Genomic DNA, 128,620 nt, shown 5'->3' with positions numbered 1-128,620 from the left:
CGCCCCTACCCCCCTCCAGCCATCCATACCCAGCGATTCTCTTCTCTCCCCTGCCCCTTCCAGCCACCCATACCCAGCGATTCTCTTCTCTCCCCTGCCCCCCTCCAGCCACCCATACCTAGTGATTTTCTTCTCTCGCCTGCCCCGCTGTAGTCACCCATTCCCAGCGATTCTCCTCTTTCCCCTGATTACCTCCGTCGAAGTGGTCGCGTTATTGAAAGCCCTGCCCGTCTCTAGCCTTCCCTTTGAGTTTGTTCCTTCAGAGTCCCGCCCTCGCGGAAAGAGGAAATGACGTCAGAAGGGTGGGACTCTGAGGGAACAAACTCACAAAGGGAAGGCTAGAGACAGGCAGGGCTTTCAGTGACGTGGCCGCTTCGATGGAGGTAATCAGGGGAGAGAGGAGTATCGCTGGGTGGCGAAGGCAAACGAAGGCAGTGGTGGGAGGTGAGGTAAATGGGGTAAGCATGGCTTGTAGCGCCCTCCTGCCATGCTTACCTCGTTTACCAGAACCGGCTCGCCGTGCTGAACAACCGGCTCGCAAGAGCTTTAAAAAATTAACAACTGGCTCTTGTGAGCCGGTGCGAGCCGGCTCCAGCATACCACTGCATAGAGCCCACAGATTCTTCTGCCTTTACATCTCTACTTACTGCTGTGTTAAGATTGCCCATAATACCCGAGGTTGTCAGAGAGCATTCCAGCTTCACTTTCAGGGGTGAGTGAGGGGGAGAGTAACCACTGGGGATTCATGAGGGGTCATGCCTTAATCCCTCCAGTGGTCAACTGCTCAATCAGTTGGGGAAACTGAATCAGCAGCAGAAGATGTTTTTGGTTTACAGATGGTCTTCGTACCCCCACCATTCTGCTTCAGTTCTTTGGTTCCTCTCTTCAACCAGTTGAATCTTTCAGTACCTTGGAGTTATTTTCGATTCACACATCATTTTCACCTCAGATCTCAAATGTGTGTAAAACAGGCATTTTTGTGCTTTACCAGCTCTGTGGGATCTGGCATTACTTTAGTTCTGAAAGTTTGCATTCCTTAATTCTCTCTTTGCTCACCGCAAGATTGGATTATTGTAATATCATATACTTAGGTTGTACCCAGGCTTCCATTAAAAAGCTTCAGTCCCTACAGAATACAGCCATTCATTTGCTTTGGCATGCCCATCGCAGTGGCGTAACAAGGATGGGGCGGTGGGGGTCGTCCGCCCCAGGTGCACACTGTAAGGGGTACAGGGAGCAGCTGCGTGGCTGTTGGCTTTGCTGGTTCCCTGTTCCTTATTTATTGTTCCGGGGCAGGGACCTGGCGGAGCCGACAGCCATACAGCTGCTCCCTGCACCCCCAAGGAGGTAAGAGTGATGTGCTGGGGGGGGGGGGGTGCACAGCAGCGATCCGTCCCAGATAGCAGCTGACCTAGGAATGCCACTGGCCCGTCGTTATGACCAATGCACACTCTTCATATTATTAGCCCTCACATTCAAGTCCCATAGGCACGGCCTACCCCGTTATCTTTCCTGCCTCATTATTCCTTAGTCACCAGCTCGTCTTTTCCGCTCGATAAACGATCATCATCTAGTCTTACCTGGCCCCAGATTTGCTCAGTTACAGTTTACTCGTCATTGTACTTTTTTCTTAACCGCCCCTTCCCAATGGAACTCACTCCTACTAGACATCCGTGCCGAAACCTCGTTTAAATCATTCAAATCAAGATGCACTTCAATAAAGCTTTCACCCAAGACTGAACTGTTATGACGGACTGCTGTGGTCCTCCCCCCTTCCCCCACCGTCTATCCCTTTCCTCCCTATTGTTCTCACTTCTCTGCATTTCTGTTCTATCTACTTTCCTGTCAATTTTGTAGTTCCTTTCCTTTTTGTAAATCTGTTTTGATTATTGTAAACCGCTGAGAGCTGCCAGTTAGTCATGGCGGTATAGCAAATTTTAATAAACCAATAAACCAATTTTTGTATCCTGGATATAACTGAAACAGATCTAAATAAAAATGTCCTTTTTTGTTTTTTGTGTAGACTTGGACGGTTCTTCCCAATCAATTATTGCTGTTGGACGTGTCCATTTTAGGCCCTCCTAGGTTGAGATTCTCAAAGCAAACCGGGCTTGCTAAATTTTATTTAGACTAGTTTTTTTTGTGGCTAATGAACAGAGGCTTTTGACCATTGCTTTACCATGCACAGAAGCAGTGACCGAAAATCCTATGCTAATGAGCTTGATTGTATTAAAATAAGCTCATTAGCGATTCCATGCAATGCACAGAAAGCCAGCTCACAAAAAACCCTGCCCTAACAACTGGAAACTACCAACAGCTTGTTAGGGTCCCGTGTCTAAGTGCTGATTGGCTCAGGCACTGACAGGAAAGTCAAAACGTTAGCAAACAGTGGCCCCATATCCCCAAACCCATTCCAGAGCAAGAACTTCCCTCATCAACTAAAAAAATCCCCGGTAGTCCAGTGGACCCCACCCAACCTCTAAAACCTAAGCAAAATCTCTGGTGGACCCCTTCAGACCCCCCCCCAAATCTAAAACAATCCCTGATGGTCCAGTGAACCCCTCCCAACCCCTTCCCCAATAATAGCCTGGTGGTCCAGCAGGCCCACTGTCCTGACCCAGTGGACCCACGGCCAGGCCAAGCGCAACCCTCTAGACACCACTGGCCCTGGTGGTATAGTAGAATCCCACCCCCACCTCTCCACATATTTTTGGCAGGAAGCAGGAGGGATGCCTACTCTCTCCTGCCTTGAGCCCACCCTCTTCAAAATGGCAGTGCCCCACTCCTGCCTATTGCATCCTGGGATGTATTGGGAGGGGCCTAAGTGCCCTATAAGACATTTTCCTTTTTTATGGTACTTAGACCCTCCAGTGCATTCTAGGATGCACTGAGCAGGGGTGGGGCACCACCATTTTGAAGAGGGCAGGCCCAGAGGCAGGAAGTAAGCATCCCTCCTGCCTCCTACCAAAGGTATGTGGAGGGGTCTGTGTGTATGTGTGTTTGGGGGGGGGGGGGGGGGAATTCCACTACATCACCAGGGCCAGTACTGATTATGGGGTCAGGCTCGCTCCAGCCTGACCAGGGGCCCACTGGGTTGGGTCGGGGGCTATTTTCTTTGGGGGGGGGGGGGATCAGGAGTGGTCCACCAGACCACCAAAGATTTTTTTTTTTAGGCTTGAGTGAGTCAGGAGGGATTCACCAGACCATCATGGATTTTTTTTGAATGTGTGTGTGTGTGGGGTGGGGATGGGGGGTCAGGAGGGGTCCACTGGACCACCATGCAATTAAGCGCGTTGGGAGCCCCCCTCTCCCGTTCACTGGACATGCACACAAGAGTTGTGCCTACCACACAGCTCTTGTGCTGTTGTGAGCGTGCACCAGAAATGTTCAGACCCATTTATCACAATGCTCAACACTAACAGTGTGCATATAATTTGCACGCTGTTAGTGTTGGTCGCTAAAAAAAAAAATCTGTGTTCCAGCTGGTGTTTCCGGCTGCCAAGAGGGAGGGGCATGGGGGACAAAAGGCGCCTGGGTCAGGCCACCAGCGCTGCAGTTCCCGGTCTTACCTGCCTGCCTCCTCGGCTCTGGGCCCCCTGCATTCAAAGCAGCAGTCACAGATCGCCTCTTTTCTGGCCTTCCCTTCCTGTGTCCCGCCCTCGCGGAAACCAGAAGTTACATCAGATGAGGGCGGGACACAGGGAGGGAAGGCCAGAAAAGAGGCGATCTGCGACTGCCACCTTAAATGCAGGGGGCTCGGAGCCATGGAGGCAGGTGAGACCGCGGACTGCAGCGGTGGGGGGAGCATTGGGGGGGGGGGGGTGGGGGTGGCCTTGCCCTGGCCCTGGCCCTGGCCCTGGCCCTGGCCCAGGCCCAGGCCCAGGCCGAGTCTCTCGGCGACCCTGCCTCTAGTCCTGCCCAAAACATGTTCCCATGATATTTGGCTGCACTGCAGTGTAGCAGATCCAAATTTGGGGGTTCAAAATTGCAATTTGGACATTTTGGGCAGATGGAGATGTTTTTGTTTTGTTTTTTTGTGGTCATTTTGATACATCTATTTGCTTTTTTTTAAAAAAGTGCCATTGTAAAAGGGCCCCTTAAGTCTGCTCTTCTTAGTAAGCAACCTGTGAGGTTTTTTTTCCCGTTTTTTATGTTTCTGTGTTTCCTAGATTTTACATTTTAGGACAGGGCTGCCCTCAGTAATTGTGAACTGGAACTGTATTTCTTTTACCTAAATTATTTTCATATTTAAGTTAAAATTCTGTCTTTTTTCTGTAATACAGAGATTTTCTGTACAAGTGTATTTCCTTGTTTAGTATTGATAAATTCATTCAAAGAAACAAACAAACAAACAAACAAACAAAATTGCCCCGTTACTGCCCTTTCCAGCCTCCTTTCTCTCCTGATTTTGATACAGATTTTCTCACATAACCAGAGAGGTGTGGTAGCCGTGTTAGTCCACTCTTAAGGTTATCAATAGAAATCAAACAAAATAAAACATGGAAAAGAAAATAAGATGATACCTTTTTTTATTGGACATAACTTGATAAAAAAATAAATAAAAAAGGTATCATCTTATTTTCTTTTCCATGTTTTATTTTGTTTCATTTCTATTGATAACTCACATAACCACAATTCGTAGTTTCACGCAGAAAGGGCCCCTGTTCTGCAGTTTTAAAAATTCTAGCGCTATACTGACCCCTCACTTCCCTCAGCTCTGACGTCTTTAGGTTTCATTTGAAGCTGGTCCAAAGCCGGGGAACTTCCCTTTTCACCAAGGCTGCATTTTTAGCCAGGCTTCCGGACTACACGGATCATTCGACCTGTGCAGCTGAAAAAACCCTGACATGAAAAGCCCCAGGTAAGAAAGAAGCTCATGGTTTCTTTTTTTTTTTTTTTTAGCGGTTCACCTAATGCTGTTCATTCCGAAAAGAGAAAAGACCACAGCTTTGTCTTCCTCTGACAGGTTGGCTCTGCTGTGAGTAATGACTGGAGTATATTATGTAGTCAAGCAAGGTGAGATCAGATGAGCCCTCCACATTTACTAGAGAGAGGCAGCCGGGCTGTGAAAGAGCTAATTATTAACTGGCAAATTATTCAGTTGGATTCTCTTTTAAATGGAGGAATCCGAGGTATTTTCGGAAAGCTCGCTGTAAATTTGAGAGAAATTCTTTTGCTACCGCTGCTGCATTGATTGTAATCCGGTCCACTTTTGGCAGTGCAGGAAAAAAATGTTTCTGTCTTCACAGATCAACTTCAGCTTTTGGCTTCTGTATTTAATGCTGAGATTGATACAATCATTAAGTTACGCATTTCCAGCATTGTTTCTCTCCTAATTTTGATCCGAACTTTCTCAAATGATAATCATAATTTGTACTTTCCATCCAGATAGGATTTCTTGTGTGTTATTTTACAATTATTTTCCTTCAGATACAGGCACGAGACATCTTTGGGGTTAGTGTTTTCAAGTTTGTTCTTTGTACATAGTAAACAAGAACGAACCTCATTCTTAAACCAAGCTGGGATCTCAGCTTTTCACGTGTATTCTGTGCCGGAAGAGTTTCCTTCCGGAGTTTTGAGGGTGTGTATTGTAATTTACACAGGCAGCATGGCAAACTGGACTTGGAAGAAATATGCTTTCACTACGGTGGTGTGCTCAACACAGCTGGGACTATAATGGCTATATTTTTTCACCATATTTTGCTGTTCTCTGATTGCGTTTCTTGGTAATGGGGATTGGTTTCTCGGATATAGCAAAAGACTAGCACTTGATTCTCTCTTCGGTTTAGCAATGTCATGAGAAGAGACAGTATTATTTTGAAATGGGAGACCGAGAACTATGGTTGTGTTGATGGCGTTTCAGTTACTTATTTGTTTTTTTGTCAAAACATGTTTGGTTCAATTCGTAACAATAAACATAATAAACAGTGAAACCATAAAAAAAACTGGGTGAAACAAACAAATTAGACTTAACATTGTAGCATTAGCTGACCCTGGAGAAGATATTGTCAGTTCTATATCAAGAATGGCTAGTTGAACGGGTCAAAATAGAATATTTTAGGACTGTGGGTTGCGTTTGATGAGGGTGTTTGTAATTCAGCTGGAGAAACTGAAGCAGCGGTAGAGCAGGATTGGAACTTATGATTCAGAGGGGATCTCCCAATCCTAGTTTCTTATCTGACCGCTGCGGGTTTCGTCATCTTCGGCAGCTCGGCTCTATTTACTATTCCCAACCTCTGGCTTCTGAGTTTTGAGTGTTTTGTTATTGTAAACTATGTTTAACAAATGGAAAATACAAATTCCTACAAAAAATAAAAAAAATCAACATTTATTTTCCTAAAGTGAAACCAGCTTCCAAAAGATCAGACGTACTGCTTTTAACTTACAACCCAAATCATGAACGTTCAATAGCACAGTAAATGTACTCCCCTCTTCCACGGCCAATTGTGATGTATTTCGATGCTTCTCAAATTTCAAGTCCTCTGATATTGCCAAAGGTCTGACCTTACGATCTTATACCTCCCAAATCTTGAGAAAGACAGCCTGTTGTGGCGCAGGGTATATATTTTTGTTATCACTTTACACATCTGGAATTTTCAATAGTTTCCATGAGACAACCAGGCTCATATTACTAGCCGTGACTTCTTTTAATCACTCACACAGGCTTAGAGGAGGGTAACTTCCATGTGAGCATTGCACAGATCAGGGACTCTCCAGAAAGTCTCTGTACAGAGCTACTTGCCTCTGGCATGCACAGCTGAAAGCCTGCTGATTATTCTAGAGATCAGTTCTCACTGATTCTGTTTCCTATTGACATTCATAACTTCTCTGGGAGGAAGAAAGGAAGAGTTGTTGTGGGCAGAGAAATGAAATCCCCTAGGTGGCATCGGTGGCGTAGCCAAGGGTAGGCTTGGGTGGGCCTAGGCCCACCCACTTTGAGCTCAGGCTCACCAGTAGCAGCACACCTGTGATGTGGCTGGCAGAGATTCCCAAGCTGAAAACTCCCAACAACTGTCCCTCCTGCATACCTTATAAATAGCAGATCTTTGCCTGCAGGAAGCAGCGACTGATACATACTGCTCACACCAGCCCCAAACTTCCCCTCTGACTTATTCCCGCCTATGCAGAAACAGAAAGCTGCATAAGTGGGAAGGATGTGGGGCCAACATGAGTACTGTGTATTAGTTGCTGCTTACTGCCGGTGAAAATCTGCTATTTAAAAGGTGTGCAGGAGAGGGGGGATATTTGAGAGAAAATATGGCATGCAGGCAAGAGAAGGAGAGACCAAATCACCTGTGGGATGGGGTTGGGTTCTTCTGCCCACCCATCTTGGGCCCAGGCCCATCCAAAATTGGGTGTCTGGCTATGCCCCTGGGTGGCATAGTTTTGGTTGAAGAAGGAAACCTTTCTGTCCTACTCTCCAGTTCATTAGATGGACTCACCTGTTCAAAAATGGAGGGCATAGCACTTTAAGAGGTCAATTCTATAAAGGGCACTCCCTTTATAGAATCGCGCTTAGTGCCGATATTTCTGGCACTGCATTTTGAGCTTAACCCCAATCTATCTGTCTCAAGTCTACTTTCATTTCACCCCGCTGTTTATTGCATTTCCTGGACCAAGACTTAGGAATAAAGATCAACAAACAAGCTGTAGGTGAGACATTTTTTTTAGGCTTAACCTAATATATTTTTGTCAAGCTTTAGAGAACCTTATTCCCATTAACAGGCCAGCACAGATTGGTGTTGCTGAATATACATGTAAAATTTAGATTGGCTTACTACACATTTGCTCACCTTTAATTCCACTTATCAAAGTGGACTAACAAGGCAGTTTTGCATTGTCATTCTTGGATCAATGAAAGAACCAGGTTTTATCTAGTTATTGTGATTTATTAACCACCTGTATCAAGAGATTTATCTAAGGTGGTGTACAGCAGGTAAAGTTTAACATAAAACTTACAATGTTTAACAGCATAACAATAGTAAAACGATCAAACATAAGCATAAATACAATCAATGAGGTAAACTTGGAGATAGCAAATTGAAACCTAGTAACAGGACTAACATGACACAGTATCAGCAATAAACACATTTAGCAAAACTGTAAAACAATCATATAACAGAAATATGAGACATGCTAGCAGAGTACAAATGATACCAGCATAGAAGAACATTCATAAGAACATAAGGATCATCATACTGGTACAGACTGAAGGTCTATCAGACTCAGTATCCTGTTTCTAATAGTGGCCAACCCAGGTCACAAGTATCTGATAAAATCCCAAAAGAGTAAAACAGATTTTATGCTGTTTATCCCAGAAAAAAGTATTGGATTTTCCCAAGTCCATCTTAATAATTGCTAATGGAATTTTCTTTTAGAAACATGACCAAACTTTTTTTTAATCCCTTCTGACTGCTGTTACCACAAACTCTGGCAACGAATTCCACAGTTTAATTACACTGGTCTACAAAAAAAAACTTTTTTTTCTGTAACAAGAACAAAACATAAATTTTCTGGAAGATAATTCTTCCCTGAATCCAGATCTCATTTCAGAATTTCTATATCAGCCTCAGTTTTCATGTGATAATGGTTTTTGTAAATGCTTGTGTCGGCGTATGTAGCTATTATATGTATCTGGCAAAATGACACGCTTCTGCTACAAGAGTTCCAAAAAAACTGTATCAGTTCACAAAGAAATCAAAGATATAAGCAACATAAGAGTAAAGAGAAGTGAAGAAACATACCTAAAAAGATTTCCTTCCTGATTTCCTGTGGTACTTTGCCTCAGGAACGTCTCTCCGTAAGGTCCAGCAGTAGTTGGACAACATTGCAGCATTCCATTTGCCTTGATAATGCTTTTCCATTTGAGAAATGTCCTGGTGGAACCGTTCTAACAGATTCGATATCATTACAAAAGACCATGTCACCTTCCTTGGAGAAATATTCAGAAAAAACAGCATGTTGGTCACGAAAAACACTCACTTTCGTATCGCAAGAAAGAAGATTCCATCTTTTTAATCTCGAACCTAAAAGCTCAGCCTGTTGCTTCGACAAATTTAAATCACGAACAAGATCTTTGAGATCCCCTTGTGTCAAAAAGTGGGGCACATTTGATTCACAGAGGTCCTGAAATGATGGGTCGGTATGCATATCCCCTTCTCTGTCTTCTGCATGTTCGTCACTGTATTCATCTTCACTCACTATCAAATTCTCAGGAGACACTGGTACTGGCAATTCTTCACTGTGCCATACAGGTCTAATAGCAGATGGTAAGTTAGGATATTGCACAGTTTTCCTTGTTTTTGAGGTGATTCCTGATATTTTTGTCAGACAGAAATAACTGTTGTGTGATCCGTTGGTTCCCTCCAAATCATGGGAACAGCAAAGGGCATGTGATGTCTTCCTTTTAACCAGCCTGTCAGGAGTGTAACACACATCAAACAGCAAATGTGGGGAGCCCATTTGCAGTCCTGTTCACCAACCTTACACCCGAAATATAGTTTGCAGCACTTTTTTACAAGAGAATTAAGTTTTCATTTTTGCGACTTCAGAGTAAACTCTCCACAGATAAAACAAAAACCTTCACAAACGTAGAACTACAAGCAGTCACTTCCAACAGCAATTGCTGACTGAACTCTCAATGCTGAGATACAGGTGGCAACTGACGCAACAGAACGTGTTTGAACATGTTCGAGCATGACTCAAGGAGCAATGTTGCCAAACCTCCCTTATTTCCTGGTGGTGGCTTTCTAAATTAAGGGTTTTGTATTGTAATTCCTAGTATATTTCAATTGTTTTTCCAACAATTACAACTGCTGAATTAAATTAATCCACAGCAGCAGGGCCGCCGAGAAACTTGGCCGGGCCCGGGACAAGGCCGCCTCGCCCCCGCCGCAGCCCCGCCCCTGAGGTTGCCGCTCCCCTCCACCCTCCGAGGTCCCCGCTGCTGCTGCTGCTCCCCCGAGGGCGGGATACAGGGAGGGAAGGAGACCTGAAGGGAGGAGTTCCGCCTCACAGGGAGGTGAGAGGGAGAGTCGCACTGCGCGGTGATTTAAATACAGGGGGCCGGCCCGGTGGCAGACAGTCAGAGGGCGGGTGGGACTGGCACCGGGCCCCTCTTGAAGACCCGGGCCCTGGGGATTTTGTCCCCCCGCCCCCCCCCCTCTCGGCGGCCCTGCACAGCAGGGTACCAAAATGCAGTGTTTTCAAGGATTTTTATAAAAAAGGGTAGCGTGTCACAAGAAAACTGAGCCCGATAGGCAAAAACTGATTTCATTTTCGAATTCAGCACCCATGACTTAGCTAAGAACGCCATTCACATTCTTTGTAACAAAAATGCCATTTACCAGTGTTATACATTGAGGGGTCCTTTTACAAAGGCGCGCTGAAAAGTGGCTTGTGGTAGTGTAGGTGTGGGTTTTGGGCAAGCGCATACCCATTTTTCAGTGCACCTGCAAAAAATGCCTCTTTTTTTTGTCAAAAATTGACGTGCGGCAAAATCAAAATTGCCACCGTCCATTTTGGGTCTGAGACCTTACCGCCAGCCATAGACCTAGTGGTAAAGAATTTGGATGGTAATGACCTATGTGCGTCAGATGCCACTTGGCGCGTGTCCGCTATGCGCGCCAAAAAATAAAAAAATATTTTTCAGACACGAGTAGTGGACGCGTGCCAAAATTGAAATTACCATAAGGGCCATGCGATAACTGGGCGGTAACTCCAATTTGGTGTGCATTGGGTGCACATAGGTGCCTACGCGTCTTAGTAAAAGGGACCATGAGTGAAGAAATGTTTTTTCTGATTTGTTTTATATTTACTACTTAGTAGCTTCATTGTGTGACCCCTAGTCCTTGTATTTTTGGAAAGAGTAAACAAGTGATTCACGTCTACTTGTTCCACTTGTCAGTATGCAATATGCAAATTTGTCTCATGCAGATTTATTGTGGATATCCTGAAAACCTAGCTGGCTGGGTGTGCCCTGAGAACTGTGTTGAGAATCACTGTCCCAATACATCTGTACAACTCCTCCCCCTCCCCACTTGTTCCCGTCTGCATATTCTTCATTCTGCATCCTTCATTCACTGCTGTCTTCTCTATGGAGGGATAGTATTTACAGGACACAAGTCATAAGAACACAAGAATAGCCATATTGGGTCAGACCAAAGGTCTATCTAGCCCAGTATCCTGTTTACAACAGTGGCCAGCAGCTCAGGTCACAAGTATCTGCCAGAAACCCATAAAGTATCATGACTCCATGCTACCTACCCTCCGAGTTAAGCAGTGGCTTTTCCCATGTCAAATTTATTAACATTTCATGGACTTTTCTTCTAGGAATTTATCCAAACATTTTTTAAACCTGGCTAAGTTTAAAAAAGCCATGGAATAGAAGGCAAAGTCCTCCTGTGGATTAGGAATTGGTTATTGGACAGAGGATAGGGTTAAATGGCCATTTTTCTCAGTGGAGGAGGGTGAATAGTGGAGTGCCACAGGGATCTATACTGGGACTGGTGCTAATTAATATATTTATAAATTATCTGGAAATTGGTATGATGAGTGAGGTTATTAAATTTACAGATGACACAGAACTATTCAAAAGTAGTCAAAACACATGTGGATTGTGAAAAATTGCAGGAAGACCTTAGGAAACTGGAAGACTGGGTATCCAAATGGCAGATGAAATTTAATGTGGACAATTGCAAAGTGATGCACATTGGGAAGAATAATCTGAACCATAGTTACTTGATGCTAGGGTTCACCTTAGGAGTCAGCACTCAAGAAAAAGATCTAGGTGTCATTGTAGACAATACACTGAAATCTGCCCAGTGTGTGGTGGTGGCCAAAAAAGCAAACAGGATGCTAGGAATTATTAGTAAAGGGGTGCAAAATAAGATCGAGAATATTATAATGTCTCTGTGTCGCGTTGTGGTGCGACCTCACCTTAAGTATGGCGTTCAATTCTGGTCATTGTATTTCAAAAAGATATAGTGGAATTAGAAAAGGTTCAAAGAAGAGTGACCAAACTGCTAAAAGGGTTGGAACTCCTCCCATATGAGGAAAAGAGGTTAGGGTTCTTCAGCTTAGAAAAGAGATAACTGAGGGGGGATGTGATTGAGGTCTATAAAATTCTGAGTGGTGTAGACACTCAGGAGGTCTTTTACTAAAAATAGGCGTGCGCTAAATGCTAGAGACGCCAATATATTCCTATGGGCGTCTCTAGCGTTTAGTGCATGCCTGTTTTCAGCGTGTGCTAAAAACGCTAACGTGCCTTAGTAGAAGATCCACTCAGTGAAATTACATGGAAATACTTTTTAAAACAAATAGGAGGAAATATATTTTTTTCCCTCAAAGAATAGTTAAGCTCTGGAACTCGCTGCCAGAGGATGTGGTAGCAACAGTTAGTGTATCTAGATTTTAAAAAAGGTTTGGACATGGGGAAAGCCACTGCTTGCCCTGTGATTGGTGGCTTGGAATGTTGCTACTAATTGGGTTTCTGCCAGGGACTTGTGACCTGGATTGGCCACTGTTGGAAGCAGGATACTGAGCTAGATGGACCATTAGTCTGACCCAGTATGGCTATTCTTATGTTCGTATGCTGTTTTTACTAAATTTTCTGGGAACGAATTCCAGAGCTTAATTAAATGTTGAGTGAAAAAAAATATATTCTCCAATTTGTTGTAAGTTTACTACTTAGTAACTTCATGGTGTGTCCCTTAGGTCCCTGTTTACTAAGGTGCGTTAGTGTTTTTACGCGCCTACACTTATTGCATGAGCTAACCATGTAGGCGCCTATAGGGACATTGTAGGCATGTACATGGTTAATGTGCGTACATGGTTAACGTGAATTAAAAATGCTAACGTGCCTATAATATGGCTTAGTAAACAGGGCCCTTAGTCATTATACTTTTTAAAAAAGTAAACAATCAATTCATTTTGCCTGTTCCACTCCACTCAGGATATTATAGACCTATATCTCTTGCCAGATGTCTTTTCTCCAACCTAAGAGGCCTAAACTCTTTAGCCTTTCCTCATATGAGAGTAATTCCATCCTGTTAACTATATTGTTCACGTTTCTCAGTAGCTTTTCAAATTCCACTATATCTTTTTTTGAGATGTGGCAACCAACCTGCTTATTTTCGAAGGAGAAGGGCGCCCATCTTCCGACACAAATCGGGGGATGGGCGTCCTTCTCCTAAGGTCGCCCAAATTGGCATCATCGAAAACCGAATTTGGGCGTCCTCAACTACTTTCCGTCGCGGGAACGACCAAAGTTCAAGGGGCGTGTCGGCAGTGTACCGAAGGCGGGATGGAGGCGTGGTTAACAGATGGGCGTCCTCGGCTGATAATGGAAAAAAGAAGGGCGTCCCTCACGAGCATTTGGATGACTTTACTTGGTCCATTTTTTTTCACAACCAAGCATCAAAAAGGTGCCCGAACTGACCAGACGACCACCAGAGGGAATCGGTGATGGCCTCCCTTGACTTCCCCAGTGGTCACTAACCACCTCCCACACCCCGAAAAAAACAACTTTAAAAACTTTTTTTTTTTTTTTAGAGTATGTCCTTCGCTATGCCATATAGAGGCAAGAATTGAGATTCGAAAGACTTGATAGTCCGGTTGAGCCAATTTGTTATACCTCAAGATACGTCTATCATTTTAGTGACTCTTGATGTTAAAGCTTTATACACTAATATTCCTCGAAAGGAAGCTTTGGGAGTCATTAATAGTTGCTTGATAAAAATGGATATCTCTGCAGCCCATGTTGCTTTATTAAATCAAATGGCAGAATCAGTAATTATGAAGAACTAGTTCAGATTTCAGGAAAAAATTTTTCTTCAAATAAAAGGGGTAGCTATAGGGGCCACGGTTGCCCCCTCAATTACTTGCCTCTATATGGCATCATTTGAAGATACATTTATACATAATAGTGCATTTAGTTCATCTATGGTCTCTTGGTGGAGGTACATAGATGATGTACTATTAATCTGGAAGGGTAGTCATGAAGAATTGGAAAAATTCCTTGGCTATTTAAATCGTGTTGATAGCAATATCACATTTTCTAGCCATATTGGTGGTAATGAGGTTTACTTTTTGGATATCAACATTAGCTTTGTGGATGGCCGATTTGATACCCAGGGATACAGGAAATCAACAGACTGTAATACATTATTGTATTATGACAGCTTCCATCCCCGTACCTTAAAAAAATAGCATTCCAGTGGGGCAATTTCTTAGGATTCGTAGACTGTGCTCTGATAAGAAAGTGTTTATAGAACAGGCAGAGCATATGAAGAACCGGTTCTTAGATAGGGGTTACCCTAACAAGATTGTGCGAAAGGCTTATAAAAGAGCATTTAATGCTCATAGGGACTGACTTCTGAATCCCTCTGATGCTCAAAAAGATACACATAATCCGACAACCTGTGTCCTGCCTAATGAACCTGGAATTTTTGAAATAAAAATAATAATTAATAAGCATTGGCAGATGCTAGGTATATCCTCAGGTTTTGAGTGCAGACCTAGATTTGCATATTCACAGGGCAGTAATTTAGGAGAACATTTGAGTAATAGGGAATCTGTCTCTTCTAATGATACTGGGCATTTTAACTGTACGGGGTGCGTTTATTGCCGCTATGCTAAGGAGACCAAAAGTATACCTAATCAGTCTAACTATAAATGTTATCTACACAGAAGAACTGATTGCAACTCGGACATGGTTATATTTGGTATCACCTGTCCGTGTGGCAAGTGGTACATAGGGCAGACTGTTAAAAAGATTAAGCACCGCTTGGCCCAACACCTAAGCAACATCAGATTATCAAAAATGGGTACACCGTTGGTAGAACATTGGGTGTCCCAAAATCATTCTATTTCTGAGTTACGGTTTGTGGTGTTGATACAGTTTGATAAAAAGTATTGTGGCAATATTCTGCAAAAAATGATGAACAAGGAACAGAGATTAATGTCACGTCTGTGGCCATGACCACCCTCAGCCTTACCTTCTTTCTGGGGGTCAGCAGCTCTGCTGGCTTCTGTCTGTGTTTGTGTTTGTCTTGTCTCTAGTCTCTGTGCTGATTGCTTCACTAGACCTCACCTGTGTGGGCTATGCCTCTCTAGGGAGCCAGCATCTAAGATGGCTGCCACCGGCTCTGTTCCAGCTTCCAAGATGGCTCCTGCTTGTCTTTCCTGTGGGCTCACTTCCTATGTGTGTCAAGCCTCTCTTTGGGGTCAGTGTACTTCCTGCTTCTGTCCTACTGCTGGTGACTCATCAGTGAGAGCCTTCATAAGGAAGTGCTGTGCTTGCAGTCAGTGCCTTTGCATAAGTGTTATGCTCTTAGGTCAGGTTAGTAAGTGTCTGCTGCACTACTGCTTAGCCTCTCTCTGGGTTCCAGCCCAGTTTCTTTCTGTGTCTGTGTCTCTGTTGTCCTTCCGTGGGGGGTCTTCCCTGCCACTGTCTGTCTGTGGACTGCGGGTCCTTCCTGGCTTACCCTGTGTTTGGGGTGAAGCCTCTGTTCCTGGCTTACCCTGTGTTTGGGGTGAAGCCTCTGCTCCAGGCTTACCATGTGTTGGGGTGAAGCCTCTGTTCCTGGCTTACCCTGGGTTGGGGTGAAGCCTTTGTCCGGGTTTGTTCTCTGTCTGTATGTGAAGCCTCAGCCTTTGTGGGTTCCCCAGTCAGTGTGTGGAACGGCTGTGGCTTCAGACCCTTGGCCTGTTATTCCTGGTTACTCTGTTGTGCTGCCTGCCCAAGACCCTTGGCCTGTTATTCCTGGTTTGCTCTCTTTACCCTGAACCCTGCCTTGTCTAGCCTGTGTGCCTACCCTGCTTGTATATCCTGTGGGTATATCCTGAATCCTGTATCTGTCTGGCTAGTGTGTTTTCCTGGGTGATTATTCCTGTATCCTGTCTCCACCTAGCTAGAGGGTTTACCCTGTGGGTATTCCCGGATCCCCATTCTGCCTAGTGTGTTGCTGCCCTAGTCCTTGCTCCTGCTAGCTTCTGTACGCCTTGTGTTCCTTGGTCTGTCTTCTGGGTCTTGCTAGTGGCTGTGCAGCAGCACACTGTCTGAGTCTAGTTCCATGCCCTGTCGCCCTCGTGTATCCCAGACCCAGGGTGGGTCCTCTGGATCTTCAGTTCCTGCCTTATCCTGCAAGTCCTGCCGGCCGCCTGCACTTCGGAGCTCAACTCCGGAGGAACGGTGGCTAGGTGCAGGTGAAGATGTTCCTGTCTCATCTGTTCTAGTTGCCCGCCTTGTACTACTCCAGTCCAGAGTTCCAGTACTGCTCTTCTGTGTTTCCAGTCCCGAGGTGGTCTTGCTTGCCGCTGCCGCTCCTTGGCAGTGGCCCAAGGGCTCATGAACTCCAGTCCTGCCTCGAGGACCTGACAGAATGCCAAGGCCCTCGAGAACGCGACAGAATGCAAAGGCCAAGAGTCCGGCAAGATCAGCCGTCCAGGTGGACTTCCTGCCCATAGCTTTGTTCCCTATGGACAATCCGGGTGTAGTTTCTGATTTTGACTTTGACCCGGCATGATCATCACTCCCGGTGGGCTGCCTGCCCATGAGTTCGTTCCCTGTGGACAATCCGGGTGCAGTTTCTGATTTTGACTTTGACCCGGCAAGATCATCACTCCAGTGGGCTGCCTGCCCATGAGTTCATTCCCTGTGGACAATCCGGGTGCAGTTTCTGATTTTGACTCTGATCCTTATGTCAGCCCAGTTTCTTTTTTGGGTCCTTTTATGACGCTTCGGGAGTACCGAGATAAACTTTTGTCTGATCCAGCCCTGAAGGATACTCCTGAAGCAGCAGCTGAAAGAAAGCGTCTCTGGTGGCGTCTGGTCCACCATAGCCCAGTTTCTGACATGAATCCTGCTATCTTGCTCTGTGAGTACCGCCTCAGACTTCTGGAGGAGCCAGCTCTGCGGGATACTCCTGAAGCTGAGGCTGAAAGAAGACGCCGGGGAATTCCTCCGCTCAGGTCTCTTCAGCAGAGCAGCCTGCGGTACCATAGCGGGTTAGTTCCTATTCGGGATTCCAGTCCACCAGCGCTGAGTCCAGTCCGAGGAGAGTTTCAAGCGGAGCCTTCGAATCCTGTTCGAGTGAAGCCGCCAGTTAAGCCTCTGAGTTCGTTCCGAGGGATGGTCCTGACCAGGTCTCTGAGGTCAGGCTGAGTGCGATGTCAGACCAAGCCTCTGATTCCAGTCCAAGTGGTGCCGCCACCTAGGCGCCTGAGTCCAGTCCAGGGAGTGCTTCATACTGAGTCCCCGCTTCCAGTTCAAGTAACGCTTCCACTTAAGCCTCCGAGTCCAGTCCGAGGGAAGCTTTCGATTTAGCCTCTGATTCCTGCTCAAGTGGCGCTCCGGGCCAAGCCTCAAGTCCTCCTTCAAGTGGCAAGCCCTTTGAAACCTCTGAGTCCAGTCCGAGGGGTGCTTCTGACGGAGTCTCCGAGGCCTGTGCGACTGGCACTCCGGGTCGAGTATCCGGTTCTTGTCCAAGTGACCTGTCCAGTTCGAGGGGGACTTCTAACCAAGCCTCCGGTGCCAGTCCGAAGGGTGGTTCAGGTGGAGCCTCCGCTTCCAGTCCAGAGGGCACCTCCTATCAAGCTCCTAAGGCCAGTTCGAGTGGTGCTTCAGACCGAGCCTCAGTTAAAGTCCAGTTCGCGGGGCGCTCCCAGCCAAGCTCCTGAGTCCAGTTTGAGGGGCGCTGCCAGTCAAGCTTCTGATTCCAGTCCGGGTCCCAGTCCCGGTTCAGCTCCTGTTCAGAGTTCCAGTTCCAGCTTAGATGCGGAGTTCGCTCTGAGTTCCAGTGCTAGCCAAGATGCTGAGTCCATTCCAAGTTCCAGTTCCAGCCAAGATGCTGAGTCTGTTCCAAGTTCCAGTTCCAGCCAAGATGCTGAGCCTGGGTGATGTTTTCCTGGGTGATTATTCCTGTATCCTGTCTCCACCTAGCTAGAGGGTTTACCCTGTGGGTATTCCCGGATCCCCGTTCTGCCTAGTGTGTTGCTGCCCTAGTCCTTGCTCCTGCTAGCTTCTGTATGCCTTGTGTTCCTTGGTCTGTCTTTTGGGTCTTGCTAGTGGCTGTGCAGCAGCACACTGTCTGAGTCTAGTTCCGTGCCCTGTCACCCTCGTGTATCCCAGACCCTGGGTGGGTCCTCTGGATCTTCAGTTCCTGCCTTATCCTGCAAGTCCTGCCGGCTGCTTGCACTTCGGAGCTCAACTCCGGAGGAACGGTGGCTAGGTGCAGGTGAAGCTGTTCCTGTCTCATCTGTTCTAGTTGCCCGCCTTGTACTACTCCAGTCCAGAGTTCCAGTACTGCTCTTCTGTGTTTCCAGTCCCGAGGTGGTCTTGCCTGCCACTGCCACTCCTCGGCAGTGGCCCAAGGGCTCACGAACTCCAGTCCTGCCTCAAGGACCTGACAGAATGCCAAGGCCCTCGAGAACGCAACAATTAATATATGAATGGGGTACGGTCTCTCTGCAGGGGCTCAATAAGGAAGTAAAGTGGACTGGGCTGTGAGCTCAGGTCACTGATTGGTCACATATAGCTCCTCCTGCTCTTGATAAATGTACGCAAGCGCCAGCGTTCTAGCAGATCTCGGTGCCATTTTTTCCAGGTCCCTTGAGTGAGGTCGATCCTGTGTAAGCAGCCGGTAATAAGATAAGAGGTATGGGAATTAGTTCCATTTGGTAGTTAAAAATAGATAAGAGTAAAGCTATATTGTAGCGGGGTGCTGTATCTGCTTTTATTCTATTTTTATTGTAGTTAAACCGCTGAAGACGCCAGGTGGCAAAACACAGTGCAAGCGTTGGGTTTAATCACTATGGTAACGTCTGGTGCTGATTGTTAATATTTGGCCATTACAGAAGGTGGAGTAATGAGCCTATAGGAGAATACCCAAGGAAGAACCGTGACACTAGTAATTGGAAATGATGATGGAATTGTAAGAACTATCACGTGATACCAGTTGTGAAACTAGAAGAATAATCATCTTGATTGGTTGAAAAGACATCATTATTATGAATTGAAGCTTCCTGAAATTGATAAGTGACTTTTTAAGTGTAATTGCAAACTTGAAAAGAAAAGTAATAATGCAGCTGTGTTGCTAATACCTTAGCATGTGGATGGAAAAAACATCATTATTATGAACTGAGGTTTCCTGAAAGTGACAACTGATTTTTTTGTGAAGTGTAAATTTGAACTTGAGAAGAAAAGTGATGTAGCAACTGTGTTGCTAAATACCTTAGCATATTAGCAAGGAACCAATTATAAGCTGTCAACTTGCTTACGGGGAGTGATATCCTAGTATCATGTGATCTCCTTCGGTTTAAAACAGAGATAAAGAGGTTTGTTGTGAGTAGTATGAATGTGGTTTGAGAGTGAGTGTATGCAGATAGTAGCACATTGTTTGTTATGATAAAACTATAAGTGGAATTTCTATATAAGAAGAATAAATTATTGCAAATTTGGAAATGCAGTTGCTTGATTTACATTATGCGTATTCATTGTGGATATCTTGAATATCAGATTGGCTTGGTGTGTCACAAAGGCTGGGTTGGAAACCCCTGTTCTTTCTTTTAACCAGTTCCCAATCCACAACAGAATATTGCCTGCTATCCCAAGGTTTTTTAATTTTCACAGGAGTGTCTCATGAGGGGCTTTGTCAAAAGACTTCTGAAAATCTAGATACACCAAATCAACAATCTCACCATTATCCACGTTTATTTACAGCTTCAAAAACATAGCAGGTTGGTGAGGCAAAACTTCCCTTGGCTGAATCCATGTTGAATCTGTCCCTTTAAATTATGTCTGACTATGCATTGAGCAATTTTCTTGTTTATAATAGTCTCCACCATTTTGCCTGACATTCATGTCAGGGTCAGTGATCTGTAGTTTCTCGGATCATCCCTGGAACCTTTTTAAAAAATTGGCTTATGTTGGCCATCCTCCAATCTTAATGATAAGTTACAAATTACTAATAGTAGATCTTAAAATTTATGTTTCAGTTCTTTCAGTACCTTGGGGTGAGGCAAATGAATATTAGCTCTCTAAACAATCTAATACCTACCTTTTAATATTCTAGGTCTGTAACAATTAAGGTTAAACTAGGGCAAAAGAAAATTAGACTGTTTAAACAAGCTAATAAATTTTGCTTTTTTAATGAAATTGAGACAGATGTTGTCAATAAATTCACAAGCTCTCTTCTGTCCCAAGCTTTAAGACACCACATCTCCCAGCAAAGTACTGTTCACTTACCCAGAGATATTTCCTCTGCTTTCTGAACTTCTTCAGAAAAGCCACTATACCATGTCATCCTTAGTCCTTGTGTCACAGACCTGAAGGCATTCACTGGCTGCTGAAGCCTCATCTGTCATCTTCAAGGGCTCCATCACTGCATCTCCTACCTGGCGTCTCAGCAGTCAGGCCATAATAGAGGAGGTTCTCCTTCCATATCCACTCCTGTCCGCATCACACCAGCTACTACAGCCCTGCCATCATACATATTTGCTGGCACATTCCTTCTGTCACTGCTTTAAACGGGAATGCACATTCAGAGGTACTGTGCCACATACAAACCAATGGAGACATCAGGGGGTCAAGGAATAATTGTTGCCACACCCTCTTTTTGTACCTTTTCTAGGGTCCATAAGATGCCTCTGGGCAGAAAAAACCTGAGCCCTTACAAAAGAATTGTCCTGAGCTGGAATTGTGCCTTGTGCAACATTCTTCCTAACACTGTCACCTGCCCTGCCCATTGTGCTGCGGATACTGCAGAGGAGATATGGATGGGGGTTGGGGAGCAAATGTTGCACCCCCTTCTCCCTTGCAGCCTCAGTGTCCATACAGCCCTTGGGACGGATCTGCTTTACAATGCGGATAACATGTTGGTGTTGGACACAGTACAAACATACAGGCATGATGTGCACATTCTGTCCACCTTATTGAGAACTAGAGATGGTGGCCAGGGCTAGACTCCATGCCTGTCAGCCACTGTCACTTACATACCCCACAACACACGTGTTCAGTCAAAACGAGAAGTTCTTTTTAGCAGAAAGGAAGGTTTCTATCTAAGTGATCTTTGAAGGAACCAAAAGCAAATAGTGCCAGTCAAAATGAAACTCCAAGGGTGCTGACAGAGCTTTTTCAAAGGTTGTGTTGTCTCTGGCTTTTTTTATTTGAAGAAAATACAGTCACTGGAATGTGATAAGATTTGGTTGTAGCTGCTTTGCTCTCTGCGAAATCATTGTTATGGTTATTGCTGTTTAATGTCACATGTAGGATGTGTTTTGACAGGGCTTAACAAGCTATTACATACACACTATGATGGGAAGCTAGCAAGGGTGGCAAAAAAATAATAGAAGCACAGCTCTGCACACATTACTCCAAGACCCAGTGGCGTATTTAAACTAGGTGCGTCAGTGGTATATGCACCCCCTCTCAGACCTTGCCCCCCCCTTAAAATCATCTCAGCTTTAGTTTTCACCCAGGCAGCAGCAGCAGCACTCATAGACTGCCTGTGGCCTGCTTCCCTGAACTGTCCTATCCTTCACAAAACAGGAAGTTGCATCAGAAGGGGAGGGATGGTTCAGGGAGAAAGTCCTGGAGTAGGCCTCAGTCAGCCTATGAATGCCGCTGCCTGGGTGAAGAATAAAGCTGAGAGGATTTTAAGGTATGGGGGGGGGGGGGGGGTGACTGTGGGGAGAGATGGGGTCGCATAGGGGTGGGGGGAGATGCAGCCCCTGTAAAAAGTTCCTGGCTATGCTACTGCCAAAACCTGCCTGCTATACTTAGATGGGAAAAAGTCATGACCTGCATAATCCTGCCATTTGTAGTTTTACTTGTGATGTTCCTGGGAAATTTACTACAAATCTGAGCGTGAAAAGGGACTCCTAAAACAAAGGGGGAACCCCCCCCCCCCAACACACATTTCTGTTGGTGCTTGTTTGAAAAATGTGGATGTGTAGGGTAAGCTTTGCAACTTGTGTAAAAAATATGAGATGTAGCCTACCCCCTACTCTCCACTCCAGCTCATATTATATGTGATACCATCACATTCACATATGGGAAAGGTCTCCATATTTAGGGAAAAATATTCCTTAGGAAAAAGGATGGCTGCTTCCAGAAGTTCCAGCATCTCTGATCAATCTTAGACATGTTTTGTAAGAACACTATAGGGCAGAATTCTCATAGCCATGCTGATCCTTCTGAGGAAAAGTAAATTTTCTGCAGGCTATATAATGCAGTTGTAAGCCCTGACCTTTGCAGTTACTCTAGGCAGTTGCCTAGTGGACACTCTGGAGCTTGAGAGCTGGCCGAGTACACAATATTTTTGCTTTTAGGGCGTAGGCCAGGACTGGAGATTCCCCCAGGAGGCTGAATAAGGCACCCACTGCACACTCCTTCCACAGAAAAACTCAGGCCACACTGTTGGATGTCCTCTGAACTAGAGCTGTACCGAATAGCATATGTGACTATTCGACTGAATATGAATAATGAAAAATATTATTCAACCAAATACAAATACTGATTACGAATAATGGGCATTGAGCTTTAACATAACAAATAATAAAAGAAGTGTTGCAGGAATTACCACTATTGTCAGCAAAATCTGTGGTACTTCAGGAGTCAAACAGCACACACCAGAATGAGGGAGAAATCTTCTTTATTTGGCAGCAAACAAAGTAGAACATCAGCACTAAGTCTCTTCTTCAGCTCTCTCTGGATCCTGCATCTCTTGTCTGTCCTCTCTCTCCTTCTTCTGTCTGTTCCAATGTAAGCTGCCTCTGCTCCCAGTTATATACAGTTTCAAACCTCCTCTCTAGCCCCCCCTTCTCACCAGATGGCAAAGAATAGATTGATTACCCTGTCTCAACCAATCATCTCTATACATATTCAAAATATCAGTTACATAGGTTTCAGACATTTCCTAAACTGACCTATGACCTGGGGCCCCTCACATTAGACAATGGGGCACCTATCTCTTGCATTTTATTATGATTTTCATAATCCCAGTCATAGCTTAAACAGCTAACTGGACTCTGGCATTCATTAAGGGGTCAAGGGCCAATCTTACTTAATGGCATACATATATGATTTGTTATTACTTTCAGAACCAGTCCTATACTTAGCTAATCAATCAAGGAGAAGAGAGTTGACTAGTCCTGACCTTTTTCACCTATTAGCTTTCTTCACAAAACTAGCTAGGACTGTAGATAATTCAAACCAGATGCTTGACCTCTTAAACAGCAGACAAAGGCTCACTTTAAAGAGTCAGGCAAATATGTAACACTGGATTTAAAGATATTCTACATATTAATTACACAGAATAAAACATATTCTACAATAAACAGAAATCAGAATTCCTTATAAAACAAATCTAAACATCAGGAATATCTACACTTACACTATCTCCTTCTAAGCATTTTACAACTAATCCTTTTAAAACTACAGTATGTCTGCAACATGCCTTGCTTTGCTGATCCCCTCAAGATTTAATAGCCTCCAGCTGTGGTAAAATAATATCTATGAACTAGCCTTAACCATCCATCACTCACAAGGGGTCAAAGAAAGTTTCTCTCTCTGACCTTTCTAACCTTTCAATCTAGCAGAAGCTAACTTCTGAGTAAATTAAATCCAGCTGGCATTCCTTCACTTTACTTTACAGAACTGAGAATTTAACCACCAAACTTTAAACAGAATTAACAATTTCTTTGCCCAGACTGCCTCAGAAGCAATGTGAAATCAGAGATCTAGGCCCTGTTTACTAAGCCGCGTTATAGGCGTGTTAGCATTTTTAACACGCGTTAACCATGTACGTTCCTACTATAGGTGTCTACATGGTTAACGCACGTGGTAATTGTAGGCGTGTTAAAAATGCTAACGTGCTTTAGTAAACAGGGCTCCTACCTAGTGTTTATTTCAGTAGGATTTAGCCCAATAAACCCCAGATTATTTGTAATCGAATTTAAATCACAGTCTCAGTGCACTAGTCTAGTCTAAAGGTAAATCAAAACTCTGCCTGGCCTCAAGGATCAGAAGTTTACAAGGTTCCAAGGTAAAACTTGCCCTGCCTAAATTAAGGTTTTGCTGTTTACAGATATGTGGTGAAGGCATCTGCTGAAAGGCTACTCTTGTCTTCCCTGGGCCTCTCTGGCTTAGCTGTGTTCAGGAGTTTTGTCCTGGACCCTGCTCTCCCTTCCCTGAGCCACACCCTCTCTGCTCTATTGCAGGATTTATGGTGGCTCTGTGAAGGAGTGTTATTAAAGGGGACTGATAACTTCCTATACACTCCCTCATATAGGGGAATTCTCAACATTCAAGTGAATTTCCCTAGGATCCAAAACAGACTCCTTCACAATTTCTTGCACATAAAATTTTTGTGCGGCTGATTTTTATGCACAGAAGAACAGACACTGCTGTGTGCTGATAGTTTTGTTTTTGTTCTGACATGCACACAAGCTCTGTTACCTCACATCAGTCTTTCAAACTTGCAGGCCCTTCTTTTGGGTTGCAGAAGAAGACAAAACTGGTATTAAATCCTTCTCACTAACTCTTCTACACTGCCCTGGACCTGGTGAAAAATACCTTGCATTGTCCATGCATCAAAAGCCACTGTTTCCTTCTCTACATTCCTGTGGAATACTTAATGGCCTCATTACTGTACATTTTACTGCTCAAGTTAACCCCTGCCCTCAACCCCTTGGCCATTAACGTGCACATACAACCCAGGGTAACCCTGAGGTCTGCATCAGCCCCTCAGTGCAGAATGAGCAACAGATGTTGTTACCTGTACGTTAGGCCACAGGCTATTTCTTCAGGGTAGATCTTTCCCCATGTATGTTTATCTTATTAGGTTCTTGATATACTGCCTTTCAATTTTTAGAAATTAAAGCAGTTTACAAAACTGATATTCAGAGAAGAACTGGAAAATGAACTACAATTGTAAAAATAGGACAGAGGAGAGGATAGAGGGAGAGAAGGAGCAGTCCACGTTAGTAGCCACTGTGTGAGCCCTCACCAAAGGCCTCTGAGAAAAGATCAGCCTTCAAGGTGGCTCTAATCCTGGGATAGGATTGTTCATCATACTGTATACCATCCCCTACAGCATGTCATTACTCCATAGACTTCCTACTGCATTTATGAATATCACAGTGTTGCAATGCAGTGATATTTACCCCATCAAATATATGGACACAAGCAACAAAGCCCGTTTCGTGAAAAATGAAACGGGACCTAGGAAGGCTCTCATCTAAGCAATTTCTCCTCTCTCCCCTGCCCTCCCCTCCATGTCCAGCGATTCTTCCCTCCCATCCCATCCATGTCCAGCGATTCTCCTCTGCCCTGCCCTCCCCTCCGTGTCCTGTGATTCTGGCCTCCCCTCCATGTCCAGCGATTCTCCTCTGCCCTCCCCTCACCTCCGTGTCCTGCGATTCTGGCCTCTTGTCACATATACAAGCAGGAACCTAGGTTGTGAGCCCTTGGGCCACTGCCGAGGAGCGGCAGCGGCAGGTAAAACCACCCCACACCAATGACAAGGCAGAGCTTTAATGAATAGTTAGGCTTCAACTGCACCTGGCCGCTTTTCACCAGAAGTTGAGCTTCTGGCTTCAGGTGGCCGGCAGGACTTACTGGACAGGACCGGGACTGGATATCAGCTAGGTAGCACAGGGACTGAGGGTCAGAGGGGAAAGGAACATACAGGGACAGCAGGGCAAGGAATGGGTAAAATAAAGGACAGGACTGAAAGCTGAAAACAGCCACTAAAACAGGGAGCAAAATACCAACTAACAAGACACAAAACTAAAAGCTGCAGAGCAGCCAGTAAAATATAAGCAGACAAGGACTAAACACAGAACTACAACTCAGAGACAGGACAAGCAAACAAACAACAATCTAATCTAACTATCCACAGATTAGCAAGAACAGACAAGAATCAAGGCAGGAATAAACTAGAAACTGGAAACAGCAGAAGTGCACCAGCACCCCAACATACCAGGGCCTTAGACGATGCAAAGGCAAAGCAAAAATGTTTCAAGATGGCTAATAAGCCCAGAAGCAGTTGAGGCTCAGCTGCTGTAATCACCAGGCATGGGTGCTGTGCAGGCTCAAACAACACAAGCAAACCTGGCAGCCTGGAAGATCCGGATCGGACTGAGCAGAAATCTGGAACGGGTGATGGTCCATAGCAGCCACCCATTCTGGCCACCAGAAGGTGAGGAAAGCACAGACGTAACACCTCTTCTCCATGTCCAGCAATTCTCCTCTGCCCTGCCCTGCCCTCCCCTTCATGTCCCAAGATTCTCTCCTCGCCTCCCATCCCCTCTATGTCAAGCGATTCTCCTCTGCCTTGCCCTCCCACCCATGTCCAGCGATTCTCCTCTGCCCTGCCCTGCCCTCCCATCCAATCCATGTCCAGTGATTTTTCCCTCCCCTCCCATCCATGGCCACTGACTCTGTCCTTCCTACCGCCCTGCTTTAAAGCCGTTCATCTTACCTCAGGTCGCAGCAGTGGCAGGCTGGACTGGGCTCACGTCGCTTCCAGCCTTCCGTTGTCTTCCCTCTCAGTGTCCCGCTCTCCTCTGACATAATTTGATCTTTACGCAAGGGCGGGACACTGAGAGGGAAGGGAATGCTGGAGGCGAGCTGACGTAAGCTCATTTCCATACGGTTATGAACCCAGCCAGCCAGCCATCCAGGGACGCAGATGGACAAATTATTATATAGAGAGATAAGAACAGCCATACTGGGTCAGACCAATGGTCCATCTATCCCAGCATCCTGCTTCCAACAGTGGTCAATCCACATCACAAGTACTTGGCAGAAACCCAATTAGCAGCTACAGTCCATGCTATCATTCCCAGGGCAAGCCGTGGCTTCCCATGTCTGTTTCAGTAGCAGACTATGGACTTTCCCTCCAGGAACTTGTCCAAACCTTTTTTAAACCCAGATATGCTAACCGCCGTTACATCAATTGTGCTCAGTCATCTAGACTATTGCAACGCACTATATGCCGGCTGCAAAGAACAAATAATCAAGAAACTCCAAACAGCCCAGAACACTGCAGCTAGACTTATATTCGGCAAACCAAAATTTGAAAGTGCTAAGCCCTTACGAGAAAAACTACAGTGGCTCCCACTTAAGGAACGTATCGCTTTCAAGGTATGCTCATTGGTTCATAAAATTATCCATGGAGACGCACCAGCTTACATGTCAGACCTGATCGACTTACCACCTAGGAATACCAAAAGATCATCCCGCACATTCCTTGATCTGCACTTCCCCAGCTGCAAAGGAATGAAATACAAACTAATGCATTCATCAAACTTCACCTACCTGAGCACGCAGCTATGGAATGCACTACCGTGCAGCTTGAAATCGGTCTACGAAAGAACGAACTTTCACTCATTACTGAAGACCCACCTCTTTAATAAAGCCTATCACAAAGATCAACCAATGTGAATATGTACAAATCGCCTATCTATATTTAGAATTGTCTCTTAATATCTGCTTGTACACTATTATTCTGTCTTATTATCATCATGCTGACCAAAACCCTGCAATACTAAATGTTTATTAATTAACATTCTTCCACTATTCATGATGTATTGTAAGCCACTTTGAGCCTGCAAAGAGGTGGGATAAGGTGGGATACAAATGCAACAAATAAAATAAATAAAATAAATAAAATAAATCATCCTCCAGCAGCAATTTCCAGAGCTTAACTGTTCTTCAAGTAAAAAAAAATATTTCCTCCTATTTGTTTTAAAAATATTTCCGTGTAATTTCATTGAATGTCCCTTAGTTTTTGTACTTTTTGAAAGAGTGAAAAATCGATTCAATTCTACCCGCTCTATAGACCTCAATCATATCCCCCCTCAGCCGTCTCTTTTCCAAGTTGAAGAGCCCTAACCTCTTTAGCCTTTCCTCATACGGGAGGAATTCCTTCCCCTTTATCATTTTGGGCGCTCTTCTTTGAACCTTTTATAATTCCACTGTATCATTTTTGGGATACGGTGACCAGAATTGGATGCAATACTCATGGAGCGATACAGAGGCATTTTAATATTCTTGGGCCGTAATTTTATTTTTTATAATAGTTTCTACTATTTTCCCCGACACTGAAGTCAGGCTTACCGGTCTGTAATTTCCCAGATCACCCCTTCAATCCTTTTTAAAAATTGATGTTACATTGGCCACCCTCCACTCTTCAGGTACTATGGATGATTTTAATGACAGGTTACAGATCAGCAATTTCATGCTTTGAGCTCTTTCAGTACCCTGGGGTGTATGCCATCTAGTCCAGGTGATTTATCACTCTATAACTGTCAATTTGGCTCAGTACGTCTTCCAGGTTCATTGAGATTTCTTTCAGTTCTTCTATATTGTCACCTTTGAAAACCATTTCTTGTACAGGTAAATCTCTTACATCTTGTTCCGTAAAGACCGAAGCAAAGAATTCATTCAGTCTCTCTGCTATGGCCTTGTCCTTCCTCAGTGCCCTTTGTGTTAGTTGTTTTGTTTTGCCTTATTTTGCATATGTTTTTGTTGCTGGTTGCTTAATGTTAGGTGGGAATATGTTTTAAACATAAATAAATAGATAAAAGAATGTCTCAGGTACACACAGGGATGAGAGAGAATCGAGGTTGAGGTCTTAGCACTGCTGTAAAGTGAGGTGGGGGGGGGGGGGGGGGGAGGAACATAAGGCTATTAGCATAGCCATACTGGGTCAGACTAATGGTCCATCTAGCTCAGTATCCTGCTTCCAACAGTGGCCAATCCAGGTCACAAGTACCTTTCAGAAATCCAATTAGTAGCAACATTCCACGTTACCAGTCCCAGGGCTGAAAGATAAATAGTTCGATCAGTCATTCTTCTTAAAATTAGGATTTTATTTTTAGTGGCTTAAAGGGTCACAGAAGAAGTGAACTGAAAGGGTGAGTTCTGATTGATGAGCACCTCCAGGCTGGGAGTAGCTTCCTATCCTCATCTTCCTATTAGATTTCTAACGTGGATTTTTTTTTTTTTTTAACAGGAAAGTAAATTTAACACATCTTGACTTTTCCATCTTTCCCCATTGGTTCTGCAACTTCCATTAAGTTCCTATTTTCCTCTCTCCCCTCCGTTCTTGCCTCTACACCTACCTTTTCTGCCCTGGTTGTATGATTTTGAACCTTTCCTATAAACAATGGAGTTCTGTTCTGTCTTTGCTTTGTTTTTAGAACTGTGCCCTGCTATGATCTGCAGGTTAGTTAATGGCGGTATAATAAATCTGAATAAATTATGAACATAAAAATGCACTTTTCTTATGCTCTTTGTAGGAAAATAGAGTTAACACTTTGTGACACATGGAATGAAGTTTAAAAAAAAAATCTCTTTCTGTTTTAGAGCACAAACCTGGATCCTTTCATTAATTCTGATGGAGTTGCAGACAATTGCCACAGGTATAAGCAACAGTCCTGTCAGTATTTGTTTTCCCCAAAGTGCTGATTCCACCCAGAGGTTAAATGGAAATTGGGCTGCTGGGCACGGGGCAGAACAAAGAATACCACACAGGCTCTCTGGGTCCCAAGATTACAGTGTTTATTTTCTTCCTGTAGCTTCACAGTGCTCTGGATCTGTAATCAATCAACTAGGGCATGAAAGTGGAAGTTTTTCGAGTACACAGAAATAAAAATATGGCAATATTGTTAGCTTCATGCTGGGAGGTTGCTGCTACATCTCTTCAAGCAACACCGTTGCCCTTCAGGAACGTGAGGGGAGTAATTCTATAATGGATGCACTAACATTTACATATGAGTTAGCATGTAAATGTTTAGAATAGTAGGATATATGAACATATGTTTGCACATACATGCATATGAGCCCGACTGAAACTAGGATCTTCTGTTTCTGCTGAAACTGAATCAGTGACTGAAACTGGCTGCTCAGTTTTGGCAGAAATCGAAACTTAAAATGAAACTGCCCCTCCCGGACCCAGACCCAGTGGCAGCGCTCCCATCCTGCCCCCCCCCCCTCGTGGTAGCCCTTCTCCTGAGCCTGCTCCTTCCTGGGCCTACCTTTTCATTGGTGGGTACTCACTCCTGGCTCAGAAAATTGCTTCTGGGACTTCCAGCAGCAGTCTTGTGAGAGTGCTGTGAGAGGTCCCGGCAGCCATCTTGAGATTGGAATTGGCATGGTCAAGAGTGAGTGAGGATTGTTCTTGCCTGTGTTGGTTCCATTCTCAAGATGGCTGCTGGGACCTCCCGTGTCAGTCTCACGAGACTGCCGCTGGAACTCCCGGAAGCCATTTTCTCAGCAAGATATGCACAGGAATGGAAGCAGGAATGAGTGGGGATGCTCCTGCACATATTACCCACCAACAAAAAGGTAGGCCCAGGAGGGGGCTGCAGCTGGGGGGGGGGGAGCTCAGGAGGGGGCTGCCATGGGGGGGAGGGGGAAGCTGCAGCTGGGGGCTAGGGAGAGAGAGCTGCCATCGGGTCCACCTTCTTCAGGGGAGGGGGCAGAGAGTAATTCCGAGGGGGGAGGGAAGTTTCGGTTGCAGCTGAAGATATACTGTCATTTATGGCCAAAACCTGAAACAGAATTTTGGGCTACTTTTGTTTCTGAAACTGAAACCAAAATTTGTTCGGCCTCTAGCATACATGCGAGATATATGCCTAAATGCTATTCTGTAACTAGATGCATAGGCCCACATGTGTCAGCTGTATGGCTGCTATAAGTGCATACATTAGCATTCTGTAAAGGAAAGTAGGCGTCTTCTTTCCTTTATGGAATATGCATGAAGCAGGAGCACCTATATATTGGCTCACTGTTAGAGAATTATTACCCCCGTGTTCTCTAATTCAGACAAGGGGTACCTTACACGGACGTGGTGTTATAGAGAATGCAGACCTTTGCAGTCAAAGAAGATAACATATCTGAATAGGAGCTAAACGAAACAATATGGATAGCTTACTCCCTTCCACAGCAGGTATTTCCTGGCTTGTATGATCATGGGAAGAGTCCCAGACACAAAACACTGCAGAAAACTTCAAATTTAATATTGAAAAGAATAATATTGTTGTTATACTGTAAGCTGAATGGCACATGCTTTGTATTCACTGACCCCTAATTGTATACACTTGCACGCCCAAGTTATAGAATTAGGTCAATTGTGCACATAACTTAATATAATAATAATGAGCTGATAATTGAAGTTAATCAGCAATAATTGGCACTAACTGGTGATAATTCAGACCCAGTAGCCATGATTTGCTGGATTCTACATATCGGGTCTAGTGTTCCTCACTGAAATCTAAGCGTATTCCATAACAACGTGCATAACTTAATTGGCTTAACAAACCAATCAGCATTTTTAACAGCATTTAACAAGCAATAATGAGCACTAATTGGCAATAATTTGAATTTACATGCATAACTCAGTAAGTGTATTCTGTGATGAACTGCACCTAAATTGTAAAGCACACAGTTTAAAAGGGACATAGCTATGGGTGGGAAAATGGGCGTTTCGTGGGCATTCCCAAATTTATTTGCATTGTTATGGAATATGGCCCAGTCAGCGTAAATCTATGCACAGGTATTTATACCACATTTTCATTGGTATAAATGGAGGCATGTAGTTTTAAGCACTAGGATATCAACAAAGTGTATTCTACATATCATGCTTGAATCTTATAGAATACGCTTAGGCGGAAATGTTTTCTGCGCAGTTTTTTAAGTGCTATATATAGAATCTGGCCCTATGTGCAGTACTGACCTTAGTTGTTATTCTATAAAATATGCACGCAAAATCCATAGCATGCAACCGCAGTGGGGGTATGGACTAGGGAGGGGCATGGAAGAGTTAGGGATGTGCCTAGGCCTTGCACACAAATGTTACAGAATCCATGCAGTTACATGCCTAACTGCTACAGTTAGACACAAGCCCTTACCCCAGTCTGAGCTGGCATAAATACTCGCACCTAACGTTAGGAGTGTAAATATGGCCTTATGCTAATATTCTATAACGGCAGTTCTGTACAGAAGTGACATTATATAACTGACTCCTCCAAATTCTATACATGGCGCTCAGAATTGTGGCGCTCGGAATTGTGCATTCAAATGTGGGCATGTGCCTAATTTGCATGTTCAATTTCTTTGAATAACATGCTGTGAAGAAACAGTGTGTTTTAAGCCTGTAAAATGTATTGGATATTTTCCTGTATTGATTATGTTCTGAAGTGTATTTCTCCTATTTGGCCAGCAGGTGGTGTTTCATTGCTGCAAAGTTGTTACAGAGAACTGAGTGTTTTTTCTTTAGTTTGACACAAACAGGAAACAAGAAGCAGTACATATTTGAAATATTTGACTGGGCTCTGATTGGCTCAGGAGCTCATCTCATTTGGACTTTACTGGTTTTGAATTCAGTCTTAGCCTGGGAGAAAAGAGAGACAAATCTCTTTGCTGAGGCTCAGTAAATAAACAGTTATATATCCTGATATTCCCAGGTACTTTTCAGAAAAGTAAGCAAATGTTTAGTTAGTGTTATAATTGATCCATATTTCATTTACCTGTTATTGTTTGCTATTTGCACTATTTTGTTGCACTTTTCAATTTTTTAGACAATAAACAATTTTGTTTGTCGATTCTGCTGTCTGGACTGATAAAGAATCTTGGTGGTTTGTGTGTTGGGTCTGTGAGTGCTTTCTGGGAACTGAGGGACCACTGGGAATGTCGCCTCCAGTAACCTAGAAATCACTGGGGATAATTTGGGAGCGGGAGACTCGCCCAGAGGCGGTTGTAACCCAGTCGGTGGGAGTAGGGTTCTAGTGTAGAGCACACTTAGCAGATGCAGGCGCACCTGAGCAATGCTGGGGATAGACCCTCTAAGGGCTAGATGCACTAAACCTTAACGACCCTCTAATAACCCTTTAACGAAGGAAATTCCTAACCGTTGCATGCATTAAAGGCCTTTTTCCTACGAAGCAAGCAGCTAACAAAAACGGAATGCAAAGGAGAAACTACCATTGAAATGTGGACAATTCGGAATGCACTAACCATACCGATGATTGCAACGAATCAATTACCGTCAGAAATTTTACGTGTGCTCAGACCTGTCTTTAAGACCTGTCCGCTGCCCCCTGCACCATAAAAATCCAAGCCAGCATGTTTAAAAAGAAAAGTGAGATACAAACACAAACACGTGGCTCTCCGCTTTCTCCTGCATCATTACAAAACAAAGCATACTGCTTCTCCCTGCAGCTTAAAAATCCTGTCTCTCCCCTTCTCCAACAGCTTTGAAAATTAACACTCTATCCCCTAAAGCCAATTTTCCCAGTACTGTAAACAAACTGCAAAGAGGTCTTTTGTTACAAAAGGAGATTTACGAGGGTCGAGGGTCATTCTTTTTAGAGTTATCTTCAACTGCACTCTTCTGCTAGATCAGACAGCTAAAAGGCTTGCAGGTCAGGATCCCCCCCTCGCACGCCCCAGTCTGACGTAAGTAACCTACGTAGGTTTAATACGTTTGTGGCTGCTCTGCGCATGCTTAAGGAGCAAATTAACGACGGGGATAATGTACGCTTGATACATTGTACTTTTCAATACCGCACCGAACATTTCTGAGCTGTTTTGTTTGTGCATTCTTCGTTGTTTCAAATTCGTTAAGCACTTTTACGATTTAGATTTTTTTAACATTTGGTTGATGCATCTAGCCCTAAGTGGCCCCGGGGTAACCTCAGGTGGGTGACTAGATGTTTTGTGACACATGCCAATTAGCGCAATAATTGAGTGCTAGTAATCATTGGTGCTAATTGGCATTAATTAAAATTTATGTGAGCATTTATAGGTGCGTAACATTTACATGTGGCTCCAAAAAGGGGGTGCAGTCATGGGAGGGTCATGGGTAGATCAGGGGTGTTCCTACACTTTACATGCGCTGTTATAGAATGAGGGGGATTTGCTCCTAATTTAGGCACTAGGATTTGCACCGGGGTTTAGTTGGTGTAAATCCTTGCGTCTAAAGTTAGGCATCAGTCCTTGCACTAAGTGCTATTCTATAAATGTTGGATAACTTTCAGCGTTGTTTACAGAATAGCACATAATGCGGTTTTTTGGTGCCAGTTTTTCAGTGCTATTTATAGAATTTGGTCCTTAGTGCCCAAATGTTTGGCGACCTTAGTGCCCAACCATAGGCGACCTTTCTTGAATTTATCCCAGATCACATTGTGAAAGGAATCTCTTGTTTGGTTATAATAGCTGGCCTCATCTATGTCAGAAACCCTGATCTTTGCTTGCTTTCTGTCCTCCCTATAGGTGTGGCCTCTCATGTTCAGATAAAATGCAATGTTGGAGAAAACATCACCTTGCCGTGTGTTTTCCCTGAAGTGCAAAGTCTTCCACTGACTGACATACGGGTGTCCTGGCAGACACACTCAGATGTGCTTATGTTTCTGAACTATGGCACAGTAGAATATGACCATGTGACTGACAGATATAGAGGTCGAACAGACTTTTTGGGAGAGTATCAGTCAAATGGAAATTTTTCCCTGCTACTGGCCGGGGTGGATGTCAGAGATGAGGAGGAGGTCATTCACTGCTACATTCAAGTGAAAGAAAGCACTGGATTTGCTCTCAAGTATTCTTCAGAAGTCCAGCTTGAAGTTTCTGGTAAGGAAAAGTTATTTTTCTGGTATCTTGAAAGAGAACTTTGAACCACTGTAGAAAACCAATGCTATTTTGCTGAAATGGGGAAAAACATGAACAGTTTTCTGAATCTTTACAGATCAGTGAAGTGAAACTTATCTACCAGGGATTTTATGTACAAAGGGTAACTCTTATATGAAAACATTTGGAGGGGCATAATCGAACGGGGACGGCCATCTCTAAGGGCGCCCATCTTTAAGAACGTTCCGGCGAAGGGGCGGGGAAACCCGTACTATTGAAACAAGATGGACGTCCATCTTTCGTTTTGATAATACGGTCGTGGATGCCCAAATCTCAACATTTAGGTCGACCTTAGAAATGGTCAACCTAAATGTTGAGATGGTCGACCTTAGAGATGGTCGCCCCCGGTTTTCGGCCATAATGGAAACCGAGGACGCCCATCTCAGAAATGACCAAATCCAAGCCATTTGGTCATGGGAGGAGCCAGCATTCGTAGTGCACTGGTCCTCCTCACATGCCAGGACACCAACCGGGGACCCTAGGGGGCACTGCAGTGGACTTCACAAATTGCTCCCAGGTGCATAGCTCCCTTACCTTCGGTGCTGATCCCCCCAACCTCCCCCCCCCCCAAACCCACTCCCCACAACTGTACACCACTACCATAGCCCTTAGGGATGAAGGGGGCACCTACATGTGGGTACAATGGGTTTCGGGTGGGTTTTGGAGGGCTCGCATTTACCACCACAAGTGTAACAGGTGTGGGGGGGTGGGGGTGGGCCTGGGTTTGCCTGCCTGAAGTGCACTACACCCACTAAAAACTGCTCCAGGGACCTACATACTGCTGTGTTGGAGCTGGGTATGACATTTGAGGCTGGCATAGAGGCTGGAAAAAATGTTTTTTTAAAATTTTTTTTAGGGTGGGAGGGGGTTAGTTACCACTGGGGGAGTAAGGGGAGGTCATCCCTGATTCCCTCTGGTGGTCATTTGGTCAGTTCAGACAACTTTTTGAGGCTTGGTCGTGAAAAAAAAGGGACCAAGTAAAGTCGACCAAATGCTCATGAGGGACACCCTTCTTTTTTCCACTATCGGCCGAGGACGCCAATTTCTTAACCACACCCCCGTCCCACCTTCGGTACACTGCCGACATGTCCCTGTGAACTTTAGTTGTCCCCGCGATGGAAAGCAGCTGAGGACGCAAAAAATCAGCTTTCGATTAAGCCGATTTGGGCGACCTCGGGAGAAGGATGCCCCTCTTCCGATTGTGTCGGAAGATGGGCATCCTTCCCTTTCGAAAATAGGCTAGTTGGTGATGTAACAAACAAGCAAAACACATTGTTCACAAGCGAAATGTACAAAACAAATGCAAAAATTATCTTTTGAACAAAAATACTAACATACCAAAATGTTTCTCACCAAATTTTGAAGTAGACGCCCCCCCGCCCCGCCCCACCCCCCAATTAAATTTTCAACAAAAAACATTCATCACCTTCCGCCTGGTGTCTGATGCATCCGTCGACCAAGAGATATAACATCCGCATACCCCACCACCCCCCATCCCCTAGTCCCCCCCAACCCAAAAACTCTTAGGTGTAGAGAAACCCCACTACAATTGATTCATAATCAAGCTGCATACTCTATGTGGCAACGACTGTAAATATGGAGTCCAAATATCAAGAAACCTCTTTTTACATTTATGTGAACATTTAGCATGCAAAGCTTCCAACGTCATATATGCGTGGAGTGTTGGTGGAGCAGCAGAGGTCCAATATTGTAAAATACATTTTCTGCCAAGAACACTGGCCTTAGCCAGGAAGGGTAACACTTTAATGGCAATAGTTTTGTATGTAATTGCTTTCTTAGGAAGGGTAAAACCACTCTCCTTGCTGTCTTCAGTAGGGATGGGAACAACAAAAAAAAGAGCAGAAAAATCCCCCTCATAGCAAACAACAACACAACAAAAACAAAAGAAGGGCATAGACCAATGTGGTTCCAAAGTACTTGGTTTATTCAATGGCTAAAATGACTTGACGCAGTCCTGCATTTCGGTGCCACATGCGCCTGTCTCAGGAGTCAATAACTTCAGCCACAAATAATGGATTGCAGATGATAAGATTAATAACATCCATGTAATACACCATCCAAAATGCTGATAGATAGAGCTCACACGTGATAAAGCGTGTCAGCTGACACTCATTTTCACTTGTGAGTCCTGTGGATGCTATATTACTTGGATGTTATTAGTCTTATCATCTGCAATCCATTATTTGTGGCTGAAGTTATTGACCCTTGAGGCAGGTGCCTGTGGTGTTCATTGTATAGTTTTTTTGTTTTTGCTGTGTTTGAGTCATTTTGAGCTCTGTCTGTTTTGTTTCCTATTTAAGAAAATAATGTTGGTCTAGGGGTTTCTTCCCACCTGTTCACCCTTTAACAAACAGTTGTCTGATCCAGGTCACCCTGATTCCAACTGCAGCTCAAATAAACTAGTCTTGGTCCTGAGTCCTCTGGAAAGCCTCCTCACCCAATTGCTATAAAAGAAGGTGACTTTGGGCATCACCACCCCTAATCTCCATCTCTGACCCCACCAGGACCCCCTCCCCCCCAAATACACTGAGCCAGCAACAGAATTCCTGTTTACCTTCTTCAGTTTGGTATCTGTTTGGTATGTGTGTGTGTGGCTAAGGCCAGGTATTCTGTTTGCATGAATTTTCTATTATTATTAATTTGCATTTAGTTCACACTTTTTTCAGCAGTAGCTCAATGTGACAGTCAGATACAGGAGGTACTTTTCCTTGTCCCCAGAGGACTTACAGTCTAAGAGACAATGGAGGCTTAAGTAACTTGCCCAGGATCACAAGGAGCAGCAGCAGGATTTGAAAAGGGCTTTGCTGGTTGTCAGCCTGGCGCTCTAACCACTAGGCTACTATTTCACTCCTTATTTATTTAATGGGATTTTATTATCCGTCTTTATGAAGTGATTCACCCAAGGCGGTATACAGCAGGTATGCTTTTCTGCTTCTGTTTTGAAATTTATCAATATTAGTGCACATGTGCACTTATTTTTGGAATTTTTATACAAAGAGCACCAATTAATAGCCTTAGTAATCGAATCAATATTAAAGGATCCTTCTGGACACAGCTGGAATCCCCACACTGAGCTCGTTACTTTACATTTTTCTTCTAACATTAATGCTATGATACACCTTGTAAATACAGTCATGACGTTTATTTCATTTGTCGCCTCAACTCATTTTTTGAAAAATGGGAAATTTGTTTGCAAATTTCAAACCTTCAACAGATCATCACATTCAGCTTTATGTGATCTGTGGTAATGTGACTTGTTCAGTTTTCCCAATAGATGTAGTGATGTTGTAGGACTCACTGTAGTATTTAAGGCACTACTTTTTTGTAGGCAGGGTTCTTGGTTTAGAAGTTAACACTGGCATGGTAGATTTGATCTAAGTTTTGAGTATCTTTTTTGTAACCTTTTATATTACTGTCCAGCCTGGTCAGTTGGGAGGCAAAGAGAGGGGCATTTAGGGAAAGAGAGGGGGAAAGAGAGAAGGTGTGGGGCAGTGGGGTGCAAAGAGGTGAGTGCAGCATAGCATTGGGTTTTTGAATGATGAAAGAAGGAATAGGGCAAAAGGGGGTACAGAGGAGAGTTTAGAGTGGCAAAAGGGAAATAAAAAGAGGGGAATTTGGGATAAAAAGGGGAAGAAGGGGTGGTGGGCAGAGGGAAGTTTAGGGCACAAGAAAGGAAGAGTGGAGGATGGGATAGTAAGGGGAGTGTAGGTAGGGCCAGGATAGGAAGAGAGGGAGAATGGCAATAGGAGGGAAAGAGAAGGTAGTGGTAATAAGATGGTGAGAGGAAGAGAGAGGAGGTAAGTGGACAGCAGGATAAGGGACAGAGACTTAGGTGAAGGGATGAGAGACAAGAGTGAGGGGAACTGTAAGAGTTAAGAGAGAGGCTGTTGGGTACAATTTACAAGGGGACGAGGACTAGGAAGGATATAGGGTTTTTTGGAAGGGGGAATGGAAGGTGTTTTGTTAGGGTCACTGACTCCCACTGTCCCCATTGGGGGTTAGGCTTAGGCCACCAAGCTCCTCTTATTTTTCATAGGTCTGGGAGGTATTATGTTGGGTTCACCAAATCCCTCTTGTTGTTTTTCATTGGAGTACGAGGTGTTAGATTGGGCCCACCTAGACCCTCTTAATGTTCTTGCTGGAGTGTTGGGGCTGCTGAGCCCCTCTTGCTTTTGTGGAGATGGGAGGTGCCATTGAGCCCCACTTGTTGTCATCACATGCCACTGGTGTCTAGTGTTGGTCCAACAATGCTACAATATGCTAAGCTACCTACACTAGCGTACCACTGTCAGAGCAAGTTCTTAGAACAGCTAATGCTCTTTTCACATAGCATCTGTGTTTCCATGTTGACTCATTTCAGGGAGCTTTTCACAGCCCTTGCTGGAAGGACCAGGACATAATTCCTACACGTGCAAAGATAGAATCAATGCTACTTGTACATCCATTGGTGAATATCCAAAGCCACAAGTAGAATGGACCATAAACCAGAAAAAACACCATGACCACAATGTGACCCTGGACCGTGATCTTAATACTAAGCTCTTCAATGTCATCAGCACCATGACCATCACTGCTTCAGTTGACCAGACCGTTCAGTGCTCCATAAAAAATACTCGGAACCAGAAAACGAGACATTCAGTGTTACTCAGATTCCCAAAATGTAAGTCTTTCCATTCCAAAAGTATTTTGCTTTCATCAGTTAAGCTTCTGATCATAGGTGTAGTTTGGTGGTGGGGTGTTGTTGCTGATTCACCTCCTCCCCCCACCCCACAAACTAAGCAGGCAAACTATGCCCATTGCTTGTGATAGGTAAGCATTACAGTACTGTGCTTATAATCAAATTTAAGATAAATAAACAAATCCCACTGACATTAATGTGGTACTATTACCATGGGAAATAAAAAGTCAAGTGCTACCTCTTTTAATAGTATTTATTTCTTGATCCACTACATGTAAGAAGCAAGATGGGGGTCATTCTACAAAGGGTTTGCAGGATAGGGATGAGCACAAAGAAATTAAGAGAATTTGCTCCAGGTTTTATAGCAAATAATATATATGGCATCTTAACCTGAGTCTTTAGTCAGTCAAGTATTCTGATTGACTAAAAACACCCATCTGCTGTTATCATCCCGCACAGAAGACAACCCTGGCTACAGGAGTATTCTGTATTGACCCCTCAGGCCTATTATCAATAACATTTACTAATCTTTAACTATGACATCTGAAGAAGAGGCACGGCTGGTTGATAGCTTAGCTGGAGGAGCAGGGATCATAGAAGAATTTCAGAGATCCTTAGGTTGCTAGTTTGATTATGTCTCCAGGCACAGTCTTATTAGCCTTGTGGTTAGGCATGGGAAAGTAGGGTACTGGAGGGAACAAAGTGGGGATCTTGCATGTTCTTCTACCCAAGACGGTGGAGCAAAAGAGGAGGACAATACAAGACAAAGGAAAATCTTGCAGTAGGTCACACTCAGTGACTGGTAGCTGGAGGGTATCCTTAGCAATATGGGCAGACTAGATGGGTCAGATGGTCTTTCCCTGTGGTCCTATACTATGAAAATTCATAAACATTGTTTTATGCTCATTGTTAAAAGGTTTTGTAAGCGTCTGCAGCTCCTTATGAGAATAGTGATGCCACTTAACTCCCCGTAAAGTGATACGTTATACAGCATTAACTTTATTTGCTCATCTTAAAAAGTCTTTCTCCTTTTCTCAAAGGCATCTTATGAGATATGCAGATCTTTTCCCACTGTAGGCACTAACATTTCTAGCACAACAGCTGTGGAGAAGCCAGCCCGCTGGAGAATAGCTTTGGGAGTACTAGGTGTGGTTCTGCTCCTGGCATTGATAGGCGTTGCCATTTTCATCATTTTCATCCAAAAATCCAGGTGCCCATCCTCAAGGGATCCCGCTAATGGTAAGAAAATTTTTTTTTAAAAACTTTTCATACATCCCTCGAACCTGTCTGCTCAGTGAAGCTCCAAGGAGTCAGATTCTTTCCGGTTCTTGCAGGTGGCTCTGATGCGTCAGTGAATGAGATCGTGGATATATATGGTAGTGATGGATTTCTTAGAGGTAATTCTGTAATGGTTGACAAAAGTTAGGCACCAATAAAAGTCGCCAAAAATTGCGCATGCAAATTTAGGCACAGGTCTGATTTGTGCACACAATTCAATAGAATAATGAGCTAATTAGTACCAATTGGCTTTTTAACAAGCAATTATTGGCACTAATTACATTTAATTTGGAATTATGTGTGTAAAATTAGGCATGGGATCTGCGCCTAAATTTACGTGTGGCCTGAAAAAAGGGGTACAGAAATGGGAGGGTCGTGGGCATTACAGGGCAGATTGGGGGTATGGTTTTAAGTTACGTATTTAATTATAGAATAACGGTGCTGAGCACATAAATTTAGGTGCGGACATTTACATCACATTTTGGTTGGTGCAAATGATGGTACTTAAATTTACGTTCAACCTCTCCACATAAGTGTTATTCTATAAATCGTGCCGAACGTTAGGTGGAGCTTATAAAATACTGCTTAAGCGGGTTTTCTGGCACCGATATTGTAGATGTTATTGTAGAATCTAGTCCCAAATTTTTGGGTGCTAACTAAGCTCCAATTCTGTAATGGCAATTGAGTGGGTAATTGTTGTTGTATAACACTAGCATAAGTACGCAATTACATGCATAACTTTCGGTGTGACCACTTATGCCGTGCCAATGGCTGGTGTAAATGGTCATACCTAAATGTAGTCAGTTATCCACATAACTGACAGTATTCTATAAAGGTCACACGTAATTGTTAGACACATTCATGCAGGGGTGGACTGACCATTCGGGCAACTGGGCAGTGCCCGAGGGCCTAGAGGCTCTGGAGGGCACAGAGGATTTCTTCCCCCCCCCCACATTAAAGTCCCCTGGTGGTCTAGTGGCCTCTGCAGGGGCAGGAAAGAATCCCACTCTTTCCTGCCCGCTGCTGCTTCTCTGTCCGGTACTGCCATGTTTTTAAAATGACTGCTGACACCTGCAAGACTACCGTGGGAAGTTTCGGCAGCCATTTTGAAAGCATGGTGGTGCCGGGCATTGTAGCAGTAGTGGGCAAGAAAGAGTGGGGTTCTTTCCTGCCCTCAAAAGAAGCCACTATACCACCAGGTCCCTTCAAGGTAGGACCATGGAAGGCCCACTGAGGCTCAGGGGTCTGTAGTGTGTGTGTGTGTATGGGGGGGGGGGGGGGGGGAGGGTGGTAACTGTGGCGGTGGGGGGGCTGTAGTGTGCGGGAGGGTGGTGGTGGTGCAGTGGTGGGGCGGTGGGCAGTGGCCAGGGCCTAATACCTTTACTGCCTGGGGGCCCAGATCACTGTCTGCCCCTGCACCCATTCCACAGCCATGCCCCCTTGCAGTTACACACTACAGCACTTAGGTGTGAATGTACAGAATAGTGCCTGAGTGCACTTATACAGAGTACTGCTGTTTTTTTTCCATTAGATCATGTAACTGACGTTTTAGCATGGAAAGTTATGCATCTAATTAGTGCCTAACTTCAGATGCACTAAACAGAGTTAAGGGGGTACTTTGGGGGGTAATTTGATAATTGCACACATTGGTGAAAAATACACATATACCTTTCCCTCTGTGGACTTCATAGGATTTTCAGCATAAAAAATATGCATGTACTTTGAAAATTAGCCCAGGAAAAGTACTGCCAGACAGTTACACCTGCTATTTTGTGTAGATATGTTGTTTGAATAAAAATACACGCAGAACTTTGAAAATTCAAAAGGATGCACATAATTTCAAATCCTGCCTCAAGAAACACACTCCCCAATGGATAAAAATTTATGTAAGATGGTGCTATTGATATAATTTAGTAAGAGAATATCTATGTGAAATGTCAAAAAAGAAGCCTTTTTCATAAAGGTAAGACAAGCAGCTATTCCCCTGATTCTATAAAAGTCCCTAAAAGTTGTGCATGGAAATATAGGTGCTTTCCTGATTTGCATGCATAATTTAATAGAATAATGAGCCATTTAGTGTCAACAATTGGTTTTTAACAAGCAATTATTGGCCCTAATTAGATTTAATTTGAACTAATGTGTAAATTTAGGCATGGTTTACACCTATGGTCCAAAAAAGGGGGTGCAGAAATGGGAGGGTCATGGATGTTTCTGGGCGGAATGGGGGTGTGGTTTTGTTTTATGCACATAATTACAGAATACGGGTGTTCAATGTGTAAATTTAGGCGTGGGCATTTGCACCATCTACATTTATGCACAACCTGTCCGCATAAGTATTTATTCTATAAACCATGCCAAACTTTAGGCACGACTTATAGAATACCGTTTAAACAGGCACTTTTTGGCGCCAATTATTTTAGGTGCTATATATAGAATCTAGCCCACTATGCCTTTGTACAGTGGGTTCATACAATGACCAAAACAAAAAGGTCTTGTAAAGAAAAGCAATAAACACTTAACTTTGTAAAGGGAAAGGACCTCAGAAACCGCCACTATTGACACTTTGCAATTGCTTGTCCATCAGCATTAATGTGGTTAGATCTCATTCATTGGTCCAAAAACCCTTTCAGTTTTGAACTTCTTCCTTTAATTTTAATCTTTAATCAAAAACTTTTTCCAAAAAATCAATCAAAATCAGCTTGCACTTATCTTTGCCAGAGATCTTGCTGCTAGACTTTAGGAGAAGCAATGAAAAAAGTCAGGCAGCAAGATCTCTGGCAATGAACACTGTAATGGTGGAAAGATCGTAATGTAAAGTATAAGCAAGCTGCAAAAACTAAGATTATATCCCTTAGGAAGCCTGATATTCGGGTGAAACGAGACCCATTGGATTTTCCAAAGATAAGTGCAAGCTGATTTTGATTTTTTTTAGATAAAGTTTTTAAATTAAAGATTAAAAATAAAAAAAGAAGTTAAAAATTGAAAGGGTTTTTGGACCAATGAAAGAGATCTAACCACATTTACTCTGATGGACAAGCAATTGCAAAGTGCCAATAGTGATGGTTTCAGAGGTCCTTTACCTATACTGTCATGACTGTGACTCCACTTTCAGTCTCATCTTGTTTTCCTGTGGGCAGCTTCAGAAGTGGCTCCAGTCTGTTCTTTTCTTTGCATTGTTGCCTCTGCTGCCACTTCCTGTGTGTTTCAAGCCTCACTGTGGTGTTCAGTATGTTTCTAGCCTCTTTCCTGTAGTCGTGGCATCATCTGTGAAGGCCTTTATAAGGAAGGTGAGGACATTCATTCGGGTCATTTGCATAGCCAAAGGTCTCCAGGTTTGTCGGTGTGCTTGTGTAGCACTTCTGCCTTGTTTGCTAGTTGTTGTGCTTTTATAGAACTTCTGTCCTATTTCCTAGTTAGTGTGCCTGTGTGGCACTTATGCCTTGGTTCTGTCTGTCTGTGTGCTAGGGTTAGCACTTCTGCCTGTTTGTCTGTGTGCAAGGGTTAGCACTTCTGCCTTAGTTCTTCAGCTTGTCTGTGTGCTAGTGTTAGCACTTCTGTCTTGGTTATTGCCTGTTTGATCTGTTGTTTGTTTGTGTGGCTGTGTGGCCCAGCCTTGAGCTCTGCCTAGCCTGCCTCGCCTAGAGCTCTGCCTAATCTCTTTTGCCTTCTGTTGTTGTGTTTGGGTTCCAGTTTGGCCTTGCGGCCCGTATGAGAGGGCTCTGTGTGCATAGGTTCCAGGTCGGCTTTGCGGCCTGTTTGAGAGTTTTCTCTTCTGGCTTTACTTGGTTCTGTCCCTGTGTTCCCTGCCTAGTCCAGTCCAGTTTTGTACTGTCTGTGTGCTTTGTGCACTTCTGGTCTGTTTCTGCCTGTGTGCTTATTGCACTTCTAGCCTGTTCCAGTTCTGCTTGTTCAGTCCAGTCCTGGTTTGTTTCTTAGAATTGTCTGTGTGCTCTGTGCACTTCTGGTCTGTTTCTGCCGGTGTGCTTATTGCACTTCTAGTCTGCTCCAGTCCTGCTTGTTCAGTCTAGTCCTGGTTGGAGGGTCTGCCTGCTGCTGCCGTTCATCAACAGCAGCCCAAGAGCTCACGTTGTCCCTGAGACTGTGACATATTCAAAATTAAAAGTCTATTTTCCCTGGGGTAATTTTATAAAGGCCCTTTAGAAAATATTATCTAATTATCTTGATTACCCAGTACGGAAAATATCTCAAAACAATCAAATATAACACACTCCACACAGATCAAAATTCAGAATGAATGCCTGATCACTACATGTTTGAAGAAAGCTAGGTTCTTACATGTTTATAATTTCTTGAAAATGGCTTGAAATATTTTCTGGGATCCTTTTGTGATATGACCCAATCTATATTATTTTTCATAACTCAATCCAAATGGCTATATATTATATATCAAGTTTCTTCGAATAAAACATTTTAAAAATAATAATTAAAACTTGAAGTTAGAAATCCTTCAATACTTTATTTATAGAATCTCAGTGGCAGTGGCAGTGGCGTGGCATGGCCATAGGAGGCCAGCCCCCCCCCCCCCCCAATTTGGGTTTGGGTCCACAAAGCCTGCTGGTTTGGCTGGCAGGGGTCCCCAAGCCCTGCCAGCAGAAGATTTCTTGCGGCGATATTCGCTACTGCACTGCCTGCCCTTCTTTCTCCTTCCTCATGTGTATGTTCAATTTCACTAAAACTGAGCATGTGTGCCAAGGTGAAAAAGCAGGGCAGGCAGCATGGTGCCAAGTATTGCCACAGAAAGGATTCTGCTGGCAAAGCTTGGAGACCCCTGCCAGCTCAGGTATGTGGAGTAGCAGGGGCAGAGAGCGGTAGGGAGGTGGGGCAAAATGTGGCCTCCCCCAAAATCAAGATCTAGCTACACTTCTGTTCAGCGGTGTTACTCTGGGAACTATACTAATTTTTCCCAAAGCTTTATACACCTACTGCCTTATCGGTTTTTACTTGTAAAATAAATCACTTTTTCTTAACTGTCAGTTTGGGGGAGATCTCTTTAAAGTGAAAGAATATAGAGAGATAAAATAGTGCAAGTAAGAATCGATGAGGAAGTAGGTGTATAAAGCTTTGTGGAAAATTAATATAGTACCCAGAGTAACATCACTGAGGTTCTGTGTATAAAGTATTAAGGATTTGTGACATCAAGTTTTAACCTATTATAAAATAGATATAACATATGCGCTTATATGCTCTTTCTACTTAGTCTCACGCGGTAACCGGGCGGTAATGACCTACGCGCGCCAAATGCCACTTGGCATGCATCTGATACATGCATCCGAAAATAAAAATTATTTTTTGGCTGCGTGTATCGGACGCACACCAAAAATGAAATTACCGCGAGAACCACGTGGGCGTTGGGCACACGTAGAGCCTTATGTGGCTTAGTAAAAGGGCCCCTTATTTTCTAGCTCCTCTTACTCTCTTACCTGTCTATATGTTCCATCTTTGCTTTCTCCCTACGCTGTCTATTAAAATGTTTTATTACATGTTGTGTTGACATTGTAAGTAGTATACTATGCCATACTTTGTATTGTTGTTTGAATATTTTACTGCTGTAATTGTCTATTGCTTATGTTTGATTTATTCTTACTGTACACCGTCTTGAATGAATTCCTTCAAAAAGGCGGTAAATAAATCCTAATAAATAAATAAATAAAATAGATATCAATTACAAAATTACCCTCTTTAAAAATAAGGTACAAATAGGTGCTGGTAAAACTTAGAGCATGTCAATTGTTTGATGGCATTATGGAATAGGCTGCTTTGTTTGTTTCTTTTTCAGTACAAGCTAATGGAAGCACTTCAGTAAGAATCAACGAGACGCCCCTCTTACTCATAAATCACTCAAGAACATCAAATAATACTAACTAGTGAGGACACTGTGCTCATGTCCAAACCTGAAATAAGCTCCTAATTTATTCTGTACATATTGTATAGATAACTTTTATTACTATATCATATACTTTACATTCTTTTTGTTCTGTTTTATAAAAACAATAAAAAAAACGTTTTGTATAAATCTTAAGATTCTGAAAAACTGTGTCTATTCTGATTGTTCTAAGACAGGGATGGGCAACCTCAGCCCTCGAGGGCCGCAATCCAGTCAGGTTTTCAGGATTTCCCCAATGAATATGCATGAGATCTATTTGCATGTGCAGCTTCTATTGTATGCAAATAGATCTCATACATATTCATTGGGGAAATCCTGAAAACCTGACTGAAGTGCAGCCCTCGAGGACTGAAGTTGCCCACCCCTGTTCTAAAATAAGTACAAGACAAACTGTGGACCTAATTCGTGCTGAAAATGGTCAGGAATGACCCTTGGAAAACAACTTATTTGGTTTGGGTCTGACCGAGATTTTTTTTTCCACTGCTCTGAGATACATTTACGGATAACAAACATGAGGGCTATGCTGAAGTCAAATGAGTAGTGGCCAACATTGAACTGTAAAGCTGAGTACTAAATGTGGTGACTGAGTTCATGTGAGTAGCAGAGGTTTACAGTATCAAAATTATTTTAAAGGAAATGAGGCACTGTAATCTACAATTTATTTATTTATTTATTTATAAAATCCCTCACCCATAACCTGGAAACATCTGTTGGAAATACAAGAAGGAAAAAGCCTCAGCAAGCCATGACTCTCTTAAACTTAGTCATTTTTAGGCTTTGTTGAAATCATTGGCATAAAAACCTCCTGTATATCACTTAGGGCCCTGTTTACTATAGCGTGCCTACACTTAGCGTGCGTGCTAACCATGTAGGTGCCTATAGGGCTATTGTAGGCACATACATGGTTAACACACGTTAAAAATATTAATGTGCTGATGCGAGCCGCTAGGCAGCCGCCTATACTGTGAGCTCTGCGCGCAACTAACCCACAGCCTCTTCGGCCTGCCAGCTAGACAGTTTCTACTACCAGCTCTCAGCTACAGCCTATCCTGCCTTTCCAATCCGGGTCATGAGGCAGCCCGCTGTAAGCTCTTTACTGCTTGCAGTCTATATTGTCTCTCTACGGCTATTACGGCGCCACAGTCCCACCTGCCTCCTCCACCGGGCTGGACCCCTTCCACCCGAACCCCCGCCAGCAGAAGTGCTGTCTTCTGACTCTGGCGTGCGCGGCCCACACAGACGCGCTTCTCTCAGCTGATCTTCGCTGTACTCTGCAGGGCTTCTGTGCATCTGACGTCCTGCACATGCCTGAGAATCGTGCCTAACTTTAGGCATGACTATTTGAAACATGGTGCAAATGTACATGCCTACGTTAGGTGCATATCTGGCCTTATTCTATAACAATGCATGCAGATATTAGGAACGCCCCTGTCTCACCCATGACCCTCCCATTTCTGCATTCCTTTTTTCAACTTGCACATAAATTTACATGCATAAATTCCAATTAAATCTAACTAGTGACAATAATTGCTTGGTAAAAAGCCAGTTATTGGTGCTAATTAGTTTGTTCAATTAAATTGTGTGCACAAATTAGGCGCATGCTTAGATTTGTGCATGCAATTTTTGATGACTTTTATAGAATTAGGAGGCCTCTGGCTTTTCTTCAGCAGTGGCTTCCTTCTTGCCATCCTTCTATATAGACCAGGTTTGTAGCGTAATCTTGAACATTGATGAGCAAGGGGGTAGGTCTCAGGAAAGTGAGCTGGTTCACAAGAGAGTGGGACTCATTCTGCCCCAGGATAGGCACAGAGCTCATAGAACTGGGGAAACCCCAGCATGTCTTTGGGAGGAGAGCTGGCCCATATCTGCAGCTCCTTCCAGGAAAGCTGGCGTCAGTCCTCAGGAGCAGACCAGGACTTAGACCAAACCCTTTCAGAAGCCCTTTATACTTCAGACCGATGTCTCTGAGAAGGACTGTCCTGTCTCAGGAGAGTCAAGGCGAAGAGCATCTTGTCCTTTATTTAAGGAAGAAATTGTTATCCCATGTCACCATAGAAGCCCTTAAATAATATTTGATGGGATGGGAGTTACCAACCATTCACTCCTTAAATGGTTACAGCAAATGAAGAATAATAATGCCTGCCTCACTTGCTGGTATTTAGCTCTACAGACTTATAATTATCTGGTGGAGCAGGGCCGGTCTTAGGGCGAGGCGACCGCATAGGGCCCCGCGCGGCGTGCCTGAGGTCACCCCGCCCGCCGCTCCCACCCCCCGACGGTCGATCGCTGCTCCTACCACCCTGTCCTACCTTTAAAAAAAAATTTGAGAAGCGCCGGAGTAGCAGGCAGTGCCTTGCGTCTGCCCTGCTATTAAAAATCTCCTGGACGTCGTCGGGCCTTCCCGCATTGAGTCCCGCCCTCCTCTGAGGTAATAGGAAGTTACCTCAGAGGAAGGCGGGACTCAATGCGGGAAGGCCTGACGACGTCCAGGAGATTTTTACTAGCAGGGCAGATGCGAGGCGCTGCCTGCTACTCCGGCGCTTCTCAAATATTTTTTAAAGTTAGTGGGTGGCAGCAGGAGAACAGAGTTGGTAGGTGGTCGCATCGGGGGGACTCAGAAGGGTGTGGGATGGGGGTTCTCAGATGGGGGAGGGAGTAAGGGGGACTCAGATGGGAGAAGGGTGTGAGATGGGGGTTCTCAGATGGGGGAGGGGGTTTTCGGATGGCAGAAGCCATGGACTGGGGTGGGGAGGCGAGGGGGTTCTCGAATGGGAGGAGGGGAGGGGGCTCTCAGATGGGAGAAGGCGGCTGGAACTGGGGTTTGAGAAGGGGCCATATGGGAAAATGGGGGCCATGCATGGGGCTGGTGGGAAAATGGGGCATGCATGGGTCAGGTGGGAGAATGGTTCTGGGGCTGAAAAGGGGGGTCCTAATACAAGGCATGTGGATGAAGGGGGCTGGAACTGGGGGCTGAAAAGGAGGGTAGGTGGGATAAGGGGGCTAGTACTGGGACTGGAGGCTGAAACTGGGTACTGGGGGCTGAAAAGGAGATAGGGAGAAGTGGCTGGGGCTGAAGCTTGGGAATGGTGAGAGAAAAGGGCTGGGGACTGGGGTTGAAACTGGGGGCTGAAAAGGGGACAGGGAGAAGTGGCTGGGGCTGAAGCTCGGGACTGGTGGGAGAAAAGGGCTGGGGCTGAAACGGCGGGCTGAAAAGGGGACAGGGAGAAGTGGCTGGGGGCTGAAGCTCGGGACTGGTGGGAGAAAAGGGCTGGGGCTGAAACAGGGGACTAGTGGGATAGTGGGGCTGGAACTGGGGGCTGAAAAAAAGGGGCAGAAGGGCAGATCCTGGATGGAAGGGGGAGTGAGAGGGAGGGCAGACCCGGATGGATGGGAGAGGGAGGGCAAATGGTGGATTGAAGGGGCAGATAGAAAAGGGCAGACAGTGGATGGAAGAGATAGAAAGGGCAGACAATGAATGGAAGGGGGAGAGGGCAGACAGGGGCAGATGGTGGATGGAAGGGGCAGAGATAGAGGGCAGATGTGGATGGAAGGGCAGAGAGAGAGGGCAGACATTGGATGGAGGAGACAGCAGAGAGGGCAGACACTGGATGGCAGAGAGATAACGAAGACAGATGCTGGATGGAAGGAAGACAGTGAAAAGAAGATGAAAACAAACCAGAGACAACAAACTGTAAATAAAATATATATTTTCATTTTTTTTGCTTTAGGATAAAGTAGTATTGTAGCTGTGTTAAAAATGTTTATAATAAAACTTGTAAACAATGTAATCTTTTTATTGGACTAATTTTAATACATTTTGGCTAACTTTTGGAGAACAAAACCCCCTTCCTCAGGTCAGGATAGGATACTGTAACAGTACTATACTGTATTGACCTGAGGAAGGATGTTTTGGCCTCTGAAAGCTAAATGTATTAGTCCAATAAAATGGTATTATTTTATTTTCTATATTTATTTTATTTCTATTTGCTAATTTGTAAATTGGTGATTGGTATTTGTTAGTTTTTTTCAAATTTACATTTGCTGTCTTTATATTTTGCACAGTACTAGGGGACATTTTCTGTTTCTGTGGTGTTGCATTGTATGCAGAGTCTGGCATCTTGGGGGTTCAGTTTAATTTTTGTCTAAATAGAAAGTTTAAATATTACTACTTATTCTATAGTGGATTAGGGTGTTATCTGTGTTTGTGAAAAAGACATGGTTTTCAGTTGGCATTGACTGTGCAGGATCGACAAGCCCTGGAGCTGGGGGCCTTGGAGCTCGGAGGGAGGGGTGGCCGGCCCTGGAGCTAGGGTGGGGGTGGAGCTAGGGTGGGGGCAGAGTTAGGGTAGAGGCAGGGCTAGGGTGGGGCCCCATTAAATTGGTCTGCATAGGGCCCCGCACTTGCTAAGACTGGCCCTGTGGTGGAGCATAGGGCAGGGAAGCTGCAAGGGGACACTGATGCCCTGTCATGTATTGTAGACTCTCCAGAGGTTTTGTCTGATCGAACGGAGATTGGCAATATCTTATGGATATGTGATGAGCAAGAGGATAGTTCTCGGAAACTGAGCTGGTTCACAAGGAAATAGAGCCCATTCTGTCCCAGGACAGGCACAGAGCCTATACAACAGGGTAAAACCCCGGTACATCTTTTTAGACCAAGCCCCATATCCCTGGCTGACTAAACAGTATAACGGTACGTGATGTAACCAAAGAGAGGCTGGGAAGGGTTGGGGCTGGGTTTGTCTTTCAGGGAAGATGCTGACATGGGGGGGGGGGGGGGGGGGGGGGAGGGAGAGCTGGTACAGATGGAGTTTATAGAGGAAGGAGAGCAGCTTCCAGTTGAGGAGAAGGAAATTCCCATAGAGTGAAATGGATGTTCAAGTAGCAACTGAGAATAATGAGGACTTGGGTGGTATCAGGTCAGTAAAACACCCATCCTTTTTTGATTTATAGGACCCTTGGTACAGGATAATTGTGCTGTTGGGCTATGCTGGATTGTAGTGGGCAGGTGTGAATTTTTAACACTTGCTAAGGGTTTCTGTCCAGAGCCCTCTCTGACTGTGACATTGGAAGGGTTTTCTTTTTTTCCCCCCTCCCATTCTAAATTGAAACTGCTGAACTGCAACGGACTTGGTGGGGAAGGGAAGAAGTTCTGTGATCCTGGGGATGTTTATGCAAGAAAATAAAATTGCTGAGGATATCTTCCAGATCCAAGGAGCAGGAGCCAATTGTGTTTTGACCTTTCATGATTTTGAGTTTATTGACTGGAGAGCTATAAATACCAGACTGGATTGAGCTCTGGATATTTTGCCCCCCCCCCCCCCCCCCCTCTCCCTGTAACCTTTTCCCTTTGGGAGTTAAGAAACAGTCAGACCAGTTGACCCAAGGGATGCCACGCCCCTGTGCTACTCAACATCAGTCAACATTTTCCCCAGCCTCAGCTGGATATCTCTGTAGTTCTTTTAAGATAATCTTAGGTCTCACAGTGATCTGCCCCAGCAGTTTCCTTAACCCATGGCTATTGACTTTGGAGGGAAGGCCTGTTCGAGGCGTGTCTTGGTGGTGCCAAACTGTTTCTACTTTACAGTGATAGCAGGGCTGGTCTTAGGCTGAGGCGACCGAGGCGGCCGCATAGGGCCTTGCGCTTAAGGGGGCCCCCTGCGGCGCGCCTCAACTCTGCCTCCTCCGCTCCATCCCGCTCCCGCAGCGGCGCTCACAGTCCGCTGCCAACCACCAGCAACCCAGACCCAGCCAGTCTGCTCTGCTGCGCGTGAGCCGGCTGCCTGCCAGAGACTTGCAGCAGCCGGGCTGCAGCGCTCCCTGGCCCTGCTCGCCCAGTTGCCGCTCCTGACCATACCTCTCCTCCTGAGTGATTCCGCACCTCTGACCCCCCGGGCCGCGTGGCATGATGGTCGCGACGCGTGCTGCGTGCGTGAGCGCCGCAGACTGTCTGCAGCAGAACAGTAGATCCATCCTGCTCGGTCATAGGAGCCAACTTTTCAAAATGATTGGGGGTGCTGAATTTTTTTTTTAAACAGGTGGCGCATTCCCCCACCCCTCCCTCCCCCTCGCTGCCCCCCTCCCCCAAGTTCCAGGCCCCCCTCCTCCAAATGCCAGTCCCAACCCCAGCCTGATCTCTTCTCCCACAACAGTCCTCCGCCGGTCCATCCTCGCCTTCCTGCGTGCCGCCCAGAATTTTAAAACTCATCTTACCTCGGGGTCCCCGCGGCAGCAGTGAAAGGCGAGCAGGCTCGGTGCTTCAGCCTTCCCTTCTCTCTCAGCTCTGGTCACACCCTTGCGGAAACAGAAAATGAGAGCAGGACCAGAGCTGAGAGAGAAGGGAAGGCTGAAGAGCCGAGCCTGCTCGCCTTTCACTGCTGCCGCTGGGACCCCGAGGTAAGATGAGTTTTAAAATTCTGGGCGGCACGTAGGAAGGCGAGGACGGACCGGCAGAGAACTGAAGGAGAAGAGGGCGGGCACCGGGCAGGTGGGCTGGCTGGGAAGGGAACTTCCGACTTCCGGCGGGTGCAGAGCTGGTCCTAGGATTTCCTGCACCCTCTTGCAGCCTATTAGTTGGTGCCCCTACCCATCCAGGGGTGAGATCACTGTAGTCACACCCCTTTTACCAGCCATGGCGTCATTGAAAATATTACACCAGTAAAGAAGAAAAATAACTTGTTTCTTTTTTGTTTTCATTATAAATAGTTTCTGTAAGCTGTTACAGCTCCATTATACTCTAAATGACACAAACCAAATTAGCATACGTGAACAGTCTTGCCAACTCTGAAAAACAATGTGTTAGCAAAATCTCAGAATCTAACAAACAGATCCCTATTCAGACACTTGGCCTTGCAGTCACACATGCAGAACAGAGCTATCCCCTCTTCAAATTCTTCAAAAATTAACCTGAAATCCTAAGAAGATAGACCCTGCATGCAGCACAATACCAGACAAACAGAAAGAAACACATTGCTATACATTGCAAAATAAGACAGCAGATGTAGCAGATGTAAATTCTCAAAGTGGACATATTACAAACACTAAAATGAAAATAAAATGATTTTTTCTACCTTTGTCTGGTGACTTTGTTTTTCTGATTATGCTGGCCCAGTATCTGATTCTGCTGCTATCTGTCCTCTTAACTCCGTTTCCATGGCTTCATTTCCATTTATTTCTTTACTTTCCTCCTTTCTTCTTCATTTCTTGCTCTATATCCATAAGTAAAAGCTGGGTCCTCCTGTCTCCCTTGTCCTCCTCCATCCATCTATATCCAGCAATTCTCCTCTCTCCCCTGCCCTCCTCTCCACATCAAGCAATTTCTCCTCTCTCCCTGGGCCCTGTCCTCCCATCCATGTCCATCCATGCTCCTCTGTCCCCTGCCCACCTCCATCCAGCTATATCAAGCAATTTCTACTCTCTCCCTGGGCCCTGTCCTCCCATCCATGCTCCTCTGTCCCCTGCCCACCTCCATCCAGCTATATCAAGCAATTTCTACTCTCTCCCTGGGCCCTGTCCTCTCATCCATGCTCCTCTGTCCCCTGCCCACCTCCATCCAGCCATATCAAGCAATTTCTCCTCTCTCCCTGGGCCCTGTCCTCCAATCCATGTCTATCCATGCTTCTCTGTCCCCTGCCCACCTCCATCCAGCCATATCAAGCAATTTCTCCTCTCTCCCTGGGCCCTGTCCTCCAATCCATGTCCATCCGTGCTCCTCTGTCCCATGCCCACCTCCATACAGCCATATCAAGCAATTTCTCCTCTCTCCCTGGGCCCTGTCCTCTCATCCATGCTCCTCTGTCCCCTGCCCACCTCCATTCAGCCATATCAAGCAATTTCTACTCTCTCCCTGGGCCCTGTCCTCCCATCCATGCTCCTCTGTCCCCTGCCCACCTCCATTCAGCCATATCAAGCAATTTCTACTCTCTCCCTGGGCCCTGTCCTCCAATCCACGTCCATCCGTGCTCCTCTGTCCCCTGCCCACCTCCATCCATCCATCTCAAGCAATTCTCCTCCCTTCCCTCCCTGTACAGCAATTTCTCCACTCTCCCTGGGCCCTGCCTTCTCCTCCCATCCAGATCCATCCATCAATGCTTCGCTCTCCCCTGCCCTCCTGCTCCCATGTCCATCTGCCCTACCCGCCCCTCTTCTCTAAATATTTTAAATTTACCTCCGTCGCAGCAGCTGAGCCTGCGCAGCGTCAGTGAAAGTGCTGACCCCTAGCCTTCCCTTCGCTTCGCCGGTTCGTTCGTTCCCTGTCAGTGTCCCGCCTTCTTCTGACATCATTTCCGCGAGGGCGGGACACTGACAGGGAACGAACGAGCGAAGCGAAGGGAAGACTAGCGGGCAGCGCTTTCACTGACGCTGCGTAGGTGGTACGGTGCTGCGATGTTGGAGGGGTAAGCGGCGCCCCCTGCCTGGGCGGGTGAAAACATTGGGGGTGCTCCAGCACCCACAGCACCCACTGAGTCGGCGCCTATGTGCTCGGTCCTCCTGAGTGACAGACAGTCCTGGTCTGCCACTGATGATGCGGCCCACCCCCGCGACAACTTCCTTCTTCAAGGGCAAGCCGCGCGGGACGGGCAGAGAGAGCTGAGAGAGTTTCAGTTCCAGCTTGAGCTTCCAGCCGCAGCTAGTCAGAGACAGAGTGACAGACAGAGTCAGAGTCTTCTTGAGTCAGAGAGTTCTGGTATATATTTTAAAACAATTTTAATACCTTGGTGGTCTATATGTTTTTATATTGTACATTATATTTTACACATCACTTTATTTTATTGTATATCTTTTCATTTCATTTTTATTTTATTGCATATATCTATATTATTTTTGCTTATCAATGGGGTGGAGCTAGGGTGGGGCGGGGCTAGGATGGGGCTCCACCAAATTGGTCTACACAGGGCCTCTCACTTGCTAAGACCGGCCCTGAGTGATAGACCTGACAGGACCCCAAAAGATATTCAAACACAATGAAATTTTCTTATAGCTTTTCTCTAGTCTGTATCTTTTGAAGATCTTTTGTTCTGGAAATTTCTGAGCTATTTCTTTGGTTTTACACTTGGTTTTACGCAGGGGCGTAGCCAGACAACAGATTTTGGGTGGGCCTAGGCAAGAATTGGGTGGGCACCAAGTGTTCCCCCCCCCCCCAAAAAAAAAAATCTCAGCTGGTGGGAAAACGCTTCTTTCCACCTTGGCAGCAGGAATGCACTGAAAACTGAGCATGCGCAGGTGCCGGTGTCGTGGAGAGTAGCATTTTCGTTACCATCAGGGGGAAATCTTCAACTGGCAAAGCTTGGGATTCCCACCAGTTACCACTAAACATGTGCTACTGTTGGGTGGGCCTGAGCCATAAATGGGTGGGCCCTGGCCCACCCAAGCCCACCTGTGGCTACACCACTGGTTTTACGTTTTCTGTGTGCCACTGTTAGTCTCCTCTGACTGTTACATGCAGGAATGCTTGCCTAATCACAAACTCTCATAAGACCCCCATTGCCATGCCAGCCCAACTGACTTGTTACAAATATAACCAACAGAGCAGAAGGTGTGGCAAGGACCCCAATACACCCTTTCACTATTCTCCGGTGTATGTGTAGGACTTCTGATTGGTTCAGGGAGAGAGAGAGGTGATGGGAACTAAAATGCTATAAATGTACTGGGCACTGAAGAAAAAAACAGAATAGCCCTCTAGCAGGAGAGAACACTTTATCCTGGAGTTCTTCCAACAGTTTAGGTCTTTCCTTTAAATATCCTTCCATACCACAAAAACTTCTTGATTCTTCATCCAGAAGGAATCCATTCAACTAGTGTGATATGGCATGTGTACTCTATCTACCTTAAGGCACTTTTTAGACATATACAATCAAGCCTCTTTGATTTTGAGGTTTTCACTGCAGCAGTTAATGTTGAAAGTTTTGATTATGTTTCTCTAGATACCCTAAATTGTTCATCTATCCATACAATGCCTTCTAAAAGTTTCCATACCCTTGTACCTTTTCAAAATACATTATGTTGAAAGTGTAGGGTATGTTGTGTAGATCAGTTTATGTACAAGGATGTGGCAACTTTTAGAAGGCACTGTCCAGATAGATGAACAATATCTAGAGAAGCATAATCAAAACTTTCAACATTAACTGCTGCAGTGGAAGCCTCGATTTGGAGGTGTGGGAAAGGAGGTAGTGGCTATCAGCAACATATAAATGTCCTGCTCTGTAAATTTCAAGTGTCCTCCAGGTACATGAAATGAGCTTTTGGTGCTTACCTATTAGTAGGCTTCATGTGATAATAGCCAGCCTACCTGCTGATGGCAGCTGAGGAACAGACACCAGACTGCCTTCTGCATTCCATTTGTACTGTCTATAGATATACACATGAAGCGATTTTCAGCTGATAAACTGAGTAGAACAGGAACACACTGGTGACCATGATGATATTTATCATGAAGGAAGAGTGTCTCTCCATCATCCTTTCAATGTTAAACAGAAAACCATCAGGACCTAGAAATTTTCCAGTTCATGGTAGGATGCTTCAGTTTCATCAGAGTCTTGGATTGATGCATACTTTATTGGGGGTGGTGGAGGTTTGAATGGTGGGGGTCTATCCAAACTACAGGAAAATTAAAAGGCATGAAAATGGGGTAAATGAAAATTTAAAGACATGAAAATGGAATAAATGAGTTAAAAAAATACTGTGTCACATTTCTTCCTTTACTAGCAAATCTTGTTCTAGGACCTGCCCTTCTTTGGTTAGACCCTGAATGCTTGTGGGATAAAATAGGAAGAGTAATCCTCTCTGATCTGAGATACCACATAAAACAGAGGATCAGAATTCTTTTTTCACTTCTGGTCCTGCCGCTGATTGATCATTGTACTCATACATTAGAGATCAAGTGCACTGATACAATGGAATACCATGTGAGCATGTGCTTGTTTTGGGGACAACTGAGTGAACCATCTACCCAGTGCCAATCTCATATATCCAACGGCAACACAAGTTCTTCATTCAGTGGTTTATATGCAAACTACAGGAACACAATGGGACCCTCTCCTCATTATGTACAGTTCTATATAACATCGGCCTCATTTAAATATTAATGATGGAGCAGGAAATGTGAAAAAATATCAAAATCCACTAAATCTGTCAAAAATTTTAACAAATGATGCTATATCTCTCTTCCATTTAACCATGAGGTCACTAAAGGCCCATCTGTCACTGTCAATTAAAGTGTTCTATTTGTGCTGACATTGTAAGTAGTGTATTATGCCATACTTTGTAGTGTTATTTGAATATTTGTACTGCTGTAATTGCCTATTGATCATGTTTGATTTATTCTTACTGTACACTGCCTCGAGTGAATTCCTTCAAAAAGGCGGTAAATAAATCCTAATAAATAAAATAAATACATTAAGGGTAGCCTACCCTATCCATGAGTTTTCAGCAGACAGGGGAAGATCCAGGGTGGAGTGTGGGTGTTCTGCTGAAGTCTAGAAGAAGAGTTCTCAGCCCAGTCCTCGGGACACACTAAGCCAGGCTGGTTTTCAGGATACCCACAATGAATATGCATGAGATAAATTTGGCACTGCCTCTTTTGTATGCAAATCTATCTCATGCATATTCATTGTGTGTATCCTGAAAACCTGACTGACTAGGTGTGTCCTGAAGACTTGGTTGACAATCCCAGGTGTTGAGATAGCCAGTGATACTTAGCCGCTATCAGTATAACAAAAAGGCTGTCCTAAATTTATCCCTACACCGATATGAATAACAACTGAATATCATTGGCTATCATTATATTGGCGATGCTCACTGCCATATGCATATATTCAATGCCACTGCTTCTGCAGATAGTACCACTAAATATATAGAAAATATTTAAATGCTGCAGCCAGCCCTTAAAAACATTGACCTGTAACTTTTGTGCAAGATGTGAAAACAAGAATAGCTCACATAAGATGCAAAGAGGGCACCTTACCTTCTGGCATACTGTTATTACTTATAGTTTTCAGTTTATTTGGGGATTCCTTTGAGGGAATGAGAGGACATTCAGACATTGCTGCCTCTTGGCTTGGTGGGTTCCCATTCTAAGGTCACTGCTTCATACTTACATTTCTTTCCTGTACTGACACCATCGTCTGATCATGAAGAAGACCAAAACAGTACAAATCAAAAGCAGAATGGACACTAGGATAGGCCAGGTTATAGGAGGGTGTGGAGACATCCCTGTGGAACCTAAAGACACATTCAATGTTCTACATTGTTCATTAAGAAACTCAAAATGTCATTATCTGTCCATTAATCCAAGAAGCACAGCAACCTTGCTGCCCAGCTAATGTCAGCATGCCAACTGTTTGTCAAACATGCTCTGTACATTAAAAATGTGGAAACGTTTTGCACTGAAATGGAACATGCAAAAACTGTGAGCTTCAACCCTTCAAACTAATTCAATATTTTCCAAACATTTTGCAGCTGAAACCCCTTTTTAACAGGTAAACTGATCAAGTGACCTTTTCTCCTATGCCTTTGCTCTAAGCCAACTTGTAGAACAGACTGGCACTGCCACTGGCTCAGACTCCCACTGAGCATGTGTAGGCCAAGTTATAGAATCCCAATATCCCGTGTGGGTCGAAGACACTCTTGGGTTTTTATTTTTTGGCAGCTGTGAATTGTGACCCCACATGAGGATTTTGTGCCTCCATTTGAGGCCACAATCCAGAGTTTGGAACTGAGCCCTTCATTTATTTTCCCCATACTCAGCAGGGCCACAAAGATGGTTAGAGTGAATAAGAGCCAAAGATTCAATATGTTCAGGTTAGTTTGGGACACGGACTTATAGCCCCTGAAGCAGGCCTTGGAAAGGGTGAAATATGGCTTTGAATTATTTATATATTTATGTTTTTCGATGACAAATAAACTTGGACTCTTCTTCGTACCATTGATTCTGCTGTTTTGCTGACCAGCAATAGATTTGATTCATTTCTCTCTCATGGTCACAATGATACAATACAGAATTGCAGCAACCTCATAGACAGATCTACAACCCAACAGGAAATGAAAGACAGCCAGTGACTTACTGGTGATATTGAACAGCTTTCTTGTGGTGAGGAAACCGCCAATGGTAGAAATCAAAACACCTTATGCAAGAGCAAAACAAAATATATATGACAAGGCATATACTTTTAAACATACAAACATATGAAACCACGCAAAATTACAATCAGAAATTGCCAAGAATCAAAGTAGACACTTTAAAATCAGATGCAAGATATTTAGACCATTGCACTCCTGCAGCTCACAGTATGCTCATCTTTCCCCCTTATTGTTTTTGGGTTATTAATCTGAAATGTATGATTTCTCTGGGGATTATACCATGAGTTTCCAGTGTGATCTGCATTACTTTCTCCTTGCTGTTTCCCCAATTCATTCCTCTCCCTCTTTCTCTCTCCCAATGGATGCCTTCAGAAATCACACAACTGCATTTATATTTGGATTTGAATCCAATGACGGACAGTTAATTTGAAACATTGGACTAAGGATCGTATTTTAAATTTGGGGCAAAATAAACACAAAACAGAATGCAAAAAGCCCACCAAGCAATTTATTTGCACAGTTCTGAAATAGCATCTCTTTTGGGGGCCCTTTTACTAAGCCACGTAAGCATCTACGCATGCCCAATGCATGCCAAAATGGAGTTATCGCCCGACTACCGTGTGGCTCTTGCGGTAATATCATTTTTGGCAGAAGTTAACCCAACTGCTTGACCAATTCTTTGCTGACTGTTCAAGTTGTTTTTACTGTTCCAGTTATACGGACATCATGCTAGTCACATGCTAGTTGTTTTAAAAGCTCAGATCGTGGGCAATACCATGTGGGGTTGAGGTCTTGATTAGATTAAAGCTTGTGGCGTATTCTCATTATTGACTTAAAAAAAGTGATCTGCCACATGACGACCTCACATCTTGATTATTTAATTTTTAGACCAATTGCCCATTAGACTAATTAACTTTTAGACAAATCAGTCTTTAGATGAATTATGTCCTTAGACCATTAGATGAATTGTCATTAGATGAATTTTGACCAAACTCCATACACTGATGTACCTGCCTTTTTCCTACTCCTTAAATCTGACCCATAACCTTGAACTGAACGAGTCAATTTTGGTTCCCTTTGTTAAGGGTCAGATTTAAGGGAAAAGGCAGGAATATCAGTGTAGTATATTAGATGTAACCAACTCACCATGCATAGTTTTTGCCTTCCTAATTGGCATATAGGAAGTGAAAAGCATTGTCATGTAAGGATGGAAAATGTCAGTGACACATTTCATGTCATTGTACGTTATTAACACATGACATGAAAATGAGCACAAAAAACATAATACTTTGTGTTTTCTTGTTTGTCAATCATATTGCAAATATTGCGCACTCTTTGCAACACTGCTCCCATGATGACAAAATGGCCAAGAAGACCTGAAAAATGAAAATTTCCCAGAAATGACATGAAACATTTTTTTTCGTCTTCTCATCCCTATTGTCATGAAATACTGGCAGCTGTAAAAAAACTTACTGGTAACAACTGAGAAGGGTTCCATAGTAGTGGCTGACGTCCCCTCATGTTTTCTGCTGGTGCCAGTGGGTACAGTGCCTTCAACGTTCAACAAAGATAGTTTTAATGACTCATAGGATGAAACCCAGAAAGAACCCCCCCCCCCCCCCCACCCGATGGACATGAGGGAGTCAACCGAACTGCTAGATCACTTCTTGGCTGACTGTTCAAAGTTGTTGTTACTGTTCCGATTATACGGACATCATGCTAGTCACACACTTGTTGTTTTAAAAGCTCAAATCGTGGGCAATACCACGTAGGGTTAATGTTTTCATTAGATTACAGCATGTGGTGTATTCTCATTATTGACTTAAAAAAGTGATCTGCCACATGACAATTTCACATCTTGATTAATTTTTAGACCAATTGTTCATTAGACAAATTATTCTTTAGATGAATTATATCCTTAGACCAATTGACCATTAAGCGAACTGTTGTTAGCCAAATTGTACCAAACCTGTTATACTGATTGATGTACTACTACTACTAACTAGCATTTCTAAAGCGCTACTAGGGTTACGCAGCACTGTACAATTTAAACATAGAAGGACAGTCCCTGCTCAAAGAGCTTACAATCTAAAAGACAAGAGAACAATCTAAAGACAAGTGAACAATCTAGAGGACGAGTGAACAGTTAATCTGATAGGGTGTACCTGCCTTTTTCCTATCCCTGAAATCTGACCCATAACCTTGAACTGATCGAGTCAATTCTGGTTCCCTTTGTTAAGGGGCAGATTTCAGGAGTAGGAAAAGGCAGGAAAATGTCATGAAATGCTGGCACCTGTAAATAACTTACTGGTAACAACTGAGGAGGGTTTCATAGTAGTGGCTGACGTCCCATCATGCTTTCTGCTGGTGCCAGTGGGTACAGTGCCTTTAAGATTCGACAGAGATAGTTATGATTCATTTTGACCTTCAGAAGCAGCAACATGGAATGGCTAACATTCCTCATTTATTCCATCCAGTACATCAACTGTTTTAATTTCATGGAGATTTCAAAGTTACAACCAACGGTTCTAAATCACTCTAAGTAAAGGGTTTGAAATAACAGCATGAAGCCAAGAATGCCAATCATCAGTGAATTTTCTAGCCAGTCAAAAGCAAGCAAAAAATGATGTCAGTAAATCCATAAAAATGATTTCAAGAAGTAAAAATTTTTAATTTCAAGTGTCTCAGGGGAGGGGTGGTGAGGGCTTATGACCAGGGGCTTTGGCTCAGCTACTGCATGTCTGATTCTAGTGCTCTGTGTCAGTGGTTCTTAAACCTGGTCTGGGGGACCTCCAGCCAGTCAGCTTTTCAGGATATCCACAATGAATATGCATAAGAGAAATTTGTATGCCTACTACGTCCATTGTGCATATTCAGTAGGGACATGCTGAAAACCCAGCTGACTGGGGAGGGGGTCCCTCGGATCAGGTTTGAGAACCATTGCTTTATGTCCTTCCGCTCATCTCCCAGGCCTTCAGCGTAGGTTGCTTCTGATCGCCAACAGGTGCAGTGCTACAGGATGCAAAAGCAACTCGAAAAGCAGTGCTCTCCAGTCAACACATAGTGCAAGAGTCCAATTCTGCAGCTTGAGTTTACGACTGCCAGTTGGATCAGTACCCGCCTAGCTGGAGAATAGAATTAAGTCAATGTGGGGTGAGGAGGAGCAACTGTGACAGGATCCAGGGCTGTCCCACGGGCTGTGCAGGTGGTACGGTCAAACAGGATGCAAGAGGGGCAGGGGTGCAAAAATTACCCCCCATTCAGTGGGTGGGGCAGGGCCACTAGGAGACATATCACACAGGGTGCGATTCCAGCTTGGGACACTCCTGATAGAATCTCTGTACAGCTGAGAAAAGTCTTTTGGTAGAAACGTAGTCCAGATGACTCCTGATTCAGGTACAGAAAACCTCCTAGTGCAAAATGGAATGAATCTTGGCTGTGCACAAAGGGCCAGATTTTGTAAATGGCGTCTAAAATCTAGACATGTCTGAAAAAAGTGCGCAGCGCAATTCTATTTAATGTGCTAAAGTTAGGCACATTCTATAGAACAGTGCATAGGGCCAGGGAATGTGCCTACATTTAGGCATGGCCATTTACGCCACTGAAAACCTTGTGTAAATACTCGCGTCTAAATATAGGTGCAGTTCCTGAATTCTGTAACAACATACATACGTTTGAGTAACGTCCATGACACATCCATACTCTCCCATTGCCGTCCCCCGTTTTCAGCTATGCGCATTAGAATTTACATGCACCTCTTTTTAGAATACGCCTAAAAAGAAGCGTGCGTAAATTCCAATTATTGCCAATTAGTGATGATAATTGGTTGTTATCGGCCAATTATCATGACTAATTGGCTCATTACTCAATTGAGTAGCATGCAAAAATTGGCTGTACATACAATTTAATGTGCACTATTCATTGAGACATATAGAATCCAGGGAAAATGGCAAATGATAAAACACATATCCATAAACAGTGATGTTAGCATAGGAGCCAACTTTTAAAAATGATTGGGGTGCTGAAAATTTTTTTTTTTACAGGTTGTGCATTCCCTCCTCCCTCTCCCTCTCCTCCGAGTTCCAGGCCCCCTCCATCTCCTCCAACTTCCAGGCCCCCTCCCTCTCCAAGTGCCAGTCCCCCCCCTCCTCCGAGTGTCAGTCCCAACCCCAGCCTGACCTCTTCTCCCACAACAGCCTCCGTCCTTGCCTTCCTGCCGCCCAGAATTTAAAACTCATGTTACCTCGCTCGGTCCCGGCGGCAGCAGTGAAAGGCGAGCAGGCTTGGCTTCAGCCTTCCCTTCTCTCTCAGCTCTGGTCCCGCCCTCATTTCCTGTTTCCGTGAGGGCAGGACCAGAGCTGAGAGAGAAGGGAAGGCTGAAGCCGAGCCTGCTCGCCTTTCACTGCTGCCGCCAGGACCGAGCGAGGTAACATGAGTTTTACTGTTCAGATAGAAGAGGGCGGGCGGGTTAAAATATTGGGGGTGCTCGAGCACCCACAGCACCCATGGAGTCGGCACCTATGGATGTTAGTAAATATCTAATCAGATTATAGCAGTATTCAAACAATTATATATATATATATATATAGAGAGAGAGAGAGAGAGAGAGAGAGAGAGTGAGAGAGAGAGAGATAGTGGGGGGAATTCTATGTACAGCACCTTAAAAATTGTTGCCAAAAAACCGCATGGTTAGCATGATTCTATAAACTGTGCCTAAAGTTACACATAGTTTATAGAATACACACACGTGCCATTCTTGCAACTAAAATTTAGGCGCATGCATTTAAGCCACCTAAAATCAGGCCTAAATACAATTGGGTGTATTCTATAATAGTGCGCATAGTTTTTTGAAACCACAGTGGTCTTCATACGACAGCCACACTGAAGATTCAAAGGCTGGTTTAAAAAAACTTCCATCATTTGCCAATAAACCTCAATGAAGCTTGTTTAAAGTGACTGGTGCTATTATCATTTGGAAAATGTGTCTTTTATTTACAGCTTTCTTAACTGGCTCTCAAGCTTTTCCGCAGAAGCAGGTGTTACTGGGCTTTTCGACAGTATAATAATTTTTTTTAGTATTTGCCAACTTTCAATGAATCAATTTGCAAACTTTTAATGAACCTGTTACTTGTTCTCAGGTGTCAGTATGGATTGTGAATAACACACATCAGTTTGGAACTTTAAGTAAGATAAACAGAAGCTTTATTTGAAAATGTTTTAAGTTAAAATAAGTTGGAGTTTTTTTGATTGACTATTTAAAATGACTTTTTAACAAAAGTTTTTTTGTGCAACATTGTGGTTCATTGGTAAGTAATTAGTTTGTTAAGCCAATCTTTGAATCTTGGCTGTCGTGCGAACACCACTATGGTTTGAGTCAGATATTCCCCACTGAAGATTCAAACCATAGTGGTGTTCACACGACAGTCAAGTGGGGAATATTTATTTATTTGTTACATTTGTATCCCACATTTTCCCACCTATTTGCAGGCTCAATGTGGCTTACATAGTACCGCAGAGGCTTTGAAGTCTCCGGTGAACAAATACAAGGTAATGGTGTGATAGGATAGAATATCTGATGCCAACTACCTATATATATATATATGTGTGTGTGTGTGAATTCTGTTATAATCTGATTAAATATTTACTTGTTGATTATCTATTGCTCTTAGTTGTTTATAATTGAAGACCAATTTATTCAAGAAAGCTTACCATAACAACGCACCCTAATTGTCAATTAATAAGATGTACACTGGACTTTCACAATATCTAATTCTTTATTTTCTATTGCTCAGACTAATTTTGAAGTTTAATATTCATGATGGTTTAAGCTAAGTTATCCCGATTTTTATTACAAGATGAACTTTCCTTCCTGAATACCTACTCCATTCTGTCTACTCTACCTTAACTATGTATTTCTTTTTTCCGGAACTGGTAATCATCATTTCGGAACTATGTAAGCCACATTGAGCCTGCAAATAGGTAGGAAAATGTAGATACAAATGTTGTAAATAAATAAATAATTTTGATTGAAAATTGTTTGGATTTTGTTTTTGTTGTTAGTAAATATGTGCAACTTTAAATTACTCTCCTTACCTATCTATGGCCCCTGTTTACTAAGGTGCATTAGTGTTTTTAGCACGCCTACACTTAGCGATCACACTAACCATGTAGGTGCCTATAGGGATATTGTAGGCACGTACGTGGTTAACGCACCTATAACACTGCTTAGTAAAAAGGGCCCTATATGTTCTACCTTTGCTTACACTCTATGCTCTGTATTAAAATGTTCTATTGCATATTGTGTTGACATTGTAATGTCAACTATGCCATACTTTGTATTGTTTTTTGAATATTTTTATTGTGGTAATTATCTATTGCTTATGTTTGACTTATTCTTGCTGTACACCGCCTTAAGTGAATTCCTTCAAAAAGACAGTAAATAAATCCTAATAAATAAATAAATAAATGTGGCAGGCTAAAGGGGTCTTTTACTAAGGTACTCTAGTGTTTTTAGATTGAACTAAAAATCAGCTGGTGCTAAACCCTACTACTACTAACTAGGGGCGTAGCCAGACTTCGGCGGGAGGGGGGGTCCAGAGCCCAAGGTGAGGGGGCACATTTTAGCCCCACCTGGTGCCACCGACCCCCCCCTGCTACCACCAACTTTGACCCCCCCCTGCCGACGACCCTCTCAACCTCCCCTCCCGCCATCAACTCTCCTCCGCCGTCGCCTACCTTAGCTGGCGGGGGACCCCAACCCCCGCCAGCCAAGGTCTTCTTCTTCCTTCGTTCTGTTTCTGAGTCTGACGTCCTGCATGCTGTAAGAAGTAAGAAAAGGACCTCGGCTGGCGGGGGTTGGGGGTCCCCCGCCAGCAAAGGTAGGTGACAGCGGATTGACGGCAGGTTGGTGGCAGGAGGGTGGGGGGTCGAGAGGGTCGTTGGCAGGGGGTCCAGGGCCAAATCTACAGGGGCCCAGGCCCCCGTGGCCCCACGTAGCTACGCCCCTGCTACTAACCATTTCTATAGCAGTACTAGATGTACACAGCACTGTACACATCATCTGCCAGATTCTATATATTATGCCTATCATTCCATACCTAAATCTAAGTGTATTCCATAACAATGCATGTAACTTAATTGGCTTAACAAGCCAATCAGCATTGTAGCAGCATTTAACAAGCAATAATGAGCACTAATTGGCAAAATAATTAGAGTTTGCATGCATAACTCACTAAGCATATGCTGTAGCACACTGTGCCTAAATTCTAAAGCGCATATCTAAAAAGGGGCATGGTTATGGGTGGGGAAATGGGCATTTCATGGGCGTTCCAAAACTTACGCACGTTGTTATAGAATATGGCCAGTCCGTGTAAATCTATGAGCAAGGATTTACGCCATGTTTTCATTGGTACAAATGGATGTGCGTAGTTTTAGACACTGGGACATCAACTAAGCGTATTTTATATACCACGCATAAATATAGGCACCGCTTATAGAATATGCTTAGGCAGAAATGTTTACCTCATGGATTTTCCAGGCGCCATATATATAATCTTCCCCTATATGCAGCTACTTTTTCTGTTCCTAGAGGGCTCACAATCTAACCCTCCTGTTTACTAAGCCGAGCTAGCGGCTGCAGGCTGTGTCGGCATTTGCGCGGCTTAGTAAACAGGGGGGTAAGTTTTTGTACCTGGGGCAATGGAGAGTTAAGTGACTTGCCCAAGGTCAGAAGGAGCTGCAATGGGCATCAAACCCATGTTGCCAGGATCAAAGCCTGCTGCACTAACCATTAGGCTATAGGAATATAATAGGTGTCTCACCCTTTAGTGCCAGTTAAAATGTTAGCTCACCTTAGTAAAAGACCCTCTAAGTGCAAAGAAATGTAAGCATTGCAAACCTTGATTTATGCCCTTCGTAGTTCATGCTTATGGTTTCCTTTGAGTCTCTTTTTACTCCATGTCAGAAGTTTTAGGAAGAAGGTGACAACTAGCTTTTGAAGGTTTGAAAAAGTTGGCATAGATGTGCAGGGCTTGGTTTCCTCTCTAACTAATAAATCCTAATGTACAAAAGGGAAAACACAAACTAGGAAAAATACGCTATACTTACTGCTTTCATTAGGAGGTTCCCAAAAGCTCTGGTTGCCAAATGCAGATCCTGTGCTGTTCATGGCACTGCCATTCTGAAACCCAGTAACTTAAAAAAAATAATAATTACTCAATGAAATATCATCTAGATATGCAAATAAACAAATAAAATAAATGCAGATGTTCTTGTTTTATTAGAGCGAATTGATTGGATCCACTTGGTTCCAAGTGTGTAGGGAGAACCTGGATGTACCTAAGAGAGGTTATTTCAAGAAGAACTGAATCTGATACCTCACATGTTTTAAGAATTTTATTCTGTAAGGGCTAAAAGGTTGGGGATTCACTCTGAATATTTCAAGAAAAGAAAAGCCATTTAAAGGAAAATGTTGCAGTCATTTAAAAAACCATCTAAAGATTGGCTCAGAGACAGGCAAGATTAGGGTTACTGGTTTTCCAGGACAAGTAGATCTCATTCCTGGTTCTTCCCTATTGCACACACAGCCTTGTACAATTTTTATTCACACTTGATATACTGCACCAATGGAAAACCTTCTAGGCAGTTTACAATATACCAATGTTGAGAAATAAGAAATGAAATACAGTAATTAATAGGACAGGAGGGAAACGTAAGATGCAGGAGAGGTACATAAGATTACAGAAATATAAGAGATACCACACTAAGAGGTCCTTCTACTAAGCTGCAGTAGGGCTACCGTGTGGGTACTTGCGCCAAATCGACCCTACCGCTGGGTTACTGCGGGCACCCAGTGGTAGTCCCGAAGTTGGCGAGCGCAGTTTCCCCATGGTAGAAAATAATTTTCTATTTTCTAGCATTCCCGGTATTAGTCGGCAGCGCGGCCATATTTTCACGTGCTGTCGGATTACCACATGAATCCTTACCGCCAAGTAAATAGATGGCGTTAAGGGCTTAGGCAGTACATAGCTGTGCACTACTTCTAATATTAGCGTATTAGCCATTTAAAAAAAAGGCCTTTTTACCCGCTGCAGTAAAAAATGGCCCAGTGCCCGCCAATTTCACATGCCAAGACCAGCGCAGGCCACTTTTTACTGCAGCTTAGTAAAAGGGCCCCTAAGTGAGATTCATTATCCATGGAGCACAGCAGCCCATCTCTGATCAAGGCTGCTTTAACCTGAGCAAATTTCGGGGGATAGGCCCCCTTTTATTTTGTTCCACATTGCTGCTCCCTGAAATCATGTATTCAGGAGGGGGTAATTATTCACTGGCCATCTCCATTTACATGCCACAAAGCCATGGGGAGGGAGTCTATTCTATTACAGAAGCTAAGTTTCTAAGTCCCGTTATAGAACACTAGCGTAACCTGGTTATCAGTCCCCCCCAATATTCAGCCAGTGGCAGTCAGCATTTTTTAAAACACTGATCGTCGCCAGTTAAAATTATCCCCGATATTCAGTGCCATGTCCAGGCACTGGCACTGAATGTCAGGGGCTAATTTGGGACTGCAGGCTGCTGCAGCTTTTGCAGACTTGGCTGATATTCAGTCAAGCCCACATAAGAGTTATGCGGACCCGGCTGAATGTCGGGTCAGGACTGCATAAGTTGTTTAAAACATTTTTTTAAATTGAAATTCCCCCGAGTCCCCAACCCGTTGCATCCCCTCCCTCTCCCTATCTGCCATCCTTCCCCAACCCAACTCCCCCGGACTCAATGCAGGGTCCCTCCGAGCCTACCTAAATCCCTAGTGGTTCAGTGGTGGTCGTTGGGGGTAGGAGCAGAGCACCCTTGCTCTTGCCCCTTGTGCAACCTTTGCAAAATGGCTGCCGCAATCTCTCACGACAGCTTGCGGTACTTCATGTAGTACTCACATTGTTGCTCAGTTTAAACTCTACATTTAAAATGTTTTTTGTATGAAGTGATTAAAGTTTGATATTTGATCAATTATGACATCAGTGAATCACTGCTACTACTACTACTACTACTATTTAGCATTTCTATAGCGCTACAAGGCATACGCAGCGCTGTACAAACATAGAAGAAAGACAGTCCCTGCTCAAAGAGCTTACAATCTAATAGACAAAAAATAAATAAAGTAAGCAAATCAAATCAATTAATGTGAACGGGAAGGAAGAGAGGAGGGTAGGTGGAGGCGAGTGGTTACAAGTGGTTACGAGTCAAAAGCAATGTTAAAGAGGTGAGTTTTCAGTCTAGATTTAAAGGTGGCCAAGGATGGGGCAAGACGTAGGGGCTCAGGAAGTTTATTCCAGGCGTAGGGTGCAGCGAGATAGAAGGCGCGAAGTCTGGAGTTGGCAGTAGTGGAGAAGGGAACAGATAAGAAGGATTTATCCATGGAGCGGAGTGCACGGGAAGGGGTGTAGGGAAGGACGAGTGTGGAGAGATACTGGGGAGCAGCAGAGTGAATACATTTATAGGTTAGTAGAAGAAGTTTGAACAGGATGCGAAAACGGATAGGGAGCCAGTGAAGGGTCTTGAGGAGAGGGGTAGTATGAGTAAAGCGACCCTGGCGGAAGATGAGACGGGCAGCAGAGTTTTGAACCGACTGGAGAGGGGAGAGGTGACTAAGTGGGAGGCCAGCAAGAAGCAGATTGCAGTAGTCTAAACGAGAGGTGACAAGGGTGTGGATGAGGGTTTTGGTAGAGTGCTCGGAAAGAAAGGGGCGGATTTTACGGATGTTGTAAAGAAAGAAACGACAGGTCTTGGCGGTCTGCTGGATATGAGCAGAGAAGGAGAGAGAAGAGTCAAAGATGACCCCAAGGTTTCGAGCTGAGGAGACAGGGAGAATGAGAGAGCCATCAACAGAAATAGAAAACGGGGGGAGCGGGGAGGTGGGTTTGGGGGGGAAAATGAGAAGCTCGGTTTTGGTCATATTTAATTTCAGGTGGCGTTGAGACATCCAGGCAGCAATGTCAGACAAGCACGCTGAAACTTTGGTTTGGATGCAAGGTGAGATATCAGGGGTAGAAAGGTAGATTTGGGAGTCATCAGCATAGAGGTGGTAGGAAAAGCCATGGGATGAGATTAATGAACCAAGGGAAGAAGTGTAGATAGAAAAGAGGAGGGGACCAAGAACAGAACCCTGAGGTACACCGACAGGCAGAGGGATAGAAGTAGAAGAGGATCCACCAGAGTGAACACTAAAGGTGCGGAGGGAGAGGTAGGAAGAGAACCAGGAAAGGACAGAGCCCTGGAATCCAAGTGAGGACAGGGTATCGAGAAGTATGCTGTGATCGACAGTGTCAAAAGCAGCGGAAAGATCAAGAAGAATGAGGATGGAATATTGACCTCTGGATTTAGCCAGTAATAGGTCATTGGAGACTTTAGTAAGCGCAGTTTCAGTTGAGTGGAGAGGGCGAAAACCAGATTGTAATGGGTCAAGAATAGCATGTGAGGAGAGAAAATCAAGGCAGCGGCGGTGAACAGCACGCTCAAGTAATTTGGAGAGAAAAGGAAGGAGGGAGATGGGTCGGTAATTAGAGGGACAAGTAGGGTCAAGTGAAGGGTCAAGTGGACTGAGATTCAGTGTGATGAGATTTATTGTTAAGGTCACATCTATGAACATTTCCCTGTATGCATATTGGTTGTGGTGTTGAGCTTTTCCGGAAGTAGGGTTGACCAGCCTGCATAGATCCCTGCATGGGAGTGCCGGTCGTAGATGTTTAACCACTTTATCTATTACTGACTTTTCTATATGCCCTTGTTGTGACTGTTTTGTTTGTACTGTGAAGAGGAGGACAAGGGGGTTGAACAGATGGAAGTGGATGGGGTAGAAGGGAGGAGGCTCAAGAGCAGAAGGAGACAGAGCAGAGCCTTGCCTTTACTCCTTCCCCAGAGGGAAAGAGAGAGAAGAGAAAGGTTAGTGCCCCCTGGAAAATGGAGCAGAGAAAAAGACTACACTACCCAGCAGCCCCAGGGCAAGCCTTGGTACAGAGCTTATCTTCCCCAGCAGGCCCCAGGTGAGAGGTCGGACAAGGCAAGGGAGGGGCCCCTGGAGGATAATCAAGTGCACGAGGAACAGCTGAAAAGGGGGTGGGACATAGAGCCTATGGAGTAGCAGGAGACTGGAGAGAGGGAGAAAGAGGAGAGCCTGGATGAACCCATGGACCTTTCTGCCTGGGCTCATTCCGTAGGAAGAAAACTGAAAACCAAGGTGAACTCGTGGTGTGACCGCTGGACTGGCAGGGGGGAAGAGAAAGGGTCATGCGGGAGAAGGATCAGTGCATTGATGGAGTGACCCAGACTAGAGGGAACTGGATGCTGTGAACTGAGTGCTAAGGCACGAAGAAGTGTTTGTGTGAACTGGTTTTCAAAGCTGGGAGGGAGCAAGTTGCAGAGTTTGTTTTTGTTTTTTGTTGTGGATTGCAGCCCTACTGCTCACCTCCCTTGAAAAAGGGGAGGGAGGTGGTGAGCAGGAGAGCCGAGCTGTTGGGACTGTTTAAGGTGGCTCCCCTTGGTTCTAAACACCGCCGGGGATTGAGTTGTTTCTTTTTCTTTTTACCCCTGAGGAGCTTGTGCCCTGAGAGGAAACAGGAGAAGACTGTTTCTTTTGAACTTGCTGGACTGTGAATCCCTGAAATAAAAGGAACTTGTTGATTTTTACTTTTTTTTTTTGAGTGGATTTCTTTAAGTCTGCCCTGAGGACTCCCGTGGACTACAAGGTTGGGACAGGAATCTTGTGGGTGTAACAGCCGGTCCCAGGCAGGGCAAGATCCTCCGGACCCTGAGAGGCCGGTGGGATCTTTCACAGTACGGCTTTCTTCTGTATTTCGTTTTTAGTTTATACATTGTCATTTATTTTCAATTTCTTATTGTCTAAAAGATGGAAAGTTTTCTAATGGGCATTAAATAAACTTGAAACTTAAATTTAATTCAAAAAGAGAAGCTGTACATAGTCTCTGCTCTGCTACTGGTCTTGGGGCAGTAACTGGTAGTGTTGGCTCAGACACACTGGAGTATTGTGTATGGATGACATGAGCTTTGTTACTGCTTTGCTCTTGTATTTATTGCTTTCTGTTGTGTACAAACCAGTATATTCAATAAAGACCTTGTAAAATAAAAAACAAATTGGCAACATTCAGTTTTATGGACTGTTGTTCCCTGTGAAAGAGTAAATAATCATTCCCTATTTACTTATTCCATACCATTCCTGATTGTATAAACCTCCATAATTTTCTCACTAGGGAGCCCTTTTACTTAAGTGCAGTAAAATCTGGGATTAACACATTGTAACACAGGATTTTTCCACTCAGTAAGCCCAGATTTAACAGAGCACTTTATAGGGCATTTTTCTTTTCTTTTCTTTTTTTTTTTTTTGCAGGTTGTATGCTAATGTTTAGAACCTGCAAAAAAGTAATGTGGGTTCACTTACCACCTCCTATTTAAGAGACACTAAGGGGTCCTTTTACAAAGGTGCACTGAAAAATGGCTTGCGGTAGTGTAGGCACGGGTTTTGGGAGCATGCAGATCCATTTTTCAGCGCGCCTGAAAAAAATGCCTCTTTTTTTTGCCCAAAATGGATGTCGGCAAAATCAAAACTGCTGCGCGTCCATTTTGGGTCTGAGACCTTACCGCCAGCCATAGACCTAGTGGTAAAAAATTTGGGCGGTAATGACCTACGCGCGTCCGTTATGTGCACCAGAAAATAAAAAATATTTTTCAGACGCGCATAGCGGACTCGTGCCAAATTGAAATTATCACAAGGGCCATGCAGTAACCGGGCGGTAAATCCAATTTGGCACACGTTGGGCATGCGTAGGCACCTACGTGGCTTAGTAAAAGGGGCCCTAAGTGCTCCTGCATTAACTTTGCGTTATCCAGGCATTGTGCACTAATCCTATCGTTCTAGCTGGAAAAACAGGAACACCCACTCTCCATCCGTGACACTCCCTCTCAAAAATATTGGTAAAAAGTCAGTAATGCATGGGCTACTGCATGTGAACAGGCAAAATATCGCAAAACACTTCAATGCGTTTCTGAGGTAGCCTCTTAGCATGAATGCCCTTTAATAAAATGACCTCTAAGTTATCTCTTCTCCAGGTTGAAGAATTCAAATTTGTTTAGCCTTCTGGTTAGTACAGTGGACTTTGATCCTGGGGAACTGAGTTCGATTCCCACTGCAGCTCCTTGTGACTCTGGGCAAGTCACTTAACCCTCCTTTGCCTCTGGTACAAAATAAGTACCTGATTATATGTAAACCGCTTTGAATGTAGTTGCAAAAACCTCCGAAAGGCAGTATATCAAGTCCCATTTCCCTTTCCCTCATAGGAAGCGATTCCTTCCCCTTTATCCTATTGTACATTTCAGTTATATCTTTTTGGAGATGGAGCTAACTGAGTTGTGTATCACACTTGAGGTGTGGTCTTACCATCGATTTGTACAGATGTATATCATCAAATTCTCAGGGTTATTCTCCATTCCTTTTTAAATAATTCTATTAGCTTTTTTGACTGCTCCTGCAGGCTGAGCTGAGGATTTCAATGCACTGCCCATAGTGTTTCCAGGGACTGATATTTCCTGTGTGCACCTGTCCACATTGCATTTCATTTGCCATTTAGATGCCCTTCCAAAGAAACATAATAATAGCTGCATAGTCCCAAAGGGCTGTGTAGTCGATACTAAAATAAATAATTATATTAGATCATATGACGTACAAGGACCACAAATTGTCACTATAAGTTAAAGGCAACAGCAGAAAAAAAGAGGAATTACCAGTACTCTCACTTGGCAAAGAGGAACTTGGATTGCTTGGTTTTGAATTGGTGTAGCTCAGATGTGGAAATGACGTGCTCATCTTGGTCTGGTCGAGGGTTGTGAAAGATGTCTTCTGAAGTTCTGTTAGAAGCAGAGTTACTCAGACTTACTTCAGAAGTAGCTCCAGATTGCTCAGCCTCTAAACCTGAGCTCCCCTTTCTTGCCTTTCTACTGTAAATATACTGAGTTTGATTTTTCAATAAAGTTGAGCTCCTAAATTTATGCTCCTAAATGTGTACTGTATTTTCAGTTGAAAATTCATCCTAACCAAAATTTCTTTATTGGTCATAAATAAATAAAACATGATAAATGACAATGACAAGAATGTACATCTTAAATATCTTACAACATGCCCCCCCCCCCAAAAAAAAAAAACCATGCCCTCCTGTCCCTAACAAGGCTCCCATCCCATCAATCATACAAAATTCATAAGGAGACTGGAGAAATAATTCAAAAACAAAGAAAAGGAAGTGATCAAGGGACTCTGTACTCTGATAACTCCACATGATATTATCCTCAACTATTTATTAGCAACAAACTTTCTCCACTCCCCCTTCCCTTATCTCATTGTACCCCAATATCCTAAAACTATTGAGTGGAGCAGACCACCCTACACTGTATTTAGGGGCTCATTTTTGAAACAGAAAAACATCCAAAAAGCAGCAGATGGATGTTTTATTTGCCAAAATGTCCAAATCGCTATTTTCGCAACCCATTTTAAAGACATTTTTCTATGCAGTTTGCAGTACATCCAAATCACAAGGGGGCATGTCAGGGATGAGATTTGGGCATTCTCAAAACTTGGACTTTTTCTGCCATAATGGGACAAAACAAAAACATCCAGGGCTAAAATTTAAATGTTTTGGTCTAGACCTGTTTTTATCATGACTAAGTCAGAAAAAGATGCCCTAAATGACAAGATGAACACTGGAGAGATTAAGGCATGACCCTCCTCTTACTCCCCCCATGGTCACTGATCCCCTCCCACCTCCCAAAGTTGTTAGAGAAACAGCACATATCAGGCTCTATGACAGCATCAAATGTTATGGCCAGTCCTCTTAGAGCAGCAAGCAGGTACCTGGAGTAGCCTAGTGGCTGGTGCAGTGGACTGTAGAGAAAAGGATCCAGGCCCATGTCCCACTCTAATTGTTACACTTGTAGTGGAAAGTGTGAACCCTCCAAAATCTACCAAAACCCCACTGTACCCACATATAGGTGACACCTGCAGGTATAAGGGCTAGTGTAATGGTGTACAGTTGGGTACAGTACCTTTTTGGTGAGTTTCAGAGGGCTCACCATACAATATAAGGGGGTAACGGTGAGATGTGTACCTAGGACCTTTTATGTCTAATCCACTACAGTGCCCCTGGGGTACTCCACTGCTCTGTTGGCATGTCTGTGTGGCCAGTTTACTAAGAATGTTGCCCCCCCCCCATACATCCCAATGGCTTGATTTTATGTGTTTTTCACTTGGATTTTTTATTTTTTGAAAATTGTCCAAAAAGATAGATGCACTGAGCACAACAATGTCTAGCAAAATAGCCATTTTTGAAACAAAAAGATAAGATTTTTTCTGTTTTGAAAATGGTCATGTTTGCTACCCCCCCCCCCCCCCCCCCCCCAGGTTAAAAAATCCTTGGGTTACATAAGGGAAGCTTTCCAATAAAAAACAAAAAAACCACAAACACACATAGGCAATTATATATTTAGGAAGGATAGAGAGGGTCGTAAAGGTGGCGGAGTAGCTCTGTATGTGAGGAATGATATCACTGCGACTGAAATGACAGGGACCTGGGGAAAGGAAGAAGCGATATGGATCACCTTAAAAAGAGATGATAGAACCTCTGTCCACGTGGGTGTTGTCTACAGACCTCCGACACAATTGGAGGAATTAGATAAAGACCTGATCAAAAGTTGGGAAGCAAGAGAGAGGTGCTGCTGCTGGGAGATTTCAATCTGCCGGATGTAGATTGGAAGGTTCCATCTGTGGAATCGGAAAGAAGTAGAGGGATCGTGGATGCTTTCCAAAGTGTTTTGCTCAGACAAATGGTGATGGAACCCACGAGGGAGGGAGCGACACTGGATCTGGTGCTCACTAATGGGGATAGCGTGTCAAATATCTGAGTGGGTGCCCACCTGGGCAGCAGTGACCATCAAACGGTTTGTTTTGATATAACAGCTAAAGTGGAGAGCGGCCACTCAAAACTCAAAGTCCTGGATTTCAAGCGTGCTGACTTTAGTAAAATGGGGGAATACCTGAGGAAGGAGATGATGGGCTGGGAGGAAGTAGGAGAAGTGGAAGGACAGTGGTCCAGGCTGAAAGAAGCTATAAATAGGGCCACGAACCTTTATGTAAGGAAAGTAAATAAAAGCAAGAGAAAAAGGAAACCGATATGGTTCTCCAAGCAAGTGGTTGAGAAAATAAAGGCTAAAGAGTTGGCATTCCAGAAATACAGAAAAACTCAAGAAAAGGAACACATGGAGGAATACCGGATGAAACTGAAAGTAGCCAAGAGAGAGATATGACTGGTAAAAGCGCAAGCGGAAGAACAAATGGCTAGAAATGTAAGGAGGGGTGACAAAAATTTCTTCAGGTATATTAGTGAAAGGAGAATGACTAAAAAGGGAATTGTGAGACTAAAAGATACTGCGAACCGCTATGTGGAAAATGATGAAGAAAAAGCAAATTTGCTAAATAGATACTTTTGTTCTGTTTTCACAGAAGAAAATCCTGGAGAAGGACCGCGATGGACTGGAAATAGTACAATTGAGAATGAAGTGGATAGAGCACCGTTCACGGAAGAAAGTGGGTATCAACAACTTGAAAAGCTAAAGGTTGACAAAGCCATGGGACCGGACGGGATCCACCCCAGGATATTGAGGGAGCTCAGAGAGGTTTTGGCGGGTCCTCTTAAAGATTTGTTTAATATATCCTTGCAGACGGGAAAGGTTCTGAGGGATTGGAGAACGGCAGAGGTGGTCCCTCTTCACAAAAGTGGTGATAGGGAAGAAGCTGGAAACTACAGGCCGGTAAGCCTCACTTCGGTTATTGGAAAAGTAATGGAAGCGATGCTGAAGGAAAGGATAGTGAATTTCCTGGAAGCCAATAAGTTGCAAGATCCGAGACAACATGGTTTTACGAAAGGGAAATCGTGCCAAACGAATCTCATTGATTGCGTGACAGGAGAATTGAATCAGGGACGAGCTATGGACGTAATCTACTTAGATTTCAGCAAAGCTTTTGACACGGTTCCCCACAGGAGGCTCTTAAATAAACTGGACAGGCTGAAGATAGGACCTGACATGGTGAACTGGATTAGGAACTGGTTGACAGACAGACGCCAGAGGGTGGTGGTGAATGGAATTCGCTCGGAGGAAGGAAAGGTGAGTAGTGGAGTGCCTCAGGGATCGGTGCTGGGGCCGATTCTGTTCAATATATTTGTGAGTGACATTGCCGAAGGGTTAGAAGGTAAAGTTTGCCTATTTGCGGATGATACTAAGATCTGTAACAGAGTGGACACCCGGGAGGGAGTGGAAAACATGAAAAAGGATCTGAGGAAGCTAGAAGAATGGTCTAAGGTTTGGCAATTAAAATTCAATGTGAAGAAATGCAAAGTGATGCACTTAGGGAATAGAAATCCACGGGAGACGTATGTGTTAGGCGGGGAGAGTCTGATAGGTACGGGCGGAGAGAGGGATCTTGGGGTGATAGTATCTGAGAATTTGAAGGCGACGAAACAGTGTGACAAGGCGGTGGCCGTAGCTAGAAGGTTGTTAGGCTGTATAGAGAGAGGTGTGACCAGCAGAAGAAAGGGGGTGTTGATGCCCCTGTATAAGTCATTGGTGAGGCCCCACCTGGAGTATTGTGTTCAGTTTTGGAGGCCGTATCTTGTTAAGGATGTAAAAAGAATTGAAGCGGTGCAAAGAAAAGCTACAAGAATGGTATGGGATTTGCGTTACAAGACGTATGAGGAGAGACTTGCTGAACTAAACATGTATACTCTGGAGGAAAGGAGAAACAGAGGTGATATGATACAGACATTCAAATATTTGAAAGGTATTAATCCGCAAACGAACCTTTTCCAGAGATGGGAAGATGGTAGAACGAGAGGACATGAAATGAGATTGAAGGGGGGCAGACTCAAGAAAAATGTCAGGAAGTATTTTTTCACGGAGAGAGTAGTGGATGCTTGGAATGCCCTCCCGCGGGAGGTGGTGGAAATGAAAACGGTAACAGAATTCAAACATGCATGGGATAAGCATAAAGGAATCCTGTGCCGAAGGAATGGATCCTCAGGAGCTTAGTCAAGATCGGGAGGCGGGGCTGGTGGTTGGGAGGTGGGGATAGTGCTGGGCAGACTTATACGGTCTGTGCCAGAGCCAGTGGTGGGAAGCGGGACTGGTGGTTGGGAGGCGAGGATAGTGCTGGGCAGACTTATACGGTCTGTGCCCTGAAGAGCACAGGTACAAATCAAAGTAGGGTATACACAAAAAGTAGCAAATATGAGTTATCTTGTTGGGCAGATTGGATGGACCGTGCAGGTCTTTTTCTGCCGTCATCTACTATGTTACTATGTTATAAACCTCACAAGTTTGCTATTGTTTTCAATAGAGTCTGTGCATGTTTGAAGTCACACAATATGGCAGCTGCATGGGGATACAGCTTCAACTTTTTGACGTCATGTCATCTGTCATAAAACCTCCTTGGGCATGCCAATGTCAACTTATGCTAATATTCTATAATAGCATCTTGCTGCCCAGATGTCATTATAGAATCAGTGCTCAGCGTGTGGCATCAAGGCACCTACAATTCAGTGTCCAGTTATACAATTGCCTGCTTAGAGTGAGGAACTCCATCCTACTAAATTTTCAAAGATCCCAATTTAGGAGCATGACTTTCAAAGCTAGGAACATAAATCCTTTGAATATCAGGCCTTCAGTTGTAATTAAGCCACAAGTCCCATTTTCAGTTGGCATTTCCTGGCTAGACAGCCAGTACGGTAAATCAAAAGAGGAGAACATTTGAATACAGAAATTCAGCATAGTATAAGCCCTTAGTTTTACACTGGTTCAGAGCACTGATGTGCAAATAATTTGCAACTAAATGGGAACAAGCCTGGTGTGAGTTTGACAGACCTTTCTTATTTTACCCAGATCTGCTGGAAAAATCTGTCAAATTATTCCTTGGCTGACATGGATGAAAAGTGAAAAATAATGTGAAATGAGTATGAAAAATCTTAATGCAGATCAAACAACCAAATAAAAGGAAGTTCTTAGTTTTCAGATGTTAGCTCAAGAAGGGTCAATTCAGTGGAACTCTTCCCGGACTCATTGAATGAACCTACAGTATGATGAAAAAGCTCCCAGTATCTTAGATGAGATCATTGCATTGGTATCATGTGATCAAAAGCCCACTTTCAAATTTACTACTACTACTTATCATTTCTATAGCGCTACTAGACGTACGCAGCGCTGTACACTTGAACATGAAGAGACAGTCCCTGCTCGACAGAGCTTACAATCTAATTAGCACAGACAAACAGGACAAACAAGAGATAAGGGAATATTAAAGTCAGGATGATAAAATAAGGGTTCTGAACAAGTGAACAAGAGTTAGGAGTTAAAAGCAGCATCAAAAAGGTGGGCTTTTAGCTTAGATTTGAAGACGGCCAGAGATGGAGCTTGACAGGCCGGCTCAGGAAGTCTATTCCAGGCATAAGGTGCAGCAAGATAAAAGGAATGGAGTCTGGAGTTAGCAGTGGAGGAGAAGGGTGCAGATAAGAGAGATTTATCCAGTGAACAGAGTTCCTGGGGAGGAATGTAGGGAGAGATGAGAGTGGAGAGGTACTGAGGAGCTGCAGAGTGAATGCACTTATAGGTCAATAAGAGGAGTTTGAACTGTATGCGGAAACAGATAGGAAGCCAGTGAAGTGACTTGAGGAGAGGGCTAATATGAGCATAACGACACTGGCAGAATATTAGTCGTGCAGCAGAAGTTTGAACAGATTGAAGAGGAGAGAGATGGCATTGTTAAATGCAGGCTTCACAGTACACTATTGAACAAATGAAAATAGATATGGTGATGCTATTCACAAATAAGTATCTCTAACGTCAATTGTACCAATTTTCTAGTTCTTGCTTCCTAATAATATCCCTTTTATTTGCTAGAGGCCCCTATGTGGTAGCATTAGGGAAATGTACTATCATTTTGATTTAGGTGGTCAACATCAATGGTGTTGATGAGTTAACCAGCACTGAATCTGATTTCATCAGAACAAGATTCCAAGAAACCAAACAAAAATGATGCCACAATCCAGTAAGAAGGTCAGTACGATATGTTTATGTTTAATGTCACTAGCTCAATTGAAGCACCCTTTGATGCACTGGAAATGATTATGGAAAGGTCCATCTTGCTATATTGAGTGTGCTAGTGTGCTAGAATTCAGTGATGAATACGCTTGTATGTTTTAGTCGGATCCAAATTTACACCCAATTTGCATGCACAATTTAATTGACAAGCCAATTAGCACTAATAATTGGGCGCTAACAATCAATTATTGGCACTATTTGGCACCAATCTGAATTTACGCATGCATCTTTGTAATCAGTATTCTATAAAGATGCATGCGTCCATTTTTACGCACAGATTCAAAAATGGGGCATAGTCGTGTGGGGGTTGGGATGTTCCTACAATCTGTGTGCAATGTGATGGAATAAGAGAGATCTGCACCTAATTTAAGCACAAGAATTTATACCAGGTTTCAGTTGGTGTAAATCCTCACATCTAAAATTGTGCGTGGATCCTGGCACTAAGCGCTATTTTATAAACAGCTCCCAACTTTGAGTGTCATTTATAGAATTCAGTCCTTAATGTTGCATTGTGATACCAGCATAAACAGACAGAATTATTGAACAGCACTGTACCTTTATTAATTGATGTGATGGACAATGGGGAAGATGATGTTACTTCATTTTCCTGGTCTATGAATAACCAAAATAAGAGACAGATGACACACAAGTTACAGTAGCTATTTAGGTAATAGTCTCCAGCAGCTCTAATAGGGATTCTCAACCTAGTCCTTGGGACACACTCAGCCAGTGAGGTTTTCAGAATATCCACAATGAATATGCATGAGATAAATTTGCGCGCACTACTTCCAATGAATGTGAATTTGCCTCATGCATACTCATTGTGGTACTGGCTAAGTGTGTCCTGATGACTGGGTTGAGAACCTCTGCTCTAGATTAAGTGGGAATAAGGGGTGCAGAATCAAACTGGAGAGGTGTATATTCACACTAACTCTGTCCAACTACCAAGGCTTCTATTGTATAAAACACAGAATTTTGCAAAATGAATGCAGATATTTTTTCATGACATGTATTTTTTTATAGATTAAAATATGTAACCACCATAGTCTTTTCTGTAGATGGGACCTCACCTCTAGCTAGTTCTTTTTAGGGCTGTACCGAATATTCGCATTTGATTCAATTTGGCCCTGAGTACATTATTCGTATGTGGCCGAATAGTGATTTAAATTCAAATATTAATAATCTGGGACTCTACTTTGCAAATCCTACAGAAATAAACATGAACTCTGATTTCATGTTGCTTCTTTTATTATTTATGTTAAAGTTCAATGCCAATTATTCGTATTTGGTATTTGTATTTGGCCAAATAATATTTTTCATTATTCGTCTTTGATCGAATAGTAAAATATACTATTTGGTACAGCTCTAGTTCTCTTGTTGATTCATTTAAGATTATCTCAGTTTATAGAGGCTCCAGGACTACCATAACTCCGTCTGATACACCACTCGGGAAAAACTTTGCTTGAACAAATCTTTTAGTGAGACTGACAAAATAATTTACTAGCTTTACACTGGTAAAATGCAAAGAGATTCTCAGGTTTCAGTTCAAGACTGAAAATCCTGCAACCAGCTGGCAATGATAACACAATGAGCTCGCACTATAGGTCAATTGCTGCTATAATAAATCAAGACAACATTCATTTAGACAGCTATCTTCGGACCATCAGAGGCGGTACTCCGCGACTATACAGTGGTGCAGTAGTAATTTCCACCTTTCTTGTCATTGGTCCATTTTTTGAAAGAAACATTTCAATAGTACTTCAAAGATTCTTGAAATTGCAATATGTCTGTACTTATCTTAAACAGTGATTTTAGGGGACTTAGAGGGGCATAATTGAACAAAAACGTCTATCTCCATGGGCGTTTATCTCCGAGAACGGGTCCGTGAAGGGGCGGACCGAACCGTATTTTCGAAAAAAATAGACGCCCATGTTTTATTCGACAATTTGTGAGCTGGGCGTTTTTGTTTTTCAGTGATAATGGAAAATGAAAGCGCCCAGCTCAAAAAACGAATAAATCCAAGGCATTTGTTCGTGGGAGAGGCCAGGAGTCGTAGTGCACTGGTCCCCGTCACATGCCAGGACACCAACCGGGCACCCTAGGGGGCACTTTTACAAAAACAAATAAAAAGGTAAAAGAGCTCCCAGGTGCATAGCACCCTTCCCTTGGGTGTTGAGCCCCCCAAATCCCCCTCAAAACCCACCGCCCACAAGTCTACACCATTACTATAGCCCTAAGGGGTGAAGGGGGGCACCTACATGTGGGTACAGTGGGTTTGGGGGGGGGGGTTTGGAGGGCTCCCATTTACCAGCACAAGTGTAACAGGTGGAGGGGGGATGGGCCTGGGTCCACCTGCCTGAAGTCCACTGCACCCCCTAATAACTGCTCCAGTGACCTGCATACTGATGCCAGGGAGGTGGGTATGACATTTGAGGGTGAAAATAAAAAGTTGTGAAACGGCATATTTTGTGGTGGGAGGGGGTTTGTGACCACTGTGGGAGTCAGGGGAGGTCATCCCCGATTCCCTCCAGTGGTCATCTGGTCATTTAGGGCACTTTTTGGGGCCTTATTCGTGGAAAAACAGGGTCCAGGAAAAGTGCCCTAAATTCTCGCTAAAAACGCATATTTTTCTTCCATTATCGGCGAAAGGCGCCCATCTCTGATCGTCCGATAACCACGCCCCAGTTCCGCCTTCACCACACCTTCGACACGCCCCCATCAACCTTGTCCGCATCCGCGATGGAGTGCAGTTGAAAACGTCCAAATTCGGCTTTCGATTATACCGCTTTATTCCTTTTTGTGAGATAAACGTCTATCTCCCGATTTGGGTCGCAATATAGGCGTTTTTCTTTTTCAATTATATGCTGGTTAGAATCCATGTATGATTCACATGGGTCTATATACCGACATGTGTTTTGCTTCAGCTTTTTCAAGGCAAGCCCCTTTTAGTCTCCAGGCTGAGTACTTAATTCTTCACCCCTTACACCTAAGTACTTGGTCTGGAGACTAAAAGGAGCTTGCCTTGAAAAAGCTGAAACGAAACACATGTCGGTATATAGCCCCTTGTGAACTGTACATGGATTTTAAGTCCCCTAAAACCACTATTTAAGATAAGTACAGACATATTGCAATTTCAAGAATCTTTGAGGTACTTTTGAAATGTTTCTTTAAAAAAAATGGACCGATGACGAGAAAGGTGGAAATGACTACTGCACCACTGTATAGCAGCGGAGTACCGCCTCTGATGGCCCGAAGATACCTTTTTTTATGAATGTTTTCTTGCTTTATTATAGCAGCTATTGACCTATAGTTTGAGCTCTAAGTATTAATAATTGAAGCTTTTCTAAAAAAAATATATATATTAAATAGTGGACATTTTTGACTAATGAAAAATACAATTACATACATAGAGGAATGCTTATCCTTTTTGAAGAAATATGCTGTGTTTCATTTCCAAGTACTGAAAAGAAAACTGTGCACCAGACAGTCTGATTCCTGGTTAGCAGGTTGCTACTCAGCATCATCACCGACATTAGCTCAAAGAAGCCATTTGCATCCTTCATCTCCTTAGTGGCAATGGAGACCACTAGCAAAGAAAAAAAAGCACATTATCAAGACAGTGAACACATGGAAGGGATGGGGGTGATTTCATAAGGTGGTATTTATACGAAAAGTCCAAAAATGTGCCTATTTTATGGCTGCTTTATATCGGTTTCCTAGTTTTCTGAGGTTCTTTCAAGAAGGGTAAATTCAGTGGAACTCTTCCATTTTTCCCGACTCATCGAATTAACCTATGGTGAAAAAGCTCTCAGTATCTTAGGGGTCCTTTTACTAAGGTGTGCAGAAAAATGGCCTGTGCTTGTGTAGATGCGTGTATTAGACGCATGCAGGTCCATTTTTTCAGCGCGTGTGCAAAAAAGGCCTTTTTTTGCAGGAAATGGAAGTGCGGCAAAATAAAAATTGGTGCATGTCCATTTTGGGCCTGAGACCTTACCACCAGCTATTGACCTAGCAATAAGATCTCACACGTTAACTGGGCTGTAATGGTCTATGCGTGTACAATGCCGATTACCGCCTGGTTAGCGCTGCGTGCCAGAAAATTTCCAGTGCGCTTAGTGGACATGTGTAAAATATGAAATAACCATCCAGGCCACTCAGTAGCCAGGTGCTAGTTAAAATTTGACGAGCATAGGATGCTCATACGCACCTACGCGGCTTAGTCAAAGGGCCTCTCAGTGAGCTGAGATCATTACTTTGGTCATTATTGACTAAGTATCATGTGATTAAGAGTCCATATTCAAATTTATTTGTAAATTCAGGCTTCACAGTGCACGCTTGTTAACATGGCCACCTATGTGCCTTTATGAACAGGCATCCAAAAGCAGCCCCAGCAGAAGAGAAACCCTTTCAGTCACAAGTCACCTAAATTTAAACACTTTTTATGGGCTTAAATTTATAGAATATTGTTATGCATGCGGGTAAGTGTACACGCATGTAAATAGGAGCAATGCGTCTAAGCGTTAATCTATAATTATGCATGTAAATGTCACAGAGAGTCGTTCACAGGGAAGGGGCATAGCTAAGACATGGGGGAGGGTCTGACATTTACACAGGCAACTTACATAATACCGTAAGTTACATGCATAACTGTTGCATTTAGACGTTAACACTTACACATGCCATAGAGTTGTGGTAATGTTAGTACCAAGGAAAAAAAGGGGAAAAGTCAAACACTTCCACAAACCACAACAGGAAAGTGAAAACATGGGAGAGACCCAAACAGAATATGTTCCAGGAAAAAACTGAGTGCCAATTTATTCTCAAATGTACAAATACACAGTCCCAAATAAGGATGGATCCAACATGGGCCATGTTTCGGCTCTCAAACCTTCGTCAGGAGTCCTCTGTTGTATGGTATATAAACTATGCCCTAATTGGGCTAATATTATGGCCAGTCCTCTTCTCCAGCCCGGCCAGGTTGCTGGCTGATCTGCAAGGCTTTGTTCTGTTTCTGTGAGTCTGACATCCTGCAAATGTAGCTACGTAGCTACGCCCTGCCCCAAAGGGTACAGCTGGTAATGTCATTATAAATGGATGTGCCAGGCATAACAAGATGCAGAATTTAAAACTGCAATCCTGGAGATTTAAGTTCCCTCCTAAAGGATTACTTTAAATGTAGTCCAATCCTGTGTTTTTCCTTGGTTTAGCGAGACATGGCGTGAGGTTAGAATTAGGTATTAGTTGTTGTTCACATCACTACCTCTGACTTTGAACAGTTATTTATATGATTGATGGCTGTTTTATTTTTGTTTAGTGATATCATGCCACGATGCAGTCTAAGCATTGGAAGTGGTGTCCTGAAATGATGTGACATTAGTCTGGATGATTCTAGGGTGGAGTTCTTTTCCATTAATCACAATGGGGCCCTTTTACTAACGGCTTGCCACCCATTGCTGCGGGGCAACTGCTGGCCCAACATGGCCATCGATGGTAGTTCCACCTGGAGCGCAAGCCACTTCCGGCACTACGGAAAATAATTTATAGCACGGCGCTAACCCAGCAGTAATTGGGCAGTGCCACACACTACACGATTCCCGCCAGGTTACTGTGGGAGCACTTACCGCCACCTCAATGGGTGGCGGTAAGTGCTTCCCTCCCCTCACATGGCTACGCGGTAAAAATAATCTTAACCGCTTGGCTAAGTCTTTTTTAGGTGCTTTTTATCCGCTGCAGTAAAAAGGGCCCTGGCATGCATCAAAACAGTCCTTTTTACCGCAACTTGGTAAAAGGACCCCAAACGATATGATATTTTGGGTTATTTCATATCAGATTGCAATTTGAGCAATTTATAAATGAAGAAGTGGTATGTGATTTCCACTGGTCTACTTTGTTGATTCAAAGAGCAGATTGCACAGTATTTGTGGTTGAAAGGCTAAACACTGATGCATTATTCAGGCACAGAAGAGGCTGCATCTCTTCTGAGAGACAAGGAGCAGATTACAGTGAAGCTGGTTCTTTAATGTCACTGCTAGAGTACTTAGCATGGCAGGTCTTTTAGGTTACAATAATACAGGAAGCACCATCTGTTTTCTTGCCACATGGGGGTAACTAGGCCAAGCTACAGTGTACACACAGGGCTCAGAACACTGCCTGAACATAAGGCTTCCTCCTGGGTGTAGCCGAGGACCAGTGGGTAACAAATTTGTGTCTAGTTTCAGGATGAGTCTGATGTTCTATGGTTTCCAGGGTATTTCTGAGAAAATTACTTGTTTGCTGTAATTTATGTGGTATTCGTGCAATTCTAAACCCAGGAGGGAAAGCCGTCATATTTGAACTGCTCTTAGTGACGCCTTGTTGTTTGTGTATAAGACACTGGAGAAGTGTGTGTGAGGTGTGGTAGGAGTGTGTGTCCTTGTGGTGGGTGGACAAGGGAGTCAGATTGTTTGTGCAGTAGTTTTGAAAGCACTAATGTTAGCAAATTAAATAAAAGGAATATTAGGTTTTCCTCCCCCCAATGGTCATAGCAATTCATGTGTATCTGCGTGTGAGTGAGAGAGTGTGTGTGTTTGTGCAAGAGAAAGAGAGTGTGTAATTGAATAAAAGAGACAGTGTGTATCTGTGTGTGTGAGAGAAAGAAAGAAAGAAAGAAAGAAAGAAAGAAAGAAAGAAAGAAAGAAAGAAAGAAAGAAAGAAAGAAAGAAAGAAAGAAAGAAAGAAAGAAAGAAAGGGTGTACACAGAACACATCCCAGAGGGTTCAGTGTATTTGATTCTAGCTAATGTTTGCTATATAAACTGCTATAAGCACTTTCTAATTTGCTGTTTGTTTGTAGAGTTACCTATACAATGTTGTTTACTGTACAACATTGGCACTATTTCCCTTTTGATGGCAATAAAAATAATTTTTCAAAAAGAAAAAAGAAAGGGTGTGTCTATGTGTGTGTGAGTGAGTGAGTGAGCGAGTGAAAGAGAGAGAGAGAGGGGTGTGTGTACCTGTGAGTGAGAGAGAGAGAGAGAGTGTCTGCGAGTGTGAGAGAGAGTGTTTGCGAGTGAGAAAGAGAGAGTGTCTGCGAGTGAGAGAGAGTGTTTGCAAGTAAGAGAGAGAATGTCTGCGAGTGAAAGAGAGAGAGTGTTTCCAAGTGAGAGAGAGTGTCTGCGAGTGAGAGAGTGTGTCTGCGAGTGAGAGAGAGAGAGAGAGAGTGAGAGTGCTAGTGAGAGAGAGAGAGTGTCTGCGAGTGAGAGAGAGAGAGAGAGAGTGTGTGTGCGTGAGAGAGACAGCATGTATGAGTTAAAGAAAGGGTGTGTTTCTATGTGTGTGTGAGTGAGTTAGTGAAGGAGAGTGTATTTGTGTGAGCAAGAGTGTGAGTGAGAGAGTGTCTGCGAGTGAGAGAGATAGTGCCTGTGAGTGCGAGAGAGAGTGTCTGCAAGTGAGAGAGAGAGTGTGAGTGATTGTATGTGTGTGTGTGAGAGAGACAGCCTATATGAGTTAAAGAAAGGGTGTGTTTCTATGTGTGTGTGAGTGAGTGAGACTGTGTTGGTGTGAGTGAGAAAGAGACAGAACGAGAGTGCGAGTGAGAGAGAGTGCGAGTGAGAGAGAGAGTGTCTGTGAGTGAGAGAATGTCTGTGAGTGAGAGAGAGAGAGTGTGTAAGTGTTTGTATGTGTTTGTGTGCATGAGAGAGAGACAGCGTGTATGAGTTAAAGAAAGGGTGTGTTTCTATGTGTGTGTGAGTGAGTGAAAGAGAGTGTGTTTGTGTGAGTGAGAGACAGTGCGAGTGAGAGAGAGTGTCTGCGAGTGAGAGAGTGCGAGTGAGAGAGAGAGTATCTGTGAGTGAGAGAGAGAGTGTGAGTGTTTGTATGTGTGTGCTTGAGAGAGACAGCATATATGAGTTAAAGAAAGGGTGTGCTTCAATGTGTGTGTGAGTGAGTGAAGGAGAGTGTGTTTGTGTGAGTGAGAGAGACAGAGAGAGAGACACAGTGCGAATGAGAGAGAGAGAGACAGTGTCTGCGAGTGAGAGAGAGAGTGTGCGTGAGTGTATGTGTGTGTGTGCGTGAGAGAGACAGTGTGTATGAGTTAAAGAAAGGGTGTGTTTCTGTGTGTGTGTGTGTGAGTGAGAGAGAGTGCAAGTGAGAGATAGAGAAAGAGAGTGTCTGCAAGTGAGAGACTGTGTGTCTGCGAGTGAGAGAGTGTGTGTCTGCAAGTGAGAGAGAGTGTCTGCGAGTGAGAGAGTGTGTTGTCTGTGTGTGAGAGAATATCTGTGAGTGAGAGAGTGTGTGAGTGTTTGTATGTGTGTATGTGCGTGAGAGAGATAGCGTGTATGAGTTAACGAAAGGGTGTGTTTCTATGTGTGTGTGAGTGAGTGAAAGAGAGTGTGTTTGTGTGAGTGAGAGAGCATGCGAGTGAGAGAGAGAGAGTGTCTGCGAGTGAGAGAGTGTCTGTGAGTGAGAGAGAGAGAGAGTGTGTGTAAGTGTTTGTATGTGTGTGTGTGCGTGAGAGAGACAGCGTGTATGAGTTAAAGAAAGGGTGTGTTTCTATGTTTGTGTGAGTGAGTGAGAGAGAGATAGACAGAGAGTGCGAATGAGAGAGAGAGTGTCTGTGAGTGAGAGAGTGTGTGTGAGTGTATGTGTGTGTGTGCGTGAGCGAGACAGTGTGTATGAGTTAAGGAAAGGGTGTGTTTCTTTGTGTGTGTGAGTGAGTGAGTGAGTGAGTGAAAGAGTGTGTTTGTGTGAGTGAGAGAGAGAGAGTGCAAGTGAGAGAGAAAGAGTGTCTGCAAGTGAGAGAGAGTGTGTCAGCGAGTAAGAGAGTGTATGCGAGTGACAGAGAGAGTGTCTGCGAGTGAGAGAGAAAGTGAATGTTTGTATGTGTGTGTGTGAGAGACAGCGTGTATGAGTTAAAGAAAGGGTGTGTTTCTGTGTGTGTGAGTGAGTGAAAGAGAGTGTGTTTGTGTGAGTGAGAGAGAGACAGAAAGTGTGAATGAGAGAGAAAGGGAGAGTGTCTGCGAGTGAGAGAGTGTGTGTCTGCGAGTGAGAGAGAGAGAGTGTGTGTCTGCAAGTGAGAGAGAGTGTCTGCGAGTGAGAGAGTGTGTGTGTGTGTGTGTGAGAGAGAGAGTGTGAGTTAGAGATAGAGAGAGAGCGTGTGAGTGTTTGTATGTGTGTGTGTGCGTGAGAGAGATAGCATGTATGAGTTAAAGAAAGGGTGTGTTTCTATGTGTGTGTGAGTGAGTGAAAGAGATTGTGTTTGTGTGAGTGAGAGAGAGTGCGAGTGAGAGAGAGAGTGTCTGTGAGTGAGAGAATGTCTGTGAGTGAGAGAGAGAGAGTGTGTAAGTGTTTGTATGTGTTTGTGTGCATGAGAGAGAGACAGCGTGTATGAGTTAAAGAAAGGGTGTGTTTCTATGTGTGTGTGAGTGAGTGAGTGAGTGAGTGAGAGAGAGATAGAGAGTGTGAATGAGAGAGAGAGTGTCTGTGATTGAGAGAGAGAGAGAGTGTGTGTGTGAGTGTATGTGTGTGTGTGCTTGCGTGAACGAGACAGTGTGTATGAGTTAAAGAAAGGGTGTGTTTCTACGTGTGTGTGAGTGAGTGAAAGAGTGTGTTTGTGGGAGTGAGAGAGTGGGAGTGAGAGAGAAAGAGCGTCTGCAAGTGAGAGAGTGTGTCAGCGAGTAAGAGAGTGTCTGCGAGTGAGAGAGAGTGTGTGAGTGTTTGTATGTGTGTGTGTGTGTGTGTGTGTGTGTGTGTGTGCATGAGAGACAGCGTGTATGAGTTAAAGAAAGGGTGTGTTTCTGTGTGTGAGTGAGTGAGTGAAAGAGAGTGTGTTTGTGTGAGTGAGAGAGAGACAGAAAGTGTAATGAGAGAGAAAGGGAGAGTGTCTGCGAGTGACAGAGAGAGTGTGTGTGTGTGTGTGAGTGTATGTGTGTGTGCACATGAGAGAGACAGTGTGTTTGAGTTAAAGAAATGGTGTGTTTTTATGTGTGTGTGTGCGTGAAAGAGAATGTGTTTGTGTGAGTGAGTGAGAAAGAGAGAGAGAGTGCTAGTGAGAGAAAGAGAGAGAGTGTCTGCGAGTGAGAGAGTGTGTGTGTCTGTGAGTGAGAGAGTGTGTGTGTCTGCGAGTGAGAGAGAGAGAGTGTGTGTCTGTGAGTGAGAGATAGAATGTCTGCAAGGGAGAGAGAGTGTGTGAGTGTTTCTATGTGTGTGTGAGTGAAAGAATGTGTTTGTGTGAGTGAGTGAGTGAGTGAGAGAGAGACAGTGTCTGCGAGTGAGAGAGAGTGTGTGTGCGTGTGTGTGCGTGAGAGAGACAGTGTGTATGAGTTAAAGAAAGGGTGTGTTTCTATGTGTTTGAGTGAGTGAAAGAGAGTGTGTGTCTGTCAGTGAGAGATAGAGAGAATGTCTGCGAGTGAGAGAGAGCGAGAGACTAGAGAGAGAATGTCTGCGAGTGAGAGAGAGCGAGAGACTAGAGAGAGAGAGAGTGTGTATGTGTGTGTGTGTGTGTGTGTGAGTGAAGGAAAAAGAGCGAGAGAGAGAGAGTGTGTGTGTGTGTGCGAGTGAAGGAAAGAGAGAGAGAGTGTGTGTGAATAAGAGAGAGAGAGAGTGTATGTATGTGAGTGTGTGTGTGTGCGTGAGAGAGAGACAGCGTGTATGAGTTTAAAAAAGGGTGTGTTTCTACGTGTGTGAGTGAGTGAGTGAAAGAGAGTGTGTTTGTGTGAGTGAGAGAGAGAGAGAGTATGTGTGTGTGTGTGTGCGTGCACACGCACGTGTGTTTGTGTGAAAGAGAACATTATGAGTGAAAGAAAGAAAAGGTCTGTGTATGTGTGTGAGTGAAAGTGTGACAATGTGTGAAAGCTTGTGAAGAAGAGAAAAGAGTGTGTGTCTTTGTGAGTGAAAGAGAGAAAGAGGGACTGTGTGTCTGTGTTTGTGCATGTATGCGAAAGAGAGAGAGAGAGAGAGAGTTTGTCAAGCAGGGGAAGGCCTCTCTATCCCAACATTCCATGTTACTTCAATGCACAAATGTTTCTTATGCTAGTTCTCTATATAGTTCAAGAGATGACGGCTATGCAGTGGCGTACAAAGGGGTGGGGGCGGTCCGCCCCGGGTGCACGCCGCTGGGGGGGGGGGGTGCTGTGGTGCGCGCCTGTTGCCCTGTCTCCGAGTTCGCAATTCGCATGTGTTCACTGCTCCCTCTGAGTCTGCCCCGGAACAGGGGGGGGGGGCGCCTGGGGGGGGGGGGGGTCGCGCTGCACCCGGGGGGGGGGGGGGTGCATCGGCGATCCGCCCCGGGTGTCAGCTAGGGTCGGAACGCCACTGCGGCTATGAACGCTTTTTTCTGATCCTCATGACATGCACTTTTCAGCCTGCACTAACTGGGCTGATCTCCAAAATACCCACACATTCTGTGTCTGAAGATCAGGTTGTCAGGCAGATAAAAAGTAAATGAGCTTGTACTTTTTGCCGTCTCAAATGAAGGGATAAAGAATGTGCATAGGGAGCACATGTACATTTTTAAAAAATTGAGAGGATGCTTTTAAAAGGCATTTCTGTGGGTAAAACATGCAGAAATGCCTTTTTCTAAAATTGTTTTCCAGATATACTGGTAGAAGTTCATACAAAAGCTTGTATGTGCACATGTTTACTCACACTGAGGAGAGGGGTTCTAGGGGACAAAGTTTGGGCAGAGTTTTCATTTGCCCACATGCCTGTATGGGTCAAATATCAGCAGGTACAGCAAGCAGTTTTTGAAAATGACAGCCTCGGCATTTTAAAAAAGCCACGTATATTGCACATAGTGAGTGGCACTGAATATACACGGAGGCAGCTTAAAATCGAGGGGAGGAGAGAATCGCGAGGAGAGGGAGGGAGGGAGGAAGGGAAGGGGAGGGGATGGAAGGGAAGGGAAGGGGAGGGAATGGAAGGGAAGGGAAGGAGAGGGGAGAGGAGGGCAGAGGAGAATGGATGAGATGGGAGGACAGTAGAGGAGAGAATCGCAGGACACAGATGGCAGGGCAGGGAAAAGGAGAATCGCTGGACCTGGAGGGGAGGGGAGGGAAGACTTGCTGGACATGGAGGCATAGGCGCCGACTCCATGGGTGCTGTGGGTGCTCGAGCACCCCCAATATTTGACCTGCCCGAAGTCCCAGAATGGAAGTTCCCAGCCAGCCCGACCTGCGCTGCCCGCCCTCTTCTCCCAGTCCTTTGCCTGCTCCTCTCTCTCTCCTGCGTGCCGCCAAGAATTAAGTTCTTACCTTGGGGTCCGGCGGCAGCAGTGGGATAAACATAAAGGAATCCTATTCAGAAGGAATGGATCCTAAGGAGCTTAGCCAAGATTGGGTGGCTGAGCCGGTGGCGGGAGGCGGGGATAGTGCTGGGCAGACTTATACGGTCTGTGCCAGAGCCGGTGGTGGGAGGCGGGGCTGGTGGTTGGGAGGCAGGGATAGTGCTGGGCAGACTTACACCGTCTGTGCCCTGAAAAGGACAGGTACAAATCAAGGTAAGGTATACACAAAAAGTAGCACATATGAGTTTATCTTGTAGGGCAGACTGGATGGACCATGCAGGTCTTTTTCTGCTGTCATTTACTATGTTACTATGTATGTAGAATGGCTGCGAGGCAGGAACTCGCGCCACAACTGGCTGTTGACGTCCAGACTCCTGCGTCGCTCAAACTCCATCTTAACCAGCAGGGTGGCAGGAAGCGGGCAAGCGTGGAACTCGCACCACAACTCGCCTCCTAACGGTTCCCTTTAAAAACATAATCGCCATTACATGATAACCTTGCTAGCGCCCGTTTCATTTGTGTGAGAAACGGGCCTTTTTTCCTAGTATGCATATAATTCTCTCCCCCCAACAAAGCTATTGCCCTCTTTTACTGCAGCACCAAGATAGGTCTTAATGAAGCCTTTGAAAATGTACTCTCAAATGTTTAATAAAATTAAAATATATTAATATATTACCGCCTTGCTCAGGACGCAGCTGTTCTTCATTTCTGTACCAGAAAAGCCTTGGTCTGGGATAAGCTTTTCTTACAATGCAGCTCAAATTAACCTATAGGGGAATTTGGACAGGAGAGGAACTCCATGATATATCTGAGGACCAAAAAGGATAATTAACGTTTCTTTTCCTAATGACACTGAAACTAGTACCCAACAAGAACATTACAGGAAAATCACATGGATGGAATATATGATGCACCGAACCCATCTGGCCTCAAGATGTCACCATTGTCCCACACAGCACATGCTTATTTATGAGGGAAACCGAAACTTCAGGAATGGAGGCAGAGTGCAATGACTGTGCTTAACTTTAACTGTGTTGCTGTTGCAATGTCTCCTTAGATCAATCTATCTATTTATATGGGGGAGGTGGTGAAATATTCAGCAAGCAGCGATCAGCAGTTTTTTTGTCTGTTGCCGGCTTTATCCCTAGATATTCAATGCCAGATCATGTCCAGACACCAGCACTGAATACCTGGGCATACATGGCCAGATAACTCTTACACAGTTATGTGCAATATTCAGTATTTAACCACATAAAGATAGGACTGCGTTTTATGCAGTCCAATTTATGCAGTTACTTTATGCAGCAGGGGCCAGAGCCTAAAGTGTGTGTGTGGGGGGGGGGGGGGGGCACAATTTGGCCCACCACCCCGCCGCTCCCCCCTCCCGCCGCAATCCACATACTTTGGCTTGCGGTGGACCCCAACCCCCATCAGCTGAAGTGTTTCTCCATTGCTGCTCTCCTTACGTTGCTTGCCCTTCTTCCCCTCACGTTGTGCATGCTCGATTTTAATGAAATTGAACATTCACAAAGTGTTGTGAAGTGAATGCTCAGTTTCACTAAAACCGAACATGCACTTGACGAAAGGGAAGCAGGGCAGGCAATGTAAGGCAATCTCCACTCTTGTCTCTCCCTACGCCCCCCTCGGGTACTCCGTTCTGTGGATAAATCTCTCTTGTCTGTCCCCTTCTCCTCTACTGCTAATTCCAGACTCCGTTCCTTTTAACTCGCTGCACCTTACGCTTAGAATAGACTTCCCGAGCGTGTACGTCTAGCCCCGTCTTTGGCCATTTTCAAATCCAGGCTAAAAGCCCACCTCTTTAATGCTGTTTTTGACCCCTAACCACTACTCACTTGCCCTCTACCCTTTTATCCCCTCTTTAATTCCCTTACCTCTTAGTTGTTCTGTCTGTCTGTCCTGTTTAGATTGTGAGCTCTTTGAGCAGGGACTGTCTTTTCGTGTATGGTATACAGCGCTGCGTATGCCTTGTGGTGCTATAGAAGTGATAAGTAGTAGTAATAGTAGTAGAGAGCAGTGCTGGAGAAACGCTTCAGCTGGTGGAGGTAAGGGACCCCCACCAGCCAAACCGGGGGGCCCTAGATCCATTTTGGGGGCCCAGGCCCCTGTGACCCCCAGCTAAGCCACCATTATGCAGTTAAACATTGAAAATCAGTACTTAACTGCATAAGTGCCGACTCCGCCTCTGACCACCCACAAATTTGCCAGTTTCGGCTTAGATGCTAATCGTTCAGTGGAGCCATCCAGCTAAGAGTTGATATTATTTTACTTGGATTTGCTCACACCTGATGAATATCTGTGGTTAGTCTTGGACAAGTGAATTAATATTGACCAGAGGATTCATAGCCTGCCTATCACAAATCTAAGTGGGTCACAAAAATCATACATAATTGGAATTACAATAAAAATCCACAAAAACACTAACTCTGTCGTAAAGGCATATTTTAAAATAGCAAAGCCTGAGTGAACAAATGTGCTTTTGATCGATTTTTAAATACATTCTTAAAACCCGCAGCAAACAACTGTACGCTAAATACCCAGTGTACCTGAATGTAACTCACCTTGAGCTACTACTGAAAAAGGTGTGAGCTAAATCCAAAATAAATAAATGAAATATATATTCATTAACCCCCACATTCTATATGTGGCACCTTAACTTGTGTGCGCTAATTTGGCCACACAGCCAAATTGCACGCTCAACTTAATTAACAAGCTAATCAGTGCTGATAATTGGCAACAACCAATCAGCGGCACTAATTGGCTTTAATTAGAATGTACGCGCACAACTTTCTAGGCATATTCTACAAAACGGTGCGCATAAATTCTAATGTGTGCAGTTGAAAATGGGGCATGGCCATAAAAGGGGGCATGGCCACGGGTGTAGAATGCACGGGTTATGGGTGTTTTAAAAAACTATGCACACTATTATGGAATACACCTGATCTGCAACTAACTTAGGCATTGCTACACAGGAACCGTTAGCGCAGCTAAATACAAGAAGTCCTTAGTAAATGGACAAATAGCTGTTGAATGAAGTTTTATTTGTTTGGCTGCATCTCAAAAAAGATATAGCGGAATTAGAAAAGGTACAGAGAAGGGCGACAAAAATGATAAAGGGGATGGGACGACTTCCCTATGAGGAAAGGCTAAAGAGGCTAGGGCTCTTCAGCTTGGAGAAAAGATGGCTGAGGGGAGATATGATAGAGGTCTATAAAATAATGAGTGGAGTTGAACGGGTGTGAAGTGTCTGTTTACGCTTTTCAAAAATACTAGGACTAGGGGGGCATGTGATGAAGCTACAAAGTAGTACATTTAAAATGAATCAGAGAAAATCTTTCTTCACTCAACATGTAATTAAACTTTGGAATTTGTTGCCAGAGAATGTGGTAAAGGCGGTTAGCTTAGCAGAGTTTAAAAAAGGTTTGGACGGCTTCCTAAAGAAAAAGTCCATAGACCATTATTAAATGGACTTGGGGAAAATCCACTGTTTCTGGGATAAGCAGTATAGAATGTTTTGCACTTTTTTTGGATCTTGCCAGGTATTTGTGACCTAGATTGGCCACTGTTGGAAACAGGATGCTGGGCTTGATGGACCTTTGGTCTTTCCCACTATGGCAATACTTATGTACTTATGTATGACACTGAGGGCTTCTTTTACAAAGCCGTGCTAGCGATTTCTGCATGGTAAATAAGAGGAATCCAATTCAATTCTTATGGGCTTCCTCTCATTTACTGCTAACACAGCTTTGTTAAAGAAGTCCTGAATAAATCGCAGAGTATGCCTAGAGTAGTAATATATGCACACGTTTTTAAGAGCAAAGTATTGAAGTTTTCAATCACATATAATGTACTTTAATTTATTGTTTGCTGTATATTTGTTCTGATGCAGTTTTAAGTAGTACTGATTTTGTAGTGTAGTAAGTCTTTTGTTGTTTTTAAGCAGCATTTTTTGCCAAAATAGAGTCTGTACTTCTCTAATAATTAAGAGAAACAGCTGTCGGACAAAGTTTTATTTATTGATACTAAATGAACTGCAGAGTATGCCAATGCAGTAACATATGCGCACGTTGTTAAAAGTAGAAAAAAGAGTATCAAAGTTTTTAATTACTCAAAATGTATTTTAATTCATTGTTTGCTGTATATTTATTGTTTGTGCAGAGGTTATGATGCAAGTGGAGATATTCCTTTCTTTTAGCTCCCTGTATTATAAAGTTAGTCATATTGGATTGGATGTTTGCATCCTGGATAGGGGAAATTATTGTTCCATCTTTCCCAGCTTTTATTATTGTTCTTCCCCCTTTCTTTGATACAATTTTTAATATAGTTCCTCATATTGATTTAATTTTAACTTCTGACTTTTCCAAGATTTGGGGGGCCTTAAGTTGGATAGCTTTTTTTGAAATCAACCAGGTTGGTGGCAATCAGTCTTAATATTTTACCACTTAATGCTGCTTGTGGAATTTTGGTCACATATAAGTTATCATTTAATAATGTAGCATTTTAGGGCCCTTTTATTAATCCATGTATGTGCCTACACGCGTCAATTTGGAGTTACCGCCTGGCTACCATGCAGCCTGGGCAGTAATTTTGTTTTTTACGCACGTCTGCTAAGCGCCGAAAAAAGAATTTTTATTTTCTGGCGCCTGGTGGAAACCAGGCGGTATTTGTCATTCTACGCGCACAGATGATTACCGCATGGTTACTGAGTGAGACCTTACCACTAAGTCAATGGCTGGCAGTAAGGTCTCAGATACAAAATGGACGTGCACCAATTTTTATTTTATTTTTGGCAAAAATAAAAAAAGGCCTTTTTTACAGGCATGCTGAAAATGGATCTGCGCACGCCTAAAACATGCGCCTACACTAGTCCAGTCCATGTTTCTTTGCACCTCAATAAAAGAACCCCTTAGTATGTCACCATTCCCTCATTAATTTTTCTTTAAAAAGTCTTTTTTAATTATTTCTTTATTATCGGTCACTTTTTCATTTTTGGATTACCATACATTACGTCATAACTTTCATTTTACTTTAAGCTTCAGTGCAAATCGCATGGTGGTATACTTTTGAAATCCATAGAAAGCTACATGTGAAATTTTCATGTGCTTTTATATGTTTATATAAGTTTTTTTTAACATGTTTTCATTATTCTTAACAGACCCCTGATGCAGGCATAGATGCCAAAATATTGCCCTGCATCTTGTCTTAGAAAAAAAGATTTACTTGCTATTCCAGTTCTGGAGGCTGCTAGTGCTTTTTTCTGTTTGTCTTGTATGTTGTGCTTTGGTTTCCCTCTCTTTTTTTTTTACTGCTCTAATAACTTAATCAGTCAGCCATACTCCTGAATCCGTGCCCCTGAATTGAGGGCTGTCCTTGTGATAGTGACTGTTTAGATGGGGAAAGATTTTAAAAAGGGGGGGGGGGAGGAAGGAATCTCAGATAGCTGCACATAAAGGGTTATTGATCCGATGTCCAGGGGAGACTGGTAGTAATTCCAGATTAAAGCAGCAGAGGATATATCAGTTTTGTAAACTTAAGAGATAAAATGTGAAAGAATCTTACATGATTAAGTGGTAAGGTGTCGGGCCCTGTTTACTAAGGCGCATTATAGGTGCCTATACTATCCCCTATAGGTGCCTACACGGTTAGCCCGTGTGCTAATTGTAGGTGCGTTAAAGACATTAACGCACTTTAGTAAACAGGGGTCATTTTACTAAGGTGCAGCAAAATGTGGTCTGCGCTGCTGTGGACGCATGTATTGGATGCGTGCAGGATCATTTTTAAGTGCACCTACAAAAAAGGCCTTTTGGGGGGGGGGGGGGCTGAAAATGGATGTGCAGCAAAATGCAAATTGATGCGTGTCCATTTTGGGCCTGAGACCTTACTGCCACCCATTGACTTAGCGGTAAGGTCTCATGCGTTAACCGGGCAGTAATCATCAGTGCGCATACAATGCCGATTACTACTACTACTACTATTTATCATTTCTATAGCGCTACAAGGCATACGCAGCGCTGTACACCATACACAAAAAGACAGTCCCTGCTCAAAGAGCTTACAATCTAGGTAAACAGACAGGTAAACAGACAGAACAATAAGGGTAACAGACAGAACAATTAAGGGTAAGGGAATAAAGAGGTGAGGATAAAGGACATGGCAAGTGAGTGGTGGTTAGGAGTCAAAAGCAGTGGTAAAGAGGTGGGCTTCACAATTGATTACTGCCCAGTTAGCACTGTGCGACGGAAAATTTCCAGCATGCCTACCGAATGCGTGTACAAAATGAAATTATCGCCCGGGCCATGTGGTACCGAGCGGTAGTTCCAAATTGGCACATGTTGGGCACACATAGGCACCTACACGGCTTTGTACAAGGGCCCTTAAATGTATAAACAGTTTTAGAGTACATAATATATAACGTTGTGGAGACATTGTGGAATGTGAGATGTGTAAGGTAGTGAATGAAAAGTTAAGAATAGGGAATATATGATTAAATGAATGTACAGTGATACCGTGTTTCCCCGAAAATAGGGCATCCCCATAAAATAAGACCTACCGAGGTTTTTGGTGCCCTTAGAAAATATAAGGCCTCCCCCGAAAGTAAGGCCTAGCAAAGTTTTGTTTTTTCCGGTAAGTAGGGTCCCCCCCCCTGAGATCGCCGGGCCCCCCTCCGTCATTCTGAAACTAACCCCCCACCCGAGGTCATCCCCCCCCCCACCCGAGATGGCGCCCCCACCCGAAGTCGCCGGACCCCAACCCCCTCTGTCGCTCCGAAACTAACCTGCACTTAAGCCTCCTTTCACTTTCCTTCCAGTTCGCAGCAAGCAGCAGCAGTAGGAGGGCAGGCCACTCCTTCCTTCCGTGTCCCGCCCTCACCTGACGTAACGTAACGTCAGGCGAGGGTGGGGCTCGGAAGGAAGGAGAGGCCTGCCCTGCCCTGCTGCTCCTGCGAACTGGAAGGAAAGTGAAAGGAGGCTTAAGTGCAGGTTAGTTTCTGAGCGACGGAGGGGGGTGGGGTCCGGCGACTTCGGGTGGGAGCGCCATCTCGGGTGGGGGGGGGGCGACCTCGGGTGGGGGGTTACCGGTAGTTGCAGGAGCGACGGAGGGAAGGTGGGCGGGCCAACCGTGTTTCCCCGAAATATTAAGACATCCCCTGAAAATAAGACCTAGCGCCTTTTTGGGCGCAAAAATTAATATAAGGCAGTGTCTTATATTCGGGGAAACACGGTACCTCGGTTTTTGTCGATAATCCGTCCGAAAACAATCAGCGAGATCCGAAACCGAAGAAAACCAAGGCAATTATTTCCACATGGAATTGTTTGGCTAGATGCACAGGGTGATGCTCACATGAGAAACAACGCCACACTGAGCAGGAGAACGTGTGGGTCACCCTTTGATTTTGCAAAATTAGCAGAGAGGTCACGTGGGCACGCCGACGAAATCCGAGACAAAATTTTCACAGAAAAAATCAACGAAAACTGAAACCGATGATAACCAAAGTCAACGAAAACCGAGGTATTACTTATTGAAAATAAGATTTTATGGAATTATTTAAGAATTTGATATGAATAAAGATTATTGTATAGAATCTTAATTATTTGTGGTTAATATATAAATGAAAGTGTAATTGTATTGGAATTAAGATATCCATTTAGTAATATTTATTTATTTGTAACATTTGTATCCCACATTTTCCCACCCATTAGCAGACTCAATGTGGCTTACATAATACCGTCAAGGCGATCGCCAAGTCCAGTAGATATTAAACAAATACAGTTTAAAATAAGGGTCAGGTAAGGTTAGGGTATACAAGTACAACAAGGGTCAAGGAACTGAGGAATATACAATGTCCATTACGATGTGAGGTTTTGATGCATTTCGGAGTTAAGGCATTTAAGTTGGATCAGTAGAGCAGGCCTTGCAAAACAGGTTTTTAATGATTGCCTGAAGTTTAGTAATATTGTTGTATGCATATTTATTAGGGAGGTGCATTTGTGGCCCTTGAGAACTAGGACTGTATTCTACTGCTTTAGGACAATGCTTTATTTAATATACATCCCAAAAAAATAATATCCCTGGAATTCATGCTAATTTCTTCTTTCGAACAAGAGTCCATGCCCCACTCAGCCTGCCAAACAGAGGTCGTGAAGCAGTTGCATTTACAGATTTAGATGATATAGTTTTACAAGGCTTGAAGGTTCTGTTTGAACATTCCTGCTGGCTATTTTACATGCCAAAGATTCCTGACCCAGAAGAAATGACTTACCTCACTGCTGGAGATGTTTCTAATGGTGAGCGAGATCTCTGGTGGTATAGCTTAGAGAGAGAAAAAAAGTATCATTTCTGACTATATTTTATAGGGGAGAAGATTGGGGACAAGGGTCATAGATGTCATATGTAAACCTTCAGTCTTTCATGCCTCCCCCCCCCAATTGTTTTTCATGCTGCTAGCCCTCCCCTCAAGATTTTCATAACGAAGCTCAACAATCAAGATTTCTCTAACATCACCCGGCCCAGAACAATCCTGTAAAAAATCATAATGCATAGATGGAAATCACACTTTTAAATGTTAAACTTTGCTTTATATGTACATACGTAATGAAGGCAATTTCCAAAAGCCATTTACCTGGATAAATGACTGTTTATTCAGATAAATGGCCTATTTGAAAATTACCTCTATTGTCTTCACAGGGATTTCAAACTATATGAAAACTTCCACTTATGATAGTGGACTTTATAATACTTGGTGTATTCGTCCCTATCGGGAGTTTTGAGGTCTTATTTGTTGAAATTTCTGTAAAGAAGCTTTGAAGGTTACAGGTGAATGAGATACAAATTTTCAAACTATTTCTCAAGTAGATTGCTATTTGAAAATTACCCACCCTCTCTGCAGGTAAAATTACGGGTTGATGACTTTTTACGTGTGTGCGGCCATCAGGAGTGATTGATTTGCTTTGACTACAGCTGCTCTTTGTCGCCCCCACCCCAGAAGCAGCTGCCTACTTTGTCTAAAGATTAAACCAGCCTTTTGGGGACGTGGATCTGTAGTTTTGCAGGATCTTTATTTACATGTGGATGTGAAATAATTATTTATACTATGCAGTGTCTGTGGACTGAGTTGCTGCCAGATATAAACCTTGTATGAAAAGGAATTAAATAAACTCAGGGGACACATTCAACTTCCAGTAACAATTTAAGAAGAATATTTATCGAAAAGGTAGTTTAGCAAATAGAAACCGAGTAATGTATTTGTTCAGATGCTATCTCAGGCAGTTCCGCATTGCTGCTTACCATAACACTGTGGTGAGATTCCCGACTCTATACTAACCTTGAGATGCTACCAATTGCATTCAGTGGTGTGGAAATATTATACCCCAGAATCCTGCTAGTCCCGACTTTTCGTTGCTCCAACATTGTTTGGATAAAATTGACAACTGGATTTCTACCCATTGTCTGATGCTGAATCCCAAGAAAACGGTGGCCCTTTGGGTTACCAGTCACCAGTCCTTTCCCTCTAGTGCTCCCTCTTTACAGGAATCTCCAAATCAACTGGTTGATACCTTCAAGTATCTTGAGGTTTACTTTGATATGACCCTTACCTTCCGATCACAAATTTCTGCAGTATCTATACCTTGTTTCCATTCCCTTCCGCTAGTTCAGTCTCTTTGCCCTTATCTTGATGACAGCAGCTATGCAACTCATCTTTATGCATTAGTTGCATCCAAGCAGGACTATTGCAACATTGTGTAAACTGGCCTTCCTTCACTGGCCCTCAAAAAATTCCAAACTGTTTGCTCACTCATGTCCGTCACTTTGACCATGTGCCCCCACTTCTTAAACACCACCACTGGCTACCTAGCAAGTATTGTATAGTCCATAAGATTCTTACTCCATCTGGGTGCCCCTCTTTACCTAGCCTCTCTCATAACTCCCTATAGGCCCACTCGAGCTCTCCGCTCTTCCTCGGGACACCAACTTGCCACACCTCCTTTGCACCTGCGCTATTTGGCTTTATTTCTCTTTGGATCCTGCCCTCTGGAACTCTTTCCCCCTTGATGTCTGTTCAGAACTTTCCTATCTCCTATTCTGTGATCTCACGAAGTCTCAGTTGTTTGTATAGGCTTTCCCTAATTAAGTTCCTTATCCATGTGTGGGTCCTGGTTTGGCTCACGTTCACAGTATTGCAGTTTTTTTCTTTTTCTCTGTCTAACTTCTCTCTTTCACTTATGGTCTACTCTCTTCCTGTTCTATTTATTTTGTAGTTTCTTTCTGTTTCCATTTATCTTGTAAACCACTTTTTTCCTGAGAGGCAGTATGTAAGTACTGCAATAAACAAAAACATATAGCATATGGGGGTAATTCTCAAAAGGACTCCTAAAGCTAGGGACCAGTATAGAATTCATGTGCTGAACGTGAATTCTATACTGGTAATTGGGCGTGCAATTATCATTATATAACACCACATTTTTGTGCCTAACTTTATGTGCAAGCAATTACTTTAGCTCAAGAGCCAGTGTAAATGCTTTTGCCTAGTAATTATTGTGCGTACTACTGCTAGGCACTCTCCTGACCCACCCATGACCCTCTCAGGTCCATGCTCCTTTGCAGTTGCACATGTAACTGCTAATTAGTGTCAATTATAACCAATAATTTGTTGTTAATGCCAATTAGCAGCTAATTAAATTATGTTACACACACAACTGACACTGTTCTATAACTTGAAGTGTAACGTTGTGCAGTAAGCGTGAAATTGGGTGCTCAGGTTTATAGAATTAGAAGGTATAGGCTTAACTTTTGTGACCTTATAGCTGGTACGAAAGGTTTACTAAAATGTCCTCGTGATTGTTATCATAAGTCTCAGTTATTAACACAATAGCTGGTGGCAATGAGTACCATTTACTCGGATAGCTGTATGATGTATAAGATTCGGAGTGTGCAGATGGTTTGCCCCACTGCGAATGCCCTTGGGAGGAGAATATGGAAGCATAGGAAGGAAAATTGTTTTTTTGCCTCTTTTCTGTCATTCAGTAATAGGCTGAAAGCTCAGCAGTCTGGAGTCTCAGGCCTGGGTTGAACTTTGAATTATCAAGCTGGTCTTAGGATAAAGGAAGAAGGGAGGAGTCATTGGTCTTTTGAATCTTCTCTACATCCTGAGACAGGAAGTGAGGTCACTGACTTCCAAGCTTTGAGGAATTTGGCCCTGATTAAAGGACAGTTTGGGGTCCAGGTGGAAGAGAAGAATGACTTCATCTGTGGTGGTGAGGCCTAGAAGGAAGAAGTCCCAGGATTTGGGAGGTGAAAATCCCTTCTTCTGAATATCTGCCTGACTAGGATTAACAGCAATCAAGGAATAGAGTGTCTGGACTACGCAGTTCAAAGTCCTGGCAGTTAGGCTCAATAACCCAACTAATCCTTTCTTCTAGCTTTTTCCATCCTGCAGAACACCTAAGTGAAGAGAGAGGAGGTGTGGGAGATTCCTATTTGTATATCCCATCTTGGATGCAAGGAAATCTGAGAGGAGTTGGATTAGGAGATGCTTTGAGGCATCTTACAGGTCAGAAATGTGAATTCCTGACTGTGAACCTGGGTGAAAAAGAAGATTCCTAGCATCAGGAACAGGCAGTGTCCTTACTTAGGGAGCCAGTAGGAAGTGTTCCAGGGAACAAGAAATGCCTAACTTTTCGCTTAGCTTTGCCTTTTCATATCTGTCTGTAAATATATCTTTTTTTTTACCTGCTTTTAATCAATCATACAGATTGCATTTTTTAATATACAGCCAAGACCTGGACTGGAGGTGACTTCATTTGGTTCAGTGAGGAGTGCATGGAGGAGTGCCTCGTAAAGCATCCCATGAGCATCCCATCTGCAGAAGGTTCCTAAGCGGTCAACTACACTCGGAAGTAAAATGCATTTAAAACAGTATTTGTTCCAAGTAGCCACACATCCTACCTCACAACAGCCAAGTGAAAAATATATCCACAAATCCTTAGAAAATGAAGCAGAAAGACATGGAATGGTTTGGTTGGGTAAGTGTCCACTCCTCTAATACTTTTGTATCAAATCCAAATATATTAAGCTGTGGTGTAACCAATCGGTTTCATAACAGCAGGTCATCTTGTGGCCCCTAGTTTTCTGTTCTAAGAGGCTTTAATAACTTTAAACTGTTACCGAGCTATCAAGTACATAGTAACATAGTAAATGACAGCAAATAAAGACCTGTACGGTCCATCCAGTCTCCCACCAAGAATAACTCATTTTACATGGTATGCAATACTTTATATGTATACCCAAGTTTGATTTGTCCTTGCCATTTTCAGAGCACAGACTGTAGAAGTCTGCTCAACACTGTTCTTGTACTAAAAGTTCTGAAGCTAACATCGAAGCCCCTTAAAATTTACACTCCAGCCCATCCATATCTATTCAGTCAAGATCAGGGCACAGTCCGTAGAAGTCTGCCCAGCACTGGTTTTGCTTCCCAATTACCGGTGTTGCCACCCAATCTCCGCTAAGATTCCGTGGACCCATTCCTTCTATCAAACTCCTGTTACTCTATCTTCTCCGTCTATATGTTCCAACTCCACTTATCCCCGTGCTCTCTAAGATATTTTAATGAGTTGTGTTAACATTAGAAGTAGCATACTATGTTATAGTGTGTTTGAATATCTTTGACTGCTTTAATTGCGTATTGCCTACGTCCAGGTTATTCTTGTTGTACATTGCCTTGGATGAATTTCTTCAAAAAGGCAACAAATAAATCCTAATCAGTCAATCAATCAATCAATCAATCAATCTGAATGGGGTTGTCAGAAGTTCAAGCCTGGCCTAAAATTTCCCTCCTAGAATGGGCTAACTTGGCAGCTCAGCTATTACATTGCTGGATATTATAAGAGTCAAGTTTTCAAAATGATTGGGGGTGCTAAATTACCTCTCCCTGGACACAGTGAAAGAGTTTGCTTAATATTTGGGAGTGTTCAAGCTGCCATAACATTCACAAAGCTGGCTCCTAGGCTGGATATAATGAAAACGATCATTAAATTAATTGTAGGCAAGCATTACATATTCACATTATTTGTACATACAGGGGGTCTTTTACTAAGCGGTGGTAAGCCCAACACAGGCTTACCGCTCACTAAACTAGAAGTACCGAAGGGCTACCGCAGCAGCCCATTGGTAATTCCCACCCCCCCAGCGCATGCCAGAAATGGCACCGGTGTTTACCCAGCGGTAATTGGGCAGTGCTGGTTACTGCAGGAGCCATTGCCTAAGTGCTTTCCCCGAAATGGCTGTGCGGCAAGTGCTTCATTTGCCACACAGCCATTTCTTTAAAAAAAAAAAAGCCTTTTAACCACTGCAGTAAAAGGGGGCTCGGCACATGTCAAAAACACTCACCAATGCCAGTGTAGGCCCCCTTTTGCAGCAGCTTAGTAAAAGGACCCCACAATGATTCCAATCCTTGGGACCCTTAGGGTGTCCTCTAACCTGAAAAAGAGTGGTTATTTCTGCTAGTGTCCTAATAATACCTTACCAAAAGCTTTGAGGGTGGTGGTGTTCTTTATTTTTTTCTGATAGGTTTCTACGTAGCAGGAGAAATTCCTTCCATCATCTAGTGTTGTGGCTGATGAAATGCTCAACGTATAATTTCCAAGCAGCTGAATTCGTTCATTGCCTAATGCCAAGTATGGTCTCTCTGAGTGGTTTTCAGAGCTGAACAATATTTTTTCCCTTCCATTCTCTCCCTGCTCAAAAATAAAAATGAAGTTACACCCTTTCTCTTGTTCTATTTGATTTGAGCTTTGTTAGATCAGGCCAAATGTTAATTCTGACTTTGTTCATCTTTTATAAGGGATTGTAAATTACTATGCATTAAGGGGCCCTTTTACAGAGGCGCATTAGGTGCTATGCGAGTGCAGCACTTGCCACATAGCAACAGGAAACTACGTCAGATGAGGGTGGGACTTGGCAGTGACATGCAGCGTGCCCAGGGCCGCCGAGAGACTGGGCCAGGCCCAGGACAAGGCCGCCCCCGGGGCCCCCCACCCGAGGTTGCCGCCACCGGACCCTCTCTCCACCTCCGGGCCCTCTGCACTGACCTTAAGCGCCTCACCTTCGAAAGCGCAGCATCAAGCAGCGGCAGACCACTCCTTCCTTCCATGTCCCGCCCTTGCAGAAGTTACGTCAGGTGAGGGTGGGACACGGAAGGAAGGAGTGGTCTGCCGCTGCTTGCTGCGCTTTCAAAGGTGAGGCGCTTAAGTTCAATGCCAGGGAGCGATGGAGGGCGGGCCGGACTGCGGTGGCAGCGCCGGGCCCCCCCTGGAGGCCTGGGCCCAGGGAATTTTGTCCCCCCTGTCCCCCCCTCTTAGCATCCCTGAGCGTGCCTAAGCGTGAGGCTCTGCAGTAGGTTGCTGTTTACACCGCTGACAGACACTGTCTTGGCAGGAACATGGTACAGCTGAGTGGAGGGAGCAGACCACAGGGAGGTAGCGAGAAGTGAAGATCATGATGGACCCTCTGTAGGGGGAAGGAGAGAATCACCCTTCAGAGGGAGTTGTGGCTGCCCCAGTGGAAATGTGGGAGATGACCTGACAAAGCAAGAGCCTCCTGCTGAATGCGAGAGACTTGGCAGGTCTGAGATACTGATTAATGGACTTTTGTAATCTGTTTTGGGAACAGCCCAGGTAAAGTATGCAGAGAAGAGTATTTGTTATAATTTACAAATCATACCATCAAGGGTTTGACTGGAATTGTAAGTAACATCTCTAATGTATTAAAGTGTTGGAGAGAAGAAGGAGAAAATGATATAAATATGTTGGCCACCTATATAAGGAAGTTATTATTCTTTTGCTTCATCAAATGGAATTCAAGTAAAGTTTGCTTTGGTTCAATTTTACAACGAGTATGGACTAAGTTATTCACCATACATAAAGTCTGGTGTTGTGTTTGCAATCGGCCTGCCAGGTTATATATGAGCCTGGCCTTGGTCCTGAGCAAAGAAATAAATAGTGTGCCCTTGTTTTCCACCATCCTGAGCCTATACTAGGCAGCCACCTAGGTGCATATGCAAAGTTACATACACAAACATCTTCGGTGGTGCTAAATCTATTTTACAGAAAGTTCAACACTCTGAGCTTTCTATAAAATATTGGTCTGCATTTACATGGGCACAGTTACAGTTCATATCTGTTTCTTTCCTTAAACAGCCTAGCAAAGTCATCCTTCTTGGCTGAACTGCCTTATTTTAATCAATTTGGTTTTATTAATGTATATCCGATATTTTCCTGTATCTCATTTTTTATGCTAATGTGAATTGATTTGATGTATCACTCTGTTGTTCTTTCATATGTTGTACACTGCTTTATAGCCTTCGGGGAGAGGCAAGTTATAAATTGGACTAGTAAATAAATAAATAAATAAACTCAAGGATATGGTACAATTTAGGGGCCTTTTTACTAAGCTGTTTTAGATGCTAATGTGTGCCTAATAGCCTAATGCAGAATGTCCTAAAGCATCCTGCATTAGTTTTGCCATCTGCAAGCATTAAGTGCACGTTTTTTTTTTAAAAGTTTTTTTGGGAGGGGCATGGCGCAGGAGGGGAAAGAGCAGAGCATGGGCATGGAACTGGTAACCAGTTAGTGTGAGCACATTAATGCACGCTATCTGGTTATGGCAGGATTAACGTGGGAGCCCTCACTGTCTCCTCAATACTGTTGGAGGCAGTCATGCCCAGATGATCGAAAGCTCCGCACTGTTCCAAACACCACTCTAAAAATAGTGCTGTAACAGCGCGGGGCTTTACTGCCCCTATGATCAGAGATAATAGGATGGAAATTTATATTTATGTGCGCTATTATTTCTGATCATAGGGTAAAGTGCGGGAGGATTGTGCCTGAATCCTCCCGCACTTGTTTGACAGGTCTGGGCTGTCAAAAGCCCAGACCTGTCAAACACAGGGGCTGGAGGTCTGTGGAACCACCAGACCCCAAACAGCATGGCTCTGTGCCCTCATCAAACCCCCACCCCCAGCCACTGACAAGGAGGCTGGAGGTCTGGTGGGTCTTCAGCCCCCCTAACCCCCTCGCATCCCTCCCCAAAAAGCCCTGGTGGGCCGCAAATCAAACCCCCCAAGTCTGGTGGTCTAGTGAGCCTTTTTCCTGCCCCCTACTTTTGTTGGAGGAGGGAGGTACACTCCCTCCTCTTCTCCTCTTCCAGCAGCACCACCTTGAAAAAGGCGGCGCCCAGCCCTATCCAGCTAGACGGGGCTTCACACCATATAACGCCCTTATATGCTCGCTGGTCATTGGGAAGGAATAGGTTTAGCATGCATTTGCATGCTGCTTGCACTAAGTGCTCTGTTTAGCATGCATTTGCATGCTAGTTGCGTTCAGAGCCCGCAGGTGCGTTGTTTTACGTGCTCGGGGGCTATGATCATGGGGCGGTAACAAATGCAGGTGCTAATACGGCGCTAATAGCCTCTAGCACCCGCGTTTACTTCTGATCATCAGCCCATAAGTGCTCCTGCAGTAATTCTTTTAAAGGGCTGCACATTAATGGTAACATTAATAAAACACATTGAAAAGAAGCCATTTTACGACCACACAAGAAATGGGCTTAGCATGTGGGAAAGTCCCATGTTAGGGCATGCTAAGGCTATTTGCTAGTACAGTTTAGTAAAAGAGCCCTTTAATTCCATATATATCTGTGGCTGCTGGATGCAGTTTGAGAACCACAGATGGGCTACTTTATAATTCCTGGCAGCACCTATAGATCCCAAGGCCTTGTGTTTCCTTAGAAGAAACATCTTGACTGACTTCTGAGTGTTCCTGTCTCCATCTGTAACCTTCCCCTCTGTTCCTCTGCCAAGTTTTCTCACTCAGCACCAGCACACTGACAATTTCTGTTTCTTAAAGGTAGACATGCAGAGATTCAGACAGGTCAATATTCAGGCTCAACAGGAAGTGTTTTATTTTTTTTTAATTCTGGCTGTAGCATTTTAAAAAGTCTGCATATTCAGCGTTGCAGCGCTGAATGTCAGTAGTGTATCAAGGGTGGGACAGTGGGGGTTGTTCACCCTGGGTGCAGGCAGCAAGGAGGTGCACGGAGCAGTAGCACATCTGTTGGCTCCGCTGGTCCCCTGCCCCCTCTGATGTTACTTCCTGTTCCTGAGCAAGGGACCAGCAGAGCTGACAGCTGAGCAACTGCTCCATGCACCCCCTTGCTAGGAGGAAGGGTGGTGGGGGCGATGCACTTCGGGGGAGGGGTGGGGTGATGCGCCTCAGGGGTGGAGGGTGGGGATATGATGCACCTCGGAGGTGGGGGTGTGATGTGCCTTGGGGGGGGGGAGAGCGGAGCGGCGACTCTTCCTAGGTGGCAAGCACGCTGGGTATACCACTGCTGAATATACATGGCGACTGCTCACCACTGGTGACTACAGGTGGGGAGCCAGAAAGACTAGGGTTCAAATCCCACTTCTGCTCCTTGTGACCTTGGGCAAGTCAGCTAAATTTCCATTGCCTCAGGTACAAACTTAGGACCCCTTTTACTAAAGGGCATTACACCCTTAACACACTTGTAGCATGGGAAAACAGGCTACTGCAAAACACGTCAAAGTGTTTGGTGGTATTTTCTCTGTCTCTGTGCACTAAATGTGCATTACTTATTTTGAAAAAAATATTTGGGGGAGGGGGAATGCATGGTCAGAGAATGGACATGAAACAGGCACATCAAACAGGAAGAACCTCTACGTATACAATAGAGGAACGAAGGAGTAGATGCTGGCCAAAGGGCAATCCAACACAAGAGGTGGTGCTTTAAAAGATACTTTATTCGCTGCTTGGACATAAGGGACCCGACATGGTCTGTGTTTCGGCGTTACAGAATGCCTGCCTCAGGGGCATGGTCAACTGAGTCGAATGCAGCAGAAATGTCATATTGTAACAATAATAATTGTTTACCCCTACATAAGTAGTTGTGAACAACTGAATTCAGAGTTAACAAGAGAGTTTCTGTACTGTACTGGGTTCGAAAACCAAATTGTGATGTATGCAAGCACGAAAATGACTCAGTATACTGAGATAGCTGCTGACTAACAAAAGTCTTCAGTAATGAGTAAAGGAATCTCTGCAATAGGCCTGAATCTAGGGGTGAGAGACACATCTAAGACCCTTGATTTTGGTATAGGTGTGAGTGCAATATGTCCCATCTCCAAAGGAAATTTACCAAGAATTAGTAAATTGTTAAAGAAATTAAATATATAGAATCCTGGAGTTAAAGGGCAATTCTATAAATATGCACCTGTATTTACATGTCATGTACACATGCAAATATAGCAAAATGTACCACATATGGGCCCCCTCCCCTTGATCTCCCTGCCTGCATTGCTACTACACTGTCCAGGCATCTCTTATCCTTCTCCCCACCACAGTCCATCTCCCTCCCTTTTTTTTTTCCATTTGTACCCTGTGCTTTCCTACTCATGGCAGGCTCAATGTGGCTTAGGTACTTATTTGTACCTGGGGCAATGGAGAGTTAAGTGCAGGGGTGTGCTGGTAAATTTTTAACAACGGGCTCTCTCTCCGGGCATAGCCGGCCCTGAAATTTGGGGGGGGGGGGGGGGGGAAATACATGCCTCTCTCTCCCCTCCCTTGTGCAGGCACGCTAGGCATACCTTTGCCGAGCCCCACCAGCCAATAAATGGACTGCCACCATTCTCTGCTGCTTGTTTCTGGCTCTGAGCAGCATGATGGAACCTTCTTGCGCTTCCATGAAAAGTCCCAGCCTGATGCTCAGAGTCAGAAACAAGGAGCAGGGAGCAGCAGCAGTCTATTTACTTGGCTGGTGGGGCCAGCATCACTGCCAGCAAAGTAAAAGAGAATTCAGGAGGGGGCCCAAGCCCACATTTTGGGAATCAGTTTTTAAAGTAGCCATGGGGAGGCCTACTTTAACAACCGGTTCCCAAAATTCTTAAAAACTTAACAAATGGCTCTTGTGAGCCTGCTCCAGCACACCACTGGTTAAGTGACTTGCCCAGAGTCACAGGGAGCTGCCTGTGCCTGCAGTGGGAATTGAACCCAGTTCCCCAGGACCAAAGTCCACCACTCTAACCACTAGGCCACTCCTCCCTTCCCCTCACCTTGTGGTCTTCTTTAAAAATGTATTTCCCTTCTCAGAGGGGCCCCAGCGCAGCAGCCATCCTCACAAGCTGCTTCTGGCTGCCACGAAGCTTTCCCTCTTTCCGCGATCCGCCCAGGCGGAAACAGGAAATTGCATCAGAAGGGGCAGACCGTGGTAGAGAGGGAAAGCTTCAGGGTAGATGGAGGCAGTTTGTGAGGATGGCTGCTGTGCTGGATTTTTAAAGAAGAGCGGGAAGGTGAGGGGAAGGGAGGAGGAAATGTACCGTGGTGGGGAGAAAGGAAAGAGATGCCTGAACCAGGGGGCCCCCTGGTGCTGGGGGCCCCGGTTTGCCTCCCATAACACCGGTCCTGCGTAGCCCCTAACTGCAAGAGGGGCATACATGCGGACAGAGCATTGGCAGGACAGGCATGTTTCCCAGTTATGTATGTAATTGACACAATCTTGTAAGTTAACTCATTTCATTGCCGCTTGTATGCATCTGTGGTTATGCCAGCTGTACGGCAGGTGTAATTGCGGGCACGTACATTTTAGATGCGCTGATCAGTGGCGTAGCTACGTGGGGCCAAGGGGGCCTGGGTCCCCGTAGATTTGGCCCTGGACCCCCCTGCCGATGACCCTCTCGACCCCTCCTCCCACTGCCAACCCTCCCCCGCCGTCGCCTACCTTTGCTGGCGGGGGACCCCAACCCCGCCAGCCGAGGTTCTCTTCTTCCTTCATTCTGTTTCTGAGTCTGACATCCTGCACGTGCAGGACGTCACACTCAGAAACAGAATGAAGGAAGAAGAGGACCTCGGCTGGCGGAGGTTGGGGTCCCGCGCCAGCAAAGGTAGATGAAAGGCGGGTTGACGGTGGGTTGGCGGCAGGAGGGGGGTAGAGAGGGTCATCGGTGGGGGGGGGGTCAAAGTTGGTGGTGGTGGTGGCGGGAGGCGGTCGGCAATGGCGGGGGGGGGGGGGGGGGTCGGCAGCACTGGGGGGGCTAAAATGTGCCCCCTCACCTTGGGCTCTGGACCCCCTCCCGCCGAAGTCTGGCTACGCCCCTGGTGCTGATGCCGAGATACGCTAGTATTCTATAACAGGATCTGGGCACTCAGATGCCATTATAGAATAGGAACTCCCTGGGCTGCATTGGCACCTAAAGGAGGTGCTCACATAGACTGCCCCTTTAGTGCCTCTGAAAATTTATAGATAGGAGACTCATACCTTAGCAGCCCATATTGTATCATTTCTGTCTACAAACACTAATTTTGACTTAACACTTATGTCTATCCACAGAGCACTGAAGTGCTGGGTCCATGGGGGCGCTCTGTAGCCTTGATTACTGCCTTTCTTAGTAGAAACAATTTTAGTGCAGAAGTGAAAAATATTAGTGGGTTTTTTGCACCAGTTCTCATATGAAAGAATAAACATGCTTGTTCTTTGAAAACTGCTCAGGGAAAAGGTTCTTGCAGGAATTTACATCCGCCTTTCTGCAGGTACATTTTACTGCCTTAATTACATACGTTGCCCTGTCCTCTGGCCTATCTCTGCTCTGGAAGACCTCCGCAAAAATGCAAGTAAAACTATTTGTATTGTGGGACAGTGTGCTTACATTTACCTGCAATAGAGTGGCAAACTTTCCAAAAGCCCTTTTATCCTGGCCAATAGCTATTTACGTCATGTGGGTGGCTCTTGAAAATGACCCTTCCTGTGCACCAGGATTAACCAGGCCTGTAGAGTTGAGAAATGTATACATACCATTGACCATTTCCAGGACAAGACGGGAGGAGACAGAGAGGATACATTCTTTACACATGAAATTTCAAAGGTCTCATTCAGAACGATTTCCTGTACACTGTGTGTTTCTTCTGCTTGGAACAAAAACAAAAATAGATACACTCAGAAAATCAAACCGCATTTCGTGATAGTGATTCATATTATTTCTCTAATACACCTGTGCCTGAGATTGGCTATTTTTCAAGGTGGGATTTTGTGCCTCTGTTTCTTGATATGGCTGATACGATACAACAAAAAAAAATTTTCACTTATAATTAGATGTACTAGAAACACGTCAGTGACATCAAAGCAGTTTTTACAATAAAATAAAATAAAGTAAGGGAAGACAGACAAACAAGGGATAACAAGAGAAAGTACTACTACTATTACTACTTATCATTTCTAAAGCGCTACTAGACGTACGCAGCGCTGTACACTTGAACATGAAGAGACAGTCCCTGCTCGACAGAGCTTACAATCTAATTAGGACAGACAGACAGAACAAACAAGAGATAAGGGAATATTAAAGTGAGGATGATAAAATAAGGGTTCTGAACAAGTGAATAAGGGTTAGGAGTTAAAAGCAGCATCAAAAAGGTGGGCTTTTAGTTTAGATTTGAAGACGGCCAGAGATGGAGCTTGACGTACTGGCTCAGGAAGTCTATTCCAGGCATATGGTGCAGCAAGATAAAGGGAACGGAGTCTGGAGTTAGCAGTGGAGAGGAAGGGTGCAGATAAGAGAGATTTACCCAGTGAACAGAGTTCTTGGGGAGGAATGTAGGGAGAGATGAGAGTGGAGAGGTACTGAGGAGCTGCAGAGTGAATGCACTTATAGGTCAATAAGAGGAGTTTGAACTGTATGCGGAAATGGATAGGAAGCCAGTGAAGTGACTTGACTTGAGGGCTAATATGAGCATAACGACACTGGTGGAATATTAGTCGTGCAGCAGAATTTTGAACAGATTGAAGAGGAGAGAGATGGCTTAGTGGGAGACCTGTAAGAAGCAAGTTGCAATAGTCTAAGCGAGAGGTGATAAGAGTGTGGATGAGGGTTCTGGTAGTGTGCTCAGAAAGAAAAGGGCGAATTTTGCTGATATTATAGAGAAAGAAACGACAGGTTTTAGCAGTCTGTTGAATATGTGCAGAGAAGGAGAGGGAGGAGTCGAAGATGACCCCGAGGTTACGAGCTGATGAGACATGAAGGATGAGAGTGTTATCCACAGAAATAGAGAATGGGGGAGGAGGAGAGGATAGGTAGAGTTAGTACTGGAAAGTATACAAGGGAATTAGAAGCACTCCAAAAGAGCAGATCACACTTCGAAGAAGTGATAAAAAGAATTTTTATTCTACAAGTTGCTGCTGCCATCTGATATCTTTTGACTGCATTGCTGGCTGACTTTTAGCTGTTTCTATGTGATTTGTTGGAAACTTATCTTCTTTTGCCCTGACAAAGCCTTGTGTTTAGGCGAAATGTGTTCCATGTTGGGCGTTGTACTGTGAGATCTTCATTGCTGAATAAAAATTCTTTTTATCACGACTTCAAAGTGTGATCTGATCTTTTCGAGTGCTCCTGTGTGACACTCTCCTCTACTGTGTTCTACCTACAAGGGAATTACTACATCAATTTTAGAAAATACACAAGGCTTTTTCCACATTAAGGGGTCCTTTTAGGGAAAGGGAATGGGACTTGATATACCGCCTTTCTGTGTTTTTTTCAACTACATTCAAAACGGTTTACATAGGTAAACCGGTATTATTTGTAACAGGTATTTATTTGTACCTGGGGCAATGGAGGGTTAAGTGACTTGCCCAGAGTCACAAGAAGCTGCAGTGGGAATCAAGCCCAGTTCCCCAGGATCAAAGCTTGCTGTACTAACCACTAGGCTACTCCTTCGCTGGTAAGTGTTAAGCTCTTAATGCATATTTAGCACATGAAAGAGGGTTCCGTACACACATATTAAAGCATTTTGTGGTATTTTTCCTGTTTCTGTGTGCTAGACCCTGTGTTATTAATTTTTCAGGAAATTTTTTTTGAAGGAGGCATGGCATGAGTGGGGAATAGGCATTTCTGAGTTATCTGGCTAGAGCCTTAAGAATAGCGCATGCAAACTGAATAATGCAGAGTTAACACAGGAGCACTGTTCCCTTTAAGCAGAGCGGGAGTCCTCCAACTGCATTGCTGCCAGTAGGGGCAGTATTGTGTTTTCAATTGCTAGAGACAGGTAGGTTCCCTGGAGTCCTGCAGAGCTTGCTTGTCCCTCACTATTGGAAATGGAATAGTGAAACAGCACCCCCCACTGGTAGAATTGTAGGTGGAGGACTCTGCACAGCTTAGAGGAACAGTGTGCAGTAGTACTTAACACTTCCTAAATAGGAGGTGGTAAGTGTTCCTGTAATTTTTTGCAGGTTCTGTGCGCTAATGGGAACATTAGTGCATGTCCTGCAAAAACACAAAACCAGAAATGCCCTAAAAAGTGCCACGCTAAATCAAGGCTTAGCATATGGGGAAATCCCAGTAAATGTGCACCAAGCCCAGGTTTTAATGTGATCTTGGGCAAGTCACTTAACCCTCCATTGCTTCAGGTACAAACTTAGATTGTGAGCCCTCCTGGGACAGAGAAATATCCAGAGTACCTGAATGCAACTCACCTTGAGCTACTACTGAAAAAGGTGTGAGCAAAATCTAAATAAATAAATAAATAAATCATAACTCCAGTGAGAGGCTAATTCCTAAGGACCTTATCATCCCAAATTTACAGACTTAAATTTCTGCTAAAATTTGTATCAAAAGCATTTATTTGGAGCACTCTATTTACCATATGAACTATTGTGCAAAATTGTGATTCTATTACTTGCAATCACAGATTCAAAAAAAAAAAAATGTAAAGAGTAGCCCCCCCCCCCCCCCCCCCCCCGCAGGTTTACAGCCCTGGTGATCTGGTAGTGTAGTCAGGTCAGGAGCAATGCACCAGTCACGGCAGCCATTTTGAGATCAAAGATAAAATAGGCAGGAGTAACTGGGAACATGGATTGTAAGATAGGCCCAGTGTGGAGTGGGAGGCTATTTGTGGAGGAGGGAGGCACTCAGAGGGTTCAGAAGGAGGGGCAACTCCTGCTCAGGGGTTGAGGAGGAGGAAGGGAGACAAACATGAGAAAATACAAATTTTTGGCTTCAACAGAAAAACATATGATTAGTTACGGCCAAAACCAAAAGCATGGTTGAAAATTAAAATAACCTTTTGGCCAAAACCAAAAACTGAGCAGGAAAAGGATTTTGGCCGGTTTCAGCGTTGTACCGAAACTGAAATTTGGTTTGGCTCTAACATGGATATCCATAGCACCCAGAGATTTCAAAGGGGCACAGTTTGGGCAGGCCTAAAATCTACACATGCATTCTTCATTTTACAAAGGGAATACATGTGTATAGGTAAAACATTTCCATATTAGATTTTACAGCAACTCAAATACATGCAGGTTTTTTCTTAAAAAGGGCTGAAACATGAGGGTTTAAAGGAGTTACACTCCTTAATCCCGTGTAGTTTATATCCTCCTGCAAAATGAAACCACACTGAATTTGTGGGTTCACTACTTATCTAACCCACTACTTAACTGGTAGCACTTACAGCTACACACATTTCTGATCCATCTACCTCCCCAAAATCATTGAACAACTTTCTCACCCAGATGTCTAAATGGCTAAAAGACAGTCTCCTTTTTCTTAACATCTAAATGTGAATCAATCATTTTTCCCAACCTACATGACTTACCACCCTGCCCTTCCATTGACAATAGACCACTTCCATTCAAAGATACAACCAAAATTTGGGGTGTCATTTTCAACACCAAACTTAGCTTTAAACCACAAATCGACTCCATTGTTTGCTCCTCATTTTTCGCTATGCACTGTAGTTGCTCCATCTGCCCTTATTTCTTTCCCCTTCTCTGCACCCTTATTCTAGCATTGATTATGACCCATCTTGACTACTGTAATTCACTTTATGCAGGTCTTCCTCTGTACTCCCTTAAACTAATCCACTACCATCAAACTTCTCCACAATTCTCATTGCTTTGACCATGTCACACCCTTGCTTCGCTCCGAACACTGGCTTTCGATTTCCATGCATATCAAATTCAAACTCCTCCTACTAATCTACAAAGGCCGTCTGCTTACTGCCCCCTCCTTTATTAACAAGCTCCTTCTCACTTTCTCTGCTCAGCCGATAACAACTTCTTTGTTCTTCCATCTCACTCGGCCTTGTATCTGACCATCTCCAGTGAAACAGCATTTAGATACCTAGGCTCAAGCTTTGGAGATTACTTCCTCTGTACATCAAGAACCAATCCTCTGTCCACATATTTAAGAAATTACTCAAAACCCATCTTTTCTGAGACCTTTGGCTCCTCTATTGATTGAAACTTCTCTAGCCTCCTCTAATCTACCTTCTTCTCTTATTTGTCTCTCTACTTCTTTCCTCTCCATTTCTCTACTATGTTGTAAACTGCATAGATGTCTTTTACACCCATTGAGGTATATCAAGTGCAATAAATTATTAAATAAATTAATTGCCACTTCCATCTGTAAATGCCGATACCTTCTTGGGGAAGCTGCAGGGGTTGTGTCATTTGATCCATGTCTACATTTCTAAAATGGCTGCTTCCACTACACATACCAGCCAAAAGGAGGCATAAGATCATAGATTTGATATACGGTCGTTCTGTGGTATAACCACAGCAGTTTACATATTATATGTAGGCACTTTTTCTGTCCCTAGTGGGCTCACAATCTAAGTTTTTGTACCTGGAGCAATGGAGGATTAAGTGACTTCTCCAAGGTCACAAGGAACTGCAGTGGGAATGGAACCCAGTTCCCCAGGTTCTCAAACCCCGGCACTTAACATTAAGCTACTTATTCCTATGGATATTTTAGAAAAAGCTCTGCATCAACAGATCCTTTTCTAAAATACCACTGGAACTGAACATATCTTGACCTGGATGTCTCAAATCTGATATCTGCATTCTGTAGAAAATGGAGCTCCACATGTTTTGGCGTCCTAATTAAAATATAACCAGTGTTCACTGGTTAATATGTGAACTCTGAAGTGACAGAGAAGAAACATTCTGCAAATCTGTCTGATCTGAAGGTTTCGTTTTTTAAAAGCTCAGCTGGAGGCACCTGAAGCTTTAAATGAGGTCAGAAAACATGCAGGAAGTGGTTAAAATAGACTTCCTGCAAAAAAAAGCAGAAAATTCTACACAGCGCTTCTCTGCCTTCCTGTGTCTTTCTTGCTTAACTTTAAAATCATGTCAGTACAGTTCATAAGACAGAGGGGTCAGACAGAAGAAAACTCTTAGGGGGTCAGGAGGGATATTTTCAGGCAGTGGCGTAGCCAGAAGTCAATTTTTGGGTGGGCCAACAGGTTGGATGGGTGGGCACTAGACAGTGGTGTGCTGGTAAATGTTTAACAACAGGCTCCTCTGCACCCCCCCCCCCCCCGTCCACCTGTGCACCTCCCCTCAAAATTGCAGAGCTGGCTATAGCCTGGGGAGAGAGCCTGGGGGGGAGAGGGGAGGCAATGCATTACTCTCTCCAGGAAAAAAAAAATTAAATGATCCCAGGTTCCAATCTAATTCATGTTTAATGTGGGATAAAATGCCATAAATAAGTAAATAAATATAAACTTTTAATGTTGAGCACCTGATTCTCAAAGTGGACATATTCCAAACACTATAATGAAAATAAAATGGGTTTTTTTTCTACCTTTGTTGTCTGGTGACTTTGTTTTTCTGATCATGCTGGCCCAGTATCTGATTCTGCTGGTATCTGTCCTCTTAACTCTGTTTCCAGGGCTTCCTTTCCATTTATTTCTTTACTTTCTGCCTTTCTTCTTCATTTCTTGCTCTATATCTGTAAGTAAAAGCTGGGTCCTCCGCAGATTTGACTGTCCAGTGGATCCAGCTTCTGCCTATTTTCTTCATCCATGTGCAGTTTTTCTCCTCTCTTCCTTTTCCCTCATCTCATCTCCTTCCTCACTCTTCCATCCCCTCCATCCATGTCCAGCATTTCTTCTCTCTCCCTTCCCTCTCCTCCATCCATATCCAGCAACCCTCCTCTCCCCTGCCCTTCCCTCCATCCATCCTTGTCCAGCAACCCTCCTCTCCCCTGCCCTTCCCTCCATCCATCCATGTCCAGCAACCCTCCTCTCCCCTGCCCTCCCCTCCATCCACTCATGTCCAGCAACCTTCCTCTTTCCTCTTTCCTCCCCTCCATCCACCCATGTCCAGCAACTCTCCTCTCCCCTCCCCTCCATCCATCCATACCCAGCAATTCTCTTCTCTCCCCTGTCCCCTCCATCCATCCATACCCAGCAATTCTCTTCTCTCCCCTGCCCCCCTCCATTCATCCATACCCAGAAATTCTCTTCTCTCCCCTGCCCCCCTCCATTCATCCATACCCAGCAATTCTCCTCTCTACCCTGCCCCTATCCATCCATACCCAGCAATTCTCTTTTCTCCCTTGCCCTCCCCTCCCGCTCCCATCCATGTCCTGCGATTCTCCTTCGCCCCCATCCTTCCCTCCCATTCCATTCCACCTGCCCGCCCTCTTCTCCCCCAAAAAATCTACAGTGGAAGCAGGCTGAGCTCCGTTCCTGCATCTGCCTCCCTATCTCTCACGGTAGCGCTTCCCAGACGCTGCCTACCGCCACCACGATTGCAGGATCTACCTCTCTCCGTCTCAGCACTCAGCAGCAGCGGTAGCGATTCATACACGCTGCCTCCTGCTTCTAACCGAGAAGCGTCTCCTCTGCCGCGTCCTGCCCCAGCAGAAACAGGAAGTTGTGATATTGGGGCGGGACGCGGCAGAGGAGACGCTTCTGGGTTAGAAGCAGGAGGCAGCATGTATGAATCGCTACCACTGCTGCTGAGTGCTGAGACAGAGGGAGGTAGATCCTGCGATCGTGGCGGAGGCAGGCAGTTTCTGGGAAGCACTGCCGTGAGAGAGAGGGAGGCAGATGCAGGATCGGAGCTCAGCCTGCTCCCTCCGCTCTGCTGCCTCCACTGCTGGGTGGGCCTGAACCCAAACTGGGTGGGCCTAGGCCCATTCAGGCCCACCCGTGGCTACGCCCCTGTTTTCAGGGCTGCCCTAAAAGACAGGGGCAAACTGACCATGCGAGCAACTGGGCAGTGCCTGAGGGCCCAGGGCTGTGTGTGTGTGGGTCCAGTGCTTCCCTCCCATGTGTCCGATGTGCAACATCCTTCTTTCTCCTCTGGAACCAGGATGCGCTCGTCGTCTCTCCCTTTTGCGCTCCTATCCCCAAACCTCCTCTTCGCAGGCAGGTGCACCGGCAGCTAAATTGGTCATCTGCTGCTGATGCTGGAACTTCCCTCTGCCACAGTCTGCACCCTTCTGATGTCACTTCCTTCTTCTACAAGCACAGGCTGCAGCAGAGGGAAGTTTCAGAGTCAGCGGCAGGGCCGCCAAGAGGGGGGGCAGGGGGCAAAATTCCCCAGGCCCGGGCCTCCAAGGAGGGCCTGATGCCTGGGTCAGGCCGCTGGCGCTGCAGTCCCCGGTCTCACCTGCCTGCTTCCTCAGCTCCTGGCCCCCTACATTCAAAGCAGCAGTCGCAGATTGGCTCTCTTCTGGCCTTCCCTTCCTGTGTCCCGCCCTCGCGGAAACCGGAAGTTACATCAGACAAGGGCAGGACACAGGGAGGGAAGGCCAGAAGAGACACAATCTACTACTACCACGTTGAATGAAGGGGGCCCGGAGCCGTGGAGGCAGGCAGGTGAGACCGGGGACTGCAGCGGCAGGGGGAGCAACAGGGGGGCAGCAACGGTGTGGAGGGGGGGGCGAGGCGGGGCGGCCTTGGCCTGGGCCCGGCCTAGTCTCTTGGCGGCCCTGGTCAGCGGCAAATGGCTGATTTAGCTGCAGGACCAAAGGAAAAGGTCAGTGGCAGGGGAAGAGGGAAGCAGCAGGACCAGGGGGAGCCCAAAGGTCCTCATTGCCCAAGGGCCCAGACCACTCTCAGTTTTCCCCTGCTTTCACATTTTATCACAACATCCGTCTCTCCTTGGTTACTGCAGCACTGCTCCAGCAAATCATTTATGTGGGAACTCTCTAAATGGTGCCTAAAGTTAGGTGCCATGCAACTGCAAAGGAGACGTTCCCATGGGAGAGGTATGGGCGGGTTGGGGCATTCCAGAAAATTGCGCGTAGTATTATAGAATATTATAGACTATCCTGTCATGCACGCTCAACTTGCATGCTAGGCTATACACCTGGCTTCAGTTGGTAAAGGTCCGCATGACCAAAGTTGAGCGTGAAATTCAGCAACCAACAGTATTTAATAAAGAGCACTCATCCTGGACTGCCCTTTATAGAATTGCACTGGGCACTGATGTTTTTTGATGCCCATATTTGGGTGGCATTTACTGAATCTGGCCCATAACCCTTAATTACCTCTCGTACAAACTGAGGGGGCAGTTCTATAACTTGGTGACTCATTTTAGGTGCCTCAATACCTTACACTGAGCGCCAATTCTACAATGGCATCTGAGCACCAAGACACCATTATAGAATATGAGCATAAGTCAACATTGGTGCACAGTGGTGGCCCTACCATTAGGGCCACCTCTGTGCACCAATGTTGCACAGTGGTGGCCTTTTCTTGTCTTTTAAAATGAAAGCAGCAGCAGCAATTCCCATAGGCAGCCCTGCCGCTGGTCCCGGCCCCTTTTCTTTACTAAGGGAGGCCCGCCTCTGAGGAAACAGGAAATTACATCAGAGAGCTGGGCCACACATAGTAGAGAAAAGGAGCTGAGATTGGCGGCAGGACAGCCTACAGGAATTACTGCTGCCACTGCCTTTTAAAAAAATAAAAACAAGAAAAGAATAGAAAAGGTAATTTCAGGTAAGGGGGTTGGAGAAGGAAGGGGGTGGTGGAGGAGGAGCCGGGGCGGTAGGTCATTTCTTGCTTCAGGTGGCAGATTGTCTTGGGCTGCCCCTGTTGATGTGTGTAATTGTAGGTGCCAACAATTATGCCGTGTCTATGACAGGTGTTACTGCTGGTGCCTATGTGTGCTGAGTGACACGCATAACTTACGGTATTTAAGTTATGTGGGTAACCAGGAGACCCGTCGGCGCTGCGTCCACGTGCGTGCTCCCATCACATTTATATGCATAGGAGGGAATTTGATAAACAGCGCTGAAACTTAACAATTTAGTGCTAAGCGCTCTTCTATAAAGGGTGTGCGTCTTATATAGAATAGCTTTTAGCGCAGACCCTGTACCTAACTTTTAGGCACTGAACTTATACTGCTAAAACCTGGTTTAAATGTCGGTGGCCAAGTTAGGCAGTATTCTGTACTTCTGCATGCAACTTTTTAGAATGCCCCTGACACGCCTATGGCCACACCCCTTTTTGAGATCCACTCCATGGGATTTAGGCGCTGTGCCTTATAGAACTGCACGCATCCAGATGTGCGAGCTAATTTTAATGAGTGCCAATTAACATCACTAATTGGTTGTTAGCATCCAATTATTGATGGTTCAGAGCTCATTATCCTATTTATTTGCTCATGCATCTCAGAAGCAGCAGATTTGGATGCTATATATAGAATCAGGGGGGGGGGCGTGGAAGTGATTTGTGCATGTGGGTAGTAGAATACTGTCTGGCACTTACATAAGTATATACTGTATTCACATAAGTGCTAGCATTGCATAATTTATGCGTGCAATTGGCATCTAACTTTAGATTTTACTATCTAAGCACACTATAAAACTATGTGTTCATATGTATGTATATACCCTTCTGGGTTTTGTGTGATTTGAGTATTTTAAAGATTACGATGTAAAGTTTCTTTTGGGTAAGTGCACTGGTTTCACTTCTGAAAAAATTTGTGAGTTCTGTAAATGGTTGAACATGTTGAGATTCTCAGCATGTGATGCATTTTTTCATGCTGCAAAAATAGTATATCAGAACCTAGGGCTGGCCCAACTATAAGGCATGACTAGGCAATTGCCTAAGACAGCAGTTTCTAAGGGGGCAGCAAAAAGCAGCCGCAGTAAAAGCAAAACAAGTCCTGACTGTCGCATAAACCTAAAGAACCTTAAGCATACACTTTTACCTGCAAAAAAAGTTTAACACTTAAAAACACAATGTCCAATTATGATTTTGTATAGCATTGTTGTAGGATGATCATGATTGTAGAGTTTAATTATCAAAATCAGGGGAGGGGTTGCCAATGGGATAGGAACCTGAAAATTAATTTGAGGAGGGAGGAATAAGTCTGAAGGTTTGCATAGGACTCCCAATATATATACATATATATATTTTTATTTGTACCCTGCATTTTCCCACTCATGGCAGGCTCAATGCAGCTTAGGTACTTATTTGTACCTGGTGCAATGGAGGGTTAAGTGACTTGCCCAGAGTCACAAGGAGCTGCCTGTACCTGAAGTGGGAATCAAATCCAGTTCCCCAGGACCAAAGTCCACCACTCTAACCACTAGGCCACTCCTCCACATACTCTTGCACTGGCCTTGTTGAAGCCTGTTTTTATGGCGGGAGGAATATTGGGGTATGTCCTACAGATATTTTTTTCCTGTCTATAATTTTTTTGACTCTTAATTTAATAGAATTCAGATCAATGTTAGCATGATTTTCTTGTAAAATACTGTGAACATTATGTACATGACTTACCTTCTGTCTGAACAAAGAGATGAATGATTTTTGATTTCGTCCCATAGGGGTAAGTCGCAAAGTTACATGAATACTGGCCAGTCTGTGAGGGAGCCACACTGATCAGATGCAGCAGCCATGTGCTCGGTGGCTTAAATTCAGCGGAGACATTGTGAAATGTGTCATGTAAAGTGCCGTAAGACGTGCCATGGCTTGGGTTGTGCACTACAATCATGGTTTGCTTTAAGTCTACAATTTGAGACCACTGCATTTGTGTTACTGTCATGTTCCCTTTCAGGATGCATTTCAAAGTCACGTCACTGCCTGCTGTTACATGAACTATTTCATCGTTTTCAATATCACCCTCTGGCTGTCCTAAGGGCAAAAAAAAAAAAAAAATTTGAATTGTTAGTGCAAATAAAATCACAGGTACATTAACCAGCATGTCAACCTTATGTGGGAAGAGGATTTCCAGTCCCTTGAAAGAGCATATGCCTACTTTCATAATATGCACAAATCTGATAGCATAACTCCCCCCACCCCCACTTTGCATTACCTATATGTACATACATAAAGTTAACTGTTTAAAAGTCCAATTTTCAAATTCAGTTTAGCAAGTACCTTAAGTATAAAAATCTCTTTGTTGTGCTGGCTTAAACGTACCAGATAAGAATCCTGCTGGTAAATGTAGCCCATATTCTTTATTTTAAGCATTATTTTTTATCTGGCAGTTACCCCCTGCTGTTCTGGACTTCTAGCTTAATTGAAACCAGCTTGTACTGGGATTATGGCACAGTGATCCATCATTCAAAATTACCTGGGAATTTGCCTTCTTTTTTTAACATTCAGCACAGGCTCGAAAACTATAATTCCCTTTAGAACCCAGTAAATATGCACCCTAAGTATGGCCAGTAGGTGTCACTGTTGATTAATGGCTAGTACTCCTTCCCTCTGACCATTTCCTCTCCCTCCCCCTCTCCCATCAGTCTGAACACTGCTTATGCAGCATCCTATGAAGCAGAAACTAGGTTGTTAGTTAAACCCAGATCTCCCACATGGCAGCATACAGTAGTCCCACTGAACCAGAGGAACCAGACTATTTTAAGCAGGCATTTTAGTATCATTCAGAACACATAACGTTTCTATTTCAGCACTACCATGGCGTCCATTTTTCCCTGTCAAGTGACTAGCCCCTGGACTCTCATAGCATAAACTTGCACATCCATTCAAGCTGACAGGTGTATATGCCTTCCAGTGGAGTCAGTACTAAAGGCATCCAGAGGAGTTTATGGAATTTACATCCCATCTTACATGACCTTCTTCTGGTAAAATAGATGTGTTTCTTACACTCTACAATTCAATTGTTAACTGTTGCTGAATAATTTGTTGTGTGTCTCTGTGGTGCAGTAAGTACACCCTTACAAACACTTAAACAAATTGTAAATATATTAGAATCAATTTAATTGTATGAAAATACCCTAGTCCCCTCAGTATTGGAAGGGTCTCTATGGTCTACTTACCACTAACACATAGGTGGAGGATGAAAACGTGAAGAACAGAGATCTGTCTTTTCCTCATGATGTTCTGCAGTCTGTTTTTACAGTGCTAACTCCATATTGGTCCCCACAGCCAGCTTTTTGCAAGCTTACTGTGTGTGGGACACGTAGATACTTTGTGAAGTCTATCACCACAGGAAGTGATTCTGAATGTGCACCACAGGCAACCTGTAGCCGGGAAAGGAGCAGTGGTTAATCAGAATAGCAAGTTATCGCTTGCAATAACCATTCTTCCAACACAGGGCAAGGTGAGATAAAGCGAGAAAACGAGAGATCATTTGATAGAAAGAAGTAAGATAGCAAGAAATGGGGCTTATAACCAACTATCCTAGAATACAAGTATACCTAGTTGCATACAGGGCAATTCTTTAAACTGATGCCTAGAGGTGCATGCCACTTATGAGTATCAAAGAAGCCATTAATTGACAGGTACCTATATGCACTAGGTGTTATTCTGTAAGGTAGCGCCTAGGTGCTGTGGAGGGGCATAATTGAACGCGAACGCCCATCTCCTACTACTACTACTACTATTTAGCATTTCTGTAGCGCTACAAGGCATACGCAGCGCTGCACAAACATAGAAGAAAGACAGTCCCTGCTCAAAGAGCTTACAATCTAATAGACAAAAAATAAAGTAAGCAAATCAAATCAATTATTGTGTACAGGAAGGAGGAGGGTAGGTGGAGGCAGGTGGTTGCAAGTCAAAAGCAATGTTAAAGAGGTGGGCTTTCAGTCTAGATTTAAAGTGGCCAAGGAAGGGGCAAGACGTAGGGGCTCAGGAAGTTTATTCCAGGCGTAGGGTGCAGCGAGACAGAAGGCGCGAAGTCTGGAGTTGGCAGTAGTGGAGAAGGGAACAGATAAGAAGGATTTATCCATGGAGCGGAGTGCACGGGAAGGGGTGTAGGGAAGGACGAGTGTGGAGAGATACTGGGGAGCAGCAGAGTGAGTACATTTAAAGGTTAGTAGAAGAAGTTTGAACAGGATGCGAAAACGGATAGGGAGCCAGTGAAGCGACTTGAGGAGAGGGGTAGTATGAGTAAAGTGACCCTGGCGGAAGACGAGACGGGCGTTTATCTCTGAGGACAGGTCCGCGAAAGGGCGGGCCAGACCATATTTTCGAAAAAGATGGGCGTCCATCTTTTGTTTCGATAATACGGTTTGTGCCGGACAAACGCATCACATTTGGGCGGATTTGAGCTGGGCGGTATCAGTTTTCAGCGATAATGGAAACCGAAGGTGCCCAGCTCAAAAACGAACAAATGCAAGGCATTTGTTCGTGGAAGGGGCCACACTGGTCCCCCTCACATGCCAGGACACCAACCGGGCACACTAGGGGCACTTGTAACAATTAAAAAAAAATGAAAATACCTCCCAAGTTCATAGCTCCCTTGCCTTGGGTGCTAAGCCCCCAAATCCCCCCCCCCCAAACCCACTGCCCACAACTCTACACCATTACCATAGCACTTATGGCTGAAGGGGGGCACCTAGATGTGGGTACAGTGGGTTTTGGGGGCGGTTTGGAGCGCTCCCATTTAGCAGCACAAGTGTAACAGGTAGGGGGTGGATGGGCCTGGGTCCACCTGCCTGAAGTTTACTGCACCCACTAACAACTGCTCCAGGGACCTGCATAATGCTGTGATGGAGCTAGGTATGACATTTGAGACTGGCATACAGGCTGGAAAAACAGTTTTTAAAGTTCTTTTTTTTTGGTGGGAGGGGGTTAGTGACCACTGGGGGAGTCAGGGGAGGTCATCCCCGATTCCCTCCGGTGGTCATCTGGGCAGTTGGGGCACTTTTTGGGGACTTGTTTGTGAGAAAAAGGGTCAAGAAAAAGTGACCCAAATTCTCGCTTCTGGCGTCCTTCTTTTTTCCACTATCGGCCGAGCGCGCCCATCTCTCCTCGGCCGATAAACACGCCCAGTCCCGCCTTCACCACGCCTCCGACATGCCCCTGTCAACTTTGTTCGTTCCCACGACAGACTGCAGTTGGAGGCGCCCAAAATCGGCTTTCGATTATACCAACTTGGGTGCCCACGGGAGAAAGGCGCCCATCTCCCGATTTGGGTTGAAATATGGGCGTCTTTCTGTTTTGAAAATAAGCTGGATAGTGCCCAACTGCAAGGGGGGCATTCCCATGGTCAAAGCATGGTTGTGTCTCCCAGTTACGCATGTAGTTTAGAATACTACAAATACTATGCATCACTTGGCACACCTAGGCACACCAAATTATGCCTGCCATTGGCATGGCATAAGAGGGTGTGCCTAAACAGGGGCATACCAATGATGACTTCCACTAGTATTCTATAATGGAATCTTGGTGCCAAGATGCCTTTATAGAAATGGTGTTAAGGGCATGACATTGGGGCACCTAGACCAATGGTTCTC

The 128,620-nt window shown here is 44.3% G+C and overlaps 2 protein-coding genes across 5 annotated transcripts; one reads left to right on the top strand and one right to left on the bottom strand.

Annotated features, from left to right (window-relative positions):
• Positions 1-3,757: 3,757 nt before the first annotated feature.
• LOC115471411 (ICOS ligand-like) lies at positions 3,758-46,632 on the top strand. The gene is made up of 7 exons (XM_030205117.1): positions 3,758-3,774; positions 4,716-4,861; positions 29,375-29,430; positions 34,283-34,636; positions 39,075-39,374; positions 40,470-40,631; positions 46,468-46,632. Exons 2-7 carry the CDS (start codon positions 4,848-4,850, stop codon positions 46,554-46,556), a joined length of 975 nt encoding a protein of 324 aa, XP_030060977.1. The 5' UTR covers positions 3,758-3,774; positions 4,716-4,847; the 3' UTR covers positions 46,557-46,632.
• A 9,271-nt stretch (positions 46,633-55,903) lies between these two features.
• CD96 (CD96 molecule) lies at positions 55,904-126,302 on the bottom strand. 4 transcript variants are annotated; one of them, XM_030204186.1, is made up of 15 exons: positions 126,200-126,302; positions 124,701-125,054; positions 113,983-114,095; positions 106,646-106,856; positions 101,387-101,436; positions 93,785-93,875; positions 84,257-84,436; positions 81,406-81,462; positions 74,440-74,562; positions 67,759-67,845; positions 61,961-62,038; positions 61,126-61,203; positions 59,637-59,696; positions 58,671-58,794; positions 55,904-57,171 (listed from the first exon to the last, which is right to left on the bottom strand). In XM_030204186.1, the coding sequence occupies exons 1-15, from the start codon at positions 126,255-126,257 to the stop codon at positions 57,063-57,065; spliced, it is 1,773 nt and encodes a 590-aa protein (XP_030060046.1). In that variant the 5' UTR covers positions 126,258-126,302; the 3' UTR covers positions 55,904-57,062. The 4 variants fall into 4 exon arrangements, with proteins under 4 accessions (XP_030060046.1, XP_030060049.1, XP_030060047.1 ...); XM_030204189.1 differs by having other exon boundaries at positions 74,452-74,562; XM_030204187.1 differs by having other exon boundaries at positions 113,983-114,092.
• Positions 126,303-128,620: the final 2,318 nt, after the last annotated feature.

This window comes from Microcaecilia unicolor, chromosome 5 (assembly GCF_901765095.1).
Source record: "Microcaecilia unicolor chromosome 5, aMicUni1.1, whole genome shotgun sequence".
NCBI lineage: Eukaryota > Metazoa > Chordata > Amphibia > Gymnophiona > Siphonopidae > Microcaecilia > Microcaecilia unicolor.
The sequence above is the reverse complement of the archived record's forward strand: the minus strand, read 5'-3'. Positions and strand labels throughout refer to the sequence as shown.

What these genes read in the sequence shown, in the direction of transcription:
- LOC115471411 (XM_030205117.1), top strand. An exon ending in GTTGCAGACAATTGCCACAG is followed by an intron (nt 29,431 to 34,282) that starts GTATAAGCAACA and finishes TCCTCCCTATAG; the next exon opens with GTGTGGCCTCTCATGTTCAG. An exon ending in CTCAAGGGATCCCGCTAATG is followed by an intron (nt 40,632 to 46,467) that starts GTAAGAAAATTT and finishes TTTCTTTTTCAG; the next exon opens with TACAAGCTAATGGAAGCACT.
- CD96 (XM_030204186.1), bottom strand. Translation starts at nt 126,257, where the DNA reads ATGAGGAAAAGACAGATCTCTGTTCTTCACGTTTTCATCCTCCACCTA. An exon ending in TTTGCCAAGTGAGAGTACTG is followed by an intron (nt 67,846 to 74,439) that starts GTAATTCCTCTT and finishes ATTTTTTTTAAG; the next exon opens with TTACTGGGTTTCAGAATGGC. An exon ending in ACCCTTCTCAGTTGTTACCA is followed by an intron (nt 59,697 to 61,125) that starts GTAAGTTTTTTT and finishes CTCTTGCATAAG; the next exon opens with GTGTTTTGATTTCTACCATT.